This window comes from Sparus aurata, chromosome 22 (assembly GCF_900880675.1).
Source record: "Sparus aurata chromosome 22, fSpaAur1.1, whole genome shotgun sequence".
Lineage (NCBI taxonomy): Eukaryota > Metazoa > Chordata > Actinopteri > Spariformes > Sparidae > Sparus > Sparus aurata.
Window position 1 is genome coordinate 14,936,436 of NC_044208.1, and position 108,148 is coordinate 15,044,583.

The 108,148-nt window shown below is 41.1% G+C and overlaps 6 protein-coding genes across 10 annotated transcripts; 3 read left to right on the forward strand and 3 right to left on the reverse strand.

Annotated features, from left to right (window-relative positions):
- Positions 1 to 1,222: 1,222 nt before the first annotated feature.
- Positions 1,223 to 8,863, reverse strand: LOC115574610 (cytosolic 5'-nucleotidase 1A-like). Its single transcript, XM_030406264.1, has 6 exons — positions 8,753 to 8,863; positions 8,474 to 8,641; positions 5,953 to 6,082; positions 5,627 to 5,749; positions 4,133 to 4,317; positions 1,223 to 3,061 (listed from the first exon to the last, which is right to left on the reverse strand). Exons 1-6 carry the CDS (start codon positions 8,861 to 8,863, stop codon positions 2,696 to 2,698), a joined length of 1,083 nt encoding a protein of 360 aa, XP_030262124.1. The 3' UTR covers positions 1,223 to 2,695.
- Positions 8,864 to 11,929: 3,066 nt separating this feature from the next.
- On the forward strand, positions 11,930 to 40,835 carry syt14b (synaptotagmin XIVb). Of its 4 annotated transcripts, XM_030405653.1 has the most exons (9): positions 11,930 to 12,030; positions 17,574 to 17,621; positions 23,474 to 23,620; positions 31,561 to 31,692; positions 32,722 to 32,984; positions 33,580 to 34,017; positions 34,909 to 35,089; positions 35,513 to 35,569; positions 36,578 to 40,835. In XM_030405653.1, the coding sequence occupies exons 1-9, from the start codon at positions 12,018 to 12,020 to the stop codon at positions 36,892 to 36,894; spliced, it is 1,596 nt and encodes a 531-aa protein (XP_030261513.1). In that variant the 5' UTR covers positions 11,930 to 12,017; the 3' UTR covers positions 36,895 to 40,835. The 4 variants fall into 4 exon arrangements, with proteins under 4 accessions (XP_030261513.1, XP_030261510.1, XP_030261511.1 ...); XM_030405650.1 differs by lacking the exons at positions 11,930 to 12,030; positions 17,574 to 17,621 and adding an exon at positions 30,369 to 31,325 and having other exon boundaries at positions 23,482 to 23,620; XM_030405651.1 differs by lacking the exons at positions 11,930 to 12,030; positions 17,574 to 17,621 and adding an exon at positions 30,369 to 31,325 and having other exon boundaries at positions 23,482 to 23,620; positions 32,725 to 32,984.
- extl3 (exostosin-like glycosyltransferase 3) lies at positions 39,985 to 76,097 on the reverse strand. 2 transcript variants are annotated; one of them, XM_030405647.1, is made up of 6 exons: positions 75,869 to 76,097; positions 48,690 to 51,327; positions 47,478 to 47,605; positions 45,866 to 46,010; positions 45,647 to 45,775; positions 39,985 to 43,898 (listed from the first exon to the last, which is right to left on the reverse strand). In XM_030405647.1, exons 2-6 carry the CDS (start codon positions 50,826 to 50,828, stop codon positions 43,689 to 43,691), a joined length of 2,751 nt encoding a protein of 916 aa, XP_030261507.1. In that variant the 5' UTR covers positions 50,829 to 51,327; positions 75,869 to 76,097; the 3' UTR covers positions 39,985 to 43,688. The 2 variants fall into 2 exon arrangements, with proteins under 2 accessions (XP_030261507.1, XP_030261508.1); XM_030405648.1 differs by lacking the exon at positions 75,869 to 76,097 and adding an exon at positions 53,063 to 53,254.
- A 1,410-nt stretch (positions 76,098 to 77,507) lies between these two features.
- riox1 (ribosomal oxygenase 1) lies at positions 77,508 to 85,287 on the forward strand. Its single transcript, XM_030405654.1, has 15 exons — positions 77,508 to 77,663; positions 77,889 to 78,035; positions 78,139 to 78,293; positions 78,494 to 78,593; positions 79,990 to 80,103; positions 80,450 to 80,556; positions 80,650 to 80,757; positions 80,879 to 80,913; positions 81,119 to 81,297; positions 83,869 to 83,973; positions 84,077 to 84,218; positions 84,318 to 84,438; positions 84,609 to 84,708; positions 84,792 to 84,878; positions 85,037 to 85,287. Exons 1-15 carry the CDS (start codon positions 77,577 to 77,579, stop codon positions 85,094 to 85,096), a joined length of 1,647 nt encoding a protein of 548 aa, XP_030261514.1. The 5' UTR covers positions 77,508 to 77,576; the 3' UTR covers positions 85,097 to 85,287.
- A 49-nt stretch (positions 85,288 to 85,336) lies between these two features.
- ndufb1 (NADH:ubiquinone oxidoreductase subunit B1) lies at positions 85,337 to 87,293 on the reverse strand. Its single transcript, XM_030405656.1, has 3 exons — positions 87,203 to 87,293; positions 85,923 to 86,067; positions 85,337 to 85,541 (listed from the first exon to the last, which is right to left on the reverse strand). The coding sequence occupies exons 2-3, from the start codon at positions 86,060 to 86,062 to the stop codon at positions 85,505 to 85,507; spliced, it is 177 nt and encodes a 58-aa protein (XP_030261516.1). The 5' UTR covers positions 86,063 to 86,067; positions 87,203 to 87,293; the 3' UTR covers positions 85,337 to 85,504.
- Positions 87,294 to 87,490: 197 nt separating this feature from the next.
- Positions 87,491 to 96,671, forward strand: cpsf2 (cleavage and polyadenylation specific factor 2). Its single transcript, XM_030405649.1, has 15 exons — positions 87,491 to 87,630; positions 88,004 to 88,170; positions 88,259 to 88,418; positions 88,524 to 88,629; positions 88,717 to 88,846; positions 88,942 to 89,057; positions 89,275 to 89,462; positions 89,585 to 89,875; positions 90,048 to 90,148; positions 90,428 to 90,631; positions 90,742 to 90,894; positions 91,786 to 92,008; positions 92,295 to 92,609; positions 93,429 to 93,563; positions 96,183 to 96,671. The coding sequence occupies exons 2-15, from the start codon at positions 88,022 to 88,024 to the stop codon at positions 96,273 to 96,275; spliced, it is 2,364 nt and encodes a 787-aa protein (XP_030261509.1). The 5' UTR covers positions 87,491 to 87,630; positions 88,004 to 88,021; the 3' UTR covers positions 96,276 to 96,671.
- The last annotated feature ends 11,477 nt before the right edge of the window (positions 96,672 to 108,148 follow it).

Genomic DNA, 108,148 nt, shown 5'->3' on the forward strand with positions numbered 1-108,148 from the left:
GATGGAAAAAAACAAAAAGGGGTTTTCTTTGGTTGAACAAAGGCCTGAAACTTGATATACGTACAAATTTGTAGATTTTTAATTATGCTAATAAGGCAGACATAAGCACACAGTGTGTACATGGCATGATCAACCTTGGTAACATGGTATACCATGAAACTGGACACTGCTGTGAACACATTTTAGATACTTCTCTTTAACTGGGTATTTGAATTGGATTATTTTATACGCTTCAGAGGTAAGTTTCGTACTTTTCACACCATTACATTTAGTTAGTTTAAGCTAAAGATTAAACGATCAACTAGTATGTAAAATTGTATTATAAATAGCCCGACAATGTTACAGAACTGTAGAGTTAAATTGGGGAAATACTCTTTAAGTAACATTTTCAAAGCAGGACTTTTTTTAATGTAATGGAGTAGACATGTGGTATACTCACTTTTACTTTTTAAACTTCCTCCACCACTGACCCAAGCAGATCTGCACTCCTCCTTTAAAATTAACACTATAATACAATAATAACACAATAATTACACTATATAAACCCTTATGAGGTGTTATTTTAGTCCAAGAAGGATAAACCTCAGATATTTTTATGAGGCTGTAACTAGAGCTGCAGGATCCGGATTGCTCATTAACTCAGAATCAGGGCTAATGTTAGTTCACTGGAAGCAGAGTGATTTGCATTTTATTGGTCTCCCCGTGCTGCGCAGTAATATTGCAGTTCCTTGAAAAGTGGGCCAAGTGGGAGCTCAACCACGGCGGAAAAAATCTCTGTATACTTCATTTCGATTTCCCTTTCAAGCGTAAATGATCTGTCCTGGTGATGTTTGCCTCGTTTTCATTATTCAGCACTCTATATTTAGAAAATGTAAACACAAAAAGTTGGGTCTCTGAAGTTGTTCCATCTCTCTACTTAAACTGGAGCTCCCTCTTGTGGCTCCATTCATCATGTACATGTAAGACGAGATTGGATATTCATAACCCAGGTTTGGACAGACACTGAGTGAGAGACATGGAGCTCAATGACAGGACAGATCTGCCCAAAGATACGCTGATGAGGATAAAGTTTCACCTCAACTGGGTCACTTTCACAAGGAAGTGACTATCTGCCAAACACAAGGCTGCCGGCAAACAAGCACCAGGGTGGACAGTTACAGCTAAACACCACCATCTGCTGCTGAGATGTACAAAGACCTGTGGTGGAAAAACTGCTCGGGTGTAGAAGAAAAATCTTTTATTTGTTCTAGACACAACTTTTTGCAAGAGGTTTGGGAACTTTATCATGATGTCATTGGATTTTATCAGCTCATCGTGTGTTTTTCTTTTCTTTTACACAACATTTTGTAAAAGACACATCAATCTAGTGAAGTAGAAGCATGATATTTGAAGTACAAAGAAGCATAACATGGAAATAATCAGGTAAAAGTACTTGTAGATCATTACTAAAACATTATTTCAGGACAATCAAGGCACAACATTACCTGCATGATATGAACATGTACAAACAAATGAGTGTAATTGTAATTCCTCCAGGTTTACATAAAATCTGCGAACACACACACGCACACATCGTGAGTGAGTGAGTGAGTATTAAAGTTTGAGGAATATAAAGCCTATGTTTTATATATTGTGTGCACGAATACAACAGTGACAAAAACGGAATGTAAGTCACATTCTAGCCTGTTAGATATCCCTTTAAAACACATATTAATGTGTTAATATGTGTTAGTAAATGTGCAAAGGTAATGCCAGACACCAAAAATGCTAGAAATCTTTGGTTGGAATTGGCATTTTTAAATGGCTGGTGATTTTTAGTCTATGAAAGAGAGTACAGCAGATACATTCTTCCACCTTGGACATGCCAAGAACCATGTTACATAAAATAATATGTATTTATTGTATAAAAGTGTAGAGAAAATTGCATTAACTCCAATGTAAAACTTTAAAAAGTGGGACACAGATAGAGGTTAAAGGTAGAGGTATGGAATTAATCTAGTACAAAACAGCATTAAAGGGTAAATCCACCATTTTTAGACATTACAAGAGTGTGTTTACTGGTCTTGGGGAGTACGACTGCATATGTGAAAAAAATACTAAAAAGCCTTTTGTGGCTCCAGAGGAAGCTGCATGTAATCTGTCAACTTGCCTCCAGTGATGTAACTCAGTGGCTAAATTGCATTGTGGGTTATATGTGGGAACCCGGTTTTGAAAAGCAGTCCACTGGTCTAGCATTGCACTCCTATGACACTGTTATTTAAATTATCAAATCCATGCAGCACAACCAGAGAAATCTTCTTTTTCAAAACCTGCCGCCTACATCCCCCACAATGCAACTTAACCGCTGAGTGACATCACTGGTGGAAATGTATCAGATTACATGCAGCTTTCTCTGGAGCCACCAAAGGCTTTCTACTACTTATTTCACATGAGCAGTAGTACTCCCCAAGACCTGTAAACACACTTTAATCTATGTAAAATGGGATGGCACCCAGTTTACCTCAAAGAATACAAAAGAATACAGCAGAAAAATATTTTATAAAACCCCCAAACAGTAGAAAAATGTGTCAACTGCATACCAATTCATTACCCATATCCTCTAATAGTTGCTGTTACTATTTTTTTTTTCCAAAACAGTGTTTTCTTTTGGGTAAAATTAACGTAGTGCATCTTCGGTAATCTAACTATTTTTAAGTTATTCCTTTTTTGCAGGTTGCTCGATGAGTTTCCCCCTGTGGTACTTCTGTCCGATCCCGTAGGGGACGTGTGCAGATATGGTTCCCAGTTCTTGGGCCCCCTCAATGTGGAACATCTGGTCGTCGAAGAAGATGTGGGGTTTTATTTTCTGCAGCAGGGGCCCTTTGGGAGCCCCGGCCAGGAAGAGAGCCTCATCAATCTCCAGGCCCCAGCTGCGCAGAGTCTTCAGGACTCGAGCCCCGGAGCTCGCAGCACTTCGGGCCGTGACCAGGAAGGTTCGGATGGGGCAGTTCAGGCGCTCGTTCTTGGCGTAGAATTTTCTCTGGAGCTTCCCCAGAGCCTCCAGGAAACACTTTAATGGGCCCTGAAAGAGACAAAGCCTAAGGTTATTTATAAACTTTTGACATAAGGATCACACAGAAAGACACATCAGTAACAGTAACAAAGAAATCCCCTTTCACAATCTCTGATTTCTTTATACAAATCAAATCTTTAACTCTTAAATCTAGGTATGTATGCATCTCTGTTAGGGCACACATAGACAACAGTGATGCTTAAACAGATTTAAATGTATTCAGAGCTGGCTGAGCAGGTTCCTAAACCCTGCAGACATTTCCCTTGTTTTGATCCACACAGGTGCTGTTATATAGATGTGATTCAGTTTGTATTTCTCACTGTCATTTTTTTTCTTTGTATGTACCTTAAGTTTAGCATTCTTTAACTCCACTGATTCAACGTTGCACTCCTGTATCATTGTCAGACTCACAATGGACAGTTAAAGAATAAAAAAAAAGGTATCACAATCGATGCAGCAACACCAAATATAAAGTATCATGCCTACACACTGCCACGAGGTCAAGAACACAGAGGCTGTTCACATTTGGTTTTAACATCCGTCCTGAGTGATCGGATCACAAATAGACAGCGTTAAGTCCGTCAATACACACCTAGCATTAAATGAATCTCGGCATTGCGTCTTGAGTGACCTATTTCTGATCTGATCTCACTTCCCTGAACTATATACAAATGTACACCTACATCTCTGGAGGAAACTGAGAGAAAGAAATATCTTCATGCTTAATGTTTGCCGAATGAACAAGTGGGCCAAAATAGATAAGAATTTGTTGTAGAAAGCGTTTCACAAAGTTTATAAAGTTTCTCCTCATGCAACAAGTCTCAGAATTGAGCATTTTTCTAAGGGAGTCTGGTGACTTCATCCAGAGACACCAAAGAAGTATATTAGTTACCGTTTACTGTATTTGTAAAGTTTGACATGTTTACCCTCAATATGTTTAATTCAAGGTCAGACAAACACTTTTTACAGGGGACGTAACATCCTAATGTTGCACCTTTAGTGTGGAAATTACAAGAAGGCACCAATCATTTAGAAGGGTGAATGTCGATGCCAAATGTGATGGAAACAACCATCAGTTACCTGAGCGAGAGGTTTGTTCTCAAACTCCTTCTCGTGCTCAAAGAAGGTGTCCAGGCCGTGTTGCTTCACGATGATCTCTGACTCGTCTGAGAAGAGGACGGCGTCACCATCAAACGCCACTCTCAGCTGAGTGTCGCTCAATTCATTCTCTGTTTCTGGCATAAACATTGTAGCTGCAGCAATGCCTGAAGGAAAGGAGCAGAGCGGTAGTTAAAAAAAACCTGCTTTACTCCATTTCGATGGAGTCTTGAGACCTCTCAGCTGCAGGCATCTTCAACTTTTCTTTTTCTTAACAATGCTTTAACCGTCACTGCACATGCTAGGCCTATGCAATCACAAGAGAAGAAACTTTTGTGTGATAACTCCATCTTTCATGAAGTCATTCAAATGTGGAAGGAACTTAATGACACCCAGATCATGCAGCACAATTAAACAGTAGTTCCTGGACTCTAAAGTGTTACCTACAACAATCACAATTCCACAGAACCCCAAATTACATTGTTAAGTACCCTCTTTTGAACATAGAAAACAGATAAAAGCTAGAATAATTATCACATTTTAGAAGTTTTTAGCATTTTTGCCTGATAACTGACTTTAATTGACTTCAAAACTGCTGTCAGTCAATTGACTGTCAAACAACTGACCAGTTTATCTCAGCACTACATCTGAATGTTTCATATCGGTTTGTTTTGTGTTTATTTTGACAACGGGGAGTAATAAATCACGTGTCGGTGTCTTCAACCAGCTCCTTCTTGGTGCACAGTATGCGGTTGAGAATGAGTAACACAGAGTCATCATGCAAGTGTGTAAATATCAGTGCAGTGCTAACATGCCTTGAGGCGGCTAGTACAGATTTATTTACTATAAAAAAAAAGGTTGTGTGTGGGGCCTCATGAGAGAAGACTGAATTATGCCTTATCTCAGTAGAGGATGACATTTATGATTCTTTGTATCATAGAAAGATGTTTCCGAACTGCATTTAAGAAAAATCTTATCTTATCAATCGTTACTCTTGGAGAAGCTAACACTGACATTACCCTGCTTGAGAAGCTAACATTGATTTTAACCTGTTGGGAAAGCTAACACCGATATTAACCTGTTGGAGAAGCTAACATTGATGTTTGCATGTTGGAACACTGATGACAGCATGTTGGAAAACCTATAAGTCAAGCTATCAAGATTTTGTTCTGTCGGAGAGACTGATATTTATGCTAGCCTGTTACAGCAGGTAAAACAAACGCTAGTCTGTTAGAGAAGCTAACACTGATGTTAGCCCACTGGAGAGGCAAATACTGATGTTAGCTTGTTAGCTTTACATTTTCCTCACCATGTTTTCATGTTTATGTACCCACACCTCCAACTAAACAACCAATGCTTCCAAATCATTGATGCTGCAATTGAACGCCTGTCTTTCCTTATCCATTGTAGCAAGCTAAGCTAGCAAGCCAGTGACAAGTGAAGTGAAGACAGCTGTTGTCACGGATACTGACTCACCTTCCTCTATGGCCTCTGTGACTTTCTCCGAGTCCTTGGAGAGGTAAAGGTTAGTCATGTAGGCCTTCAGGTAGCCTATAGGACTTTTCCCTCCTGTCATACAGAATCTCTCTATGGTCAAATCTGAAAGTATAAAAGCAAGTTGATGATGTGTGAAGACATAAATCCCATTGTAATTACACCGCAACAGCTCTTCTTCATTTATACTGAGTAATCATTGTGTTGTTCTTGTTCTTGATTATGTCTGTCAATAGTGAAGTGGATGAGCCGCGGCAGCCACGTTGCGATTACAATCAACAATGCTCTCTGTTCGGGACGCAGCATACCGTAGTGATTAATGCTGTTTATGAGGCGCACTCCAACTTGGGCATGGTTGTTAGTCATCAGGACGATGTCAAACAGCTCCTCGCTGTCTGGGTAGAGCTCCCTCAACCGAGAGTTGACATTCATCAGGGCCTGTGTGAGAGGACAGACACCGAGGGACAGGGTGTTTTGTCAGAGCATTTACAAGACAAACATTACAACATTCGAACTACAGTTTTAAACAACACTGAAACAATCTGTGTGCAAATTAAAGAGATTCTTAATGCCTCTAAATCAAGACTGAATATACATCCTCTGTACGTGTTGCATACAAATGAGCCCTCATAAAACTTATTGCAGAGAAGAAAAGGAGTGATGGTGAAATGGAAATAATCAACACGCTCCGGTAAGTCATTGATCACTTTATACCTGACATCCAAGCAGGTTAACATTTGCAGGAAGGAGGAATCCAAACTAAGCCTAACACCCACAGTGTCTGTTGCCAGCCGTGGCAGCATGTCTGTATCTATTCCCCTGGCATTGAGTAGTTGCATAACGGCCCAGATCATTTTACAGTAACGGTGTGCAATCACTCCAGGGTGATAACGCCGGTGAACAAGTAGCTCGGCACATTCAAGTGCGATCTGATGAACACCACGTCTGCACAATCAGAAGCTCTGAACATCAACCACTCTGAACATCCTGCATGCTTCTAAGAAAAGCTTGATTTTCCCTCTGAAGACTGGTGTGATTTGATGACTTGGTAAGCCACCAACCCTGAGTATTTGATGACCTAGAAATGACACTCAACACACACTATCTTTCTTCAGAACTGGTTCACCCAGAAATTTTCCAAATGCAGCAAAACTGAGAATGAGAAAATCCAAGTAAACGGCAGGGTTTCTGCAGATACAAACCACTGACTGTTCGTGATGCCACCCATAGGCCTTTGAAGAACCACAATGAAGGCCAACATGGGTGGTACCGGCTATAGCTATCTTGGTAGTAATTCACTGTTCCTGGCTATTCAAAAATGGCTGTGGAAGTGCAGAGTGGATGCAGCTGAAGCGAGCCTCCTTAGCCTTACAAGCCCATGTAGCTGGAAGCTGGCTAACAAGCCATCTATGTTCACCCATAAAGAGAAGTGAAACCCGCTCACGTTACTAGCATGAGTTCAGCTGTGGGTTAATTTGCCCCAAACAGGCACAATAACTTGTATATTCGCTGCAAGAGACGGAGCAACAACAGGCACCATGATGTGTGTGTAGTGTAGTTTGTGTTCAGGTTTGCCTCTGACCAAAGTCAGCACTCACCAGAGACTCAGTTTCTTTCTGTTATTCTGCAGTGTATTTCACTTTCCCTATCTCCTCTCTGTATGGTCATAAATTGAAGTACATTTCTCCTCCACCCAGCCGTCAAATTAGAAAAATGGCAGCACATTGCAATGGATTTCAGCACCAGCTTGAGAGTCGAGAGTGAGGATTAATCCACTTTTGATTCCCAAAAAAGATTTTAAATCAAACTCTGTTGTTTGCTCACTTGTTTAAACTATAAAAAGTACTTTAAAAAGTACCACTGGCAGGGAAATAAGCTATAGAGACCAAAACAGTTACCAGGCTATAGACAAGTTTATTTCTCCTTTAAGGTTATTACAATTTTTTAACATGGACTCTTATGGCCATTTGAGGAATTGCAGCTGTTGGTACCCCTGGAGGTTACATCTTGATACAGACTCACCTACACAATACTAAAGTGTCATCAGTGACTTTTGTACCTGTATGTTGTATTCTAGTTAAACTCCTGCATAGTATTCCTTCAAGGAAAGAATAACCAGACAATAAAGACACGTGAAATTGAGTCTTTGATTAAAAAAATATAAAATGAATAACTTTTACATGACTTATTGAGGCGTGGCCTCATTGTGCACCATGTAGCCTATTTCAGTCCCTGCTGTTGACTCTAGATGCTAGGGATGGGCGATACTGCAAAGTTTGGTATCGATCCAATACCAAGTAAATACAGGGCCAGAATTGCCGATACCAATACCGATACTTTTTACTTGAAAATTCCTGATCAATGAATGATTTTGTACTTTATTTAACATATTAAATCTCTAACCTGCATGTAGCCTAAATAGGAATACTAATGTTCCTTCAACAGATACACAAAAGGGTTATTATATTCTTGAGGTAGGTTATATATCTTAATATAAAGTATATATTTTTGAGTTACAGTTACAGTGAACCTGAGTGAGCGGAGTGAGAGAGATGAAGAGGAGCGCTGCGCTCACACAAACTCTGTGAAGAAATACAAGTGATTTGCTGAATTTATAGAAGAGAAACTACAACAAAAATATCGATCTCATCATGCTGGTATCGATCCGATACCAGTACTCACCTTGGTATCGATACTATCGATATTTGGATCGATCTGCCCACCCCTACTAGATGCAGTACTGACAGAGATCCCTGCTTCATGCTTTAATGAACGCACCTCAGGGACCACACCCGGCCGCAGGTCGACAGCCTCGGGGCTCGGACCTACCTGGACGAAAGGAAAAGCAGCTCCTGGCTTCAGAGGCTCGCTTTCATGCTCCACCTGATGAGCCACGTACTTCTCCACCCCTTCTTCCTCATAGATCTTCCTCTCTGCCACCATGTTGAAGAGGGTGCGCGAGGACACAGCGATGGTGACAGCAAAACGGGGTTTAGGCTGTGATGGAAAAGGCATTAAACAGATTAGATTAATGATAGTGTTTAGGACAAGGAAGTCCGTTAAGCTAACCGACGAGCTCAACACAAACACTTGAGTGAAACTACTCACAGGTCTCGGTTTGTTTGTTTTGAGGTTGTCAAAAAAGGCTTTGGCCGCAGCCCAGTCCTTCTCCTCTCCGCCGTCTACGGTCGTAACTTCGCTCGGCTTGATTTCACTCATCTTCTGTCAACTTTTCTAAAGTCTTGAGACCTTTTTAAAACCACCCCTGAATAAGAGGTGAGGCAGCTGCAGCAAGAAAACTATCCGGAAATGTAGTAAAAGGAATCCTGGTGGGCGTGTCCTCCAGCAGTGACGTGAGCAGGTCTGAGCATCACTTAAACTTGGTTGGTTGGTTGGTTGGTTGGTTGGATAAAAGAGAGAGAGAGAGGTTGTAGGTATGTGGCCAGAAGTATGTGGACACCCCTGGCATACAATTACATCTTAATAACCAGGTCATTGACTATTTCTAAGTAAGTGCTTTTACAAATATACTGTGCTTTAGTACACATTTATGTTGTTGAATTACACTGTGTTAATAATATCATAATGATAACCTATTACTTTGGTAAACGTGAAAGTCACCCATACAAATAGTATTTGAGTTAAACTCTTAAAGTAGCTTATATTAAATGTGGTGAAAGTAAATCATACGTTTATTTACATGTATGTAGATAGAAGAAGAAAAACTTTGTATGGCAGTGAATGGAGAATCCCATTTGAATTGTGCCATGAACTAAACATATGTTTTTGTCAATTTAAAAGATAATTTTTCAAGTCAAGACAGTCACAGTTTGTCGTAAATACAGTAAAATATCATCTAGTTTTGTGTTAAACCGCTCGGGGAACTACATCATCTCACTCAACCCATGTCACCAACACCAACATGGCCGCCAACTCAGCACAGAAGAGGTACAGGAAAAGGTGAAAGTCACAATAAATCTTGTCACATTGACGAGAGCTTATTTAGAACCTTCTCTGTGCCCGGTAGGCGGCTGTGTTGGTGATGTGTGTTGAGCGAGATGAGGAAGTTCACCAAGCGATTTACGATAAAACTAGATGGTATTTTGTTTTATAGACAAAAAACTTTGACTTTCTTGACTTAACACTTAAGATGCCTTAACTAAGACTAACTAGGACTTGCTTGAGACTTGGACCATATGGGTTAAACATCTGACAAGTGCAATATGCTAAAAATACCAGGATGTCCTGCTGCATCCGGTTCATCCATTTTTCAGTGTGTGAGCCTGCATGCTTTTCAGGCTTTTCTACCACAAGTCTTTGCACAGTGAGAGATATGTCACATCAACTGAGCAGCTGAGAGGGCACAGACAGATGACAGCCCATTGGCTGCATTCCACATCCAATACTTTTCCTTTTTACCTCAAGTTTCACACTATGGACTGTGATGGATGTGTAAGCAATTTGGAATGCAGCCCATGTATCTCCAATTTTGTGATTTTGAAACTGAATTATTATGATAATCTTGGCGATTATTGTCCCTGTATGTGTTGAGAAAATTCTCCTACTTCTTCGGACAAAGTATTTTTAAAAAATCCCACCTTATGTTACTTGCAAAATCTTGTTAAAAGCCTTCCCAGAATAGCCATTAGACTGCTATGCATTGCTGGTTTTCTTATACAGCTCTAGTGGACTACATGTATAATAACTTGTAGTCAGTCATGTAGAGGTTAATGCAAGGTTAACCTCTACATGGCCTCTACATTTCAAACACAAAGGCAATTCAAAGTGTTATCAAGAAAGGTAAAGAAATGCACTTTATAACCTTTAAAAGCTCAGTAAGTTAGGAAAGGAACGGAAGAATGTGATGCAAACACTAGTAAGATTTGCAGGAAATCTTTGTTTATTTTACCAGCATTTTATTTTTGCAGGAAAAAAAGTTGATTACATATCCATGTCTTCTTGTCCCAATATGTCTGTAAAGCCAACACTATTAATTGTGATACTGGCACCAACCTGACTTCCAGATGTCACATCTCCTTTGAACTTAGGTCATGTTTTTGTTTTCCTTTACCTTTACAGTTTTGTTTCCTGTTTTATTTTGGTGTTTAGCATTCCTCTCTTTTCAGATCACCTTCCTGCCCTTGTGTGTTTCCTGCTGTTGTGATTGTCCACCCCTCCTGATCTGTTTCACCTTTGTCCAATTATCCCCACCTCCCTTGTGAACATAGTCTGTGTGCTCCCTTCTCTCTCTGACAGTTCATTCCTTTGTAGCAAGTGTTCCAGCATTCTTCCTCTTGTATTTGCCCCCCAGTGTTTTTGACCCTGTTTATTGGACCTTATCTTGCCTCCGCCCAGCCCTTCGTGTTTTGGATGCCACGCTGATTGATGTGTACTGAACCAGCCTTCAGTACAAACTGATTTGCTTTTTTGGAAAACCTGTCTACGTGTTGTGCATTTTGGTCTATGCCTGGTTTGTCTGATTCCTGTCATCAGAGAGGTGCATATACCAAAGGCATATTCTTCTTATCACACAAAGTTTCTGTATTTTTCTTCTGCTGCTGCAATTATGTGTCAATATTTCTTTCTTATCAAATTAGGACACTATTTTAACATCTCTGTATTGTGTCAAGTGTCTTTCACATTGGAAAGATTAGATTGCAAAACTTGCAAGATGAGGAAAAAATCAATCTGGATAAACTTTACTCTTTTCTTCATTATGATAATCAGAGTGCCGTTTATTGGAAATTGTACACATAAACACAGAGGATAGATTATTTAGATGTGAAATGTTATAATTAATGTTTTCCTTAGATTTCTGTAAACCAATTCCAATATTTTTAATGTTTAATGTTGAGAGAATGTTACTGTACAACTAATTTGTGATCAACATAGACGTGTCTTCATTTTAGCAAAATCTTGTTATGTTGTATCAGCTATCATTTAACACAGATGTATACCGTGTACTTCTGTATGCTATTATGTGTAGCATATTTAATTAAATTAGTTCTTTAATTAAATCTTTGTAAAACCATGTAGCTGTGGTCCTGCTTGGTTCTGTTCTCTGCTGCTACAGCAACTCAACTTCCTCCCTGGAGATCAAGCTTATGTTATCTTATGTTTCCATTTTGAGTGCGTTTAAATGTAATATGTTACACAGAGCCAATGTTCTTGTAGTAACAACTGCTTACACAACCTCTCTCAGTGTTACACACACAGACTCTCTCTCTCTCTCTCTCTCTCTCACACACACACACGCACGCACACACACACACACACACTCGCTCGCACGCACGCACACCGTCCACTGGCACATGAATGACCTCCCTCCTCCATCACACCCCCTCAGAGTTGGTAGAGTCCGGGACGGAGCATCATGGCGATAGACGGTAAGTGCTCGGTCTCAGGTGTACTGCGGTGAAACTTTGCTCGGGACAGGATGAGAACACAATGTTCATGAATCATATTTTGCAGTCGGCGCGTGTGACATTTTTTTTCCACGCAGTTCATCTGGTAAAATCTCGCCGCGAGTACCGCAGTGCTCCGGAGCTGGGACAGCTAGCAGCGCGGGGCTGATGCTGAAGTGCGGACACCCGCACCAATGCAGGAATGTTGTGATCCCTTCACGGGATGCGCGCGTGCCTTCTCAGCCGCTTGAAGTGATGCTAAAGTGGCCGGAGACACGGACAATCCGCGTGCCTTGATATAAGGACGGTTGTTAGATATGATTTATTTAAATATATATTTATTTGGCTTTATTTAAAAAAACAATTTAAAAAATGAATTTAAAAAAATCACAGCGGGTTTCTCGTGAGCATCACATGACAACTACTTTGTTTTGCCGCTGATCAAGATCTACATCACTTGGCGGATGAATACGATGCAACGTTATCGATCGACAGGAACGTCTTGACTTCGAGTACGACTCTGCGCGTGTCGAAAACCGTTATTTTAGTGAAAGCACGTGCTAGTACGTGTTGTCTGTCAACGCGAACAGTGGATATCAAAAGTCTACAGTACACGACGGGTCCCCTCGAGGTTTTAGTGAAAGTGACACAAGGATGGAGTCCGTGTGGAGCCCAGGCGCGTGCCGTGCCCGCTGTCCTGTAACGGGCACAGTTCTGACCGTGTCACGTGCAGTCAAGCGTGCAGCGGGGTTTGTTGACACCTGAGAGAGAAACAGAGGAGGGGGTACCGGTTTCATAAAGACATCAGCAACGCAGGGCACCGACGTGAATAGACATTTCACATCCTCTCCATTGGATGTCTTAAAGGGGCTCTGTGGAACTTCTGTGTTGTTGTGGAAACCGGTCGGCTGTTTACGTTAGCAGACCTCGTTAGCCGCTGTTAGCAGAGTGGAGGCAGGAAGCAGGAGGTACTGGAGTCGAAGTCATGATCAATTTTGATCAAATCAAAGTATTGATTCAATTTAGTATCGCATTTCTTTTTTTCCACAGTTTCTCAATCTTTTCTTTTACTCCTGATTTGATCTTATACATGGCTAAGCTAGTCTGTTAGCTTGACGCTTCGCTATCCAGCTGAATTGTGCCATAAATTTGATCAATGTAAAAGATAATTTTTTATGTCAAGACCATCGAATTTGTTGTAAATAAAGTAAAATGCCATCTAGTTTTGTGACTTACTACTCAGTGAACTACATGGGCTGTGTCCGAAATCACTCACTACTCCCTAGTGTACTACATAGTGAGTACGCCATTTTGTAGTGCTGTCCGAATGTCTAGTGGGGAATATTATACCCTATATAGTGCACTCAAAGTATCCCACAATGCATCGTGAAAAGTAGTGTACAACCGATGGTCACTAACCAAGCAATATTTACCATCATGCATTGCGCTGTGGACGAACGCATGGAGGTTTCAATTCACGTTTCAACTGCGTGTCAGTAGTGACGTCATTAACGGCGCCGGAGTAGTGTCCGAAAGTCCGTTTTTCTTTCTGCCGTTGAGCTCACTATATAGTGCACTATGCTGGATTCACTATGTAGTGACTAGGGAGTAGGGAATGAGTGGGTGATTTCGGACACAGCCATTGTCTTGCTCAACCCACGTCACCAACACCAACATGGGCACAGAAAAGGTACTAAAAAAGATGACATTTCCAATAAATCTGGTCATATTAACAACTGCAGTTATGTGAAAGGGTAGTTTGTCAGTTCTATGAGCTGCTAATATACAGGACTAGCTGTGCAATGTTTTCAGAGTCTTATGTTTTGTGACAGACTGCAACTTTCGTAAGATTTTTTTCAAAATTTCTGAATCAATTCTTTGACTCCTAACTTGATATTATACATGCCTAAGCTAGTCTGTTAGTTTAATGCTAAAATATAATTGTTAATTCCCATTAACTGCTGCATTAAAAATGATTGAAGTGAGATGGATAGCCTTAAAACTTTATCTTTTTGAAATAAAACAGATGTTGAAAAAAACATATGTCCCTTGGGGACATGATTTGTAGTTGAAAAGGTAAGAAAAAAATGCAATATACCACAGTATATGATAACAATAATACTATATTGCGACTCAAGTATGGTGATAATATGGTATCATGGGGCCTCAGGTGGTTAAATATAAGTTGATCCCCAAACTTCTCAGATAATTTAAATAATAGCTCAGAAATCTTTTGTCTAACTGATAGGTTTGCCATTTGGGGTAATCTACTGTCCTTAGAGCAGCATAACTTATTTTTTCAGACGTTTTCCAGCTTGGGGACATGCAAAATATCATCTTCTATTGGCCCACTTTAAAAAAGCTCTCTTGTAAGACTACAAGTGATGTGAACAAAAGCAGTGTCCAGTGTATTACTTACCGCTTCATTTTGGAAAGTGTTTTGTGTCTGCAAGAGTAGCCAGCAAAGAGTTTTGCATCCATTAAGTGAATTGGTCCAGAGAGTGTCTGTCTGCTGTCTGCTTCAGAGCTTTTATTCTCTTTGCTCTGGCCTCCAGTCGTCACCTCGCACCATTTCAGTTTCAAATCCTTGTAGTGAGGGAAGTTCTCAGATGATTTCTTTACATTTTATGAGTAGAATTTAGGGACGGATGAAATTGTTTCTCGAGATCAGGAAAGATGTTTCCCAAATTCCTCATATTTAAACTGTTAAAGCTTGAGCCAAGGGTTTGCCTCTGACACTCTACAGATACCTGAATCATTAAATACTGAGGTGTTAAGCTGAGAGATAATGTGAGAATTTAAAGCCTGTGGGTGTGTGAATGTGTGCAAGGGAGATACGAGTGACAGTATTCTTCATTAAATTAAGCCTCTGGAGGATTTAGGTAACTGATATGTAATTTATAGTGATATCTTAAACATACTTCTCTAAAATATAAAAAATCATATTAAAGTACCTTTTATTCAGTATTTCTTCAACATAATTGTATCCTTAGAGAGAGAGAACCTTCATGTTTGGAAGCTTGAACTTTAACTTATAAATAAAGAAAGAAAACAAAATCCAAATAATTAAACAATTAGATATTATTTTTAATGTTACTCAGTAAATGTATCCGGACTACAGCACTGGCTGTAACAAATTGAATTGTTACTTTAGATCAGCGGTCCTCAATAGGCGGCCCCCGGGCCGCATCTGGCCCGCCGGCCTCCTGTTTGTGGCCCCCGAACTGTTATTCCTTCACCATGTGTTTTGGTTGGGTCAGCACGTGTACACCGGGACTTGTCTCCATGCAAACGATACACAGACAGCTGGGTCACTGACTGCTCCGAGCGGAACTTTTAAGTTTCACTTTCGTTTTCGGAACAGTTCACGTATTCACATTTTGCCGGTGGTAAGAGATTGAAAATGGCGTGTTCCAAGTAAACTGCTACAACAAAGCGGACAGTGAAAATCTGCAACTCAGAGATATTGGAATTTAAAATTTGCTTTCATTCTCCCTCCAACCAGGACAAGACCTATGGATCTAACAGTGCAGTGGTAACTAATACTTGGCCTTACATAATTTATCATATAAGCCAGTCTCATCATATAATTTCACATACAGTGTCATGGACGGGGAATTTCTCCCAGCAAACACCCTTTCACTCACGGTGCCACAATTTTTATCATCCTTGTTAAAACTCAACACCATTTAATCACAGAACAAATGACATGAATTAACCCACAACCATCTTACATATTATCTTATTCACAAACACATTCACGAACCATAATTACACCAACACCAACAGAATACCCAAGAGTCATTGCGCCACAGTCCACAAGGTGCATTACAATATGCCAGGAGAAGCTGTGATGAAGATTTCCAATTTGAAACGGCATTATGAGACGAAGCATAGGAATTTTGAAGAGACATTTCCTCAAAATTCAGAGATAACACAACACATATAAATGCACTGAAATCGTCATATCAAGCTGCAAGCAGGATTCTTGTCACATCTATGTCACAATGAAATAAAATAATACATGACTGAAGTGATGGACACAATGTTTGAAGGCAAACAAAAAGAGGGAATATTCAACTATGTATTTTAATTTATGTTAAAATGGGAATTACATTTTATTTTATTTTGTATTTTGTTGTTTAGAATGAAAAGGACATTTTGTTTTGAATATTACAGTATTATTGCATGTGGCCTGACCGACCTCAACACATGGACCTTTGAGTCATTGAAAAATATCTTTGTGGCCCTTTAAGATTTGTATTTGAGTACCCCTGCTTTAGATGTTATGAAAGATGTGTTGAAGTAATAATGACTGCATTAAATATGAGTAAATTATTACATTCATTAGCACTGTTTTGACCCACTTAGAGATATATTTAAATGTATTCCATTGTAATGGGAGATATTGCTGCTTTAGAATTGGTTACAAATGACTTACACTTTACTTTTATTTATTCATAGTTATTTTGAATACCTGACCCCTGAATGTACACAATATTAGCTCAACACTTTTGGAAGCAGGGCCCTGAGACAAGAAGCTGACAGCGGTCTGTGTGTGTCTGTGGTCCTAGTTTTTGCTCTGTGTCCCGCAACTCTGGCACAAGTCAGTAGTTGGCCTTTTGGACAACTGAGCATGTCGAATTAGTGGTGGACTGCATGAGTGAGCGAAATCACTGTCACTGTTCGGCTAAGTGAGTCAGTGCATGTAAAGAGAAACAGAAAAAGGAAGGTAAAAACATCTCGAGCCTGTTGCTGTGATGATTTCACCTATTAAGTATGGCTTCTCTTTAGTTTTTGTCTCCGCCTCTTCACCGCTCACAACTTTTTATCAGGCATATTCTTGATTAAAAATGGCTATATTAGTGAGAGTGGTGTGAATATGTTGAGAGTTATTTCTTCTCAAGCAGGTGCAGAACATACGTGCTGGTTGCCCCTTTGCATATTTACTTGCTTGCTTAGTGTTGGACGAGAATATACACCATTCTCATATTTCTCCATTATGTAATAGTTGTCCACCTGACAAAGGGGGGGTATGGGAGACTAACAGACTACCCTGCCCTAAGTGTAGCTGTTAGCTCAGTTAGCTGTGCAGCTAGCAGTTCAGGCAGGGAGCTCAGGGATCAAAGAAGTGTTAGTGTTTACATTGCTAGCAGAAGAGCTTTGGATCTGGATGGCCCAGGGCTAGCTGGTTAGCATACTAACTTCAGTAGATATACCCGCTACACGACATGAGAGCGGCATCGAAATTCTCATCGAACTCGCAACAAGGACTTAAAATGTTGAACCGTTTGTTTAAGTCAGATGTTTTTAACTCACTTTTTCCCCTCAAAGTGTCTCCTTCATTTATGTTAACATTGACTGTGAGTTCTCTCGGTTTATTTCAGCTAATTAGTTTTATATTTCTTGGCATATCCATCTGCCAGCTCTGCTAACCTGAGGCCTGAACATATGTTTCTTCCTTCAGTACATGGAATCATAATTTTCAACCTCTGACTCCCTACTTTTCTTTCTTTCTCTCCCAGGTGGGGGGAGGAACTGTGGTGTTCATGAGCTCATCTGTGCCAGACGAGGTAAGGCCAACCGGGCAGGTCCCTGCACTCTTAGCATCACAATTCAGTATTTTGTGTGTTTGTTTGTATTCAGCCTGAGTTTAATGGCGCTCATTCTTGGCTATACTCCACTGCATCATTTTAAAGCACAAAAGATTGCCACATCTAAACGTTTATCCCAACCTTCTTTATACCTGTGATGTGAACTGAAGTTTGGTGTGTAAAAAGTGTCTCTGTATAGACTTCACAGAGCATAATGTCCGTGCCTGAATTATGCATGGCATATCAAGTTTTGGCTCACTTCAGCAAAAGAAGGCAGCTGTGTGTTCATGATTTATTCAGCGTGGAGGTTTTGTTTCGTATCAGAGGGCCATGTGTAAGCAACATTTCCAGATTGCCTACCTACTTTTTAAACAAGCATGCCCTACAAACTACATCCAGGTTAGTTATGCACCAGTCTAAAAGCTTTAAATTGTAATAAGTTATCAGTTGAACAAATTAAGGTAAACGCAACATAATTTATTTCAGTCTCCAGTCATGACGGTGTAGAAATATGACAGAATCATTTGTTTCATTTCGATTTATTTGAAAAAGATTTCATCCAAATTCGCTCATGTTTCTTTGAGGTTGTTATTCAGTGGCTGTTTTCACGCTGAACGCTTCAGTGACTGCGTTTTCATGTTTTTTAGTCAGCACGCTGGAGTCATTACCTGGCAAAAAAAAAAAACAGATTGAATCCTGAGGCTCACTGCAGTGTCCTGAGTTCAGCATCAGTTCACACGCAGAAAAAAATAAACAGATTTATTTGCTTATATTTTCTTGTTTATTCTACTCAGGCACACACACTGAACAAGCACTCACTCAGAGACGATGGGATAAGGTGGAGGAGGGGAGTGAAAAGGGGCAGAAAAAGGGAGAAAATTCAATTTTCCTCTGCTCTGCTGTCAAGAGAAAAATCTGAATTTTCTGAGAATGATGGGTATAATCTTAAAAATAACTGATAATGGGGTGTGAGCAGAGATGGGATGTGACTAAGTACATTTACAAGTACTGTACTTTTGAGGTACTTCAGTATTCCCATGTTCTGCTATTTTAAACTCCCACTCCAAATCATTGTGGAGGTATATAGTGGACTTTATACTTGCTACATTTACCTGATAACTGATAAGTTAATTGGTAGTTTTCAGATTGCATGCTGCATCAGCAAAAAAAGCAGTTTTTTGAAAATGTGTTTATTTTGTTGTAATCTGGAAAAAAGGATCCAATAATCAGCCGCCCCCTAGCATACTCATGTAGATACACAGTATTTAGAATCTACTTTTACTTTTACTCCGGCCAACAATGAGAATTCAGTCATTCTCCACTCAACCCCATGCTGACTGAAAGTCGGGTGAAGTTTCGCTGTCCACAAAACATTTCTGGAGCTTCAGAGCAAAACAGCGTTGCAGCATTCTCCTAAACAACTGAAGTAGATGGGGACTAGTTTTTTCAAATTATTCAAATGATGACATTTTAAATTTTTTTTCCAGCTATTTTTTAAATGTATTTATTTTTTTAAATGAAGTCCCCGTGTACTTCAGTTGTTTAGGAGAATGTCTAAATGTCTTTACTTTGGGTACTTTTTACAACTCTAGTTGTGAGCTGTTTCAGAGGGCAGGTGCTGCTGCTCCACTTTCCAGTGTACATTGACAATGGGTCAGGTTACCTCAGGTGTTTAAATTATTCAGCTGTCGTTGACATTTACAGAGCAGGTCCATGTATGAAGTGTCATCACACTCAGGGGCACAGGGCCATAAGCTGTTCATTTGGACAGGCTGCTGTGTGACCGTGGAGGCAGAGGTCATTCTGGCTCAATCAACACGACTGTCGGCAGTGAGAGTCGATACGTAAGCCTGGCAAGCGCTGGAGTGTACGGGATTTATTACATGTCGGATTACTTCAGAGCAGGACAACTGTGTTTTTCCCTCTTCTGAGATCATTTTCTATGTATAGGAGCAGAGGTTCTGATAGTGCTTTTTGGGAACAGCTGGCTTTAAAGAGGATATTCTTTTAGAGAAGGTAAGCCTCATCTGCCACATTGCTCTTACATCTCCCTGCAACTTCTCTTGCCATTCGTGGGGAATTCATCATGTTGGCAGTCTGCAGCAGACAGCAGCACTACTTGTCAGGCTGCGGTGGTATCTGCCTGTTACCAGGAGGTTTGAGAAACTCTGCCTCTGTTTTTCTCTCTTCCCCTCGGGTTTGTGCTCTCAGGGACATACCAGGTTTCACACTGTCGATCGATTTAATCAGCGACTTGTGATGATGGTTGTTTCTGAAATGAGAATGGGCTACAAACCACATGCTGCAACATTTGGGCTGTGTCTGCCTCGCCAGATGCATTTGCCTGAAATTAACCACCATTTTATTTTTATTTTTTTTCATAGAGCTGCAACTAACAAATATTTTGATTTATTAGTTTCAACAGAAAATGCTGAAAAATTATACATTCAAATAGCTTGTTTTGCCTGATTACAGTTAAAAACCCATAATTGTTCAATCCTTTTTTTTTTATAACAAAAGACATATAAAAACAACAAAAACTCACAGATTCAACTTGGTAATGTTTCCTATTTTGCTTGAAAAAATATCATTACATCATTCCATGATATTTTTTCAATACGTCGAAGTTCACTTTTCTTCAATCAACCAACTGACTGATTCGTTGTTATTTTTTTTACAGACTAATAACATGAAACAGAAATAGAATTTCACAGATTTACAATATATAATGTACAATACACAAACAAACATGATATATACAATTCAGAATCATGAAGAAAGAAACCAGAGCACCTAAAAGCTGCACTTGGAGAAGCATTTTAGCGTCTTTCAGCTCATTGTTTTAGTTTTAGAGCCAGCCACTATGCTGCTGTGTTTCAGTTTAAGCTTTATTGTCAGTGCTGTATCCAGACACAGCAAACAGATGTTTTAAGCAAACTAAATAAAAAAGATATATCCTCTTTGCACTGCTCAGCAGCACCATGAAGCAGCCAAAGATAGCAACTAGCTTGTGGACAGCAGGAGATGGTGAAGGCTAAAAGAGTCCTGAAAGGAGAATGAATATTAGAATAACCTTCACTGGTTGGCCAGAAACATGACTCCAGATGAAGGCTAATGTTGCAAAACAGCAGTCATGTTTTTGCTTTATTAATTTAAGAAGCACTATGTAGCTTTGGTGAAGAAATTCAACCTCATATTTTTTAAGATTTACAATAGTAATGATATCATAATAAAAACTTTGAATTAGTTTTGTCCATAACTGAATAAACAAACTGTTCTCAGTGGAAATTAATAGAACATAGTTGTAAAGTAACAACAGTCCACATCTAAACATATAAAAGTCTTTATGATCCATGTTTTAATCTTTGTTCTGCTTAAATGACAACTGTGATAAATTGACAAAAGAAAATACATGTATCTCACAATGGACTCAGACTGTCGTTTAGAACACTGTTTGAAGTTAGACAGGTGGCAGGGTCTGCCACATATAAACAAAAGTATGAAACTGTCTTGTCCTTCAAGGTCTAAAGTTTCTTTATTCAGTCTAAAAAACTAACTGAAAACTAAGAGAAATTTGTTTATTTAGTTTGTTTACCATAATCAGTGAAGATGTTTTTCTTCTGATCGCATTTCTTCTGCAAAACTACACCTTTAAAAAGTATGGTTGGCTTTTAACCTTGGGTGTTCAGGATGAGGACTAAAGCTTGCTGAGGTTGCTGTAGTTTAAACTTAAAACTCTAATAACATCCAGGCCTGGCTGGCCCTTTTCCTAACCTAACCTATAACCAAAATGTAGACAGTAAATGATATGCCAACCCTTGACCTCGGAAGACATGACAGATAACTATTCCGTGGGTAGCTAAGCTAGCTAGCGAACATGCTAACCATTACAGATTAACGTATTCCTGACCGTTTTGTTCTTATGTTTTTGGTTTGAAAGACACCACACTGTAAACCCTTTAAATTCAGAGTATTTAAGCTTTATAGCTTCATATTCATTTCAGCATTGCAATAGTCGTATAGCAGGAAGTGCATGCCGAGTAGGAGCCTGATCACACCTAAACATGTCGCTAAAAAATCCATTGCCAACAAAACAAACGCTAGGCTTGAAGTTGCAAGACGCTGTTTTGTCCAAAACATTCATTTCCAATGTGTGTTTTTCCAATGGCTGTTTTTATAACATGCATTACAACATAGTAAAGGCATTTACAGTTAGTGACCAGGCTAAAAACAAGGCTTACCCAGCCGGCCGGTGGTTGCAGGCCACTTTTTTGACTATCTATGGCTTAAAGTCACCCACATAAGTGGAGAGGCTGAAGAGTAACTCCATACCTGATTTGTGACGAACCATGAAATTTAGACACATTTGAGCCGAGATTAATACATTCCCCGATTTTGTCTGGTTTGCAAATTAACATTGACTTGTGTATGTAACTTTTATATGTAAATCTTTAACCAACACCGACACAAGGAACTTGCAATGGTTTGGGTTTTTGGTTTGTTGTTTTATTTTGTAGGTATCCTCATGTGTCATGTTTAACGTTCCACTTCCTGTCCTTGTCTTTTTCCCACCTGTTAACTGTGTACACCTGTGTATTTATGTTTTTCCTTAACTTTTCTTTGATTGGTCTATGTTTTGTTTCTGTTCTATGTTCTCCTCCTGTTGTACCTCATATCCTCCCTGGTTTCTTTTAGTGTTTTTTTGCTTTCTTGTATTCCTGTTTTGTTGCCTTTTGTTTTTGTGGATCTCAGCGTTATTTTGATAAAGCTCCCTTTTTGTTTTTTTCAACCTGCCTGCCTTGGTGCCGTGTGTTTGGGTCCTTTTTTCTGCCTCATGATTCTGCTGTTGAATCAGGCAAAATAGACCAATTCAAGACATCTAGTGGAAATGTCTGTATTCATTCATATCACAACACATTTTGCTGAAAAGACAAATAGAACAATGTTATTTTTGTTTCAGTATTGTGCAGCTCTACATCATACTAGACATCCAAAGCTTGACAAGCCTGCCTACAGTTATTAAGCTACGATTGGACAATTGCTGTTCCAGGTAGGGTTTTAGAGAACGTCATTTGAAAACCTTAAAGATCAGTGTGTCTCTAATAAAAACCTAAGGGATTCTTTGCTAAATGTATCCATATAATTATGGGATCGAAAACCGGTATAATATGCCTTAAGTGCCTCAAGTAGACTTCTTGTATCACAAAGCCTCGCCTGCAGTGCGCTTCATTTTTCAAGCTGCCCTTTCCACCGAGGCATTTGGTCTTTAGAAATGCCGTTCATGCTTCATTGTCTGCCGACTTCCCCTTTTTCTTCAGTTATTACGCTGCAGTGTGTATGTGTTGTAGCCTATTAAGTGCAGGCCCAGTGTGGTTTGGCTGGTTTACTGAGTCTACGTTTCAGTAAGATTCAGTCCCTTTGAGGCTCCTATAAAAATAGCACAGGGCTGCGTGGTTACATCAAGTATGGTTGGCCTACATACACGGCTGTAGATTGTATCTGGTTTGCCTTTGAAGTGAAAAAACCACTGATTGTTAAAAAGTACAAAAGCTGATGCTCCCCTGACAAGGCAACATTTGAGGAGTTTGATTCCAGAATAAGATGCCCGTCATCAAATAGGATTATTTTTGGTATCAAAGTGCGGTTGTTTACAGCCTCAACAAAGCATTTTTTCTTTTCGCTCGCAGCCATCTGTGTTTCTTTTTATTCACAGCCATCGGGACATTTGCTCTTCAAACTAAAAGTAACATACCTTCATAACAGTATAACTTATGTTTGTCTTTGCTAATTTTGTTTTTTTTTCTCTTTATGTCTGTTCTTCTTCTCCTCAGTCTCTCCTGAGCTTCTGGGTGTCCTGTCTTCCATTGCAGCCTTCATGGCGTTGATGGCTCTGTTTTTTCTTTACCTCAGCAACAAGCTGTCAGTGGAGAGTCCTGACAATCTGTCACAGCTCAGTGGCTATAAGAACAACCAGCCAGGTACTCGACACGTGCATAGATTGACCACACACAAAACACTCGGATTGGGATGATCATTGTCTTAATTCTGCTTCTATTTATTTTTAAGACTTTGTTGTTTTTCCTCATTAGACAGGTCAAATCCAAAAAGAGGACAGCTTGCAGCTTAAATAGACAAAGATTAGTTGATATATCCAAACATCTCTGTAGAGCACGCCTCTATAAAGTAACAACAATCCGCATCTAAACATATGAAAGTCTTTATGATCCATGTTTTAATCTTTGTTCTGCTTAAATGACAACTGGGATAAATTGCTAAAAGAAAATACATGTATCTCACTCAGACTCAGAATGTCGTTTCATAGCACATTCTGGTGCGTTATGGCACTCCTTTCATAGAGAATATGCAGTCATGTCCAGGTGTTTTAAAGGTGCACTGTGTAGGTTTGGGGACGGAATTTTAATCGGAAGAGAAAGATCTTCAGTGACTGACTTATATACCTAAACAAATGAATTAAAGAAACTGTTCATGACTGAATCAACAAACTGACTTCGAGTGGATGACACAATATCATCCTTTTTTACTTTATATGTATTTGGCGGACTCTGCCACCATTCTAGCTTCATACGGTTTTCTGAGGATCTTGTTTTCCTCTAAGAACAGCTTGTTCCCAGCTGTTTATCAGCTTTATTACATGCCATGTTTTGGTCATCCAACCTTCATTAAGTAGGCTAATATTCCAAGATTGGATGACAAAGCTGATAAAAAGCTTGATGGTAAAGTACATGCCTTATTCAGACTACTGAGATCGTGACCAGGGATATAAATCCTCCCTTTTGCTGCATGGAGTTTGGCTAAATTTGGCTGCAATTTTGAACCATAAGAAATTCTGTAGACGTGGGGACTTCCGGTGGGACAGGTGAGCAGCATGGACGCGTAAATCAGGAGCTCCCATATGCTAACACTTCAACTCCACAAGAACTCGAGACATAAACGCCGACGAACTCAAAAACTGAGAATATGAGTGGAGCATCAACAAGAACGAAGAATAAAAATAACCCGACCAACCAAGTTAAAGAAGTAAACCGAGAGATTAAGGAGAACAAGCCAGCACCGCAAGCTAGTAAGCCAACAACACCGCTAACTAGCCAGCCAACATCACCGCAAGCTAACATGGCCTCGTTTCAAAGCAGCTTGGACGGCATTAGCAAACAAATTCAAACCCTGCAAAATGTAATGAAGACGGACCTAAAAACACTCAAAGACGAAATTACGGCGCAAATGAGAGATGAACTGACAGAACTCAAAGCAGACATTGATCAGAAGTTTGCCAAAATAACCACGGAAATTGGAGAACAGGATGAAAAGATAAATGCTGCTCTGACACGCACGGAGGAGATCGAGTCGTGGAGTCATGAAGCAAACAGTGCAATGCAGGAAATACTGCAAGAACAGAAAATCCTGGTGGACAAACTTGACAATTTAGAATCGAGGTCCAGGCGAAATAACCTACGGGTTTATGGCATTCAAGAGGAAGCAGAGTCTAAGAGTGACTCCGTCGCTCAGTTCATGGATAATTGGCTCCGTGAAGAATTTTCTATAAACTCAGACCTTCAGATTCAACGCGCCCACCGAGCCCTGGCTCCAAAACCAAAACCTGGCCAGCCTCCCAGATCGATTGTCATCAACTTCCAACAGTTCACCGTAAAGGAGACGATTTTGAAAAAAGCGTGGGAGAAAAAAACAATCACCCTCGGAGCAGACAGGATATACTTTGATCATGACTATTCAGAGAGGACGCTACAACAACGCAAAGCATACTCTAACATTAAAAAGATCTTAAAGAGAGAGGGCATCCGCTTCCAGACGCCTCTCAACAAGATGCGTATCCACTGGGCCAGCGGGGTGAAAACTTATGGCAGTGCAGCAGAGGCAGCCAACGACCTGCGGGCAAGAGGACACGACGTGGACAACACGGGGACCAGCAGCGGAGGAGCGACGCTCGTTGAGAGGCTCCAGTCGACTGGTACCGCGACATGGAAACAAACCGGGAGTGGACGCACCGCAGAGACCAGCAAACGCGTGCGAAGACAGCTGGAAGTTTTTCAACTGAGGGGAAACAACACAGGATGAGTACATACAGGCTGAGTAAAGATGGACATGAGGAATATACCACTTAGCTGAGGGTATAGTTTTCGTTGGTGTGGCGGGTTTTAGTTAAATAGACTGTTGGCGTAGGGGAGACTGAAGCGCAGCTGCAAGGACTGGTATGGGTATATTGACCCTACCTGGGTTAAATCTCATTACTGGATGGGGGCCCTTGCTTTATGCAAGGTCATCCCCCTCAAACCAAAAAGAGAGTCAGCAGAAGAGGAGGGTTGTTGACATCTCTTTATGGAGGTCACGTTTTTCGTTCACAGTTCAAATAAGTTACAAACAGTTATTGAAAATATTGAAAGTTCATGTATGTTTAACTGAAAGCCTGTTGATGAATCTTCATAAGGTTAACACAACAAAAGTGATTTATGGACACCAAAGAAGTCATTAAGATTCTCTCTTTGAATGTCAATGGCCTAGGAAACCCAGTCAAAAGAGCTAAAATAATGACCAAGCTTAAAAAAGAAAAGACGCAAATAAACTTTCTACAGGAAACTCATCTCACTAAAGCAGAACATGAGAAATTAAAGAAATTTGGTTACAAGAATACCTTTTACAGCTCATATACTAATGCTCGGAAAAGAGGAGTAGCAATACTCATGTCTAACGTAATTAAATTTGAGTGCATAAAGGAAATAAAAGACAAAGAAGGAACCTATATTATTGTAAAAGGGAAAATAGACCAAATAATAATAACATTGGTAAATATATATGCCCCTCCTGGGAGTAATAAAGATTATTTTAAGTCTCTATTTGACACCATTGCACTAGAGGCTGAGGGCATATGTATATGTGGGGGAGACCTTAATGTGTTAATGGACCATGATATGGACACAACTAGTCTTAAGAGAAATAAAAAATCTATTATAAAACTGGTCAGGAATACATGGGGGGAGATGGGGTTTTTCGACGTATGGAGAGATCTACATCCACTACGGAGGGATTTCAGTCATTACTCAGAGTCACATTCTGTTTACTCCAGGATTGATTATTTTTTTATGCAGACAGAAAATAGAGACATGATACAAGATTGTTGGATTGGTGTGGCAGATGTGTCCGACCATAGTGCCATATATTTGAAGATACACTTGAACTGTAGACAGAAAGATACAGTATGGAGGTTGAATGTGGGGATATTAAACAATAAATCAGTGGTTGAGCAAATCAGGGCAGACATACGGACTTATTTGAAGGAAAACGATAACGGGGAAACAGATCCAGCTATACTGTGGGATGCTTTAAAAGCGGTGATAAGGGGAAAACTGATTGCAATTACTAGTAATCTCAAAAGAGAAAGAATAAAACAATATAAAAATTATATAGAGGAATTGAGAGATTTGGAACAGAAACACAAGGGAAACAGAAAAGTTGACCCAAAAGTTAACAAACGAATGAATGAGGTGAGGAAAGAAATTAACAATCTACTCCAGCATGAAGTAGAAACAAAAGCAAGATATTTAAAACAGAACTATTATGAATCAGGTCCCAAAGCAATAAAATTGTTGGCGAGACGCTTACGGAAACAACAAGCAGAAACCACAGTCAATAAAATATATGACCCAAAAACAAACAAACCCAAATATAAACCAAAAGAAATTGAAAATATTTTTAGAGAATATTACAAAGAACTCTATTCTGAGTCACCAGCTTCGAATCAGGAAGATATTAAAACTTTCCTTGACTCCCTGGACCTACCTTCAATAGGCTCAAAACAAAATGAACAGATAACAGCAAAGATAACAATCAACGAAATCCGGGAAGCAATTGGCAAATTAAAATCAAATAAGGCACCTGGTAGCGATGGTTTCACTTCCGAGTGGTACAAAAAGTTTAGTGAAGAACTAACACCACTACTTCACAGGACTTTCAATTGGGTTATGGGTGAGGACAGGATTCCACCCTCCTGGACTGAAGCAATCATTTCAGTTCTCCCCAAACCCCTAAAAGATAAGAACTATTGCCAAAATTATAGACCGATATCAGTGTTGAATGTTGATTACAAAATGTACACTTCAATTATATCAAATAGACTCCAAAGTTTTATACCAGACCTGATAGACGAGGATCAATGTGGGTTTGTTAGGGATAGACAAACGCAAGATAGTATCAGAAGAACATTACATATTATACATAAAATACACAAAGACACTATACCAGCTGCTTTGATTAGCTTAGATGCAGAAAAAGCATTCGACAGAGTCAATTGGGAATTTTTATATTTTACTCTGGAAAAATTTGGATTCAATACTAAGTCAATTCAATGCATCAGGTCTATCTATAGCAAGCCCACAGCTAGGGTAAAAGTCAATGGCTCTCTGTCAGGAAGATTTATTCTGGAGAGAGGAACTAGACAGGGCTGTTGTCTTAGTCCAACACTGTTTGCCTTATACATTGAGCCATTGGCCCAGATGGTGAGACAAGACCCCTCAATAAATGGCATAGATATAAATAAACAAAAACATGTAATAGGGCTGTTTGCTGACGATATAATAATTTATTTAAAAAACCCACTTAATTCATTTAAGCAGCTTACACAAACCCTAGAAATTTTTGGTTTGTATTCAGGTTATAAAGTAAATATACTTAAAACTCAAGTCCTCATGTTCAACTGTTCACCAAACCAAGAACTAAAGGAATGGCAGATAAATTGGGCTGCCAAATCAATCAAATATTTGGGCATAAACATAACTAAAGACCTTTCCAAACTATATAGAAGCAACTATGAACACATTGACAAAAACATAAGGGAAGATATTGACAGATGGATCACTTACCCAATGGGATTAATCGATAGGATTAACGTGGTAAAAATGAACATCTTGCCACGTTTACTGTATGTGTTTTTATCTTTACCAGTACATATATCAAAAGACCAGTTTCATAAATGGGATAAATGTATATCAAGATTTGTGTGGGGAGGTAAACGTCCCAGAATACGCTATACCACCCTTCAATTACCTAAAGACAAAGGGGGAATGGCACTCCCAAATTTAAAAGAGTATTTTCATGCCGCGCAACTACGTAACCTAATTTGCTGGTGTGATGAAGGATATGTAGCTCGATGGAAAGATATTGAAATTTCTATACACAAAAACCCAATTCAAACAAATCTAGGGGAAACTGAACCCCCTACTTTCATAAGAGGGGAACATAACTTTAACCCAGTGATATCCTGTACTTTAGATATATGGTACTCCACAGTGAAACAATTAAAAATAGGTAAAGAAATCAGTCTATTAAAATGGGTTGCATTTGACGACAAATTTGCACCAAGAAAATTTGATGAGACATTTAAACATTGGGCAGAAAAGGGAATTACAGCCATATGCACAACTTTAAAAAAGGGTGTAATGAAAAGCTTTCAGGAACTAAAAAATGAACATAATCTAACTAATCAGGATTTATTTAGATACCTGCAATTAAGGGATTATTATATAAAAAATATCAAAACAAATGAGGATAAAATTCATCCTATCATAAAATTATTGGTTAAGGCATATAGTCATCCTATCCCAAAAGCAGTATCTGTTTTATATGGCTGCTTAATGGAATCTAAAATAGAGTCAACATTATATGTTAAAGCCAAGTGGGAAAGAGAGCTGGGTGGGGAGATTCCAGAAGGGACATGGCATGATTTGTGGAAAGCACACCAAACTACTACACAGTCACTGAGATGGAGAGAATTTAATTGGAAGAATCTAATTCGATATTTTATCACACCTAGAATCAAAAGCAAACAGTTGGGTACTCACCAGCCATGCTGGAGACTGTGTAATGACATAGATTCAGACCACACACACATTTTTTGGAAATGCACAAATATACAGCCCTTCTGGGGGAATGTTCACTCAGTTCTCTGCAATGTGCTGGGATATGTTATTCCTAAGTCTTGTCTTGTTCTGTACCTCGGACATTTGGATGGATCGGTGCATATAGGAGACCAATATCTGATTAAGATTCTTTTGGTGGCTGGGAAAAAGGCCATTACTAAAAACTGGCTCAAGACTGACCCCCCTTGTAACAAACAATGGATGTCAATTATAGACGATATACAAGCGATGGATCATCTCACATACAAGTTGAAAGTGAAAGAACACCTATTTGCTAAAAGATGGGAGAAATGGTTATTATATAAGGAGAGACTTGACTCTATATAATTATATACAGGCTCTGTTCTTGATGATTGTATTTTATGTTTGTTTGTTTTTTGTTCTTTATTGTTCTCTATAATCCAGAGGGGATTGTATTGCAATGCATTGTTAACATTGATAACTAAAACAAATAAATAAAAATTGATAAAAAAAAAAAAGAAATTCTGTAGACGTATGTGACTGAAGTTGAAAAGACGTTTTAAAAAGACATAAAAAAAACAACATTTTTGATGTTGAATAGCTGTGTTTTAGATATGTTTTTGCTTACTGGGTTTATTTATTTATTTATCAGTTTGTTTTATTACCTCATTATTATTGTAAATTTCCTCTCCAAAACTACTTAATGCTCCTTTAAAATCTTGAGGCTCACCATATTGTTGTGTGTGTATGCATGTGTTGGTCTCATCACACACTGTGATGCTGGCACCACACCCTGCTAACAACCACATGTCCGTGTCAGAGCCTCTGATGAGCTAATCTAGTGGTCAGCGTGGCGACGGGATCCCCGGCTGAGAGATGGCCTTCTTCAAGAGCTTTCAGACCAACCTCCCATCTGTCAACATTTCCTCCATCTTGGACTCAGTCACCAGTCGCGTGGACGACCTGGCCAACGCCGTCAGCGACGTCACTTACGCTGTCAGCGACCAACTGACCGAGCAGGTCACCACTATCGTCAAAAAGGTGCAGGATGAGGAAGAAGGGGAGAACAGCGGTAGCCAGGAGCCGGGTCAGACCTCGGCAGCACAGGAAGGCAAGGCCAGCAGTAAAAGCATGTGGCAAATGTCGAGAGACTCAGATGCAGGAAACACAGTGTCAAAGAACAACCAGGCCAGTGATACAACAGAGGCAGAGAACACTCAGAGCCAGCTGGAGTGGGAGTGGAGGGACGGATGCTGGCGGGTGAAGAAGACAGAAGCCGAGTTAGCCGAGGAAGAGAAGAGGAAGAAAGAGGAGAAGGAGCTGTGGGAGAAGAGAGAACAGAGGAGAAAAGAAAGGAGAGAGAGGCAGCTGGAGAAAGAAGCCAAGTCAAGGAAAGATACAGAGGAAACTCAAGATGGAGAGCAAGAGGAGGAAACAGAAAACTGTGGACAAGATAGAAAGGCATGCGACAGTGGAGACCAAAGAGCTGAAGAACCTTCCCAGTCACCTGAGACTGGAGGCAGGCTGTCAAAGCAGAACAAGCAAAAAGAAGAGGGAGAAAAAGAGGAAGCAGTGGACGACAGCCTGGAGAGAGAGGGTGATGATGAAGAAGAGGCTGTGCCTTCTAGATCTCCCTCAACAGGGAAGAAGAAAAAGTCAGACAAGAAGAAGGGGAAAGGAGCGAAGAGGGGTTCGAAAAAATCTAAGGAAGACTCAGATGGGGAGACAAAGAAGGAGAAAAAGAAGAAAAGCAAGAAGAAAAAGAAAGTGAACAAAGGTTAGATGGTGTGCTGCTTCTGTTTCACCGCCTGTGGTCTCATCCTGTTTTTTCTTCTCTTGTTTTGAAACTCTTCAAATACTTGAAATTACCTGAAACTTGAATCTTTTCAGAGTGCTGTGTGCCCGTTTTAAGCATCTGCATATTCGCCTTGTCTCGTCTTCTGCATTACTTCAAGCACTGCGCATCTGATGTTTTGTTAGATTACCGCATTGTTTGAATGTGTTGTGTCCAGAGGGAGTTTTATCAGACAGCGAGGAGGAAAAAGGCCCCGAGGCTGTGGCCCAGCAGAACACCACCTCCGTGTGGAGCAACAAACCGTCCGCTGAGCAGGGAGGCTACAGCAGCGAAGCCTCCAGTGAGAGGGGTAAGAGTAAACAGCTGTGTGTTATACATCACTGTATTCAACCAGGAGGAGTTAACAGGAACAGGCAAGATTTCGCCAAAGCATGTGTTGTAGAAGACGAAAGATAACGGATACAAAACAAAGAAAAAGACTTACAATGAATTAGATGAAATGATTAAATGCACAATATGTAAATTCTGCCACTAGAGGAGTTGTTGTTAAACAACGACCATTGTTGCTGAAAATCGATCTAATGCTGCTCAGGCAGAAATGTTCATGGACATAGATGTTTTAAGGTTTATTCACTTTATGTTAAGTCATGTCTTTCATATGATGTGTAATGTGATGTTTTCTTAGTGATTATAGCGACAGGGGTACCAAATTAAACCATTACACTGAACAAATTCCAGATTTTCTGGCTTTGAAAATTTTTGGAACAATTTGGAATGATGTAAATATCACAACAATAAATATCTAGTAAAATGTAGTCATAGTCAGAAATGTTACATACATTCGAATGCCGGCTCCCCCTGGCTGAGCTGAGCTGCATGTCGAAGTCTCCTTGCATGGCAGCCGCTGCCATCAGTGTATGAATGTGTGTGTGAATGGGTGAATGATAGCAAAATACTAAAAGTGTAGGATTGATAAAATACAAGCAATAATATAACATAACAAGAAACAAGCAAACACATGAAGTAGACTTAAATTCTTAAAAATAAATTGTGATCAGTTCTTGTTTGTTGACATTTTAATGCAGAAATGTTACTTATCTATCTTTAGAGAGCACATAACACACAAGTGTTATATTATGTTTTATGTATAATATAACAATATAAAATGATATATATCGATGAATCTTCTTCAAGGTTGTTTTATTTTGAAAGGATGGTCTCACCTGTGGTTGCAGCACAGTTTAAGAGGTTAACGTGACTCTGAGGTCGACTGTATGTTGAATACATAATGAGTGCAGATCACAGTAAGTCTCCAGTAACACACCTTTCATATCACATTACTCCTCCTGTGTCCCTCTGTGTATCACTGTCCTGACAGCAGCCAACAGCATCCAGAGAATAAAGAAAGAGTCCTCCCTCAACGAGTCCCAGCCTCCTCCATACAAGGACGAGAGATCGGCGGGCCGCGTCTCCTCACGTTCCCGCTCGGAGCGAGGGGTGAGGCGGGGGTCGTCCCCACAGCGCTGCGACAGCCCCCGCTGCTCCAGTGAGGCCAGTGTGGACCAGGAAACTGAGAGCTACCTCAACAAAGGCTGCGAGGAGGACATACCCAGTGACAGCACCGCTGTGCTGGGACAGGAGGTCAGATCAGAGTTACTGAAGGTTCAACTTCTGTGTCCTGAGGCAGCACATCACCATTCATTTTATACTGTAAATAAAGTTTATATTGAGCTTATATCTGGCCTGTAGTTCACCCTTGTGCTAAAAGTCACAATTATTACCAGTTCATGAGACAACTGTAAAAGGATAACATGATTACTGTAAATATTACTTCTTTGACTTTTTTTAGGTGTTTGGTCTATAAGATATCAGTTAATTGTGAAAAAAAACTGTTTCCTGAAAATTTGCAGCTAGAAAACACTGTGTAGCTTAATAAATGAATGTTTTATCGATTAATTTCAGGTCTAATTAGAAGCTCACTTTCATTTTTTCCGTCTATGTGTGAGGACATAAAATATGGGTATGATTATTTAATGTCTTTGTACAAAGTGCCAGAATCTTTTATTCTGTTATATGACTTATTTTCACCTCACTTTTGACCCAAGTCTGCTGGTACATAAGCAAATTAACTGACATGAACTATCCAGGAACATAAGGATAATAAGGGTTATAACAACTCAGCAGATCCCGTCTCTCTTCCTACACCATTCCTCAGATTTTCTCTTCTTCCCATCAGGACGGCTCCGGTCCTCAGCTTCCTTCAGCCTACGAGCCAGAGCCACTCGCCAAATACGGCACGCTGGACGTCGCCTTTGAGTACGACTCCAGTGAGCAGTATTTGGCCGTCACGGTCACGGCAGCTACAGACATTCCTGCTCTTAAACAGACTGGCAACATCGCGTGGCAGGTCCACCTGGTCCTGCTGCCCACCAAAAAGCAACGGGCCAAGACGGGCGTGCAGAAGGGCCCGTGTCCCGTCTTCACGGAAACATTCAAGTTTTCCAGAGTGGAACAGGAGGCCCTGGGGGACTACGCTGTACGCTTCCGCCTGTACAGCATCAGACGAATGAAAAAAGAGAAGGTCCTCGGGGAGAAGGTGTTCTACCTGACTAAGCTCAACCTGCAGGGCAAGATCGCTCTACCTGTCACCCTGGAGCCGGGCTCTGAACTTACAGTGAGAACACCTTGTGAATATATATCTGCACTGTGCATAGTTTTCTCTGAAGCAGAGGGCTATGAACCTATCAACTGTAGAGTTGTTTCATTCAACTAAAGACTTCTCGATTTCTCAAGTAATCTTTACGTTGTTTTGGTTTATGAAGCTATAAAACTGTGAAAAATACCAATGGTAATTTTCCAGAGCCTGAGGTGACGTCTTCAGATGTCTTTTTTTATTCAACCAACAGTTCAAATCCCAATAAAATTCAACTGAGCAGAATGTAAGACAAGGAAATGCAAAAACATTTACATTCCTTACATTTAAGAAGGAAATGGTTGTTATATTTGCTTGAAAAATTACAATTTATTATCCAAATATTTATGCACCATGCCAACGAGTGACCTGGTTGCTCACGTAGCAGAGCGCGAGTCCTCAGCAGCAGCCTAGAAAGTTTCAAACTAGAATTCTTACATATTGCACCTTTAATAGTTGACACAAATACCTAGTAGTGTAGTGATGGAAGGAAACCAAGTACATTCACTCAAGTACAGTACTTAGGTACAATTTTTGGGTATTTGTACTACTACTACTTGTGCATTTTCAGTTTCTGATGCTTTGTACTTTTTACTTTTAACTTTATATTCTACGCTCAGATTAACAGCCTGCATCCGAGCCAAAGTAGTATATTTCTAAATTCATTTATTTACTTGCAAGCAGATGAAAAAAACCTTTAAATATTATGAGTACATTTTTTTTTTTAATTACAAGCAAGAAACTCCTAAATCAGTTCACATCTGTAGAAAGAGTCATGGGAATTCATCTCAACAAAGAGAAGTTGTGATATCTCTGTGTCGGACTGAAGTGACCCCTCTGATGCTGAAGCCTCTCTGTGTTTACTCTTCCCAGGGCTGCGGCTCTCTGGTGAGCGTGTCTCGCAGTGCAGGTGCTCTGTCCTGTCGCTCCACTGAAGACACCTCCTTGCCGGAGATCCTCCTCGGTCTCATTTACAACTCTGCCACGGGACAGTTATCAGCCGAGGTCATCCAAGGAAGCCACTTCAAAACCACAGCGTCGGATAAACCCGTCAGTACGTACATAACGCTTCCGTGTTACACAGTTTTAGTTCTTGGGTTCTGTGCCAGCGTGGAATGAGGTGATGATCTGTGGCCATGTAAACTTTTCCTTCTCTGTGAAATTCTCTCTTGTAGCGTTCCTTCCCCAAAGTGTGCTCGTAACTTTGGCAAGTGTTTTGGCAAAGCAGATGGACAAGACTCCCAGCAGCGTGCAACAAAAACAAACCTTGCACCATTACATTTAAATGTTTCCTGGCAACAGCAGCAGCTTTTTAATAACCGGAGTGATTAAAGCCATAATGGCGAAGCAATTGCTTTTTATCAGTGTTCCCGTGAAAGCTGACCTTCTGGTGTGTTTCACAATCTTTAAACTGTTAATACTGACTGCTTCCTCTCTTTCTTCTTTCCAACCTTGTGTGCTGTGCTGTGTGCCACAGACGGTCTCTTCTGTTGTATAAAACACTTTGTGGGGGGGCAGCTTTATATCATGAGAGGTAAGTCAGCAGTGAATTCACATTTTATTTAAGTGTTTGAAATATTTATTTATATGTGCAGTATATTTGAAGGTCTAGGTTTAGTTCATTGGATCACGTTCTATCAGTAAACAAACAATATAATAAAAGAAATGAACAATAAAAGAATTTCAGAACAACGTATTTTCTCACTTACCTCGTGTGGGATAGCGACACAAAATGTTTTGGTTTCATTTGGCCTGTTTTTGGTGCTTTCAGATCTGACAATGTACATCTTACTCTAAAGAAATAGTCCAAATTATCAGTAATATTCTTATTTGTAGTTCAGAAGATCGACTCTCATGTCTGTTCAGTGTATGTGAAGCAAGGGACTGGAGGCTCTTAGCTTAGTTTAGCTTAGCTTAGTATTAAGACAGAAAGATGCTAGCGCTGTTTTGTCCAAAAGTTAAACAAAATATTCTTACCACCACCTCTGAAGTTGAGGGTTAGGGTTAACACATATAGGGAATTAAAGTATGTGAGCTTTAGAGAAGCTGATTGTTCTTAACCTTCAGACAGAGCCAGGCTAGCCAGTGTGCTATGCTAGGCTAACAGTCACCATGCTGTCTAGCTTAATATTTAACCAACAGATGCGAGCGCTGTGGCGTCCTAGTGATGTACCTCAGTAAGATTGGATTTTTTTAGAAAGAGGTGTCATCCAGAACTGTCCACATGTCCTGATGTCTGTGGATTATCCAAGGACAATAACAAGGACACTAATTCTGGAAAGACAAGCTTCAGTTGATTTTGATAATGATTGATGTTTGATTTTTGAGTGAACTTATCCTTTAATCCTGGTCTTCACTGAGACCCAGAGTTCTGGTTTACTCACACTGTCTCAAGGTTTAAATTGTTATTTATTCAGAGCACAAGAAGAGTGAAGTGCATCTGTTTCAAGCCTCTGCTGCACAGTCTGTAATGATTGCTGCAATATTGGTAATCCACCACTTGATGGCACTCCCTCACTGCTCTCCTCACACCTCCTTTCAGACACCTACGTGAAGCTGACAATGCTGGACTCCAAGGGGAAAGAGATGTCCAAGTGCAAGACGGCCGTGTGCCGCGGCCAGCCCAACCCCACCTACAAGGAGACGTTCGTGTTCCAGGTGGCGCTCTTCCAGCTGTCCGAGGTGTCGCTGGTGCTGACGGTGTTCTGCCGCCGGAGCAGCATGAGGCCCAGGGAGAGGTTGGGCTGGGTCTCCCTGGGCCTCAACAGCTCCAGCGAGGAGCAGCAGGCCCACTGGGCAGAGATGAAGGAGGCTGAGGGTCAGCAGGTCTGCCACTGGCACACACTCACCGACACATAGGAGGATCTCTACGAGCACTGAACTCACAATCAGAGTGTGATGTGTGTGTGTGCTGTATACAGGTGTGAGGACAGGCAGGGGTCCCCAGTCTTCACTGCCAGAGACTGCATGTTTACCCTTTAATCTGCCACTTTTCTCTGAGGCAGACAGACTTAATTGGAGAGGGTGGAAGTGAAAGCTCCAGCTTTTTTAATGACACAAAGAGGCGACTGCAGACTGAAAAGTAATGACATTATAATCACATAACTAACCGAGAACAGAGGGTTTTTCCAGTGCTGAGATCTGCATGTACGCACTAACTGTTTACAGGACAATGTTGAGACCCTTCCAAACATTCTCTGTCTCTGAATCTTGGACCAAAGAGCTTCGATCCGGGACTGACAGACTCCTCCCTGTGTCGGACTTCAGCTGCCACCAGCATACCAGACATTTCTCTATCATTGACAAAGGAGAAGGCGATGAAAAAGACTGTTACAAAGGGCCTAAAACATGCTGCAACTACGCTTACAAGCTATGCTTTGTACAGTTTGTTTACATGCACATGGCATTATGCAAGATCCATTCATTGGTTTCCTCCTTCATGTTTTTGGATTATCAGTCAAATGGTTTACCAGTTTAATGGATGTCTCTCTGGGGTTTGTGTTACACAAAGCCAGAATTTTTTTTCTTTTTTTGTGGTCTTGCATAACTCGGTACACTATGCATCTGACGCCACTTTAAACGAGAGGAATGAAATTCTGTCTTGCGCTCGCCCGAGTCTCTTACAGAATTGGACACAGCTCTGCATGCCAACGGTATCAAAGAGCAGTTTCCTTTCCTGTGTAACACAGATTGAGCCTCTTTCACCATTCAGCCTTCTGACAACTCAGCCATGTTCATTCATGTAGAAACACGGTGCTTCCCGCTGAGGAGGAATATGCAAAAAGCCTGCGCAGTCCAATAAACCTGGCTGTTGCTGTGAGGCTGCCGACGACAGCCTCGCCTGTCGGCCGTGAAGGGAGTTGGAGTGACAAAAAGAAAAAAAAAAATGAAATTACAGGAAGATGGTAAATCATATTTTCTCATAACAAGTGAACGAATGATGTGTTATTAAATAAAAGCTAAAAAAAAAAAGAATGAAAACACTGTCCAAAACTGGAAGGAATCTGGTTGTACCTGCTTCGTCCTCATCTGGAACCAAGCCAATCTTTAATCCCCATCAGAGGGGAAAATCTATTAGATGGAAAATCCCCCAAAAAGACGACTGAAGACAGCCACACCCATGTTTCGGTAAAAAGTGTAAAAACCCTCTCCCCTCTCTCTGCTGGCAGAAGCTAAAGGGTGTGGGACGCATGTTTCTCTCCCCTTGTCCAAGCTGATGTCAGGGCTGAACCTCTCCTCTGGGTTTGGGATGCGTGAACAACACGTCCCCTTCAGCTCCTCTGCAGGGACAAATCTCTACAAAGTCTTATTTCGTATGAGATGAATGAAAACCAGATGTGTAGCATTCCTAGCAGATAAACAATTGGCTTCTGGTTGCAGAGAGGGGAATGACAGACGATGGATCACGAGTTTGGCTTCAATTTGGTCCCGGCACAGTTTGTGCTTTCACAGTATTTATAGCAGTGAAAGAGCAATGGGATAACAGTGCACTGCCTTTTTTCGCAGAGTAAAGTAAAAACAGATACCGCTCTCATGTCTGCATGATAAATATGAAGCCACAGACAGCTGGCTAACTTAGCATGAAGACTGTGACAGCTGTGAACATCCCGTGAGCCTACCAACAAGGTCACCAGTCAACACACACGTCTCGCTAGTTGCGTGGATTCAAAATTGTGTCGTGTTTTGAGAGTTACGTTCAAGAATATCTCAAGTTTATGACGTGGATGTGTAATAAGAACTGGACACAGTGCTGCTGCTCAGCTCTGCCTCCAATTATGTCCGGTGGGCATTTGTGGTATTGCAGCAAAAAGAATCCCCTGTGCATAGACCACAGTTACAAAAGAGACACCTCAACTGCAGACAAGGTTGATTATGACAAACTGTATTATGAACTTATGATTTTGAACAAGACTGTCAGAACTCGGCCATCAAAGGCTCAAAATGTCTGCAAGGGAGCCCTAAACCCTTGCGGACTTACTGGGAACGTGCCTCAAAGTCTGTAGCGTGGACACTGGCATCGGGCCATAGATTTCAAATAGAACTAGGTTGTGAACACAAAGGTTGTACCCATCGAGTCCAACGAGAATTACTTGCATGGCTACCCTCCAGTTTTCAGAAGTTTTCTAGCCTCCAGGTTTAGTGCCTGGTTATGCAGTCCGTTGACGCCCGAGACATTCTGCTCTGCCCACCAGACTTTACATTGTGATGACAAAACAGATTTTTAAATTGCTTTTTTCTGCTCGAGGAAAGTTTTACAAATACAAAACCTCCATAGTCATAAACCATCTTGATTGATGCAGTTCAAGGTGTCCTCTCAACAGTTTACATCAGTAAATTCATGGACTGACTAGGCAACAGTGTTGGGACCAGTGTCCTGCTCTTATAATACATCTATGGGCTAAGGACGAAGTCTTTGTGCTTTGAAATCAGTCTATTCCAGGAAATAGTCCGCCCCACAGCCTCCATAGAATTGCAAATTGTCATTACACTGACGTAAAACGTTTTTTCTTTAAATTAAATTAAATTAGAAGTTTATGTTTCAGTCCACTGATGTCATTTTAGACAATAAAGTTTATTGCTGTAAGAAAAACTGTAAGAAGAATACTGCCACAGTGACATGTTGTCACAAGTGTTTCATAACCACATCGGAGTGATTCATTGCGAAAAATGTGCGTGTGCAGACGAATACAGTACATTATTTTTTACTCATCAGCCCAAAAAATCCAGCATCACTCAGGCTCTACTACCTGTTTACTACCACACAGACATAAGAGTGGTATCAGTCATTTCTTTAAAAAAACATACTCTTAAAGCAAGTAAACGTAGCGTATATATACCCAAAAAGTCAAAAAATGTCTTTTAATTCTGATTCACTCTTCTTATTGACACTGTCAAATAGTTGAAGTGCAGGAATGTGCTGAGGAGAAAAGAACGAGGCCACAAGTCAGGTAATGTTTTAACAATGTTGAGAGTTTTTATTTCCATTTATCTGGCCTTCAATGGTTTGTTTAATGCTGTCATCAGTCATCAGTCTGGTACAGCTCAAGCAGCGTTGCAGGTGGCTGGAGCCTCGCCCACAGGCGTGGATCAGACCCTGGAGCACATAGTTTCCCCAACAACTCCTTACACCTACAGCAGAGTGACTGCAGCCTTCCAGGGAAATCTCACCCTGCTCTGGGCCACGGAAAACCAGCTGTGCCACAGATCCTACAGGGGAATGGAGGAACGTGATGTTCTAAAATACCAGCCGACCCCCATCTGAGGCCTGAGGACAGGTTGAGAGGCAGCCAGGTAATTACGAGGAACCTGGAGCTTGAATAAAAGTGTTGAAGTGTTAAGATGTGAGGAGCCAGGCTGTTGTTTCAAGTCTGGTGCAGCAGGAGGGAAATTTGGATTTGTTTAAGCTGTAAATTTACATGTTATTAGGAATCTCTCTCTCAATTCAATATTGTTTTTTTCACTGGAGGGTACAGAGAGCAGCGGCGGCAGCAGCCACCTGGAGCAGGTAGAGATTTGGCTTCAAAGATGTTTTACTGCCTGTCCAGTGGCTGTTGCAGAAGTTTACTTTATGACACTCTGTTATATCTCGCTGCTCTCAGGTCAGTCAATTTCCCCCTTCAAGCATCCAGTGGCACCAGCCAGTTCTCCTCTGCAATAAAATAAGCTGACGGCTCAAACGGGTTGGGACCTCTTTGCGACTAAGAATAATAAACTACAATGTCTTGTCATTTTATTGAATGTGTCATCAGTTTAAAAAAATCTTTTTTAATAATATATTCAATAAATATACAGGAACCATGGACATGGAGAGTTTTTGTTTCATAAAAGTGTCCTCGCAGTTCTAACAAGTCCTTGTCTAAATACCCTTATTGTATTTTTTAAAGGGAACTTTTTAGGTGAATCTTTTGTTCAGATTACAGGAATTAAGTCTGACACGGTCAAATAAAGGACTTTGGATTTATAATACACGATGGGATGGGCTCCAATGGATTGACTCCTGGTAAAGTACCATGCCGAGTGGATGTGGGTGTACCAGACTGCATCCCTTTAGCGATCATTCACACTGTGCACTCTGAAAATGAGACTGTAAAGCAGCAGATGTCGTACCTATTTGGCAAAGAAAACATTCATCAAGCAATGGTAAAAAACAAAACAAAAACAAACAAAGTGGAACCAATATGGCGACACTGTAAAGTGACGTTTCTGTCGGAGTGGGGGACATTCTTTACAGGAGGGGGGCATGAAAATGGTGAACATATCTAATACTTGTGTTGCAAAGCCAGAACTGGTGATCTATTACAGAGAAAACTTTAAAATGTTGGGAAAAGGTTTTTTGATGAGTCAATAATCGCTGCTTTCCTAACTATTCATTAAAGGTGTGATTTGTAGAATATGGCCAGAATTCAAAGGCAGCTCAAAAAACAGAGGGCAGCAAATCACCGGAGTAACCAACAACTGCCAATCTTTGCTAGCTTTCCTTGGCTGGAGCAAACTACTGGCTTAGTCAGCTGTGGAGACAGTGGCTCTCGAGTTTGTCGCGGAAAAGACAAACTGATCACAAGGTGTCACAATGGACGTGAACGCTGCCTCCAAGAACGACTGAGGTCCGTTAAACAACAGGGGATACGGTATGGAGGCGATTTACGGCAGCGTGGACCAGGACTATAACTTTTGGGACAACAAGACGTGGCAGGTGGGGACGGGAGAGATGCATCAGAGTCTGACACCAGCCGCAGGTGAAAATGGAGTGTCGAGCAATAATATGTTTACTTCTACTATCTTATTTGGTAAATTGAGGATTTAATTTGACAAAACCAGAGGGGATTGTGGACAAATCAAGACTGCTTTGGTGAGTTTTATTTCATTTGTGGGTTTCACAATGATTTAACGAGGCAATTAAGCTTGTTGTCGATCTGTAAATTACAATTCGGTTGTATTTTTCTCTTTTGTAAGGAAAGTACGAGTTTTTCATTTCTTTTATATTTTGATGTTTGCTAATTTATTACACGGAAACTGCGATGAGACTATCATCTCTTGTGAGTACAAAGTGGTATTAAGACAGCTGGAGCTAGCTGGTTAGCATGCTAACTTCAGTAGACATCTTCGCAGCACAGTAAAACTGTCTTCACACTGTCTTCTGGACATATCTTACAAATTGCTCCTTTAATATAAGGCTAAACATTACAGCCTGCAGCTAGTTGGCTTAGCTGAGCACAGAAAACTGAAAAGGGGGAGGTGTTTTCACACAGCTTAAGCAAACAAGGAGTCATGTGTTATTTAAAGAGCTTCATAGGTGTTGGTAGGCAGCTGATTCCTGTCTACAGTCCTGATGCGAAGCAAACTGTAAGCTAGCTTCATATTTAAGAGACATTTGAATAACTTATTGATCTTTCCATTTTCACCTGAGGGCAAATTTTCCCCCAACATGTCAAACTATGTCCTTGAAACCTAAAGTTTTACCATAATCCTAATAGTATATTTATCTTCACTGAATATTTTCTTTATAAATACAACCTTAATTAGACATCCAAACCTACTTCTTGTTGATTTTGGCAGCTGTGATTGTTGACTTTGTTGCACTTCAGTAAGGGACGTGGTAACCGTTGATTGCTCGATATTATTACATTTAAACATGACTACTTTTACCTTGGACCAATTTTTACAAACATTAATAAAACACCCTATAGCATAAAAAAACAGGCCATTTTGAAACACTCAACAGAGTGCAGCTCCTGTAAGCATAACAAAATGACAAAATGGTGGCTGGTGTTCATGACAAATTCGAGGCATTATGGTGACCGCTGAAGTGAATTCCTTCTTGAACACAGGACACTGCTGAACATGATTGGGCCAACCTGTTGAACTCTTCAGTCGAGGTCCTGACTCGTTCTGAGAGTAACAAGGTCTGAGTTTGATCTCACACAGGCAGAGGTTCTGGAAAATGTTCGTTTGACATAAAGATTTATACATTTAAACGACATTGTTAAAAAAAAAAAAAAAGACTGTTCAATAAAATACTTCTGACCATCAGTGCTTCTCTCGCGTACACGTACAAGAAGTACAGTTTGTAACTGTAAAATGGAAAACAAACAAACAAAAGAAGCGCAGTGGCAGCCGTGTGCCGCTGCCACTTTTTTTGCCCTCCCAGCTGAAACTGTCAACAGGCTGCTGGGCCGAACGCAGCCTGACATCAGTCTGTCAGTGATTCAGTAACTGATAGCTCCATTATCAGGTAGCGTTCATCGTGGGAGAGTTTTCTGTACACTGTGTACAACTGCCCTCTTTTCTCAGCAGGCCGCTAAGAGGTGCAAATGACATCTGTAGTGGTTGATGATTGAGCATGATTGAAGAACATGAAAAAGGAGGAGTGACATCCACTGAAAAGGCTTATTTTGTTGGCAGTGTTCCCTTTCAGCTTCCACTCTTCAAACTTTTACTGGAGTTGTGGATTAGACTGCAAGCCTTTTAAGGTTAACTCAACTATACCCCCGGGAAAAACCTTAACCCCAAACTTCCCTTCTGTGCTTTTATCTGGCAGTCCCTCCCTCTATCCATCCATCTTCATCAATGCTTGCAGTGCTGCTTGTTTAAACACTTCCAGTCCTTCAATCCACTCTGCTTTTGGCTCTTTGCTGCGACACTCAGCCCCGACGCTAGATGAACTTGAAGCACTTGGTCTTGTCATGGGGTAAACGAGTCTTAAAGAGAACGGAGTCCACGCGGAACTGCGTGTACAGCAGCGGCATGTAGCCGTACACCTTGACGAAGAAGTTGATGCACTTGTGGCGTTCGTGGAAATGTGAGTCGTCGTGTGAGAGGGCCTGAGGGCAGCCGGGGCAGCGGAAAGTCCAACGAGAGGTCACCTGACAAAGAAAGAGAGCGAGAGAGAGTCAGTATGTACATTTGTCATTTTTACTTTGAAATATATTCACACATGAAAGAGTATGTTGTTGGAGTTCACTAAACCCTTAACATCCTTATATATACAATCACCGATCATATCCAAGCAACTGTGACTGGGCACAGCAGTCTCAACATGATGAAGTGATGTGTGTGGGGTTGTAAAACACAAGAGTTTGGAGGGCTGTGTCTTCATTTTGCACCTTTCCAAAACCAAACGCACAAGAATAAACATGTGAAGATTGAATTACACAGCATCTGTCTGCTGCAGTCATTAGCACACCCAGGTAACTAGCTCACTATGTACAGTAGTAACTAGTTACTTCCAAGTCCAAGAAATATTTCAATGGCTAACTACACATTTTAAAAAACATCTTGTGAGAGGATCACACCAGCATGTTGATGGTCTGACGGATGACTTCTCAGTGGTCAGTACTACATTATTACATATTGTATCTTGGATAGTTTTGACACTATCATGCTAACTTAATATCTATACTGTGTGCATACATTTGTAATACAATTTTTATATTCTTTATTTTCTTAAAAAGGGATAGTGTACATTAATTAACATTAAAAAATGTAAATGCCCCCAGTGTTAGCTGAACTGCTAGTTTTCATCGGCAGTTCCTTCACCTGATGTTAATGGGCATCCTAGAATAAATACAATGTTAACAACAGTTAAGAAACATACACACCTATGCACACTGCCTTACAAGATCAATGCAGTTTCTTTATTAACATGTCCTTAACCTGAACTTTTTGCCTGGGACATTCAGTCTTTAGCATGATTTCAAATTTGTAGCCATGAAGTGCCTCATGAAGAACTTTGTTTTTTTTAAACAGGATTCTGTTTTTAATACAACTTAGCTTTAACACTAAAATCACAGCCAGAGTTTGGACAGTCAGCTAGGGATCGTGCAATCTGCTGTGACAGTTGTCATTTCCGATGACATACTTGACTGTGATTTACTTAAAATGACAACCCTGCTTTTGTCTACTAATGTCTAAAATCAAAGACGCATTCCTTTAAAACATTCCTACATATTTTAAGTGGTAAATCTGCCACTGTTATTATGTAATTGTAAACAGCACATGTGCTATGCACGGGGCTTAGCGAATGACCAATTAAGAAGAGGAACAACTGAGGCTGAGTGTTGTACATTCTGCAAAAATTAAAACATTCTGTTTTAATAATCGTATTTGCACTAAAAGAGATGTATAGTCTCTCACCATTCAAGACTCCACATTCAAACTTGCCCCAAATTCATTATTCACAAGGCTTATTCCAAGCAGTGAATTGCTGTCATGCAACACACTCCATCAAAGCCGTCTTTAATTCCCCTCGGAAACACCCTGAATATTAACACCCATCTAAATCAAAAAGAACTTAAACTGAGAGCTGCATGACATTTCTGTTCCAACAGCTTCCCCAGGCTTGATTGCTGTAATTATTTGTCTCGCAATAAATATGCACTCCGGTAATAAATGTCCTTCCAATAAAAATCCAGGGGAAAAATCAGACATAACGCACCGATTCGATCTTGTGTTTTTGATTTATCATTTGTGTGGAATATTGGACGTGTCAGTTTGAGTAATGGCAAAGCTAAGTGGGCAGAAAAATAAACACGCAGGGGGCCTGAGGGATATACAAAGTTTGTCGATGCCGAGCTGAGCGCAGCCGCTCAGACTGCATTGCTTCGTCACTGACCTTGATGGGTGGTTTGCGTGTGATGTGGGAGACCAGGAAGTTCATGGCGATGTCCTCGCAGTTTATGTACTCGTCCACCATGTCCCTGATAGCCTGGGGCATGACGTAGGAGTACAGATAGGCATAGTACTGGGACAAGAAACACATAGGAGGACACGTGAATAAAAATGCAAAAAAACATAAATTTGGATGAATGTTTTGGGGAATGCAAGTTCTGACCTTGTGGAAGAAAGCGGCTCCTGTCAGGACCATGGACAGCTCACACGAGTAGTTGGAGTTGTAGAGCCAGGACTGATGGTTGACGTCCCACGCATGATACCTCCCAGGGAAGCCCACGATGCGATCTCTGGCCTCGCGCCACACTCTGTGTGACACCAGCAAACCCAAAAATTAACAGAAATCTTCATTTTCAATCAATTCATTAAGACTGACTGTGCAGGATCAATACATGTTTTGTAGTTTGTAACTTTTTCAAGTGTCTGTCTGAGCATACGCCACCAATCTTCATCCATCTGTTCTAACTTGCAATCTCACATCGCCTCTTGGGAGTAATTAAGTATCCATTCTGTTGTCTTCTGTTAGCATGTGACAGTTTTATTACAAAGATTTAAAGCCAGAATCTCACACTTGGCTTATATTCACACACGCATACTGTTGGCCAGTCACTGCTAGACGGACTTGGACAAAAGGTTAACTGATTAAACACATAAGAAGACACATCTAATGTCTTAAATAAGCTCATGTGAGACCACTCGGATGTTTAACACTCAAGAGTGCAGGTGAGGAAACATTCCTGGGTAATTCTGGGGGAGCCAAAATAATTCATGACAAATGACCCCAATTTTTGCCTGCCTGAACAAGCTGCTGCAGCACCGACTTGTAGACAAGTCTAAGAGAGGGAGGGGTGGTGCACAGAAATAGCATAACGGCGTACTGTAATTGGTTTAAGCATGGCCTTCAGCTTATCTGAGTACAGTATTAGCAAATGAATCATAAATACACTGCACTGACAGCATGTTTCCCTTTTATTTTCTCTGGTTCGGTCTCTGGTGGTTGGCTCAGTCGCACTGTCTAATTCAGTGTTTTCAGGAATGTGATGCTGCTGCATTTTCTGGACATTTTAACTCCTCTCGGGAGATGTAGCCTCTATTTTACTGCAGCTTTATATTCAAAACCGTCTTCACAGCAATGTTCATCATATGTAGCGCAACTTGTATTTCAGACACCATCTGATGAAAATCAGCAACATTATCACTGGCTGAGCATTTCTGCTTTAGAACTGCAGTGTACCAATAACAGTATCAAAAAAATCCTAGATCAGGGTCACAAACCTAAGGAACCAGTGCAGTCAACTTTTGGGGTGGAGTATTCCAATTCTATATCAGTAGCATAATGCTGCTTGGAAACAAGGGATATCCAAGGAGATTGCAGGCGTGCCAGGTGTAGCTAATGGTTAATACTGTTGCGCACCTACAATTCTCCATTTCCAAAATATGGCAGAGACCTGTTCGGTTTTTAGAAGCAAAGTTGCAAAGAAAGTTATGTATTTATAGCAAATACAGTACATCTTAACAGTTGAGGACTTAACTGAATAAAGCTCTAATTTCAATTTAAGATAATGTATAATGTATGATGATGATGTAATGCAGTTGTATGTATGTATTTTTTTTAATCAAAAAAACAAAAACATTAAATCAACATTCATTCAGCACTGTAAATCGATAAAACATGCAAACTTTTTAGATGGGTGAAAATATTTTATAGGCACAGTAATATGCTACATAGTAATGACAAATGCCCGACCATGCATCCTCATTCTTTCACCACTGACCTGAACCCGAACATGATCTCATCATGGCGGAGATGAGCGTCATCATCGATCGACAGGATGGCCTCGGTTTCCACGGCATCCCATGGGAGGAAGCGGTTGTTCAGGCTGTTCTTTTCTGTGCGTACAACCTGCAGGCGCAAGGCGAGATTCTGCTTAGCAACAACATTTCTGCACTTGACATAAAGCTCTGGTTGGTAAAGTCGTCCATCTTCTACCTGACTGAAATGAACCTGCACTAACTGTTTTTTTGTGGCCACTAGGAAGCAGCAGAAACAAGCTGTAAACAAAAAGCTTACAAAGTTTACAAAATAAACATCATTTAATGACATTTTAAGCTTGGACCGGGCAAACTGTTGTTGAAACCGCTGCTTAGTGTTCCACTTTGTTCACCAGCTTGTTGATAACTACTGGTCTGAAGCTGGGCAGGTAGTGTACAGTGTGTTTTGGGAGTTTTTTGCTGAGCACTGCTTCTTTCTCAGGCTGAAAATGGGCCTCAGGAAAGCCGTGACAGTGAATCAAAGCAGTAAAGTTGTGTGCTGGAAAACTAAAGTGAAGAGCTGAAAGATGTGAAAACACTTCAGAGAAGTGAGAGGAACTGCAGAGCTGAGTGATAATTCTCTGTGGGTACATCAAACAAGCAACCCCTTTCACATATTTATTCTATCCATTTTTATTATAAATATATTGAATTAAGCTGCTTTAAGAGGCTTCTCTCCCTGTAAAATAGTTTGTAAATGATAAATGGTTGACTCAATATAACTTAAGAGCCATTTATGTTGACAGACAGTCAATGCATATACCATTTAGAAATCATCGTATAAACTCTCCGAATCTTAGTGCCAGTAAGCATCAAAGCCTCTTCTACCAGATTCAACCCATTAGCTCTCCTTTGCCACTGTCTCCATCACAAACAAATGGTATGAAGAGGGATATTTTATTTTTAAGGCTTAATTCAAAAGCCCAAATTTTATTATTCATGGATGTCAGACTTCTTACATCCTCTTAGTAAAGCTTCTGGTAATTTGTGAGGACTCCTGCAGAGTTTCAAAGAGGTACTGATGCAAAGAGCTCAATGTGATGTACTTAAACAAACTCTGCACCAACTCTGATACATTAGAAATGTTATAGGATACTGTTTTATGCATTTTAGAGACACAGGACAAGAAGATGTATTCCTTACTTAAGAACCTCTTCTTCTGAGGGAGTACTCACCACAATTGGCAGGCCAATGTCTGGCCACAGAAGGTCATCTGAGGGAGGCTTGGGCGAGTTCCATACCACCACCACCTTGTTGAGGTAAGGAAGTCCATTCAACCTCTCCAGAGAGTTCATCAGTACCTCCTCCCTCTCATATGTCAGCATGACCACTGTGAATTGCTCTCGGGGTACGTTACCTCCTAGAGCTGCCTGGAACTCCTTTCCCGAGCCTCCTGTACCTCCACCGATAGGCCTAAAACCAGTACCTGAGCCAAGGAATTTGGCTTCAGAGGGCAACACAGGGTCCAAAGGAGTGTGAGGAAAGAGATGGAAGGGCCCTGGGGCCCGATTCCATGCTCTGTAGGTGTCTGCAGCTGTGTATGTGAAATTGCGGAGAAAGCGGGCAGAGGCATAGGGGGGCTCAGTCTCGACGGGACCCAAATCCAGGTCGCCATTGTCAGCCAGGTTGGCATCAGTTCCTGCCAGCTTCCCCGCTTTGTGAGGAATCTCGTGGGCAGGCTCCTCTTTGATGGGTGCCGCAGGAACCTGGATGCTCGTTCTGATGCTGGCCAGGAGGGTGTTAAGAACATTCTCTGAGGTAGAGAAATAGGTCTCCCACAGAAAGCGGCCCTGCCGCCTCATAGCTAACATGTCATTGTCTGATAGGCTGCGCAGCAGGAAGTGAAGCTCTGTGACACGAGGCTTGGGGACTATAATGGCAGCTTCGCTCCATCGAATAAACTGGTGATAGGGTAGTTTGGAGTGGTCCCCCAACACGACTGGGATGGTCCCTACTTCTAGGGCCTCAAAGAGCCTCATCCCACAGCCTGCTGAAGCCACCAGCTGTCCATCCCCTGGAGCGATCACTAAGGCAAAAGTTGAAGCCTTAAGCACCTCCAGCCTGTCCTCCCTCTCTCCGCAAAGAGCCCACTCAGTTGGCAAACTTGGCCTCGGGTTCTTGCAGGTGAACTCTACCAGCACCTGGTCCAAGTGGCTGTCCTGCACCGCCTTTAAGGTACCGATAATGCGATCATCGTAGTCGGCTGGTGGGTCTCCTTCCATTTCCTCTTCGAAAGACTGAGGGGGTGCCTCCTGTAAGCTGCTCCTCAGTGACTCAACCCTCTCCCCCTGGAAGGTAAAGAGGTATTTCCTCTTTACAGGAACTTGAGGGGGCACTTCCAAAAAGTTTGGTTCTGAGAGGGCATGAACCAGAGGGGACACAACCAAGTCAAAGCCCTCACGGTACTGCTGCTCCAGGAAGGTGGACTGAGCAACTGCTGCCCGTCCTGTGCTCACATTATACAGGAAGTTCTGTGTCATGGACTTTCGAGACAGATGCACCAGTACATGATTGTGTCCATCAGATCTCCAGTATGGGAGAGCTTTTAATTGCTTCTCCAGCTCTGCAGGAGATGGCATCGGGGAGGACGAGGGCTCCTGTAGCTCCCCTACCAGCACCAAATACAGACAAGCAATGCTGGGGTTATCAGTTACATAAATGTTACTCTTAACAGACGTTGCAAAAGCCTGCTTCACCAGTGGGTCAAGATAGTCTGCCCATGGATAGGAGCCTGTGTCATAGACATACACAGGAAACCCAGATGTAAGAGGGCAGCGAGCGTAGTCGAAGCAGGAGCGTAGACGACATGATCGCGCAGACTTGGGTGGTGGAAGTCCAGGGTCCTCCTTGTCTGGTAGCAGCCGGACCGGCAATGAGAGCTTGGGCTGGTTCTGGGCCATTAGTTCTTTATAGGAATGCTCTGTCTGGCTGATGACATTCTTCAGCTGCAGCAGATCCTGCTTGGCGCTGTCGATGCTGCGCTTGCAGGCCTCGATGCGCAGGTTGAGTCGGGCGATCTCCCCGTTGAGCTCCTGCCTCTTGGCCTCCAACTGCAGCAGCTCCTCGCTGACTGACTCACGGATTCGGCACAGATCCTGCACATGTTTGGCCTCGCACAGCTCGCCACCAGGCCGAGGCCCAAAGATGCGCTTATCAGGACCCCCAGCTTCGTCTATGGTAGTGAGGTAGTAGTGGGCGATGAGTGGGAAGAAGACCAGGATGAAGAAGAGCATGAAACTGAGCCACGTGAGGCGCACACGTCGCAACACCCACGGCTGACCACCGGCACCCACCCCGCCACCGTTACGCTGCATTGTTGACTCTCTCAGTCTGCTCCTTGCCCCACCAAGGAACCGTTGCTATGGGGATCAGCAGCAGCCATGGTGTGACCTTGTCAGCAAGGCTGTGGGATGGATACTAAATCATCAAAGCTTGGCTGTAGCTCTGTCTTTCTGTAAAGGTCATCTGAGGCCGTCCAATTCCTCTTCAGCGTCCTGTGGATGTTGAATCGAGGTTCAGCCTCACCTGTATTCTAGTATGTACTCTGATGTGTTATAGCCCACACAAACTAATGCCATTTCTATAATCAGGTCCAGCTGATCTTACAAATCTATGTCAGAAAACAATCCCACAAGGTTAGAGGGGTTCCCCTCGATGTAGCTATGTTGCAGGGAGGGCATGGCTGCTCACAGGTCAGAGTGATAACTCTGTGGGAGAGTTGCTTCTGTTTGGGATTTGCTCATTTTCTGGCCCGTTGTCAGGAACTCCTTTGGAGACGGGGCTTTTGGAATCTTCTCTTCTCAAAACAGGAACCTAGAAGAGAGAATAACAGACAAAACAAGGAGTAACAATGAATCAATAAATATCTGAACCAAGATCAAAGTGACAGCTGTTTAACTGTAATAAATAATGAGGCTATTTGAGGCATTCCCCAAAAATATTGCACATAATGCATATTCTACACATTTTGCTTTAAAGGAATGAAAACTTGTTAATCAGACAAAACCACAAAGTATTGTCCTGACAGAGGTAAAACTTGAAACAAACTTAAAATAAGTGTATTTCCAGAAACATTAATGTGGTAAAATTCACTAGATGATGCGTAGATGTGCAACTATACATAATAACAGTAGATTTTCGTTTATATCGCTGCAACCATACTGAGGACAAAATGTAAAATTCTGTATGAAAAATACAGGTAAAAGAAAATTAGACATATTTACATGTATACACCGTCTACTTTCGGTTCACCAATTATAGACTTGACTTAATTATCCACCCTGAATCAGTGATTATTTTTATTCAATTGGTAATTAAATTAATTACTTAAATAAAAGTGCTACTTTGGCTCTGATGCAGCCCACAACCTGCAAAGTAACTAAAGTTATCAAATAAATGTAGAAGGGTAATACATTACAGTTAAGTAAAGTACTGGCACCTCAAAGTGTACATAGTTACATTCCATCAGAAGAAACATTACAGCCTTTTGTAAAGCAAACTCGCGGTCTTTTTTCTTTTGCAATAAGAAGTGACTTGTTTGTCTTTACACAGACAAAGATGTTTTCGGCAGGGCCCGCACAACAACATACATATTTATATATAGTCTGTCTTTCCATGGCCAGCCACTAAAGAGTTTCTATATAAAGCAAGTGTCTGCAGCTCACCCTGTTTTCCACTGCATTCTGTTCATGATTGCCTCGTCCAGGAAAAAAAATCATGAGTGTGGTGTAGAACACCAGGGGGTATCTGTTTCTTTCAATTTCCTCTCTCTCAAAGTTGCATGGTGAGAGTATGAAAGAGGGGAGAAGAGCCATCACTAGTAAACTACGCACAGTGGGCGAGCCAACACCCACAGCCCCTCCAGCAAATCTCATTAAAGACCTCTTTCTGCATCCCGACCTCATCACCGACTCAAATTACTGAGCATCCCTGATAACGGTCCATCTAAGACAGTGATGGGGAATTCTCTTCACTAGCTCAGGAGATGAAAACACTCAGGCTTTTTCACAAAGGGAACCACACCTTCTGTTGCAGACTACTCAACTTCAGCCAGGTGTATTTTGAAGTGTTCAAGATGTTCCTGAAGCCACTGGAGGTGAGTTTTCAGGATATAATACCCGTCTTACACACTTTCCTCTTCAGCTCATTTTCACCTTCAGAATGTAGGAAAAATTCAGGAGTTAAGGAGTTGCATTTTCAGTGTGCGGATGTTTTAAAAAAAAGAATGGCTAAAAGCAACAGCAGAAATGGAAGTAGCTCCCCCTGAAACAGGCAGCTCCGACAGACTCTTACATCATGAGCATAGTCTTAATTTAAGCACAGATTGTTTCTTTCCGCGAGCAGCAGACAGTCTGCTCTCGGAGCTCTAGCTGTATCACACAACAGCACAAGCCCCAAGGATGTCAACTGATAGGCCAAGTGCCAAACAGTCCTTATCAAATGCATTACTAACCCTGCAACACAGCAGGCTAGCCTTGATTGAACAGTGCAGTTCAGAGCGACACAGTCACAGACACCAGAGGCGAACAGAAACGCAGGTGGTGTTTACCTTGCCGACATAACAGCTCCTCTTGATAAGGACATTATTCCCTGGGCTACTGATGAAGTCAACCCTCTGTGCTTGTAATGCTTTCATTACTGCAGGGTTAGATCACAACACACAAAGATAGCATCTTAAAAACAAACATAGGAAAAAAAGCCATCTTTCATTCTGTCCGAGTCAAGTAATCACATCTCCCCGCCGCCTCCATGTGACTGGCATTTCTGATGTTTGGAGATTACTGCTCCAGCCCCGACTCTCCTGAAAAACAGCATCTTGCAATACAGCTGGCATGTGTGTGTGTGCCTGTCAAGGAGAGGAATGAGGAAAGATACTGGCCAATCATGTGACTGGCACGTGTTTCATCTTCTCGAAAATCACTTCCTGCTGCTAAATACTTTCTACCAGGCCGTGTGATGACTACGAACATGTCTTTATGAATTGTAACATACTTTATACCCACTTGTGTTTCATTATTCTTCTCAACTAACAATTCCACAATTCCTCTCATTATCAATTATTTTGGACTTTCTATTCCTGATTATTTTCTTAGTTAATAGTTTAATCGTTTTTTTAAGAAAATAATGAGAACTTTACATTATGGTTTGTTTTGTCAGACCAATAATCCAAAACACAACATTCCTTGTTTACAATGATACATAACTGGAAAAAGTACAATATCATCACATTTAAGAAGCTGAAATCAGAGTGAAACAAACAGTTGAATACCAAAATAGTTAGAGAAAATGTTTCTAAAAAGAAATGTTGCTGTCATAAGACTGATCGATATGGCCTGAACATACTCTCGCTATATTTTTAGGATATATTAAATGATAAAATCTCTTAACGCCCCATTCCCTGTGACCTTGACCTTCTACCTTCAACACCCAAATCTAATCAAACTCGAGTCAAAGTGGACATTTGTTCCAGCAAGGCATTCTCAAGATTTGCATCCCCAAAACGGGATGGACGGGCGAAAAACCTGAACACATAATGCCGTAACAACAGTATCGGTATGGTACATATCGGTACAAACTGATGACATATACGTCGGTACCAATGTATTTGTGATAAGCCAGTATTGGTACCAGTTTCTTCAGAGCGTTCAAGAGATCCATGCACTGCCTCCTTAGAAACCTCTAGTCTCACCTTAATCTGATACCTAGAAAGCCCCTTTTTGTTTAGAATAACAATTTGACTTTCAACACTTTCACTTTATTTCAGATTTTTCAAACTTTTTGATTTTTCCCACATTTACGTAAAAATATAACAGTTTTTCAATGTGGTCTAAGACTTTTGGAATCCACTGTCTAAAGCCCCCCGAACATGATAATGATGCATTTCTATTTACATATTGCACAGCCTTACTCTGTCATTTCTTTTGCGACTGATTAGTCAATCTTTTATTCTTAAAGTGACAAATCTTTAAAAGTCCAAACTACGAGATGTTCAGAAATAAAGCAGCACATTTTCACATCGAAAAATTGAGAGAAACACTACCGAACAACTCACGTTCATGTAGCAATACAGCAAGCACCAGTATACATGAGGTACAGACATGAATGTACGTAGAATTATTAGCTAGAAAAAAAGGTGCAGCTGCAGTCCAGCGAGGATACACAGCAATCCGGGCTAAGATTAGATAAGAGGCTCCAGTCCTACAAAGTACCTACAGGCCAGTGGATTTTGGAGCAGTTAGGAGGGAACATGCATCGTAAAAAGCCCCAGGACATGTGACCCTTTGGACGCTGACCCTCATCCCGCTGCTCAGTGATGTGCCCGAGGTGCAGAGTGACCGAGAGGCAACTATCACAGCAGACTGATTAATTGCTGCATGACTGCCAGTGTCACAGGGGTAATGGCAGACAGATGCTGGCAAACGCTGTTGCTAAGTCTAATCTGCGGCCAAAAAACATGCTGGTTTAAAGCTCTGCCCCGTGGCTGCTTCTGGGGGGAAACAGAGCAGCACACGCACACACACACACACACAGAAACTAAATCATAATCTTTTCAGTTGTAGCTTTCTAATCTACAGGATGTCTTCTCTCCGCTGCAGTCGGATTAATCTGACTGCTGCCTGCATATAGAAACACAGGAAAGCATTGATCGCTCTGGACTTAGTTCACGAGGATCAATGATAATGCCATCATTACCTACCGCCGAATTGCGAGGCAGTTTAGCGTTACGCATCTAAAGGGCTGCCGTTGTTTGTTTGTTTTTTCATTTTTTCCACTTGTAGGCTTTAGGCATACAAGGCAGCACAGGTGTAAGAGTGAGCTGTAAACGAAAAAAATAAATACTTGTGCTCAGTGAGAGATACTGACATGCCCGTTCTTGCCTTCACCTTATATAACAGTGTGAAGATACACTATTACATGGAGGACACACAGCAGCAGTGACCAAATAACAGATCATAATTATGTCCATTTGCTTTTCCCATTTCTTCACAGATGAAGACTAATCTCTGTATTATAGTTTAATTATTCCACTACTAATACTGGAAATCAACACAAATTTTACATAAACTCCAGCCCCTACAAACACTTTCAAATCAAGTGGTCTGCAGTTTCTCAGGGGAAAGGGGGAGCCGAAAACACAGCCGCCTCGCTGATGACCCAGATAAAAAAAACCTTTTGCTCCACACGGTGAGCACTGAGCCAGCAATGACTTAGTCAGCAAATTACTGCTCCGGCCTATGAATAACGCAGACTGCATTAGTCTGGCATTCTGTTAATTTGATTTAGACGTATAAAAACTGGCAGGATGCATTTAACACACGCTTTCACATCAATCAAGCTCGAGTTCCCCGCTCATGCCAAGTCAAGGGAGTGTGAAAGAATGTGATGTTCGTAAGGCACTCCGAGATGCATCATGTTGCGATTAATGCGAAGCAGGTCTGGGCAAAATATCCTCATCTGAAGTCAAAAGAATAACAGCAGCAGGTGCTGAGCTTGGAGCCGGGGAGAAGGAAGAAGTGGGACGTCGCTTCCAAGTTCCCAGACGTTTGAGGGGGAGCACTTGTATAAATGTTTGAACAGTCTCTCTGCACACTGGCTGAGACACAAATTCCTGTCTATGAAGGAACAGGAAGCACGGACAGAATCATCATCCAAATCTAACAGGTTTTTACTTGACCACAATCAGCTCACTTCTCAATGAGGGGAGACTGTGAAAGGTAGCAGGAGCCAACTGAATGAGTGAAAGCTGAAGTTTGTGTCCTGCAACAAAAGTTGAGCGTGAGGGCGTTTTTCTGCCTGCCTGGGAGGCATCTGACTGTGCTTTTTGACAGATACTGAGACGTACTGAGGGATTTCAGGGCCGACCGCGAGATCACACAGCTTGTATTTTTAATAAGGCCCCAGGCAGCAGGGCTGAAAGAGGTAGCTACTGCAATGTCTGAAATATTAAGGAGATGGATCTTTGATTTTTCTTTTAATGTCAAGAAAAAAATTGCTAACTTCTAATGATAAGACTGACAGAGATTTCCCAAACCACTTCAAACACACTTCCCCGCTGTGTCACCAGTAACTCGCTGCTAAATCAATCTGAAAATAAATAATAAACAAAGACAAACAATAATAGAGCAATCTGTAATTTGGGGTCTTGCTGGGCTGCTGGTCTTGAGGCTATACTATAATGTCATCAGTTTTGCAGATATTCAGACACATTTTAACTTGCAGTATATCCAAATGACAACAGTCTGAAATTAAACCGTCCAAGGACAAAGCAAGGACTATTTCTGCAGTGTTGCACATATTAATACCTGAGTGTTTATCTATAGTCAGCCCCTTAGCACTTCCACTGCAGCAGCATGGAGGTTATACTGTACTGCTGGGAACACTTATCGTAAACACAGTGGAATCAATAAGAAAAATAACTTGCATTTTATTCTTTCTCCATAAATAAATGTTATGCACACGTATTACATTACAATAGATGCCGAGTGCAGTGAGAGTGTTTAGCTTTTCACCTTTTTTAAAGATTTTCTTGGCTGGTCAGGGGTGTGAATCAGCATTTGAATTATTATAAATTGTCTTGCCAATAACCTTCCAACTGTCTTTTGATGACTGAGCTGAAACAATTCAGTCAAGACATTGTCTCCCAAGACTGCCTCCTTTCTCTAGCTGCTATAATGTGTGGATGTGCTGCTTGCCTCTGTTTAATGTAGGTTTTACTGAATATCATGAGATTCAAAGATTTCTCCTTAAAGACCACTGGGCACACTTTCTTCACTTTTCACAGACACAAATGATTAATCAAAAAAAATATCAGTAGATAAATTGACAACAAAAACGTTAGTTGCAGTCTGAAGCTTTACTTTAAAAAGGAGAACTGAAGTGTGTGATGGTGTTGTAAATACCAATAAACACAATTCCAGGTTACTGCAGCAGTGAGCACAGGCCTCTGGAGGTGATGCTGCTGCACTTCAGAAAACCATTACGCCTGCTGGGACTCCAGGTTACCCGGATGCATTTCCCCCTTTAAGGGGCTCTGGCTCATTGTGCTTGCAGACAACCCTTCCCTTAATTAATTGTGATTTCATGGAGAGGATCGAGGTAGGGCATTCCCTGTGGAGGCCATGGAAAAAAGAAAAGATGGAGGCAGCTGCAGGGGGAGAGCACTCTGTGTGAGGGAAGCAGCTGTTGCAGCCATGGATCACAGCTCATCTGCAGACGGCTGACTGAACCATCTCAAGGACCCTTTTTCACTAGTAAATTACAGAGGTGACAGTGGAGTAGCAGTCAAGAAGGTAATGAAAAGGAGGGAGGATAGATCTAAGACGCCTAATTCTTCTTGTCATTAGGCAGAACAACTGATGTGATTTGATTTAGTGCTGACACAAGTGGTTGATCGTCTACAATTTGCTAATTTAGACGATCAAATGCATGATTTTCCTTCTCTCTCATATAAATCATGTGTCTTTCTTTTTTCATATCATATTTCAAGTGGGGAGTATTTAGAGGTTCATTTCCTGGTATCACTTCTATATGGTTTACAGAAAATCTATATATACACACACATTAAGGTTCAGGTGAAATGATGGAGCCAGATGTGGCTGTAAAAATCTCATGTGTGGCTACAGCTTATACAGAATGCACTTGTGCTTGTGCAATTGTTTGACCATGAGAAAGATCACAGTGTGGTCGATATGCAATGTTAACTGAGGCTTTGTAGCTTACGCTTCTCCCTTAATGAGAAAGCATGCCTTTACTTAGGGGAATTCATTCCCTTCCTTACATCAAATCCAAGGATTTTGCTTCTTTTCCCTTTGTTATACCTATTTTTACTAAATCGTCATTGGGTTATCGCATTGGACAAAAAGATTAAGATGTCATGAGCAGTTTTAGGACATGTTACTGACGTTTTTCACCTTTTCTGTGCATTTTATATTCAAAATGCTGGATAAGGCCTCATTTTGGTTATGGACACAGTGACAAGTAAAGACCTTATCAAGGCTTCCAATCACTGTCTGCAATTGGCACCGGGGTCTCATCAAACTGATCATGTATTGATTAATTAGTAAGTAAAAATGTTAAATTATGATAAAATGTAAGTTTAAATTAAAAGTGAAACTCTTTTTACTCATAGGTATAAACAACTGGGTTTCCCCTCTCTCATGTAAACATCAGAGCCCAGAGAAAAAATTAAATACTCTGTCATCCAGGCTATGTATTAGCACAGCAACTTTTCAGAGACGCTAGTGCTGCTTTCCGCTCTCCCTTTTATTACCTCATAATGCTGAAGAGATGACAATGATGCCGTTACGATCATCAGGAGTATCGTGATGACCCAGCACAGGAGCAATTAACATCGCCCTCCGTGTGGACCACCTCCTACACAGTGAATAATGTATGAGTGGGTTGACCTTTATCTCCCAGTGTGTGCACTGAAAAGTCAGACAGACAAAGACAGAACGGAGGCAGATAGAAAACCTGTCACTGCCCTGTTATTTAAAGACACACACAACTTATCTGCCGAATGCATATTCATAATGTTGCTGAACACTATTTTGCAAGGGCGGAGACGGAGATAGATGCAGCTGAAACATAAAGAGACAGAGAGAGATAACCAGAGACAGTGAGGGAGACAAGGAATGAGTTCATAATGACAGATGGGCCTGGGCGCCTTCCAACCTCCCAAGCTTCCGCAATATGACAAAGATTGCACAGGAGAGCACTTCCAGAACAAAAAAAAAAGGTGTCCATGTCCTTGCGGTGTTGCACATGTTCATCTTTTACAAGCCAAGGTAAAACAAATGGTATATGTATGCCATGAAAGACTGTCCAGAGCGTCCAAAAATATTGGGTAGCACTTTATTTTACAGGTCCGCAAAATGTCATGGTAAGTAGGTGCCACTTAGCAAGAAACATATTTAAAAGTGTCCTTAAAATAACCCCCCAATTACCACAATAATAACCTCAAACTTCTCAAAAACTATGTTCATATAAGCAGTTAATAAATAGCTCAGGGAATGACAGGGAATTTTCACCAAGTTTCCGTTCAACTTCCCTTCAGCAGGACACTAAACTGAAGAGAGTTTAATTTGCAGCTAGTTTCTGCCCAAATTCGGCAGGTCAGTAAATTGAAGTACAATTTTTAGCAACCATAAATTGCTAATCATCGACAAATACAACTTCATAATCAAGACTCAAGTTACCGGAGGTTTAGGCAAATTGTTCCAAAGTTGGAGCTGAGGGGAAGTTGGACAGAGACCAGTTGGAAATTAAAATGGCCTTTTCAGCAGAAGTTAAGCAGAAACCTTTTTTTTTTTTAATTTTCCTTATTGAGATAATCGTGAATCAACACCATCATGAATATCCTCACATTAATGACTTAAAACAGCAGGCTGGCGTACAGTCTTGTATTGGTTTTCTGTTTTGTTTGGAATTGCCTTGGACAGTCAACATGACTTGCACATTGCATCCTACACGAAAAATAGTTAAATTAGATGAGGGAAGACTGCGAAATAAAGAATTAAAGACTTTACCAACTTTTAATTAGCTGCTTGTTGGAAAAAAGATTGGTAATAAACAATATCTGGGTAGTTTTCAATACAATTTGAGGTAATTATTGAGGTTAATTCAAAGCCATTTCAAATGTGTTGCCGTCCACATAGCATAAGATTTCAGGTACTGCTAACTGGAGTATTGTTTTGGAAACTTGAACCCACTTGCTGACCAATCTGTGAACATCTTCAGCTTCTGGGCTCTGTTCGTACTGGGCTGCGAGAGTGATAAACAAAATGCATCACACTGGCTTTTCATCAAGTGCTAATCTGTCAACGAAGCCTCTGCCATGGCACGAGCTGCCCTGCAGGGGTGAGGCGAGGACAGATTCTCACTGTGTTGGTGAGAATTGAGAATGTGAGAGCCAATTAGAATCAGAGCAGACGTACAGGCTCGCAGGACTCCCCCCATTCTTCAGCACACAACAGCTCTCACATTTTGCTAATGAGCTGCAACTTTTTAAAAAACCTCTGAAGGGACACACTGACATTTTTAATTCTGACTCTACTTCTCTTTCCCAGAAGCTCGCACAGTAGGCAAAATTTTAATTATGTATCCTTCGGTTTCAGAAAAAAATGTTTAGACGGCATTGTTACCTTGCTCTTTCTTAAAAATAAAAGGGCAGCATTAGCAATTTGAGCTGGTTCTCCCTCGTTCCTTTAATTATGGTTCAACTTCTGGTACGGCTTTTTGAAGTCCAGTAATCTATGAAGAAGGCCGATTCTTTTTTAACTAACTCGCTATCAAAGGTGTTTATGTTAATGTAAAATTTTTTTAAAAATACTATTAAGTCTTTAAGATGAAAGAAGATTGTATTGAGGAGATAAAAAGTGAGTCAGGTGAGTGGACAGGCTCCAGGCAAGATGCACATCGTAATTGTTCTTGACGTGGTGTGATAAGCAGCATTTGGCCAATTTCTTGGCTTTCCCACTGGCTTTTCCTTCTTCTTACATGGCCTGCTTCTGAAATTGAAGCTGGATTGCTTATTATGAGGTTATTTGCAGCATCTCTGGGTTCACGTATCTTTGGAAAGTGCCTGTGTGAAGAGATTTCCTAAATGTTCTATAATGTCTTCTGCCCCTCCAAAGACGACCACTGAGGCACTAAAGCTTGGACTGACTATGGAGAGTAAATACACGCCGGCAGCCACTATTGACGTGGTTTTAAATCATTTTCACTATATCCAACAGTGCAGAAAATGTGTGGCAGAGTGATGGAGGGAGGGGGAAGATAAAGAGAAATCTGCAGAGATGAAAGATAAACTATGTGGTCACAAACAGTAAGCATCTGTAATATCTGTACGTGCACTTGTTGTATATGTGCAGCAGTTTGCCTTCTGATCCCACAAATAAATTAGCTTTCTTGATTAGACTGCAGAGTCTGTGCTGATGAGCTTCCTGAAGTAATCAGGGAAGTTGGAGCCCACAATGTTGACTGATCAGAGAAGAAACATCATGAACATTTGCAGACAGTGTCACAGATTTTAATATTCATCAACTTTCAGTAAGTGGGGAGGAAGTTGTTCTTAACACTACACAAGTACATTATCTTGGTGCAAGGTGAAATGTTCCCCAAAGGTCAAAACTGGGGCATGGCTAAACAAGACCCGACTTGTCTTCTTTCCTTGAAATGGAAAACGGCTCATTTGGACAAGGTCAGGCTTACTTTACAGGTTTTCAAGGCTGACATTTAAATAGGCGGTCATCTAGAATTAGATCTGTACTTCTGAATAGAACTGACTGGTTAATATTTACTCTATTAACAGATCAAATATTCAGGAAATCTCATATTAGGTTTGGGTGACTGGACAAATATAACGGCTATCCGCGAATGGCTACGTCCTTCATCTGGTGGGTTTTTTTGGAGGGCATTTATTTCCAGTTGTCAGTCTGGTTGAATCATTATACAGTACATTACTTTTTTGCAAGCCCTTCACACATAATAACATCTATTATGTGTCATTCAAAAATATAGAGTAGTCCTCTAGGGATGCAATGGTATGAGCTTTTCACTGCACAAAAAACATCTAAGAAAGATATTGCAGTGTCATGGTATCATGTTATATTGTACTGCACTGTTGTTATTATTTTAGTATGACTATTATTACAATGCCCCTTAAAAGAAAAAAAACAGAAGGGCTTTTTTGGTTGAGCAAGACGTTATTTTTTCATACAATGTTGTGTCTCGACACATTAAAATTGATATCAACTTGAAATTAGAGATGTTAATGATTTAATTGACTTGTAAATGAGCCGTTAAAACTGTACTTAGTGTTTGTAATTTGTGAAATGCAAAAAGACCTTCGATACAAGCTGATATAAAAACATCATTTTTCGGGCTGGTTGATGAATAACCAGACAGAAGTGCCACTATTACAATTGAGAAGTTATTTTGTGCCATTTTGTTCATTATTCAAGTAATGTAGTATTTACTCCAACAGTTCTTTTAAATCCTAATGTTACCTACAAACAGTTCTCGACTGGAAAAGCGTATTTAATACTTTGATACTTAATTTAATGTAGTATTAATAATAAACCTATAATACACTGTTAAGGCAGCAAACGATTAATTAAAGAAATTGCCTAAAATGTGCATTCCTACTCTTCAGCCAAGTTCAATAACTGTTAATACTACAGTATACCTTGAAAATGGTTAATCACTGCAACCCTACAGACTTCTGACTGCATAAAATCAAAGTTTTATGGCACCATTTTCCAAACTTTTGAATGGTGGCATAGATCTCTTGGAAGAACTTTTTTTTAGCAAACCAAAGCTCAAACAAGCTTCTCATTCATGTCCTGTGATTGGATATGACCGCTTCCCTTGTGACGCACCAGCCACCAAATAGATTGTCGAGTCTGTCGGGACATTTATGTGCCTAAATGCCTGCAACTGGTGTTTGACCCATTCATTACCGAAAATCTAATTACAGGCTGCCATGTGCTACTCATTTAACCATTTGCGTCGACGTAATTACTTGAGGCAGAGATGAAAAGCGACAGAAGAGTTTGAGGCTACAAACAGACCTGTCATACAATGTCCTCCAACCCAGCACAAACAAGTCAAGCATCACCTAAAACTGAAACAAAAACTAGTTTCAGGATGAATTTGGCTGAATTAACAAGCATTGTAAGTGCCTTCTCTGACTCACAACACAGTGGTTTGTCATCGCCTACGTATATTTTCATAAACCAAAGTCTCTACATCTACATACGCTAGTTCTAGTTCACATCTTCAATTAAATCCCTTGTAAACAAAAACAGACTGCCTTTTTCACTGTCATCACATCTGACAGTTTTTTTTTTTTTTACTCATTTGTAGAAGAATGGAGGAATGTTCTTTTCCACCTTCAACAGAATATCTCACCAAAAGCATTAAAGATTTCAGATGAATATTTATAGCTTCATAGTTGTACTCTGATTTAAGCCAAAGTACGACAGGTTGTCCGAGTTTCTCTAACCAGGTGATCCATATCGAACAGGTCTTGCTGCAGTTAAATTAAATTCCTTTCATTAATCAAGAGCTCGGGACATTTCAAGAGCCCAAACGTCAAAACTTTGAAGGGCTGGGCCAGCCTTAATTAGTCGCCTGGGCGGTAATCAGGCTTTATCTGGAGCAAAGTGAATCCAGCCGTCACAACTAGCAGAACTTCAGCAGCTCAGTGTTACAACAGTTTGCCTGAGACAGGAAGAAGAATGAGGGCAGGGAGAAGATGAAGAGTCTTTTTGTATTCCAGAGTGGAAGCTGCTTCTGTGATTGAATACATGTCGAGTTCACTGCAACAGAGGCTCTTGTGTGTCAAAAGAAACCTCTTTCTTTCTCCCACTGTGGCAACATCACAGCTAAAGTTTTATAATGTGACTGTGTGTAAGTAGAGTACACTTTAAGAGGAGTACATGGGGGATAGAAAAACAAAGATAACAACTGCTTTTGAAATGATATAGATATCTATATTTAATTATTTCCTGGGCTATAAATTGTATATTGTTATCATGAGACTAAATCTTATATTTTGGATATCATTTTATCATGATATGTCATAAGTAGAACTAGGTCGTATGTTGATTTTAGATAATATCTTTTTTCACATACAAATCTAGATTCTTATCGCCTACGATTCAGAGTCAATTAACAAATGTCAAAAAACAATGAATGTTATTAAACAGCCTGAAGTTGATGAAACGAAAAAGGTGGAATTATGACTATTTTCAAACAACAGTAGATTTGGAATCAAGAATTGTTTCAAATCAAAATTTATTCTGACTCCAACCACGCAACCAAGAATTGGAATTAAAATGGATCATGAGATTGCCAAAGATTCCCAACCCTACCATTTATATCGCTGGTATAATGTTGCACCACATACTCCCATTCTTCTGTAAAGCCATGTCAGTTTGCTTCTCTCCTCTCCTAGACTCTCCAAACAGACCCTCAAGGCTTTATAGTCGCACATACGTGGTGGTGAATACAGTGCATTGCCAGCTGTAGTTTCCCCAGTAAACACACGTCTCCCGCTCGCAGCTGTGGCTCTAGTAACAGGCAGAGTGGACGGCCAGAGCGTTTGCAGGGAGGTCTGTTACTTGGTTTCCGAAAAGGTGATATTCATAGAGGGGCAAGCCGCCCATTGAACATCCAACCTATCCAGTCTCTCAGGCCACAAGAGCAACCAGCAGCAGAGAGAGGCTCCTTTGAATGAGTATAACCCAAGGAGAGCAGTGGTTTGTTTACTGGGGAGACTGCAGGTCATAATCCTTTGTATTAGCACTGCCTCTAAACACAGAAGGAAAGGTGGAAATGAGCCGCTACCAACTGAAGCAATCACAGTCGTTGCAGTTAATTATCTGGCAACTGTTGATGGGTAAAATAACCAGCCATTAAAGTCTGAATAGACGAGGTATGTCACCACATTGTTGTAAAAAATCAAAAAACATCTATAATGAAGGACAGGATTTGCTGTAGCCTAAAGCAAGCAGAGACACGGATATTTATATTGTAAAACTGTTGCCACCTTAATATCAAACAAACACAGTGTAGAAAATCAATCATTAAAAAAGAAGAACAATTCTACAGGAAGAGGGAAGTTCAGGATGGGAGAACAATGAGAGGGAAACAAAGCCGGAAAGACGGAACCTGACTGACACAATCCTTCAAAGATGAACACACCAGCACATGAAGTGCTTTAAAACCAAGCCTCCAAATGCTTTCATATCATGTACCCCCAACTGGGGACGGATATAACCAACGTTATCATGGGGATTTCCCTGTGGTAGTGAACAACTGTCTACAAACGAGAGAGACGCGGAAACCTTTGGTGACAACAGCTGTTGTCAAACACTCTGTACACCCACTCTCACGAATTTCTCAGAAATAAAATGATGCCACGTTAGACAAATGTTGCAAGGTCTTTTTTTCACAGCATACTCGCCAAACACAGGTGTGAAAAATTACATCAGTGAGTAAGTGCTCTGGTATTGTGCTTAACAGCTCATTTACAAGGCTTACTGGCACGCCTAAATGGAACAGAGACATCATTTATTTTATTATTAATTTTAACTAGTAAAGAAGTCTACTATGAAATGGGGGCCTATTTAAAGCAGAAGTACACCTGCTCCCTCACTTGGCTTTAACAATTTCTCAGTATGGTTTCACATGTACAAATGTCATGGTAGATAAATAATTACGCCTTTCTCCTTCGCCTGCCCTCATAAATAAAAAAAAAAAAAAGAAAGAAAGAAAGTTGTGAACAGCTGTGCACTCTGAACAGTCTGCACATGGAAGTTTGACTGCAAATATTTGCTCTGCCGACTGAATCTAATTGTGAGGTCTCGGCCAATTTCATCTCCAAGCGTCAACCGCCACTGCGTGCCAGTCATGCAATATCAGCACATTTGGTTAAATCCATAGACAGGACTCGTTTGCGAGGCACGATAATCAGAAAGAAAAAACAGCCAATATCTGACTCAAAAGTGATTTGAATCCACAGAGTACTGTCCTCTTTCCATAAATAAGGTCAATCTCAACATATATCACTTTGATGCTGTTTGCATAAATATCATCACAGCCACTACCATTTCCTATGTGGATAAGAGGCCGTTAAGCTGATGAAAAAAAAAAAAAACTGCAGCTTTGAGCTAAAAACTAGATATTTCTGTCACATAAGAAGAAGCAGCTGATACTTTCAGCATGTAGTGTAGTTAAGTCACATGTCAGGAGTAGCTAAGCTATGCATGACATTATGAGCATATAATAAGAAACGTCTGTGCAAATGGAACCCATTTTTTTTTGGTGCTTTGCATTCATGGCTGCAACTAATAACCGATTACTTTTCATTCTTTTGTCTATTGTTGCAATGATAAGTCAGTTCCAGAAAATGACTGCCAACTATTTAACTTTTTAAGCTTCTTAAATGTAAGGATTTGCTGTTGTCTAGTATATGAAGAGTCTTTGGGTTTTGGACTGTTGTTTGGAAAAAAAGGCAACTTTATGACATCACTTTGAACTTTCAAAATTGTGATCAGCATTTTTAGAAAAAAAAAAATATGACATTTAATGGACTGAAGATTAAATTGTTAAAACAACTGCTACAAGGTCAATTCATTGTTAATTCATTTTAGTCAAAAATGTTATTTCTTCACATTATGTTGATCATTTTAGTCCATTCTTACATATTGGAACTTGAGGAAATCAGATTAAATTGTACTATTGGGTGCACCTGTGTTATCTGCTGGTGCAACTGACTGAATAAGTTAGGTGCACCAGTGCAACAAGTGTAAAAAGTTAATCTGTAACACCATCTATGAAATGTGTAAAATGTGCAACACATGCTACCAAACAGCACAATGACGCCTTTCAATATCTTGTTTTGTCTGATTAACGGTCAAAAACAAAAAAGATAATCAAATCACAAAAGACATAAAAGCAGAGAAAAGCTGTCAGTTATAAATGACTTGAACAATTATTGAAACAATTATCAACAAAACTGATGACAATCAACTTTCTGTCCACTATCATTTGTTTTATTATGAAATCGTATTTATAAAACCACTCCACTCTCCCACATTTAACCCGTCTTTCCCCTGCAAATATTTTACAGAGAAAACAAGTTGGTGGGTAACGCAGCAAAAGTAACACGCAGGCCCTGAAATCCTGCCCTCCTAACAAATAAATCCTCTTGTTATCTTGCCATAGCAGTGGCAGAAGCCCTGCTTGCTGTGTCCTCCTGAGAGCTCTTCCTCTCCCCCTCCTGTGCAGGCTGGCGGAGACCATAACAGATTGACTCAGCTCGACAACAGCTGCCAGAACCCCACAAGCTTCGTCCTCCAAATACTGATGGATTTTGGGAGGGGAGCCAGGGTGATTAGCCCCTGACATGTGAGAATTATTGCTGTGTGCCACCCCAAAAGAGGTTGCACCTGAGTGTCAACGTAGGGCAACCTACCTTTAAATCGTGCTGTTAATGCCCGACAACAAGTGGCAGGATTGTGAGCGGGGGGCACTTATCCAACTCGTCACTTTCTACAGTAAAAAATGAAATCAGGGAGATAAAGTGGCTTCATGGTGACAGTTATTCCACTCTTTTAATTCGCTATTGTGAGGAAACGCCCTACAATCAAATAATCACCTTTGCAACAGGAAGAATGTGTTTATTTCTAACTGCTTCGGTCACATACTGTCCTCACCTTGAGCTTGACAGTGACGTACACTAACTAAGTTCCACTGTAGGTTGGCAATAGGTGTTTCTATTCGAGGAATTTCTGCTTGGGAAATGATTTAGCTGTGAAATCCTACTGCTTGTTTACTTACTTTGCCAAAAATAAAACTAGTCTCTCTTTTCAAGCATTTTTTTCCTCCTCTCGCGGCTATGAGGCCGCTAAATCTGTTCATGTCAGGACTTTTATTCATGCTATTCATTTCTCTCCTGCCAAGTGGAGTAAAAGAAAATCCGACAATCAACAAACATACAGAACGAGCTGTACTAAGTTAATGTAGCTGAACTCTTCCTACCTCTTAAAGCAGGTGTTCATTAGAGCTGAAGGCCTCGCTTTTTCACGCAGCTATTCAGCTACACCTAAACCTCTGCACTTTCTCAGACGAGAGCAGGACAGTTTGACAGAATGCGAGTCAGGAGGCGGTGGATCTGCTCTGTGATTCATCCAGAGCCTTGTTACAAGGACATGGCAATTAATGTCAAAGCCAAAGCTACAGTCTTTCACTCTGGCCTGTGAATTTTTATCAGACTAAAATCAAAAATCCGGTCTGCAATTAAGACTCCATTCCTGAAATTGGTGCAATGCCAAAAGGCTCAAAATAAAGGGCTTTGAACAACTTCTGGACCAAGGATATCCATACTAAAAAGGAAGTTGTGGGTGGATCTAGCTATGCCTTTAAGCACCAATCGGGATTATATAGGTGTCCCGACTGACCAGGAGCAGCTCGTCCACATCCCGACTGCCAAATCCAACCTTCAAAATAGGGGTAGGGGATTTTTCTGCCAGATTGCTGACAAAATAAACTCATTTAAAATGGTGCTACTTTGTTTCTGATAGAGCATCAAGGCCTATAAATTACATTAATAGCCTATTAACAACAATATGAATCTGCAAAGTAATTAGTAAATAAATGTGTCAAATAAATGCAGCAGAAAAAAGAAAAACTGAAGTAACATTCCCTAAAGATGTACTTAACAGTTCTTCTGAAAGATTTTAACTTTTACTGCAAATGGGTTCTAAATTCTAGTTCTTGGTCTCCTTGATTCCTCATAATTGGTGTTGTACTGGCCCTAAAACAATCATATCAGTTGACCCATACTCTGGTTAGGTTTACCCCTGAAAAACAGTGTAGCACAGCTCACTTGAACACCAAAAACAAGCAAGTGCTAGATTTCTTTTTACAAGCAATAATGAGAATCACGTCAAGACTCTCATTATGAACACTATTGTTGGGGGCTCGATGTAGCCATTTTAAATGAGATCAAACAAATGATCTTAAATAAGATAATCATAAATCAGTTTCTGCATTTATCCAGATCCACAATAACTTCTGATATCCTCCCATCCCTACTTCTAAGTTTCAGTAAGAATTACCCACATACAGAAACTTGCGGTCATTATGTACTTTTAGGTTATACTTTGTTTATATCATCAGTCTAAAGAGAGACAAGGACATAATGGAGACATCAGCCACTGTCTCCTCATCCCTTCTGTGATTGTATAGGGAGAGTGAAGCTCATGGGACTGCATATGCTCCCTCGTGAGGATGGTGTTCCAATCCCAAATAATCTTCTGTGCTCTTTTTAAGTACACAAGTTATGAGACTAACTAAACACTGTACAGGTGATCCAATTCCTCGTCTCCATCAGTCTTTTGCCTATTTTTTCATTCAAAAAGTCATTTGCCTATTCAAGACAACGTGTCCTTCCTCTTACAAAAACAAATTAAAAATTAGAAAACAAAGCATTTGAATACTGATTTGGATGCTGATTATCATGGCAACGGTAGACGCTCCAAAAGCTTTGTCGCATCAGGGTCAGCCCTAACTTATAATCACATCTAATTGTCTCCTTCTATCAGCTGCCGTTGGCAACAGATGGGCAAGGACTTGACATCATATTTAGCTTGTGTTCCCTTGGCTGTTCACTCAGTAAACCCTTTTCCCAGGAGATATTTTGACATGTGATGATGGGGGGAAAAAAAGATGTCACTGTTCCAGGGCACTGGTATTGTGCATGCTGGTGCACTGGCATAAGTTACCAGGACAGCTGAATGAATGAGAGCATCAATAATGTTATCAATTACATCTGTGCTTTTCCTGTAATGAACAGTCGAAATATCTAAAAAAGGTCTGTTGCAGTCTGACTGCACTCATGTTGAGTTAGGCTTAGCAATGAGCATGCCCTTTTAGTCACTTATGCCCCTGTCACACTAGCCAATAAACCCAGTTAAACCCACTAACATCAGGATTCTGTTTGCAATGTGACTGTATATTACTGGGATTTCCTCCCAGGTCAATTAACGCTGCAGTAGTCAGGAGTATTCGTCACCTCTGGCACGGTGCGGCTGTGATGTGAACACAACACCCGGATGAACACGCCAACTTTCTCTTGGTTTTTCAGGCACGATGATGTGACCCAAGTTAAAGTTAAGGCCACTGGCTTGTTAAGATTGTTCCATCCATTTCTTTCAAGCAGCACTCAAATATCCTTCAATCAGAGCTGAATTTGAAGAAAGACTCAAGATAAAGATTTAAAGGAAAGTAACCACTATTTGTGGCTTTCTGTGTGGCCTGAACCTTGTCAGCTGATCTGATGTCTGCACCAGGGATCAGAAAGAAGCAAGGTGCCTCACTCTGTGGCAACTTCTGTTATCCGCTGCAGAAAAACAAATGTCTAATTCAAATGATTATTAGTTAAAAAACTTTTTAAAACAGGTTTAACATCTTCTGGATGTTGTCTTATGAGTTTTATGATCTGCTGCCTTCTACTGTTTTACGTTTTTCTGGCACATTCATGATGACACAAAAGGGGAAACAACAAAATGCTAAACTTGTACACTGGCAATGCAAACAGAGTTAACTGTCGACTGCATATACATGCTAATTTTGTTGGGTTAAAAGATATATTTCTGTGCGTCTGCCGTTTTGTGCTTAACGGGTGGTGAACAGTAAGTTTTGAGGGTTGTTTGCTGAAAACGGCTGCCTGCTGTGGTTTAAAACTATCTCGTAAGAGCAGTGAGAGTGAACCAAAACATTACATTTCACCATATACTGTAGCTCTGTCTGCTTTCACTCTGTCATTTCACTTTATTTTGCATAAAAATGGACATTAAACTGGCTTACATTAAATCGACAACAACATTTGGGGTTAAATTTCCAAGAAAATGCCTTTCAAAAATGTGCAAATGCCATTTACAAGCTCAATGGTAATCACTTCTTCTAACGTCCAGATATCACCAACTGTACAGGTGTACATTTTCTACGGTGATCGAACACATACTACAAGTCATGCCAACAGAACAGCATCTATATGTACATGAAAATGGATTAAATTGTAGAACCACGCAGGTGACCATGATTAACGAGGGCAACACATCTAGAAGCACCTTGTCACATAATGCAATGTTGATTTGGCTATTATTCTGCATTGTGGTCTTTGCTTCATTACTATGCGACCACAGGAGGGAAAAAAGATCATTCACAACGGCATGGCAATCACGCCGCTATGAGAAAAAAATCAATATCTTCGTCCACAGTGGGAAACAAAGTGCCCCAAACAGTCCATATTAATGCATGCTGCGGTACAATCTAACCATAACAAGAGCATGGGAAATTAAAATATCTGGCTCTATGAGGAATTCTTTTTAGCTTGATGGTCAGAAACAAAATTAGGGCTGCAACTACTGATTGTTTTAATTGCAGATTAATCTGTAAGTTATTTCTAGGGATGTCCTGATCAGGTTTTCTTTTTACCCCGATCCCAATCTGAGTCCTTTAAAATTTAGTTAATTCCAATACCAAGTCCCGATCCGATACTACTAAAAAGTACCCGCATCCAAGCTGTTCCTTAAAAAAAATTTTTATTTTGTTGAAACAAAGTATATACTTTCATATGGCTCTTTCTTATTTTGCATATGCTATTGCAACACTGGCCTACCACCTTCCTTGTGTTAGCAGGTGAGTCTGTGATGCTGCGCTGTGACAGCAGCTGAAATGTGTGTGTGTGCGTGACATCATCCCGTTGCGTGTCTATTTCAGCATCTCCTCGATTGATGTTTTACATGGTGTGCTGTTTGAGACCCATGAAACTAGTGCGCATATCGGCACGTTGTAACTCGAAAGTGGAATCAATGTAATGCAATGCAGAGATCGTAGGGCATCAAGAACTCCGGATGACGAAGAAAACCCTGATCCTCTACCACGGAGATGAGCTGGTTATCCAGAGCGATTAATTCAATGACCTTCTCTGTAATATTTCTTGGCCATGTCGCTGTCTCCAGGACAGGTTTTTTTATGTGCCGTATTAAATTTTTTGTATTAGGTGCAGCTCTTTTGTTACCCCTCGAGGAGTACAGATGTTACATGTCACCGCTGGACTGCTTTCGCTAACCTAAAATATTTCCACACTGCAGATATTTTATCCACATGTTTGCCAGAGTAAACGTTAAGCGCGCGTCTGAGTTCTGCCACAAATTGTGCTCTGACGTAAAAGAAAAAAAAATCCGCCTTGGGTCCACGTTCAAAATTGCCAATCCCGATCAGTGCAAAAATGCTCATATCGGCCCTGATCCCCATCCTGCGGATCGGATCGGGACATCCCTAGTTATTTCATCAATAATTGATTTGTTTGGTCTGAAAAATGTCAAACTGCGAAAAATGACGATCAAAGCCCAAGATGGCGTCCTCAAATATCTTGTTTTGTCTACAACCCAAAGATATTCAGTTAAGTATCATAGAGGAGTTTAGAAAACAGAAAATATTCACATTTGAGAAGCTGGAAACAAAGAAATTTGACTCAATACCTACTTTTTTTGGTCTCAAAATAGTTGGAGATTAATTCAAAAGTTGCAAATTAATCAATTAGTTGCTAACTGATTAATTGATTGTTACAAAAAACAAACATCTTTTGTTGAGTTCACCATTAACAAACATTGAAATAACATACTTCTGTTGTTTATATCTCAGCATAGGAGGTAAATACCAGAGAAAGAAGGGAATGCCAATCTGTGAACTAACAGACCGACTGACTGGCTGAGTGAAAGACAACTGACCTACAAAAACTACAATCTACACCTCTATCTGGGGTTACAGCTCCCCAGGCCTCCACATCTCACACTCAGACGCTCATTAATCTAATCATACTTGACAAATACTACCGATTATGTAACTGTAAAGTGATGAATATTGTGTTGGAAGTGATGAAACCACAGTGAACTTTTGCAGCCTCTATACACCAGGTGAATGTTTAGTGTTTCCCATGACCTGTTCCCTGCAGTCCGCATTTAGTTTCCTCTACATCATCAGTTTCAGGCGACTGCATAAATATGTTCATGGTCAGCAACTTTCTTTTTCCCCACTGGGTTTCAGACTATAAGAGCCCTGTTTAATAACATATAATGGAACAATAGCATTTGACTCATTTACTCAATGATGTATGAGGTGATTTGACAAAAGCAACCTCCTGTCAAGTAAAAATTCACAAACAAAAGCTCTGATGATGCATGCAATCCCGTACAGCCATGAATAAACTGAAAACATAGCCTTGGGCCAACAACTCTGGTAAGGTCGCTATTAAGTGCTCAACTCTGGGCTTAGAAATCTGAGTGAAAACGGATTTACCAGTTATGGAAACATGTTGGCAGTTAAGTCAGTGCTACCACAAACATGCTAAGCCTTGCCTGAACAGGAACTACTGGGGTACGGTTCTCAAACTACAAGGGTTGAATTGACCCCTCATTGAACTTTCTGTATCAGGGGGAGACTGCTGACAGAGGGTTGCTCTAAGCTCCTCTGTCCCATCAGTCAGTGGTCCATTACCACAATGCAAATTACACAACATTTGCACTCAGGTTCCAGTCCATCAGGTACAGCAAATTCAAACTGACAGAGTCTAATGCAACTGCCATTTGATAAATCCCACCAACATGTAGGCTGTAATGGTCAGACTTTGGTAAAGTGGTTCAGAGGTATAGATTCAATTGTTTTTGTCATTCGGGAGGCTGTAGTCGAGGTGCTGTTCAACTGCATTGAATCACACACTGAGGGGTGACTCTAAAATCTAGTCTTCCCTTATTCAATACATTTAAAAAGGTAGTAAAGCATGCCTTTCTAAAAAAAAAAAAAAAAAGATATTGGATGGCAACTATGAATTCATCAATAAACATGTTATTAACTTCTTACATTTTAAACTATATTATAAGGAATCAATACTTTGTGAGAGTGAAACATTTGGGCAGCAACACCTAAGAGAAGGTCCCTCACTGAATACTAAATACATCAGTGCATTTATGCTACCTTGCTCAATGGCAAAGGTCAAAAGTGAGTGACAGAGCGAGATAACAAACTGTTATCCATTTGTTGAGAGGCACAAGCCTCCTAACCCTTATCCGAATACACCAAATAGAACTCCCATTTGCAAATTCATTTTTATAATTGAACAGTCACCAATAAAGGCAGTGATGGCAGATTTCTTACATCAATATGTACCATGATTGCCAGTACCAAGAGGTGCAGATCGTCAGTCTATTAAACCATGTAGCTAACCATGAAACACATCGTGGCATTATAGTTAGCATGCATTATAACGGCAGTATGTATGCTTGCCAGCGAGGGACGACTATAAACTGGCAGTTTTTTTCATGAAGTTTGGTGTTACATTTATTCATGCTAAAAGAGGGGCACACATTGGGGTTTGGTCATAATTACTTTCTTACATTTGAATGCATAAATAGGGAATCAATAGTTTTTAATACTGCAAGCCGTTATAGTAGCAACAACTATGATCTTCTCCATAGCGAGCGAGTCACTTTGAATACCAAATATATCTAACAACATGTATGCTATCTTGGTCAATAGCAAAAGTAAAACCTGACTGACAGAGCAAGACACCAACATTGTTTTCCATTCTTGAGAGGTGCAAGCCTCCTAACACTTACACAAAAACATCAAACAGAACTCCCATTGGCAAATTCCTAGTTTTGCAGTTTGACAGTCAGTAGTAAATGCAGTAATACATTTTTTTTTTAATTAAAGTCAACCATGATAGCCAGTACACTCAGAAACAATCACCTGTGTAATGAAGCATGTTGACCTTACCAGAAGCTCATTATGACTTTCATAATCATCACAAATCATCATGCCAGCATTAAAGCCTGCCAGTGAGGGTCGACAATAAACTGACAGTTTTTTTTTTTTTTTAAATCTGATCAAAGTTTGATCTGACATTCATCAATGCTAAAAGAGAAAATCATGCTATCTTACTCAGTGGCAAAGGTAAAACATGACAGAGCAGAAAGACACACTTGTAACCCATTTGGTCAGAAGAACAAGCCCCTAAATCGTATCCGAAAACAGCATACAGAACTCTATTTGTAAATCCTTAGTTTTGCAATTGGGCAGTCCGTAGTAAAGGCAGTAATAGCAGGTTTCGTACATAACATCTACCATGATGACCAGTAAACCACAGAAATGATCGTCGGTGTATTAAAGCACGTTGACCTTACCAGAGGCTCATTACACGGCTTCATAATGATGCCAGGATGCATGTCTGTCAACGAGGGTCGACCTTAAATTGCAGGTTTTCTGAATGAAATTCGGCGTGACATTTTACTCGTGCAAAAAGAGCGGCAGGCATCGGGATTGCGGGTTTGACCATGAAAACGGTGGGGGGTGGCGGGTCAAATCATTTTGAAATAATGCATTAAGCAGTCAAACATTTATTTTATGCTCCCTGGCCGTCATATATAGACTGGTTACATCACGGCAAAAGCAGCGACTACACCGGCTCGGTTGACGTGTGCCTCAATTGAGATCAAAGCAAAACAGACTCACGACTTGCAGAGACTACAGAGACCGACTCAACTGCCTGTAAGTCTTTGTAAAAACTGCCAGCCTTTCACACTCACACCAGTTAGAAAATCCGCATCCGAGCCACAATGGGATCAGAGGAAGTCTGTTGTATGAAAGATGTACAGAAAAGACACAAGGGGCCATATGTCTCATCTGGCCAATTAGCTAGCCTGCTAGCCAGTATCGGCAACAAAAATGCATTGCACTTCACTACACAGGCAGACCGACGTTAGCTTCAGCAGCTACTCACCCCATCAGAGGAGTCCGGGATGTCCTAAAAACTGAGCCACGGCCGCCGGCCACGTCTGTCAAATCGTTAAAATGCCGTTGTGTTGAATTTGAACGACTACAGTCTCCGGACAAGCCTGCGGTGCGGCTGCGTTTTCACTTCGCACCGCTCACAGCACCATTAAAAGCTGCATTGTTGGAGCGACGGCTGGACAAACAGCACCGACAGCACGCCGCGAGGCATTGTGGGAAACGGTGTTGATTAAATGTGCTATTCAAGCGCTGGAGATATTCTTGGGGAAATGCTCCATCTAGTGGCCAATGTGGGTACTGCTTACTGTTACATTCATTTTTATGTATCTGCATTATTATTTGTATGATAATTATGTGTTTTATATAACTCTGGATATCTTAACAACATTTAGCTGGAGGGTGAGGTGCCTCTTCCTGTACTGTATATTATTTCATGTTTATTGTTTGATGGACTTGATTACATGTTGAACTTTTAAACAGGAACTCCAGAATTCAACATCTCTAAGAGAGAATTGTCAGTTTTATGTTTGTTCTTTTTTAATCAAATTTTTGTTATGTATGAAATACAATGAGACTAATACAACTGCAGGTCCACTTCAACTCTCACCTCTTTTAAATCAAGGCTGAGAGCCTTTTTTCTTGCCACTGCATTTTGAGGCTTTGATCAATAACTTGCACTGTAATTTTTATAGTCTTGTATCTTTTAAACCTACCAACCTATATAGCTTATTCGACTCTTTTTAACTCGTTTTAATGTTTTGTGTCTTGCTGTCATCCAACTAGTTTTTAATGTCTTTTAAATGCAATTTTAAATGTCTCATAATGTTACATCATGTTCCTGTAAAGCTCTTTGCGTTGTCTTGCGTCCAAATTGTGCCGTACCAATAAACTTGCCTTGCCTATTAAAGATCACATGGGCCCCTTCAAGATATTTTTGTATGTTTATTTGTTTCATTTTGTCCTGCTTTTATAATGTGAACACTACCTCCCAAAGCAGCAATAACCATAAACAATGATGTTGTATATGGGAAATGTACAAACGTAGACATGCGGTAGTTATTCACAGATATTTAGTTGAAAATCACTAAACAAAACCAATTTTACTATTTTGAGGATGTGGGAAATAGCATCAGAAAAGTTCGCTTGAGCTCACAACAGCGTATGCAATTAAAAGGGCAGCCATGTTTGTGTTTCAGACTAAGTTGTATGTAAATACAAAAATTAAGTGAGCAGATGAAATATGCATTTGAATAACAATTGTTCATGGTCAAATTTAAAAGAGAACAGAAAAAAATAAGAAAATTGTTTTTGATTGTTGATATTAAGTAAACATCCAAGAGCTTAGACATGTCTGTTTATGTGAATTGAAATGTGTTTTTATTCATTATTAGTCTACTACTACAAGCCCATATTTACGATTAATGGGACATATTAAGTTACATCTGCTCCAGAATTGTTTTCTTGTTTGCCTTGTGTGTGCGTGTATTTGTCAAACTATTTCTATACACTTCAATTGAAATATTTGCTTAAAAATGTCCAGAATGTCCTCTAAGCAGTCCTTACTGTGCTGTTACTTGCAGTAATACGCAGTTAGTCTATAGGTGGCAGGAGTGAGTCCGCTCGAGAGCGAACGCACACAAAGACCCCGAGAAGAAAAGCCTCTGGGAGTCGCAGGGTGATGACGTAACGCCTGGAAAATGGAGAGAAAACACATGTCAGCTTTTGCTCTGTATCAAGCGATTTCAACAGACCAGCCTCCTCCTGCTAAGAAGGCTTCCCTGCAGGTACATTTATTATTAGATTTAAAATAAAGTTTCCGTTTTAATGCCTCTATTTGTGTGTGTGTAGGCGTGTCTGACACAGCTGCAGGAGGAATTGAGCTTAAAATAGCACACTCCCCCTGGTAGCATTTTATCAGTCCACGTTATCTTTATGTCGTGTATTTAAATTTCTCCAGACTGACTGTGCAGCCTGACAGTAGCCTCATGTTATTGTGTGTGGTGTTGTAGGTGGCAGAGAAGAAGAAAAAGAAAAAGGAGAATGGGGCCAGTAAGACCAACACAGTGAAAGCTCAACTGAAGCCTGAGAGGAAGAAAATACGAAAGAAGCCCCTGAGGTCTGCACAGAGAGAGGAGAACCTGAAGGAAATTACAGACGTAATGTGTTTCTGTTGCAATTGCACAAATATAGACGTTTTTATCATTTATTTTGACCCTACGGTGTTTTATATCATTCACTTATGGAGTACTTGTGCTTCAGAATCAGGAGGACGAGGAGGAGGAGTGTGTAGGTGGAGACGGTGAGGATCTAGAGGCTTTTCTAGCAGACCTGGCAAAAGTCAACAACAGCAGGGAGAGAGCGAGCAAGCTGTTCCAGTGGCTCATCAACCCCATCCCTGCCAAGTCCTTCTTCAGGTACAGACGTTGGCACCGTGTCTGTCTGGATGTAAAAATGTGCATTGAGCGCACAGACTCGGAGCTGCATATCAATACCAAATAAATACAAAACATTTCAAAGAAAGCAGTTAATTTCTGTAGGTTGCAGCAAAGAAAACACCGGTCGATCAAATAATGCGCCAAGTTTTCACCGGCTAATATTTTTTCTCTTTCCGAAGGGAAACATGGGAAAAGAAGCCGATCCTCGTTCAGCGTAATAATCCGGACTACTACAAGGGACTTTTCTCCACAGCAGAGTTTGATCGCATTTTAAGACAGGTGAGGAGCTGACACGTGACCCAGACGCTTGCTCATCCATCCTCAGTTTATCTGTAATCTCCCGCCTGTGCTGTAATTCAAGAAGGATACATAATTGTCTATTAAAGTCCTGCACTTTGTACATAATGTATTTATGCATACACAAGCTAATAATGTATATAATCCATCACCTCTTATATGATTATTCATCCAATATTCTTAGTGGCCATGCACTACCTCTGTTACTTTCTCTTTACAACATATGGCCATTGGTGCTGTCTTACACACTGTACATACACCTACTTTTTTAGCTCATGGTCTTGTACAGTTCTGTCTTGTACTATTCACCATCCTTCAGCCTTTAACTTTAACATATTTGCTCAATTTTAGTTTTCGGTTTTGCTGAGATCTGTCAGATTAAGACACTACAGAATTATAGAAAAAGTAGCAGGCCATTAGCTTCTTTTAATGTGGGAATGTGTTTCCTCTATGGAAATGAATAATTTCAAGTATTTGAGGATTCCACAGCCACAATCTTACAATGTTTCCACAATAACTGAAGTTCTAACTTTGAATCGATACCTGTTGTCGCTGATGTTGGTATTTGTGGGTATTCTTAAGGCCACAGGGGGAAAATAGACGCAACACCAAATTTCAGATTTTTGGTTGGCCACTGCAGATATGACTTCCTTTTAATAAACCTCTATACAGCACCTTTTTGTGAACGTTTTACAAAGTGCATTGACTGACAAGCAAAAGCAGGAAACTCAGGAAGACAATATTATAGAATGAACACCTGGTCTGAGGTGAAGTTAAAAAAAAGAAGGAAAAACACAAAATGTTTGTTGGTTTCGTAGCAGAATTCTATGAATGCTAGAATTCCCCCCCCCCCCCCCGAACAAACAAAACAACAAAAAACGAAAAAACGTGTCGGGAAGAAGAGAGAGAGAGAAAACGAGGCTGGAATGGATGCATCAATAGAGCAGAAAATGAATAGTAAAACCAGTTCAAATATTTAGAGTCATTACGAGACAGCCACTTGGTGAATCTAAACAAATATTTGAGTTTGAGTTCTTTTCTGTCACTTTAAGGATCATTCCCATCGCTGCAGGAGTCTGACAAAGTCCGATTTTGCAGAGTGATTCAAGTTAATCACAGACATTGTCTCTAGAAAGTTCTATGAAGTTTGGTTTATTTTTTTCACCCATTCTATAAAGAAAGAAAGACAACTGACAATAAATACTGCTGTTCATCATGTGAGAATGAGCCCCCTCAGGCTGCTGCTGACTATGTGCACTGATTTGTTCTGTGTGACTAAATGTAAGAACTTTATCTTGTGTTGCATTTTCTTCTTCAAGTTGTAGAGAAAACTGGATATACTCATACTGAACTGCATGTCTGCGTTGTTGCATTTAAGGAGGATGTTCAGTACGGAGTGAACCTGGATGTCACGAGCTACACTAATGGCCAGAGGGAGACGCACAACCCTCCGGGGAGAGCTCTGCCGTTCACTGTGTGGGATTTCTATGAGGTACGGCCCGGACCGATGAAACCGGCAGACGCGTGATGATTTCCGATGCCACACCACTGTGATGCTGCATCTTAATGCTCCTTTTAATTGGGCCCTTTGCAGCGAGTTCCCTGCACTCACTCCCTCTGCGGGGGTCATTAAAGTTTCCTCTCACTTTGAGATCTTTCCAGGACCTCCTTCATTAAAAAGTAGTTAGATGTATGTTTATGCATTAGGCAATAAATTAGTTTTAATATTTTCTGTGCCGCATGCTAGAAGTCACTTTGTGTTAAGTGCATTCACCGTATCAGTGCACCATCTGCACCACTCGCAGATTGGCAATCATCATCATGTCTCTATTTTCCAGGCTGGCTGCTCCCTCCGCATGCTCAATCCCCAGGCCTTCTCCTCCACAGTGTGGAACGTGCTGTCCATCCTTCAGGAGCAGTTTGGCAGCATGGCAGGAGCCAATGTGTGAGTATTCAGGTCAGCAATTATACTCTTTTTTTTTTTTTTTTTTTAGATAAAATCAGATACTGTGAAATGTGTGTTTTCCTTTTAAACCAGATACCTGACACCACCCGGAACACAAGGCTTCGCTCCACATTATGACGACATCGAGGCGTTTGTGGTTCAGCTGGAGGGGAAGAAACACTGGAGAGTGTACAACCCGAGGTGAGATGAAGGGAGGAACCTTAAGAAGAGCAGTTAAACTCACACCAACTTGTTTTTGATTGTTTTGATTGATTTAAAAAATGTTTCACCAAGAAACACTGTTGTTCTGGCCTTTTCACAGGACAGAAGATGAGATCTTGCCTGTGCTTTCGAGTCGTGAGTAAAAATATATTTATTCTATAAATGAATACATGCCAAATTTGTCTCTATTTGGTTGGAATCGAGATGAATAATAATAATAGATAACTATTTACTACACCTCATGGCACAGAAGAATGCATCTAGTCTCTTCTGAGCTGATAAACCGTGTAGCAGACGGCTGCCGTTTCTTACATGTGACCACCCTGCGTTTCTGTTTCAGCGAACTTCAATCAGGCTGAAATCGGAAAGCCGATCCTGGAGGTGGTGCTAGAAGCCGGGGATCTCCTCTACTTCCCGCGAGGATTCGTCCACCAGGGCGACTGCCTCCCGGATGCTCACTCCCTCCACATCACCGTCTCCTCCTTCCAGAAGAACAGCTGGGGGGATCTGCTGCAGAAGGTAACGACCTCCGATCAAGGCTCTTACCAGGAACCCACTTTGATGCCGATGCCAGTTGTTCATCGATTAAGCATTGCAGGAAGTGTAATAACCTTAGGATACATGTGTGATTTATCCTACAGCCACTTTATGAAAGCTTTTGCATTTGCTGATGTGAACACATTCAGCTCTTCCTGGAAAAAGTGCTTGAGCACACAGAACACTACGCAGACGTTACTTTGGGATCTAGGAAAATGTGTTAAGCATTTCTCACAATTTTTATTCACATTACTTATTTTTATTAATCAGTTAATTGTGAAAATTATCAGCAGATCCATCGATTATTTATATATATATATATATATATATATATATATATATATATATATATATATATATATATATATATATATATATATATATATATATATATATATATATATATATATATATAAAAAACTAGGGATGTCCCGATCAGGTTTTTTTTATCCCGATCCGAGTCCTTTAATATTTAGTATCTGCCGACACCGAGTCCCGATCCGATACTTGGCCTTAACTAATATTTTCCTAGATAATACAGCTGTATTAAGAAAAAAAGTACCTGCATCCAAGCTGTTCCTTAATAGGTTTTTATTATTTTGTTGAAACAAAGTATATACTTTAATATAGCTCTTAATTATTCTGCATATGCTATTACAACATTGGCCTCCACCTTCCTTGTGTTAGCAGGTGAGTGTGTGATGCTGCATTGTGACAGCAGACCCTCGTGTACAGCCAGCTGAAGTGTGTGTGAGACGCAGCTCACGCTTGGTGCCTCCATATAATCCTTTGCTTATTTCATGTACTTTACGTTGTCACATAAAATGACGTGGACACGTTGCTTGTCTATTAACGCGTTCAGCATCTCCTGGATTGCCTGCTTTACATGCTGTATGAGACCCACGAAACTAGTGCGCATATACCGGCATGTTGTAACTCGAAAGTGGAATAAATGTAATGCAGAGATGGTAGGGCATACCGGGGATTCAAAAACTCCAGGTGACGAAGAAAACCCTGATCCCCTATTACGGAGATGAGCTGGTTTTCCAGAGCGATTAATTTGATGACCCTCTCTGTATTATTTGTGGACATGTCGCTGAGGATATTTCTCATAACTGAAAGTATCCGCGACTGTTTGCTGCTTTGGTCTCCTTGCCTGTACTCTCGAGTGAACACGTTGTATTCTTTGAGTTTTTGTTTTGTATATGCTGTATCAAATGAGTAGTAAAATGCAGCTCCGCGAAACGGCCGTATAGCAGATGTTACATGTCGCCGTTGGACTGCTTTCGCTTTCTAATTGACGTTATTTCCACACGGCAGACACTTTATTCACAGGTTTTCACAGAGTAACACCACGCGCGCGTCTGTGTTCCGCGACAAATTGTGCTCTGACGTTAAAAAAAAAAAAAAAAATCGGGCTTGGGTCCACGTTCAAAACTGCCGATTCCGATCAGTGGAAAAATGCCCAGATCGGCTCCGATCCCGATCCTACAGATCGGATCGGGACATCCCTAAAAAAAACATTAGTTTCAGCCATAAACTGAGTTGAATCAGCTCGAATCTTCAGATTTTGCAATGCAGAAACACTACAGTGGTGAGTGCACTCTCCTGCAAAGACAAAAAGTTGAGTTTAAATATAGCAAGAAAAACTTTTGTAACCCAAGATGAAAGCGGAGGCTCCTTATTAGTCTGTTTGAGATCCTCTGGCAGGGCCCCACTAATGGTCCCAAAATCTCCACTTGTGACCAGAGGTGACCAGCCGTTCACTGTGTGGGCGACCCGGCTGTGAAGGTTTAGTTAAAGTATCTGAAGTTCTGGGTTTTATTGCATTTCCGATATTTTTTTTTTTATTGTAAAGCACTTTGTAACTTTGGTGCAGTATAAATAAATGATATTATTATTACTGAACTCTGACTAGAAAGCTAAGTGCTTAACAAAGGGCAGCATTAAGGCATTTTTTGACTGACATAAGGCAACAATGAACTGCATCGATCCTCACCGACAATGTGATGGTCAGCTGGACAGGAAATTCTGTATTTTGTGTAGTTAGAAACAGTAGTCTGTTTTGGAGTGAGAAGTAGAATCACTGAGATGAGATTGCGTGATTTAACATGCAGTAACGATCCCCCAGTTTAAATCCAGAGATAATCCAGGAAAAACAACAAGTTCAAGTACCACCCAACCGTTTGACTGCGGAAACACAAGAAGAAGAAAAATCCCAGAATATTAGAAGCCTGTAGATTATCACTAGTTTTCAATGACTAACATGTTTTAAATATGTTGGATATTCAACAAGCTAAACCACACTAATGCAAAATACTGTATCTAAAATCAAGGCGTGCTGTGTGTTCTTATGGAAAATATGAAAAAGATTGTTTCTAGTGTGCAATATTCCAGTGTTGATTCTGACTAGAGATAACGCAGAAAACCACTTCTGTCTGTCTCAGCCTCATAACCCGCTTGGAGAAAGTTTAAACAGCCTCTCTTCAAACAGCTACCTGGGTTTCTATTTTTACCAAAGGTCTTTCCACTTCTTATCTGCTCTTTCTCAAGGTGGTCCCAGCGGCACTGGAAATAGCAATGGAGGAGGACGTGGAGTTCAGGCAGGGCTTACCTCTCGACTACCTGACGTACATGGGAGTGCAGAACTCTGACAAGGTAATTAATCAGTCGTTTTGTATTTACCTCTCACTTCCTTTCACCAGCCTCAGCTGCTCACATATTGCCCGCAAAATAAACCAAGTTAACCTTGTGTGTTCAGGATGACCCACGCAGGACAAAATTCTTCTCTCGGGTTGAGAGTCTGATGAAGAAGCTGACAAACTACGCCCCGGTCGACGCTGCCGTGGACCAGAAATCCAGAGACTATCTCCATGACTGCCTTCCTCCTCTGCTCTCTCCAGGTACGTGACGGATGCATCAGTTTAGGGGGAATTAATTCACTTTTAATGCAGAAGGAAGATGTATACTGATTCTGAACTGCTTCGTGTCATCTCCCGCAGAGGAATTGGCCAGCAGTGTGAAAGGAGCGCCTACGAGATGGGAGCGCGGGCAAGTTATGGATGTCGGCGCACACATCACTAACCAGACCCGAGTCAGAGTTCTGCGCGCTGGATGTGCCAGGTAATACAGCTTTGTATTGCTTTTCACAGTGTGTTCACATTAGGAAGGTTTGAAATGAACCGTTCAAAATGTACAATATAGCGTCTTTCCTGAAGAACACCTGCTTCAGTGATCCATGAAATGCAACTATATCTCGTATATATTTGCTCATAAGTTTTGTGTATCTCCAGGTTATGCAGCGATGGAGAAGCGGTTCATCTTTACCACACAATAGACAACTCCAGAACCTACCACAAAGAGGAGCCCAAGAGTTTTGAAATAAAAGCAGAGGTAGACTGGAAGATCTGTTACAGATGTCTTGTACATGTCGTCCAAACGATGTTTTCAATGTGAAATAATTGTTTTTCTTTCAGCACACAGATGCCGTTGAGTTTCTGATCCATTCATATCCCAAATTTGTGACAGTTGGAAGTTTGCCTTGTGATTCTGCAGAGGACAGGGTTTGTTGTTTACACGTCTTTCCCTTATGTCCATAGACTTATTAAAACACATTTCATTTTCCATAATATTTTTATTCTAAATGAGAAATGTTTCAGCCTGTGTTTTTGTGAAATTAGTGTTTTAAGCTGTGTCTCATGTGGTTTTCTTTTCCCTCCAGATCACTTTGGCTGAGCAGCTTTTTGAGAGAGGGATAATCCACACTGCAGAACCTCTTTAGTGGCCACAGACTCTTCAGTCATGCTGACTGCATGAATAGATTCAAATTACCTTTGTACAAAACAAGACCTTCAATGCAAACCACTTGTCCCAAGTTGTCTTCATTAACTTTACTGGAATAGTCCCACTGAAAGACCCATTTATGAATTTAACAGTTCAGCATCAAATAAAGCAGTTTTTTTTTATATGAAATGTGTGTGTGTATTTGCTATGAGACCAAAATCACCAACCAAGTACAAAATGATTTTGAAGAGAAAGGGCATGTTTATTATCGGTTGATACAACTCAAAACATTAAACAATTATTAGTTGATCCATTCAAAAACAGAGGTACAGGAGTCTTCTTAAATATTCTGATTTTAGGGCCATTCACACCACAGATGACAGGACACGTTCCAGGTAGGGACAGTCTACTTCCAGGTCACCTCCTCACCAGGCTTCAGCTCCCTGGAAAAAAAAAACAAGACCAACAGTTGCATAAGCTTGCATCCAGAGTGACATTAGCATTAGATTAGTGTTGTGTGAGGCAAATTTGTGGTATGCTTCTTATCAAAATTAGACACAAAAATAGTCAGTTACTCCCAATTAATGAGCATGGAACTCTGATCTTGCTTATACATGGAAACCGACTTAGTAAAACACACAAAACTAGATCTGCTTTTTGTTACCACACTAGGTGTATATACTGAGTAGCTGACGGTAAACATATGTCTATTCTGCAGACTTATAGTTGAGTAAGTTAGTGGGTATAAAGTTGCAAAACTCATAACACGTTTAAATAAAAAGGACCAGATCCTTCACAATACCACAAGGGCTTTTTATTCTTACCTGCTGAACAAAGCACTTTTGTTCCTGAAAGCTGTGAGCTTCTGGTCCTGCTGTTTGTCAAGGTACCATCCAAACACAAAGCCCATGGGTACCAAGATGTTCACCCAATGCTCACGGGCAAGTGCTCCAAAGTTAACCATGGTTCCTGCAGAAACAAGCAGAGGAAACATTGTGACATAAATGATGGCGCTGACATTATAATCTGATGGAAAACAGTCATGCTGCTTACATTTGAAGTTGGATAGAGAGAATGATGTCGTACATATACATTTCTGACAGGCTTAATTCTGATTCTATTCAAGGCATGACATTGCTGGTGAAAACGGTGACATTGCTGTAGCTTCTCTGCAGAGCAGCTCTGGTAATCAGAGCCCACTGAAACAAACCTGTGCAGCATTTGCATAATAAGAAATACTGAACCTACACAGTGTGAGGCCAGGATTACATTTTACTAATACATTAACTGAAAAGACCTAAGCCATATCCGGTTTGCTGCTCAGCCAACCACTAAATGATAATCAATGCATTTTAAAATGACTTGGTCCAGAGTCAGTGAGAAGTCACTGTAATCTTTAGTAAAAGATTGTATCATACTGGATCTGGAACTGGAAAAAAAAGAAGATATTTTACCCCATCACATCTGCAGACAGGACTAACAATTATTTCAGGACCTCCGCGAAGTTATTGTGACACTATGCTAAACTATAGCCAACTAAAGTTATGAATGACGGCCTTTATACCTTGTTCACACGCTTAAATGTGTGGAACAGTTGGAGTACCTGCTGACAGAAAAATAATGTGTGTCAAGGAGCTCTTGTGTCGACATTTCATTGTTGCTAACGCTTCTCAGACATAGCTTTGAGCTAACTGGTGTAGAGAGAGGGTTACTTCTAAACATAAAGTCTTGCTATCTTAAATAAAACAGTAGCGAGAATAATGATTACTCCAAGTAATATGTGGCAGCTGTAACGTTAATCTCCGTAACTGCACGGATTACAACATTATAGCTTCCACAAAGTGGAGCTAAATTCGGAAAATATAGCAAGGTTACAAAGTTTTTAAACCCCAACTAGTGTAAACTGATGACAGCATAGCCAGCAGCTAACGTAACTGGCTAGCTAATCAGTTAGCAGTAGCAGTACGTGTCATGTTTTCGTGGAAAATGGTTTGTCTGTTTGTCGTTAGTCATTTGTATTAGCTGTGTTTTGCACAATTAACATACTAGAGTAGAATGACTGAAACCATGAAGAGAAATTAGGTTGAAATAGCTCAAATATTACCTTCTGTTTACTCCAAGCCGTGGCCTTCCGCTCTTCATTCACTCGGCAGAGGACATTGGACTCTACCAACTTTGCAAACACGATAGTGTTTCTTGAACAATAAACCATTATTAGTCCAATTCGCGACCCTGATGGTGGGTTATTATGTACATTGAAACATATAACCCCACAATTTTAAAGCTTAACTGTGAACATATACTACGACAAAATTCATTTTCAATGTTGTGTCATAATTTTAGTTTTCACCAACACCGCCATAGTTGGTACGTTCCTTTGCCCTTTCACACATGACGCAGCGGCTAACATGTTTGCTAGTCGAGTGTGTATTCATAAGCGCTAGCCAAAATGTCTTAATGTTGGAATTATAGAAAATCCACTTGTTGTGTTTCTATTCCAACGGGAATATATATATTTTCTGATATTTAATGGTATGTTGCACGTTCGTTTGCTGAGCCAAGTCACTTACAACCACCTGCCAAAATGTAACGGAGCTAGCATGCTAAGTCGGCAGACTTTGCCGGGTGATTTGTTAACGTTATTGCTCGTGTGAACTAACGTTAGCTGTGGCTAGCAGCCAAACTGTTTACTTTAAATGTGCCTACTGATCGGCTAGCTAGCCATATAGTCCCCATTTAGAACTTATGCTGTGTATTACTGTTATACCGTACAGTTTAACTGCGAAATATGTACATTTTTAATTTTTTCGTTGTTCTCCACTGTAATCACAGCCGCCCAGCTCAACGTAGGCGATGTTGTTTTGTTTGCATAACCTAATGCTAAACTAGCTAATTGTACTTTCAGCGTTAAAACTGAAGAACAATGACGTCCATTATCAAGCTGACAGCCGTGTCAGGGGTTCAGGAGGAGTCGGCCCTCTGTTACCTGCTGCAGGTGGATGAATTCCGCTTCCTACTGGACTGTGGCTGGGATGAGAACTTCTCAATGGACATCATCGATGCTATGAAACGGTAGTTATTGTAGCCATGCTCTTATTACAGCAGTTCTCCCCCCCTGTTATGTGAACTAAAACAAGTGTCGTGTCCTTCTCCCCTCCAGATATGTTCATCAGGTCGATGCTGTGCTCCTCTCCCACCCTGACCCCATCCACCTGGGAGCCCTGCCATATGCAGTAGGGAAACTAGGTCTAAACTGTACTATATATGCTACAATTCCCGTCTACAAGATGGGTCAGATGTTCATGTATGATCTATATCAGGTACGGAAGGATTATTGGAAATGTGATACATGTAAAGTTATTTGTCAGCAGGGTTTACATTGCATGATTAACTTTGCGTTCTTATTCATCCTTCTTTCCACTTAGTCCCGAAACAACAGTGAAGACTTCACACTGTTCACTCTAGATGATGTAGACTCTGCTTTTGATAAAATCCAGCAGCTGAAATACTCTCAGATTGTCAATCTGAAAGGTGAGTTAGTTGAGAGAGAGAGAGTCACGCTTCATTATCCAGCACTCACACCAAAGTGCTTCATATTATTCTTTTACCTTACTTTAGGGAAAGGACATGGTCTCTCCATCACTCCTCTCCCAGCTGGTCACATGATTGGAGGCACTATTTGGAAAATTGTGAAGGACGGGGAGGAGGAGATTGTTTATGCGGTGGACTTCAACCACAAGAGAGAGATGTGAGAACGGACAAAACACTCATGAAATGGAAATTAGTTCTTAAGTTTTTTGGCTGTTGGTTTAATTCCTTTTCTCCTCTTTTTCTCTGTTCTAGCCACCTCAACGGTTGCACGTTGGAGAGCATAAGTCGTCCTTCCTTGCTTATCACAGACTCCTTCAATGCCACATATGTACAGCCACGACGCAAACAAAGAGATGAGATGCTCCTTAGTAAGTAATCTACACAAGACTCTGTAGTAGAAATCATTTGGTCCCGACGCTCTAACAAATAAACCTTGTCATCCTGACTTCTATTTCAACATCAGACATGAAATGACATTTTCCCCCTGACCTATTTTTCTCTTTTTCCTTAAAACTAAAACATTTAAAACTTAAAACAATGGTTAAGAAGTGCTGTATATTTTCAGTAATATTCTTTTTCTCTCAGCCAATGTCATGGAGACCCTTCGCGGTGACGGTAATGTCCTGATCGCCGTGGATACCGCTGGCCGTGTGTTGGAGCTGGCTCAGCTCCTGGACCAGATCTGGAGAACAAAGGATGCTGGGCTCGGAGTTTACCCACTCGCTCTGCTTAACAATGTCAGCTATAATGTGGTGGAGTTCTCCAAGTCCCAGGTATCAATCACAGATTTTCCCACTTGAGAAGATTTGTATACTATTCCTCATATATTTAAAATGTGATATTATAGTTGTTCAGTTTTACTAGTTATAATTGTTAATTTGTTGTCTTCTTGTAGGTGGAGTGGATGAGTGACAAGCTCATGAGGTGTTTTGAAGACAAGAGAAATAACCCGTTCCAGTTCCGTCACTTGAACCTGTGCCACAGTCTGGCAGACCTTGCCCGAGTCCCCAGCCCCAAGGTGGTGCTTTGCAGCCAGCCAGACCTCGAGTCCGGCTTCTCCAGAGAGCTCTTCATCCAGTGGTGCCAAGATGCCAAAAACTCTGTCATCCTGACGTACCGCACCACACCCGGAACCCTCGCCCGCTACCTCATCGACAACCCCGGAGAGAAGATGCTGGATCTGGAGGTGAGACCAGCCGTCAGCTGCGATGGAGCGTTTTTGATCTTGTCTGTTCATGCAGCACTTGCCCCACGGGGGAGCTGCTGTCTCTCACGCTCAAACCCAGCTGAGGAAACAGCAAAATGTGTCATTCCATCATTTGCACCATATCCATCTTTCACTCTTCTTGTTATGACAGGTGAGGAAAAGAGTGAAGCTGGAAGGCAAGGAGCTGGAAGAATTCCTGGAAAAGGATAAAATAAAGAAAGAAGCAGCGAAAAAGCTTGAACAAGCGAAAGAGTAAGTCCCAGTATATGATGCTGCTATATGTCTCTTGGTATAACAAAACATTTGTTCAAATTATTTGCCTGTTTATAGCTAAAAACAGAAAATTATGTAAAAAGCCAAAAGAAATGCAAATGTTGGTCTAAATTGCAGATCTAAAACGGACGATTTAAATGTAAGTCTGTTAATGGGAGATGAGTCGTGACCCTTGAACAGAACATTTATACTCTGCAGCTGAACAAAAATCTGTCATCTCATATGTACATAGTTAATATTTATTTCGTGCACTTGCAGGGTGGATGTAGATTCTAGTGACGAGAGTGACTTAGACGATGATCTGGATCAGCCAGCTGCTGTGAAAACCAAACACCACGACCTGATGATGAAGGCCGAGGGAAGCCGCAAGGGAAGCTTCTTCAAACAAGCCAAAAAGTCTTATCCAATGTTCCCCACACACGAAGAGAGAATCAAATGGGACGAGTACGGGGAAATCATCAGGTGACTCAATATCGCTACGTGTTAACACCAGAATACAGAGTGATGGATAAAGAGAAACTACACCGATCCATACTTGCTGACATCACCAATAAGTTGTTCTTCTTTTACAGGTTAGAAGAGTTTCTGGTTCCTGAATTGCAGGCCACAGAGGAGGAGAAAAACAAGCTGGAATCGGGATTGACCAATGGTGATGAGCCCATGGACCAGGATCTCTCTGTTGTTCCCACCAAATGCATCTCAAGTATAGAAAATCTTGAAATTAGGTAAGTGATCCTCGAAATTTGTGGTTCTGAACCTCGTTACGGAAATCGTTGCTATTATTGAGTAAACTGGCAGCCAGTGAATGCGTAAATCCGTGCACCTATCTGTTACTTTTTAAAGAACAGAAAATAAAGAAACCCAAATTTAATTTTGTTCTGCACCCGTTCTGTGCAGGCTTTTCTGTCCTTCCACCGGACACAGCCTAACAAAGAAAGGCGAAACTTGTTATTGAAAAAACAGCATTTCGGGCAATTTAATATAAATTCAAAGTCAGAAATTGCTGTGATATCAGCTGCATCCTCACAATTATTTGTCTGTATATATTTTAACATTTTTCGACAATCATACATACTGAAAAGGTTTCAAATTCACTTTCCATGTTTCCTTTGGTTGTTTTAACTGTGTACTTTTTTATGAAGGGAGGCTGTTGAGCAGAGTTGTCACACGCTGAAAATAGTTTGTGTTTAGGTTTTCACCATGTCCTACAGTAATACAGGCCTACTGTTTGGAGAAGGTTTTCTTGCACCCCTTAAATTCAAGAAGGTCTCCTGACCCTCCTCTGAGCATTTGGAGATCCCTATAGAGAAACAGTCTTCTATATATCTGTGTGGTTCTGTGACAAGAGCTCTGCAGGTTTAACTTCCCTCATAAAGTCCCATCAGAGCTGATCATCAGTACAGTGCTGTGGTGTGTTGGACGGCCTCCAGTAGCGAATGAGTGTAACCGTTTGAACGTAAGGCTAAAAAAAAGAGAGGTTATGTCTACTCAGCAAACCTCTCCTGCATTAATCGCAAGTCACATCAAGATATCTTGTCTGCGCGGGTTACTAAACTATGTTTGACAAATCAGCACTAATTAAAAACCTTCATCCTGTCTTCCTCCTCCTGCTACAGAGCGAGGATATCGTACATAGATTATGAAGGTCGCTCTGATGGCGATTCCATCAAGAAGATTATTAATCAGATGAAGCCCAGGCAGCTGGTGATCGTTCACGGGCCGCCAGAGGCCAGCCTCGACCTGGCTGAGTCCTGCAAGGCTTTCAGCAAGGACATCAAAGTATACACACCCAAACTGCAGGAGACTGTGGACGCCACGAGTGAAACACACATCTACCAGGTCAGCTTCAGTAAACGCCTGCTCTGTGTATTTTTCATTAGACTGAAATTGTTTTTTGATTCCTTGTCGAATCATACGTTTAAATTGTGTTGTCTGTGCAGTGATACAACCATATAATTCTGTTTTTGTCCGGTAATTTTTTCACATTTTACAACCTCTTAGCAATTGAGCCAAGGCGTTAACTGCTGCAAGGTTGAGTTCTTTAGCAATGATTATAGCTCAAGCATTTAAGCAGCCTTCCATGACCTTCAATGTCCTCATCATGTCTCGTCTTCTCGCGGTGTAGGTGCGGTTGAAAGACTCCTTGGTGAGCTCTCTGCAGTTCTGCAAAGCCAAAGACACAGAGCTCGCTTGGATCGACGGTGTGCTGGACATGCGCGTGGTGAAGGTCGACATGGGCGTGATGCTGGAGGAGGGTGCGAAAGAGGAGGTCGAGGACAGTGAGCTGGCCATGGACGTCGCCCCCGATCTTGGCATCGACCACAACGCCACGGCGGTGGCAGCACAGCGCGCCATCAAGAGCCTGTTTGGGGAGGACGAGAAGGAGGTGTCTGAGGAGAGCGATGTCATTCCCACGCTGGAGCCACTCCCTTCACACGAGGTTAGTCAGAGGGCAATATGAACATTTGTTGCTAGTAAGCATACAGATTCTCTCCACCCTGCTTGGTAAATCCTTTGTGCAATGTTTTTTTTTTCGTTGAAAAAATGTAATTGCATCCTTAAAAATGTACATCTAATTCTTCTCACTTATTGGAGTCTATGAATAGCCAAAGATTTTATTCAGAGTTTAAGTGCTGGTCACTTCACTGAGAAGCACATCCTCAGTTTGCCTGCTAAGTCCTCTTGTCACACTTGAGCCCAGCCTTAGTGTCAAGCCTGAAAGAAGCAACAATAAACAAAATGCATTTATGAGTGCAGAGGAGCTTTTTTTAAAAACTCACTCTAAAAGAAACTTTATGTTCTGTTATGTGTCAGATACCTGGCTGATTGGGTCATAACAAAGCTTAAATTGGTGCTTAACCTGTTTTCAACTTAAGAGAGGTTTTGTTTACAGCAGGCTTGTCCTTTCCTGCTTCTCATTTTGGCAGCTAACCTCATTTCAAGTCTTTGCTGTCATGCAAATGAATAATGATTTATGAAGTAGTGCAAGCAACTGAGGATTTTCAGGTCCCAGCAGCTGCAGCAGCCAGTAGACAAAAACCTTTTATCCATAAATATATTCATTAAGACTTCTTGTTGTCAGGAAGAGGTCTGGAGACGGTTTGTCAGAGGTGAGTTGCAGGAAGAGTTTATTCTGGAACAGATATCCGTGGGAGTCTAAGTTTAGGAGAGTTGAAACGTGCGTCTCTGCTAATATGTGTCTGCAAGGGCATTTAAGCAATTCAGACAGCCCAAAGTCTGACTTCTGTTCTCCCTCCAGATTCCAGGGCATCAGTCGGTGTTCATAAACGAGCCTCGCCTGTCTGACTTCAAGCAGGTCCTGCTGAGAGAGGGCATCCAGGCCGAGTTTGTGGGAGGAGTGCTGGTATGCAACAACACAGTGGCCGTCCGCAGGGTGAGTGTCCTTCCCACTGGCCTGGCGAGAACGCTATCCATCAGCTCCCTGCAACACTAAGCACCACTAGCCCTCTAGAGGGAAAGTTGCCAGCGCAGAAGACATACGAAACAGGCTTGTTTTGCGCCAATGAAAATGTTGAGCTTCTGGTTTTATTTTCCATAATGATGCATATTTAGGTCTGCGTGCCAGGCAGTTGCATAGTTGACATAAAGCCAATGATTTAATTAAATTAAAAGATTGTAGAATTAAAGGATCTACATGAAAACACTGTTGAACATCTTTTCACATCTATGCGTTTGCAGCTTTCATAAAACTTCTATTGTATGCTTCAAAGCCTCGCAGAGAATCATTTATCTCCGGAACAAATAGACACAGAATGAACACATTTCCAATGACATTCACTGCCTGAGATGGTGTTGACTGAGTCATCAGAAGTAACGATGCACAGCTGACAAACTGTCCCCTTAAGACAAACTAATATTGTTGTACAGCAGGATGACACATTTCAGCTTCTCCCTTTGTTTGATGATAGATTGTGCATCCTGAGAAATCAGCAATGTTTAGTGAAGTGGGCAGGTCGTGTTAGATGCCAAAAAATACAGTAGCTTAGTCGAGAGTCTACAGTCAATAGTCTGTTTATATTATATATGAATGTCTTTCGTGTGTGTTAACTTGTGTTGGCAGTGAAACAACGTCATATTGTTAGGATTGTCATTAAGTGCTGTTGTTTACTATTTGGTTAGTGTTTGATTATCGGTGGGATTAACTGTAATTACAGTATTCCCATTGGATCTTGAAATCATTGAAAGTTTGAACATGAAAGGCAAAAAAAAAAAATCAAGGAGGCCAGACTTTTAAAAAAAATGTATATATTTCAAAGGTCCCATATTGTAGAAAGTGAGATTTCCCAGACTTGTTGATAACAAAGCAGGTCTATGTGATCTATGAATACTGTGATGGTATCAAAACAATTAATCCACACAGAAAAGCACACAGACGTTATTCAGATACTGTGCCTTTAAATGAGCCGACAGGACTTCTTCAAGGTTGTGATGTCAAAACTATACATTCAGCGCCCCTAGCAGGGCTGTAGTTACAAAAACAACTACAGAGCCGAAGACGCACATGTATTGCATCATTTTGGCCTACCGTACACACGGATCCTGAAAACGCAGCGCCTGAAAACGCACTTTTTTGAAAACGGGTCTCACGGTGGAAAAATTCGAAAACGCAGCCCTCCCGTTCTCTTGTGGACAGCGAATCCGCATACTTTCCAAAACGATGACGCCATCGCCCCAACCCTCGACCTCTTGCCTCCGGCCGCTGAACCCAGCGACATCTCATAACAACAACAGCAACAACAGCAATGGCGGACTACATGCTTGTGTTCATGCCGCAGAAGATATTGAGCCTTTCTTGCAACTTACTCGCCTTGTAGTTGAGTGTGAATCGCAGCAGCAGTTCGACCTCATTAATGGTCCACATGCACGATTCTGGTTTCCTTGTACTAGCCATTGTCGTCTTCTTCTTGTTGTGTTCGGATTCAACGTCTACTGTCTGTTTGTATACAGAGCGCAAGCTTAATGGGCATGCTCCGTGTCTTCTCCGTCTTTGGTGAATTTCAAGCGCCCCCTATAGGCCTGGAATATGAACTACAGCGTTTTGAATCGTTTTCAGTGGATCCGTATGGACGCAAATATTCTTGAAACGATGTCAAGAAAGACGGAGGAAAAAAAGATCTTTTGGTACGTGTGGACAAGGCCTCAGGCCTGTGAGAGCTGACCAATCAGAGCAGACTGATGGGGGGGTGGGCCTTAAAGGGACGGGCACTAAAAATGAACTTTCATCAAAAGGTAAATAGAGGTGCTACAGGAATTGATTGTATTAGAAACATTAAAGCATGAAAACATTCAATAGTAGAACCCAATATAAAAATATGAACCTTGAAAATGATCAGGCTCAAGCTGTGCTGAAGCCCATTAATGTGAATTAGGTGTGCTCAGGCAGGGAAACATCTAAAACATGGGTCGGGGGGGCTCCGGTACCAGGATTGACAACCACTGGTTTAGGGATTAAGGTTTATTTACTTACAACTATGAAATGAAATGCCAGTGCATTAAATAAAATGGAACATTAAACACAAAAAGAAACAAATACAGCCCGCCTCAGTAGGATGAAAGAAAACCCAGCGGCATATGAAAACATCTCACCTCAGAAGAAACGCACACAAGAAAAGAATCGCAGGCGGAACTTAAGAACTAAAAGGAAAAGTAGGAGTGAGCCAGGATACCAACAAAATGCATAATTGACAAGAACTTAAAATAGATGCAACCCAGAAAATGAAATCAAAGAGAACTGAGACTGTTAAGAGCATGTGTGGGTGTGTGGGTGTGTGTGCTATTTAAATGGGAGAACTTGAAGTGGATTGCTTCATTAGACATTTAAATCCCTGTGAACGTAACGTCTGAGTTGGAAGCACTTCATTTTTAGGGGTCAGCAGCAGGCTGCGTAGAGCTTCTACATGGATGTTTAAAGGTGAAACCATGCTGTAACAAGTGTTGATGAATGTGATGTGAGGACCTACGTGACCTGTGCATCTTTGTGCTCTCTGTCCAGACGGAGGCCGGACGCATTGGCCTGGAAGGGTGCCTTTGTGACGACTACTATAAGATCCGGGAGCTGCTGTATCAGCAGTACGCTGTGGTATAGCAGCAGCAGCAGCAGGAAGAGGAGGAGGAGGACACGCTGCAGAAGAGCACACCACGGCAATACAGAGACAATCCTTTACGAGGACTTTACCCAGAGGAGAAGAGTGTACCGCACTCGGGCTACCTCTTCCTCAGGGGCGGCTCCAGCTGTTTCACTGCAAACCTTGTTGTAAATTTTCACTTTTTTATAGTTGTTGTTTTTTTGTTTTTTTTTCAGATAACGTTTTTTTTTTTTTATTGTTAGTTTACCTCCACAAAGTGAGAGGCAGATGCTCTCCCCTGGACCGACCTCTCTGTGTGAACAGACTCGTATTCCTGAAGCTATTCCCACTGTACAGTAACATCCCAGTGCACTGATGTGATTCTGCCATTAAATCCAGTCTTTTTTTCAAATATGCATCTCTGTTGAAGGTTTTTCCACAATTATTGCTGGATAATGATTCCCAATATTTACTGACCAGAATATGGCCGAGCATTAAGTATGAAAAGTTGGAATTCTTGGCCCAATTTGTGCACTCATGCACACTCCCTGTAGAATGGACTTTACTCTGCAGATATTTGACAGCTGTGATTATCTCATCGATCTGTAGGTGTACATGCCATGAATCTGTCGCTGAATCTGATGTTTTTGTTCCACTGTTGGAATTTTTCAGGGTATGATCAGTTTCACATATTTCCCACAGAATTCAGACACTTTCAATGAGACACAAAAGGACTGATAATGCACTCAGTAGTAACGTCTCAGTGTTATTTACAAGTTCTTGATTTATAGCTCCAAGTTAATCAGAATATTGATACATTTCAGACAGTGATTGTACAGAATTCTTGTATTAATTAAAAGGGTAATCCGGACATTTATTATCAATTCTCATTAAATTGTGGGCCTTGCAAAAGACAGTCGAAAACTATAGCATTGATTGTAAAAATCATAGCAGCAGAGATCGGTGCTCAGTTTTACCTCATCATAGAGGCCAAAATCTGAAAACAGCTGTATACTACGCTTCTCAAAATGTAGTTTGATAGAACTCCTGAATTGAGGTTCAATTAAAGATGCTATCTCGTAATGCAGGATATATTGTGTAATAAATCTTATGTCGTAAATCCACACTGACATAACCCTGATGACATCATCAAGAGTAATCTATAGTGTTTGTAAAAAGAATAAAGTTAAAATTCCTCCAACTGAAAAATAAAACATTTTGTACTGACATTTGATACACAGCTGTAGTCTCATTAGATGTGATGTTTTTTATTTTTATACATTATGTTTTCAGGTCATGTAAAACACCTCGAGGGAATTTTATTTCTCTTGGACTCGAGAGTGAACCGATTAGGATTTGGTGTTCAAAGGTCACTGTGACCGAACATAACACATTTTCTGAAACCACACTGAGAAATCACACAAATGTCTGATAGGATAAATGATGAGCGCTGACATTTTCTATCCAAAAGGTCAAAGTTCAACTCTGCTGTGACATCATATTGTCATGCGAAACACTTTTCTGGCAGTCATGCAACGCCGTAACAACAGTGGATATGGCGACCATATTTAACATACAGTCGGACACTGAACTGGTGACGCTGATCTTGGGTGCTCACCTTGAAACTGAGGCGCCCACATTTTAGAATTTGACGCTTCTTTGCAGCAGCAGCCACATTTAAAGCGTATTTGAAATATGTGACCATGTACTGTCGTGGCTACAACTTTGCGTTCTGTACACACAGGAGGAATTTGATTGTTTTTGGGTTTTTTCTCTCAACGCACTCACGCTCGCAGACATACAGGCTATTTGTCATGTTTTAACACGGGGCTCAGAGCTGGTTCTTTTCATTCATCTGCATCTAGCGAACCATGGCCTGGACCAGGTGCTACCTTGCACAAACCTGAGTCAGATAAAGGATCAGTGAGTCAGGCAGATTATGACTATAAACATATGCAACTGAACAACCCCTCTGTCCATGCGCTCTCTCTTCATCTGGGGAATGGAAGGGGGTGGGGCAGGTCAATAAGAAGGATGCATTTGGGTCCTTTTGCTAACGAGGTGAATGCCAATCCGACCTCATTCCACCTCAGATCACCTCCTGGTGGTTGCGCCATGTGACCAAGCTCTCTCTCTTACTCCTCTGTCAAAGTGAGTGCAGCATGTCTCTCACTGGAAACTACCTTATTACCCGTTTTTAAACCTCCTTCAGTCTTCCCATGTGTTACATGTCTATGAGCGGACCTGGGTGCTGCAGCTTGACTGGTTTGTCAAGGGAACGCAACCACAAGGTGTTAATTCTCATCTGCATGTGCCGTTTCTCACCACACAAGATGCGCTGCCTACTAGGTCAACCGGTTACCGCAGTAACACCAGATGGAGACATTTTTCAGCTGAATCTCGCCGGCCTCTGAATGCCCATATCAAATCTGCCCATGCAGCAGGACCAACTCTAATACAGCGGTGAGATGACATTGTCCCCAAAGCGATAACCAGGATTGAATATAATTCAGCCGGCTATGTAGTGAGCTAGGATTACCGGTCTTCACTTTATATTTTTAGGCAACTGTCTCCCGCAGCAGAAAAAAAACTGTTTACCTCCCTGGCTGTTTGTGACAGGCAAAAAATAAAATCAAAATAATAATGAAACGTTTCAGCAGTTTGTTTTCTTATCTTTTCCAGGCACACACGGATATACAGCCTCACCTCTGCTGCGCTCCAGTGAGGTCTAACAGCTGTATTAGAAAGTTGGGTGATAAGAAGAAAAGGGATGGAGCCGGGCGTCAAGGATGGAGGGGGGGGAGAAGGCAGGGTGTCACTGCCGGAGAGATGTGTCCGCTGCAGCCGTGGTGGCACATTGACTCGGCTGATTACGTTTGCAGCATTGTGTGAATCCCTGGGGTAGATCCTTAACCCCGACAGCTGCGGAAAATGCCACTTTTTAAAAAAAATTATTTTTCTTTTATGGACATGCCGAAACAACAACTCCTCTTCATCAACCCCCCAACTTTCAAGCATCACATGTGCATCATAGCCGTGGAGGCTCCTCCTACACTGATAGCCTGTTAAGCAATCACAGGGGGGGTTAACACACACACACAAACACACACACGCACACAAGTAGGACAGAGAACAGGCAGTAGGTTGTGCGTGTGTGATCATGCACACGGTTGGAGGAGTTAGACTTGAGCACGGATGGCTGGCTGACATGCAAGCCTGTTTTTTATTCAGTTGCATAACATACAGTTTTGCACTTTAGAAACATTCAAATTTAAATGCTCTTTTTTAATCCGTGGCTGACACACACACTCTCTCTCTCTCACACACACACGCACACACACACACACAAAACTTTCATGTCTAGAGAGACACATCAGTGCCTCTATTTATTTCTTTATTTATTCCCCTCCCCCTCCCCCACTGAACCTCTGTAACCTGTGACAGACAGAGGCTGAGTGAGAGATGGAGGGCTGGAGTGGAGATGATGAGGAGGAGGAGGAGGAGGAGGAGGAGGAGAGAGGAGAGAGAGGAGCTCTTCTGTGCCACAGAGCATGCCAGCCCTGCCCAGTCACTGCTTTTCATTTTGATAATTGACCGGGAACGCCAGAAATGTCCATCAGCTAATCCTCTTAGCTTTCATAATGCTGACTCTGTCACAGAAGCCCCTGTTTTAATGTAACGAGCAGCTAAGCCCGGAGCACAGAGCAGAGTCGCCCTGGGGCACCGAGGCCGCTCTGCCCCCTGGAGGCCGGCGAGAGATCTGCTCTCAGCTCAACAAGTGCCCCCCAACTCCCCCTCCCTGCCAATCTGTCCTCCCACAAATCAGATCACAAACCCTTAACCTGGCTCCAGGACGCCCACCCCTCTGCCTTCCACGCTGCACTCGCTGGGCACGAAGCTGCACTCAATAAAACAGGAGCATCTTGGTCGTGTGCAGCCATTCATCTGTGTGGATTGGAGGATGAATGAGCTTAATCCCTTTTGAATTCCCGGTCTACTCACTAAGCAGACCACTTAATGCCAATGACATCAATGTAATAATGTGGAAAGGGGGACGGATTTCTATGAAACCCTCACAATATTCAAACATAACATAAGGCACAAAAATCCCATGATACCCGGCTCTAAAAATGGAACTTGTCACTCCGCCCAAATGGACATCACGTTGAAATGTCGGCTTTATTACTGTTGTTTTGAGAAGCTCAGGCGCAGGTTATTAATAAATAAAAAGCAGTCCTTTTGACTTGATGACAGTTGCTGGGTGTTAAAGAATATGTAGAGCCATGCCTCGACACTTTCAACAAAAGATAGACGCAGTGAAATTAAATTAGAAGAATATTTGAACCAGGCCAGGTACAGACAACATGTCAGAGGTTATTTTTTCATATCAGCTGGGGTTGGTACTTGGAATTATACATTTTAAGGATTTATGAAGCACCTTTCAAGTGCAAATTATTTCAGAATTAAGGTAGACGTTTACATTTACCAGCCTAGTCCGGCACGGTCTGTCACTTTCCTGTCGAGAAGCAGCGGAAACGTTAGAGCTTAGATGAAAAAATGAAATGTTATTAGAGGATCGTTTGAGGTCGGACCGGATAATTAAGGTGGGAAAAAAGATTGCGTAACAGTGCATCAAAATTCATTTATTAGTTAAAATGTCTTTTTTTATTTTTGCACATTTTTAACAGATATTTGGTTTTCAAAAGTGATGGGGACAAAACTGGTTGTCACCGTCCCTGGTGTTAATAACACCTATGATTTTAACACTCAAATTAACATGTGAGAAATTGTGAGTCAGGAAAACAGAGCTGCAGGAAGCTGAAAGAATTAGACCTCCAATAAAAAAACTGCTTTCTTTATTTACTGGAGTGACTGGATAGCAGTGGAAATAGCTTATCTTGGAATATAGTAAAAATGATCAGAAGTGGGATCTTCTTCCCATTCTGCCAGTATTGAATGAATGCAGTATTAACTAACTACAGCCATGATTAGCTCAGGTTAGCATAAAGACTTGAAACTCTGGGCGACAGCTCGCCTAGCTCAGACAGAACATAATGTGCATTTAGGAGGTGATAGCTAGCTGTGATAGCTACGTTAGGTTACAAAGTCAGTGGAAGACAGGAAGAAACACTATCCGCACCCGTCAGAGCCCGGAGGGAAATTAAGAAAGACAAGAGTTTGTGGTGAGTTCTGAGTTTAGTCATTGTAGAGCTCTCACACAGACACACACTTTGAGACACTGATTTGTGTTATCTGTTGCTAACTAGCTTACAGCTAATGTCTGTTTTAGTGGATGTGTATGCCAAAGAAATACACATTCACCAGTTTGTTATCTGTCTGTACACACCTTAAAGAACAAATTCACCCAAAAATTGAAAATGTAGTCATTATCTACACCCTGACGGGCTATTCTGATGGAAACTCAGGTCGAGTTTGGTCTTCCACAAAACCTTTCTGGAGCTTGTATTTAAAAATTGCTTATTATTTCAAGTCTCCAAAAATAAATTTCTCTAAAATCTGTTTTAGAGGAGCTCTGTGGAACTCGTATGTTGTGGTGGAAGCCGGTTGTTAGTTTATGATGGCAGCTTGCTAACTTTAACTACTGTTGTTCTCTGTTACCGGAGTGGAGAATGACACTGATGCAATTGAGAGCGAGTCCTTCACAAAGAAATCCATAGTTCAGCAGCATTAAAAAACTTAGACAAATGGTCCACAGGTTCGTATAGAAGGTCTCATTTAACAAACCCTTTAAACACTATTCAGAATCTAAAAGTAGTCTTGTGAAGGTTTTGACGCAAGTTAGTTAAAACTCGTTCCTCTTCCTGGTTTCGGTCTGTTCATTTTCTCTTGCCTCAGACTTTCCCACTCTACAGATCTTAATTCCCCTCTAGGCCCCCTTGCTCGCTTTTTCCTTCATCTCTTCCCTAATTCCTGCCTCTTTGAGTAATTCCTACGTGCCGGCATATTCCTGTGGTAATGGTCCTTCAGTACAGGAGCCACTTTTGCCCTCCCGCTCCTTAAGATGCTGACACTTAAAGATGGCCATGTCGAGAAAGGAATCCTGAATTACAACATTATGGAGGTGATCCTCTTATGCAACCTGCTCTTCACACCCGTCCACAAAGTGGGAATGCTCACGAGCACAAATCCACGAAAAGGCACTCGCTGCTAGATTATCCACAGTCCACAATACTGCAGCTGCCATTTTCCCCTTTTTGATCAAACAATGCGTTTGTTGGGAGCATTCATGGCTGTGACTGATCCCGGCTGGCTTCCTGGGAGAGGCATGTGGATGACTTAGTGATCATGTGTATGTGACTGGGTATTTAGGACAGATCACATGAGATTGTTTTGCTTGGCCTGTGTACAAACAGCACATTCTTCTCCTCCCACGGCAAAACAAACCTGACCAGTCGGTTGTCCGTAACTTGAGGCGATGCAGGGAGGAGGATCAGGGAACATGCTCTTGGATGAGGGCAGTATCAGCCTCTTAGCAAACTGCATTCTGGCTGACATGTGGTTCCAGCCAGTCAGCAGAATGCAACCTGGCTGGCCTGCTCTTTCTGCTCAGCACATCAGAGGTAACCGGCCTCATCTTATGTGACATGGCTGACACCGCCTTGAGAGCTGCGAGGAGACCCTGCCGATGATTAATTCAAGCTCAGAAAACACGATGAGGGATTAGGTCTCTTTGTTTACCCCCGCAGACGTCTCTCCTAAACTCAGGATGCCTCCCTGGCATGACACGGGGCCGTGTAATAAGGCTGAATCATCCGCAGTGAGCGATGTGGATGTGAAAACAAGTAGAGGCCAGACCGAGGAGTGTGAATCCAGACAAGTGACTCAGCACTACAACTGTTTTTCTGCGTGCAGTTCGGTTGAGATGCCAGCACACTGAGCGGCGGCTTCGAATGTCCAAATGTTAGTGTTTGCTGTAACTTTTTAGCACAAGTGTGGTTTTGGTTTTCATCAGACGAGTTCAGTCAGAAAGAAGAGAAAATGTTCTTTTGTCTCTGAGACATAAGATTTGATCCAGATACAGCTCACAAAACCTGAAATGGGTCTGATTGATGTGCAGGGGTGGGGGGTAACGTGTAACGAGTACTTTTCACGTTCCTTTTTTGAAACTCAACTGCTACTCTTTACTGGATCATATTTTCAAACCAGTAATCTACTTTTCACATTGAAACGTTTGCCATTTATACATGCCATCTGCTCTAAATGTGGGCATTGAGTGTAGGAGACCTCGCAAGAACCACCTCCTGTCTTTTAACCACAGTGGGATGATGACGGGGGCAAAACTAAGAAGATGAGGCAGCTTCCAGCATCAATCCACAACCATATCTAGCCACACTTTTCGTGATGTTCCTGAACCTCCTTTTAACCTCCACAAACACTTAAAGTAAATTGCACATACTGTAGAGGAAAATGTAGGTAGCTAGGTAACGTTAGCAATGTTAGTTTTTCATGTGTAACACTAATCAGTGATATCTTGCAGCTAGTGATCTTGATTTTAAATTGCTGCCTTTTAGAAAGTAGTTCAACTAATGCAATTCAAACGTCAGCGTTAATGTCACTTTCATAATTGCAATTGAAATATAATGTAAGGAGTCTGTCTGTCTGCCTGTCTATCTATGTGCTATTCACATATCTCAAGAACTGTCATGGTCCCTCTGACATGATCTCATGGGGAAGCCGACCTAAATAAGACGGAGAATAGCACGTTGGAACAACTTGCAGAGAGAAAAAAATACAAGCAGAAGGTTAAATGGGTCTAGACGAGTGTGAAGATGCCTTAACACAGGTTTTCTATTCTTCAGCAAGAACTGGAGGTGAGATTTTACACAGTTGTGTGCTAGCTAAAGTTAGCCTTAAGGTGCTGCAGGGTGAAAATGAGCCCCCCCCCCCCTTTTTTTACTCTATCTGACAATTGACAGAGTATGTTTTTATTCAGCCCTGAACCACAACAGTGTAAAACAGATATTTGAATTAAGTCTGGGTTACAAACTCAACGGGCTGGGCTCAACAACCCAGGGCTTGTTGTTCGCTAGCTGTTTGTTAGCTTAGCATCCTAAAGTGCCAACTGGAAACGGCGTGGCTCATTTATTGCCATAACAGCAGGAGAGCATCGAAGGGCAAATAGAATTAAAAAAATTTTAATGACCTATTATCTACCTTCTTCCAGAGGCTCTACTGGGGTCCTGTAGCTCATAAAATCCTTGTAGCTGCCACCGTTGGATGCCATGTTTTTACAACACTACGTTAGGCACAGAAGAATACATCTTGCTGAATGAGAAAGGTTTCTCTGCAGTTTAAGTTACCTCAGATTGATTGTGTATTATAATCGAATCCATCCTGCTGTCGGATTGGAATTCTTGATTTTTATTTTCATTGAGGAGCATGAGCAAAAGTTCTTTGATTCAAGTGTTTTTACAAAATAAATGGAAAGCAAAGATGTCCCTTATTTTTTTGGTGAGCCACAAAATGATCCATTCTGTGACCTCAAACTGCATCACGATCCCAAACCACCAGTTTTGTGATCCTTTGCAACCCTAATGTAATGAATATGCATCATGTGAGCACCAGATAATCAGAATTAGTGAAATAAAGTAGATTTTAACTTAGTATCCCCTCAAATAGGACGGCCTCTAGATTATGTAATAGTGCAGATGTCACCTTAAAAGCCCTGTCACAATATCTTGTGTTGTGCTTTTAATGGTGTACACAACATTACAAAACAAATTTGCAATTATGCAAACTACCACAAAAAACCACATGGTGATCCTGGATCATTTAGACCCCTTTGCTGGTAATTCAGCACCCTGGCTATACCCTGAAGTCACCTGATCAAAGCCTAATCCACCTCCATTCACCACTCAAGGATACATATGTAAAAAACATTGTTGAAAACATTCAAAAATTAACAAAATTATCAACAGAATGTGAATAACAGTTCTAATGTTATAACATCTATATATCGTGTTTCAGAGATATCATTCGAAGCTAGCATGCTAACCAGATAACCCCGGTCCAAAGCTCCTGTGCTAGCAGTGTAAACAACACCAGCGCTCCGAGCTCTCAGTCTGGACTGCTATCTAGGCCATCAAATTAGATGAAAATCTCAAGAAAAGGGTAGTAAGTGGACCTTTGAGTTGAGATTACCATGCCACACATGCTAATAATCGGGAGTAAGGCAAAGTCAGGCATGGCAAAGATTGCAAAGGCCACTGCCACGACACTGAGCTTTACCATGGCTCTTTAGAAAACTATGGGTGATGTCATGGAGGCTACAGTCCAAAGCTGAAACTCACTGATATTGAATTGACATTGAATTTGATATTTCCAAGGTGGCATTCCCAACTTCCAATCTAAATGCATCAAACATGGATGCACTCATCAAACTGATGTTTGTAAGGCAACTTTCGAGTACACTGATACCGCTGGAAGACAAGCACAAATGTCATGGTTTGGGTTTTTTGTTAATAATCTCCTGTTTTGTGTCACGTTTCTTTCCACTTCCTGTCTTTGTCTGTTTTCCCACATATTTTCCTGCACAACTTTATTCCATTAATCACTCTGTATTTAAGTGTGTGTTTTTCCTTCCCTCTAGGTTTCTCTGTGTCTCATGGGTCTTTTTTCTTGGTCCTTGTGTGTTTCCTGACTTTGTGGGTTGAGTTCTGACGCAGATGGTCGTTCCATTGCACTATTTTGTGTTGGACGTTGTTTTTTCCCTGTTTCACAGTACAGTGGAATGCGGCATACATCCATGTTTCTACATCAATTTATTATTGTACTTTCATAAAGTTACTGCATGTAAAAGAGACAGATTCAAAATGAACGATCAAAATTGCTGCAACAGTGTGAAAACACCAAATTCAAAATTCCCATGGTGAAATAGGTGTTAATTAGACCCTCTTAACAGGCCTCTTCTAAATTAAATCCCCTGTTAGAATGTCTTGAACATCAGGGATGTTCTTACAGACTTTAAAATGCTGTCAGAGCCACAAAGGAAAATATACAATTGTTTTCAGAGAGCGCTGCTCGTGACAAGTCAGCTCATCGTTATGTATTTATTGTCTTTACTGGCGGAGTGCTTCTTCAAAACCATTTCTGCTAACTTCTCCATCAAAAGGCACGTTTCACTCCTCGTGCCTGCTTGTGAATAATAACACTATGACATTAACGACTCCCACTCATCCTCCCACTTCAGTGTGCCTCTAACTTTTGTGTCCAGCATGGAGGTGTGCGGGGTGATGAAATCACACAGCAGGGAAATCTACTGGCTCATTGACTTTATTGCACACCACTCCACCCCCAATGCTCCAAGTGAATGAAGTGAAAGAACTCACCCTCACTTGCCCTCTGTTTCAGAGTGCTCCTGGATGTATTAATACAGACTTTGTAGCCTGTCTCTGCCACTTTGATGCTATCTTCTCAGAATGAATGGGCTGCATGTTCCTGTTGGCATAACCTCTGTGGTCAGTCTGAATGGGACTCTCCACTGTTCCTTGCAAGGGGGAAAAGGTTGCTCCTTGCACGCCTACCCTTCCTTTTCTTCTCTCCAGACAAAAGAATAATGGTGTTATTTATGTGCAGCTCATTACAGTCTCTCTCAGATATAACCAATCTTTTTTCCTCTGGCCACTGTCCGTTGTTGAGCAGCAGAGCCCCCCGAAAAAGCGAAAAACCTTTATCCAATTTCACACCGTTCGGTTTCTCAAACGAATTGAACCAAAAAGTTGAATTGATCTCTTGGGCCCAGGGGATGACAGTGATGTCTTAATAGGTGGAGGGGCAGTTTGTTGGAGGGTAGTGATGAAAGTGACAAATAAGATTTGGAAGAGCTATATATAAAGTTTCTCTCCAGAATGATGATGATAGAAGTCAAGCTTGGAAAGCAATTAACTTATAGGTAAAATAAGAAGTGCCATGTAGATGCCATTTAACCTAAGTAACAAAAGCATATATGGACACCCTACCATACTAACCAATACAACGTCAACCTAAGCGAGAATATCTCCACAGACACCAGATTTAGTGTTTGGCAAAGGCTTGAATGAAATGGACGTTGATCTACAAGACACCAGCTTTTACAAGGGTAGCATCTATTGCTACCAAAGTGGGTTGCGTAACATACTGCACAAGTGTCCACCCCAGGTATTGAGTTAATGCACCAAACAGTGAAGTGAAGGCGGTCAGAAGCCGCCTACTGTACACCTCACTGGCACTTCAGGTGTGTTATGAAACCGAGTTTATTTGAGGGATAAAGAAAAAAAGTCAGCAGGAATACGTTGGCAGGAACAAAACTCATTAATGATAATTAATGACGGGTTTCTGGAGCATATACACAATATTTCATGTCGTTACAGCACGCACAGAACCGAATAAATCCTAATACTCAGTTCTGATGTCGGCTGTCCAGGGTCGACTGAGTTGCCTCATGTTGTCGACAGCTGTATGCGTGACTCTTCATGTCCTGGAAGATGAAGAGAGCAGCGCGGGAGATGACTTCTGCCTCCAGAACACACAGATTAGATTCTCTGTTGCTTCTCTCTGCCCTGTTTACTCTTCACACCTGAGCAGGCATACAAATAAACCTGCAGTGCTGCCATAAAATGCTCAACACTCGTGATTAATATTTTATTTTTCCTGCAGCTCGCTGAGGAGCTTATGCAAGGAGTAAAATCAGCGGGTCTCCAGAGACATTTCCTGTGTGTGCGCATGTAGAACAAGCACGTGCTGTACTGTTAGTACCAGCCGTTTGGGCTAGGCAGTAGTTGGCAGGTCGTGAAAAAACAAGGGAGCTGGAGATATTCCTCCCTCCATCTGTTTACTTGCTTCAGATAATTAGAAAGATATTAGTTACAATGCCAGCAGTGCATTAATGGACGGC

Coding starts and splice junctions, on each gene's coding strand:
- riox1 (XM_030405654.1), top strand. CDS start 77,577: ATGGAGAGAAAACACATGTCAGCTTTTGCTCTGTATCAAGCGATTTCA. Junction 80,914..81,118: donor CTTGCCTGTGCTTTCGAGTC/GTGAGTAAAAAT, acceptor TTTCTGTTTCAG/CGAACTTCAATCAGGCTGAA. Junction 81,298..83,868: donor GGGGGGATCTGCTGCAGAAG/GTAACGACCTCC, acceptor CTCTTTCTCAAG/GTGGTCCCAGCGGCACTGGA.
- cpsf2 (XM_030405649.1), top strand. CDS start 88,022: ATGACGTCCATTATCAAGCTGACAGCCGTGTCAGGGGTTCAGGAGGAG. Junction 89,876..90,047: donor AGAAGATGCTGGATCTGGAG/GTGAGACCAGCC, acceptor TTGTTATGACAG/GTGAGGAAAAGAGTGAAGCT. Junction 90,149..90,427: donor AAGCTTGAACAAGCGAAAGA/GTAAGTCCCAGT, acceptor GTGCACTTGCAG/GGTGGATGTAGATTCTAGTG.
- ndufb1 (XM_030405656.1), bottom strand. CDS start 86,062: ATGGTTAACTTTGGAGCACTTGCCCGTGAGCATTGGGTGAACATCTTG. Junction 85,542..85,922: donor AAAAGTGCTTTGTTCAGCAG/GTAAGAATAAAA, acceptor TTTTTTTTCCAG/GGAGCTGAAGCCTGGTGAGG.
- LOC115574610 (XM_030406264.1), bottom strand. CDS start 8,863: ATGAGTGAAATCAAGCCGAGCGAAGTTACGACCGTAGACGGCGGAGAG. Junction 8,642..8,752: donor AAACAAACAAACCGAGACCT/GTGAGTAGTTTC, acceptor TTTCCATCACAG/CCTAAACCCCGTTTTGCTGT. Junction 5,750..5,952: donor AAACAGCATTAATCACTACG/GTATGCTGCGTC, acceptor TTATACTTTCAG/ATTTGACCATAGAGAGATTC.
- extl3 (XM_030405647.1), bottom strand. CDS start 50,828: ATGCAGCGTAACGGTGGCGGGGTGGGTGCCGGTGGTCAGCCGTGGGTG. Junction 47,606..48,689: donor ACATTGGCCTGCCAATTGTG/GTGAGTACTCCC, acceptor TTGCGCCTGCAG/GTTGTACGCACAGAAAAGAA. Junction 46,011..47,477: donor GAGATCATGTTCGGGTTCAG/GTCAGTGGTGAA, acceptor GGTGTCACACAG/AGTGTGGCGCGAGGCCAGAG.
- syt14b (XM_030405650.1), top strand. CDS start 30,425: ATGGCCTTCTTCAAGAGCTTTCAGACCAACCTCCCATCTGTCAACATT. Junction 32,985..33,579: donor CCGCTGTGCTGGGACAGGAG/GTCAGATCAGAG, acceptor TCTTCCCATCAG/GACGGCTCCGGTCCTCAGCT. Junction 34,018..34,908: donor AGCCGGGCTCTGAACTTACA/GTGAGAACACCT, acceptor TACTCTTCCCAG/GGCTGCGGCTCTCTGGTGAG.